The sequence below is a fragment of the Chrysemys picta genome, chromosome 5, assembly GCF_011386835.1.
Source record: "Chrysemys picta bellii isolate R12L10 chromosome 5, ASM1138683v2, whole genome shotgun sequence".
In the NCBI taxonomy this organism is placed as follows: Eukaryota; Metazoa; Chordata; order Testudines; family Emydidae; genus Chrysemys; species Chrysemys picta.
Genome location: NC_088795.1, coordinates 18,264,078 through 18,407,541, shown reverse-complemented (window position 1 = coordinate 18,407,541; position 143,464 = coordinate 18,264,078). Strand labels below are relative to the sequence as shown.

The 143,464-nt window shown below is 42.4% G+C and overlaps 4 protein-coding genes and 1 long non-coding RNA gene across 36 annotated transcripts in view; 3 read left to right on the top strand and 2 right to left on the bottom strand.

Moving 5' to 3' along the window:
* The window catches only part of LIN54 (lin-54 DREAM MuvB core complex component), a 67,969-nt gene extending 34,356 nt beyond the window's left edge, over positions 1 to 33,613 (top strand). For 3 of the 6 annotated variants that reach the window (XM_065596047.1, XM_005292071.5, XM_008165655.4), the window contains exons 3-14: positions 469 to 589; positions 6,236 to 6,381; positions 6,505 to 6,663; positions 19,838 to 20,054; positions 21,699 to 21,772; positions 21,986 to 22,183; positions 23,770 to 23,861; positions 26,385 to 26,456; positions 28,807 to 28,909; positions 29,198 to 29,335; positions 29,531 to 29,733; positions 31,002 to 33,613. In XM_065596047.1, the coding sequence (XP_065452119.1) occupies positions 469 to 589; positions 6,236 to 6,381; positions 6,505 to 6,663; positions 19,838 to 20,054; positions 21,699 to 21,772; positions 21,986 to 22,183; positions 23,770 to 23,861; positions 26,385 to 26,456; positions 28,807 to 28,909; positions 29,198 to 29,335; positions 29,531 to 29,733; positions 31,002 to 31,203 (1,725 nt within the window). In that variant the 3' untranslated portion in view covers positions 31,204 to 33,613. The remainder of the gene's footprint in view (positions 1 to 468; positions 590 to 6,235; positions 6,382 to 6,504; positions 6,664 to 19,837; positions 20,055 to 21,698; positions 21,773 to 21,985; positions 22,184 to 23,769; positions 23,862 to 26,384; positions 26,457 to 28,806; positions 28,910 to 29,197; positions 29,336 to 29,530; positions 29,734 to 31,001) is intronic. The other 3 variants (XM_065596049.1, XM_065596048.1, XM_065596050.1) reach the window with 3 other exon arrangements.
* Positions 11,276 to 13,747, bottom strand: LOC135983548 (uncharacterized). The gene is made up of 2 exons (XM_065596051.1): positions 12,831 to 13,747; positions 11,276 to 11,836 (listed from the first exon to the last, which is right to left on the bottom strand). The coding sequence occupies exons 1-2, from the start codon at positions 13,405 to 13,407 to the stop codon at positions 11,361 to 11,363; spliced, it is 1,053 nt and encodes a 350-aa protein (XP_065452123.1). The 5' UTR covers positions 13,408 to 13,747; the 3' UTR covers positions 11,276 to 11,360.
* A 16,229-nt stretch (positions 33,614 to 49,842) lies between the features above and the next one.
* THAP9 (THAP domain containing 9) lies at positions 49,843 to 62,111 on the bottom strand. 3 transcript variants are annotated; one of them, XM_008165658.4, is made up of 5 exons: positions 61,898 to 62,111; positions 58,417 to 58,612; positions 56,186 to 56,492; positions 54,973 to 55,123; positions 49,843 to 53,343 (listed from the first exon to the last, which is right to left on the bottom strand). In XM_008165658.4, the coding sequence occupies exons 1-5, from the start codon at positions 61,975 to 61,977 to the stop codon at positions 51,381 to 51,383; spliced, it is 2,697 nt and encodes an 898-aa protein (XP_008163880.2). In that variant the 5' UTR covers positions 61,978 to 62,111; the 3' UTR covers positions 49,843 to 51,380. The 3 variants fall into 3 exon arrangements, with proteins under 3 accessions (XP_008163880.2, XP_023958877.2, XP_065452098.1); XM_024103109.3 differs by lacking the exon at positions 61,898 to 62,111 and adding an exon at positions 61,642 to 61,851; XM_065596026.1 differs by lacking the exon at positions 61,898 to 62,111 and adding an exon at positions 61,545 to 61,766.
* A 360-nt stretch (positions 62,112 to 62,471) lies between these two features.
* LOC101945183 (uncharacterized) lies at positions 62,472 to 66,145 on the top strand. Its single transcript, XR_255647.4, has 5 exons — positions 62,472 to 62,866; positions 64,037 to 64,109; positions 64,254 to 64,353; positions 65,138 to 65,207; positions 65,854 to 66,145. It is a non-coding gene; the product is annotated as an uncharacterized LOC101945183 (long non-coding RNA).
* Positions 66,146 to 67,004: 859 nt separating this feature from the next.
* Positions 67,005 to 132,387, top strand: SEC31A (SEC31 homolog A, COPII coat complex component). Of its 25 annotated transcripts, none has more exons than XM_065596003.1 (31): positions 67,010 to 67,144; positions 69,200 to 69,387; positions 69,676 to 69,722; positions 73,199 to 73,278; positions 73,971 to 74,094; positions 77,875 to 78,073; positions 79,412 to 79,507; positions 81,827 to 81,967; positions 82,491 to 82,633; positions 83,693 to 83,792; positions 86,113 to 86,274; positions 86,469 to 86,621; positions 87,877 to 88,107; positions 89,048 to 89,122; positions 93,202 to 93,252; positions 95,455 to 95,532; positions 96,854 to 96,920; positions 98,174 to 98,352; positions 101,689 to 101,815; positions 105,872 to 106,017; positions 108,273 to 108,446; positions 109,304 to 109,477; positions 113,031 to 113,123; positions 113,819 to 113,951; positions 115,351 to 115,689; positions 120,148 to 120,186; positions 122,047 to 122,105; positions 124,492 to 124,764; positions 126,406 to 126,525; positions 130,608 to 130,679; positions 131,776 to 132,387. In XM_065596003.1, exons 2-31 carry the CDS (start codon positions 69,226 to 69,228, stop codon positions 131,953 to 131,955), a joined length of 4,017 nt encoding a protein of 1,338 aa, XP_065452075.1. In that variant the 5' UTR covers positions 67,010 to 67,144; positions 69,200 to 69,225; the 3' UTR covers positions 131,956 to 132,387. The 25 variants fall into 25 exon arrangements, with proteins under 25 accessions (XP_008163893.2, XP_065452088.1, XP_065452094.1 ...); XM_065596005.1 differs by having other exon boundaries at positions 73,196 to 73,278; positions 115,351 to 115,644; XM_065596002.1 differs by having other exon boundaries at positions 73,196 to 73,278.
* The last annotated feature ends 11,077 nt before the right edge of the window (positions 132,388 to 143,464 follow it).

The window sequence follows — 143,464 nt, the reverse complement described above, 5'->3', positions numbered from 1 at the left end:
AAACACAGTTTCCTTCAATAGCTCAGACTAGGAATAAATACCTTGTTTGAAATGTTGTAACTTTTTAAAAATCAAGCACTTCTGTATCCGCAAATATACTTCAACTTCTTAAATAAAACTCTGGGTGAATGTGGAAACAATTTTAGGACTTCTGCCCGGGGGTCTTTTGTGACCAGACATATTTTGGAAGAGATTTACTCTATCTGGAAAAGAAATATGCTGCACCTTTGTTTACTTCGCTGGCTGACCAAATGGCACTAATGACAACCTAATTCTCTCCCTAGGGAAAAATTGGGGTGTGAGTGGGAGGGAAACAACAGCAGAATATTATGGATTAATCACTTCTGCTCAATTATATGAGTGTTGTCCCCTCCCCTTTATTATGAACCTAGAAAAATTGTATTTCAAATCCCAACTCTATGAGGTTATTTTAAAATTCTCTTCTCTCTCTCTACATCCCTCTTTCAGATTGCTAAGAAGACCCGAACACCAACTTCTGGCCCAGTAATCACCAAGCTGATCTTTGCAAAACCAATTAATAGCAAAGCGGTTACAGGACAGACAACTCAAGTGTCGCCAGTCATTGCAGGTTGTCCTTCTTTATGACTTGTTTTGCTGTACTGTTTTTCAAGGGCTGTGGAATGAAATGGCGATACTGAATAAAAGTCTTGCAGTTCACTTACTGTAGCTTTTGATGCTACGTGAAGTGCATCACATTTCAGAATTTTAGAAGTTTAAAAGAACTTATAACTAATATGTAGCTGCTTAAGATGGTGCACCACATCTGCACATTTTTGTTTTTATATCAGACCTCAGTCATTCAGATGGCTAGCTGCGAAAGTATCTGCATACTAATAAGCTTTAAAATTGCTAATAAAAACTAAACAGATCAGATATGGATAATACAGTATTTATTTTTATATTATACAGCAATTCACAAAAGCTGTACTGTGTAAATACAGTATTATACAGCAATTCACAAAAGCTATCCAAGACTCAGAGTACTTTGAAATTATGTTAAACACACAATCGTGTATAAGAAGGAAATTGCACCTTATTAATAACATTGGCTTTCTTTGGCTAAAGCCTGGAATGAGGTCTCTGAGACAGTGGGAATGAATTAGGTCAATAAGTGTATACTGATGTAGGTCATCAGCAGGTGTGTTGGGTCACACTTTCTTATTTTAAAATCCTATGTTGTCTAGCAGTTGCAGGGACACAATCAACTTGAAGTCTTAGAGTTTAAAAAGTAACTTCAAGTCTTGCACTTGTCCTGGAGTACCCCTTGCCAGTTTTTATGGTTGTACAAGTTCATCTTCTGTTTTTTCTTAAGATGCTTTTCCTTTGCCTGATGCTATGTGGAAAAAGTCCTCACAGAGAAAATGGACTGACTGATTCACTATGCAGAAAGTGCTAGCAAATGTGTAAAGTGAATGAACTGAAAAAAGAAAGCAAATTATTTTTTCCTCTAATCTTTTCCATGTATTGTAATTGTAAATGTTACTTGTTGCAGACAGTATTCTCAGACAGAAATGTGACGTTAAAGCTTACAGTGCCCCTTTAATGAAATTGCATGGTGTGTCCATTTATAGGTGCTTACTTTCATAGAAATGTCTATAAATATAAACAAACATGACGAGAAATGATTTTCTACTTTGGGAAATAATCAGCTTGGTTTTGCCCTCTTCATTTTGTACTTTCAGCTCTTCTAGACCAGTGGTTCTCAGGCTGTGGTCTGCAGACCACGTCTAAGGGGTCTGTGAAAGACTCGGACTGAACAGAATTCAACTATATATAATACAGACAGTAGATTTCCAAAGGGGTCCGCAATGCCATTCGAAATTTGTTAGGGTCCTGCAAATAAAAAAAGGTTGAGAACCACTGAGACAGTGTACATTCAGTGTTTAGTTCCATTGCCTACATAAATATAAAAATAAGATCTAGGAGATGCTGTAAATTATCTCTTAAAACAAACATGAAAGATAAGGAGTCTGCAGAGCTTGGAAATAGGTGGTTCTTCAACTTCTACCAGACTGACAGAGCCTCTTAGGCCCCAATCCTGTGAAGTCTAATGACATACTGAACTTAATGCATAAATCTTTGCAGGATTGAGGCCTTGAATGGCCCCTGAAAAGACACGACTATCTCTGCAAGGTTCCTTTTAACTTTTTATCCATATAAGCTGCATGTAATATGAATTACAACCCTTTTCTTATCTGGCTTTGCTTCCTGTTCCTTATCCCTGCACCTGGTTTTCAGTTTAAGTAGTATTTCTTGGTCTTTTCCAGGTTTCCATGCTTTTCTGAAAGAAAGTGCTTTCCTTTCTCCGCTCTCCTAAAATTTGGTCTTAAACTTCTAGATGAGAAGTTTATTAATTGTATTTATACAACTTTCTTAAAAAAAAAAAAAACTTTGCACAAAATCATTTCCACAAAATCATTAAATTTTCACTAATAATATATGAATGAGTGGAAATTAGTTAGGACCAGGACCATAGCAAGAAATGTACATGTAAGAACATGCCATTTTATAATTTCTGTTAAGTCTGTTTCCACTGCAGTTCTTGGAAGCTCGCGTATTGGAACAGAAACACAAAATTGACAAAAGCAACAGAGGGTCCTGTGGCACCTTTGAGACTAACAGAAGTACTGGGAGCATAAGCTTTCGTGGGTAAGAACCTCACTTCTTGCATCTGAAGAAGTGAGGTTCTTACCCATGAAAGCTTATGCTCCCAGTACTTCTGTTAGTCTCAAAGGTGCCACAGGACCCTCTGTTGCTTTTTACAGATTCAGACTAACACGGCTACCCCTCTGATACTTGACAAAATTGACAATTAATTCAGTTTTTTTAATAGATATGTATTTCAACTTCATTTTTCTTTTAAACCAATGTGCTAGAGAATCAGGACTTTTTTCTCTCAGTCCATGCAAGAAAAGTATCACTGATAGGTGGAACTCCTTCTCTGAAAAGGGGAAAAGTGTTTTTAAAGATGCAAAAAGAACAGGAGTACTTGTGGCACCTTAGAGACTAACAAATTTATTTGAGCATAAGCTTTCGTGGGCTACAGCCCACTTTATCGGATGCATAGAATGGAACACACAGAAAGAAGATATTTATACATACAGAGAACAAGAAAAGGTGGAAGTAGCCATACCAACTGTAAGAGGCCAATCAATTGAGATGAGCTATCATCAGCAGGAGAAAAAAAAATTTAAATGATAATCGAGATGACCTATAGAAGGTGTGAGGATAACTTAACATGGGGAAATAGATTCAATTCGTGTAATGACCCAACCATTCCTAGTCTCTGTTTAAACCTAAGTTAATTGTATCTAATTTGCATATTAATTCAAGTTCAGCAGTCTCTCTTTGGAGTCTGTTTTTGAAGTTTTTTTGTTGCAAAATTGCCACCTTCAAGTCTGTCATTGAGTGGTTAGAGAGGTTGAAGTGTTCTCCCACTGGTTTTTGAATGTTATAATTCCTGATGTCAGATTTGTGTCCATTTATTCTTTTGCGTAGAGATTGTCTGGTTTGGCCAATGTATATGGCAGAGGGGCATTGCTGGGACATGATGGCATATATCACATTGGTAGATGTGCAGGTGAACAAGCCCCTGATGGCGTGGCTGATGGGATTAGGTCCTATGTTGGTGTCACTCGAATAGATATGTGGACAGAGTTGGCATCGGGCATCGTAAGTTTATGCTCAAATAAATTTGTTAGTCTCTAAGGTGCCACAAGTACTCCCGTTCTTTTTGCGGATACAGACCAACACGGCTGCTATTCTGAAACCTTTTAAAGATGTCTTCACCAAGCTTGCCAGCTGAGAGAGTCTCTGGCCTTTACTCCCAGGGAGGGTGTGGCACGTGTGCTTGCTGATATTTTTCAGCTGACTGGGAGGATCTTACAACTTCTAGCTTTTAGCTTCCTAAAGTTTAAAGTAAATGTAAACAGTAAGCCTTCCAATTAGGAAGGAAGAAAAAACAAGAGTGGTGCTCAGGGGATAGACAGAGAAGGGGAAAGCTGTTATCTTCAGAAAAACAAACTGGAAACATTGAAAAGTATTGAAGGTGAGGTTTTTATATCATGTTTGTAAGATCATCATGCTTCTTCATTTAAGGGCTATTAGTAACAATGGAATTGTATTTTTTTCATTGTACATTTTTACTAAACTTATAGATAGGATCATTTTTTAATCTTGTGTATAGACTCCCTGCGGGAGGGGATTTTTCACAAGAATAATGCTGTTTCAGGTGGCTTGTGGAACTCTGTTGACATGTGTCTGTCATCTTATTGCTTAATTCTTTCTCTTGTCTTTGTCCCTTGCCTGCAGAGCAAATACTTCCATCTTAATCAAAAATGAGGGGAAAGTAACATGGCTTTTTAAATATTTGCTGCTCTTGTACAAGGAAGATGTGAGCACAGGGGAGCAGTTGATCTCAGTAGTTCCCATTCCCGTTGAAGCACCCATTTGCAATAGGCTGGTGGACTGGTGTCACCAGTTTTCCCAGTATCATCGTTTCTTGCTCTGCATTCTGACTCCAATTGCCACCGTTTCACCGTTTATTTCTATTTTAATTATTTTGTTTTATTTCATTTTTTGTTCTGTCTCTCACCAATTTCCCCCCACTGCCCCAGGGCCGTATTTAACTCCTACTGAAATGAATTAATGGGTGTGTTTCCATTGACTTCATTGGAAGGTAGATTGGGGCCACAACAGCCCAAAGCTACTCAGTGGGGGCATGCAGGGGTTGCTGTGTCAGCCTGGGCTACCTGCTGGGAAGAGAGAAGGTTGGGCTAGTGAGCTGCTCCTTGTACACATGTCCTGTTCCTAGGGGCTGCTGCAGGAACAGGGTGAGAAGACTTTTAAGGAGCCAGCTATCACAAGCACAGAGGCATGTGTAGATCTAGAGTGGTGCAGTTCTTCTCCCTCCCCCCTCCTCCAGTTCTTATGCACCCCCTGAGCTAGTCTGGTGCCTCCCTTTGGGAGACATTAATCACAGTCCTCCTATAGAGCCTGCAGAGGAGCTCATACTTTTTTTGTGGAGCTGTCAAAACGGGCCTATTACCTTTGGATTTTTTTTTCGAAAAGCAATCTAAGAAAAATGGATTCTGACCTAATGCAGGCTGCCAGTTTTGGGGCCTAAACTCCTTAATTATATCCCTCTTACGGTGAATGCAAATGGAAAAAAAAAACCACTCTAGAATTAACAATTAGGTTGGATACTTGTATCCCTATTTTATAAAATATTTCTTACCAATATAAAGTCAGTCCCATACGAGCGTCAGCTCCAGCTTCCCACCGCATCTGCTCTGCTGCCATCCTTTGTGTCCTGTTGATATGGCAGCAGGGCTAAATCAGCAGTGCACTTGCCAGCATCAAGCTGTATGTGACCCTCCATGTTTTCTAATACAAATAGAGATAAGATAGTGGGGCCATTTGTTTAAGCTTGTTACCTTTGCCTGTCATCTTGGAGCAGATGTTTATTCAGGTTGCACTTGATCTGGGGATAGCACATTTACATTGCTCAGTGACACATAAAATACAAGAAACAAATCCCGAAGGAACAAACTTACAACTAATGTTTACAGATAAACTAACAAAAACTCCCCTCACCATCCTAAAATAGCTCATTTCTGCTGATTGGCTTTTTAATCTTTCAGTGGGTTGTCTTGAATACTCAGAATCATCTTCTGAGTGGGCTGGTCTTCCTGAAAAATGGGAAAGTCTCTGGGTGTTTGCGCAACAGGCATTTATCAAGAAGGTTGGGGCAGGGTGATAGTAAGTCTCTTGCCAGAACTAACTATTTGTGTAGGGCACCATGATGGCAGAGTAGTGCAGAGAAGATTGAGCTAAAACTCAGCTCTGGGAGTAAGGAATAATCAGTGAAACATTGAAAATGTCAATGTAAATTTAACTTTTCAAGGTATTTTTAGACATGAGGTTTATTTGGAAAACTCCCGAAAGCAATGTGTTTGCTTCTAAGGCGATTTTTCTCTATTTCCTTGCCCATTAAACATGATCTAAATAACATTGGTGTCGCTCCCTATTAAACATGATCTAAATAATATGGTGTCGCTCCATTGATATCAAGGTAACTTTCCCTTTTGAGGTGGTGCCGAGGTGCATCGGCATTCTGTTAGCATCCATGATATGGAAATAAACCTTTTACTTGTAAGGCTGTCATAAACAAACTTACAAGTAATTAGAGTGACCTTGTGCCTCTTGTTTACAGGTAGGGTTCTTTCACAGACTGCTCCGGGAACTCCACCAAAGACCATAACCATCTCTGAGAGTGGAGTTATTGGGCCTTCTTTAGGTTCTACAACGCAACAGACACCGAATAAAATAGCTATCTCCCCGCTGAAGTCCCCTAATAAGGTAAAACACCTTGCCTTTTGCGTAAGCGTGGTGTATATGTGTGCAGTGCACTGAAGAAGCCCTCTAGTAGTGTGGAATTGTTTGCTGCAGAATGAATTTAACCAGCTTCTTCATTTTGCTCAGCAGCTGACAGTGGTGTCGGTGGCCTCGCAGCCTCCTAACTCCCCTCAGAAGACGGTTGGTGTTCCTCTGAATGTAGCCTTAGGACAGCAGATCCTCACAGTGCAGCAGTCAGCACCCTCTTCCCCTGGCAAGGCCATAGTCAACCATACAACTGCTCAGGTATATACTGGCTTTCCTTGTACTATACGGTTTTATCTTCCATGAGTCAGCTTCAATTTCCAGTCTTTGTCTGAGAGCACTCGGCTGTCACAGGGTGTTCTTGTTCATGGGGACTGCCAGACACCAGAAGCATCACCCTGTGGAGCAGGCAGTCTTACTACCCAAGAGCCAAAATTAATGCTATTAAATCTGAGATCACTAGGCATGCAGAGGGAAGCCAAGCAGTTAGACAATGACTTATCAAAGCTGGGGAATTGAATGGTCCATCAGCTGCTTTTTAAATAGGAGAAGAACAGAAGCTAAATCCATAAGTATGTAAAAAGGACTTTAAACTTGTTTTACTGGTTAGCTGTAGAAAGCCTCTCTCTCTTTTTGGTTCGACAGCATTAAATTTGCTTTAAGCTATTTTCTTGCCTCTTAGAATTGCACATATGTGGCATTATTTTGTCACATCAAAATGATAGAAACTGAAATATGGATAAATAAAAGTAAGAATGGTAGTTATTAGGAGGTGCTGCAAATCATTTTCTGCTCGGAGGCACTTACGTGGCACCTTCACTAGCTGCTTGGGTTTAAGGGAGAGTTCAGAATGTAGGGCTTGAATCTCAGAGGTTTTGCATACCTCCTGGGAGATTGGGGACACTCTGCTCTCCACAAATCAAGCCCTAATCTGTAAGGCTGTACCATTTCTTCATACAGAATTGTTTTGTCTTTCAAACTGTGGTGTCGTCCACAAATACAGACATCTTGGAGCAGGCCAATCCAGTGGCAGTGAACTCAGGGTTTTCAGGCTGTTGAATACAATGTGATAGCAAAGGATTTTTTTTGAAAACGCACCACTTCTTCCACAATTTGTTGTGAGTGGCAAAGGAGTAATGTGTTCAAAATCAGCTGAAGAAGGTGCAGAGTGAGCCCGTTTGATCCTTTTGGGGAACGGAGGTTTTCCCTCATAACTTTGCAAACTGATTCAGTGCCTATTTCATATCTTCTCTGTTTAATTTTTCTTTTATTTTACTTGGTACTAACGTACTATCAAGTTGTCCCACTACAGGTCCTGATTGTACAGCTGCTTCGCACATGAACTCCTGTAGAAATCAATGGGAGTTCTGTGCCCAAAGAGCCTGCAGAATTGGGTCCATAGTGAGGATTAACTCATACCAAGTTTTAGGCTGGAGCCTATAGCTTCAGGACACAGCACTTCTGCCAAAGCTCAGTCATTTATCTCTGTAGATATTTGTTACTCTCATCATTGTGCTACTTGAGCTTTATTAGGCTGATGATATTATCTGGTTTGCATCTTCTTATTTTATTAAGGACTGGAAAGAAGCCCGGATTGTGGTTGAGTAAATTGAATTTTAGCAGCAGAATACCTTGATCAATTTGTGTAAGTAATAAGGGACAAGCACACACAAGTAAAGAAAGAGCTAAGGCTGCTACTCTGTTTTCACTGAGAACACTTGGTCCAAATACGGCAGGTCTCTCATTTTGGCATATTCTATTCCCCAAGTACCTGGGAACAATGGACATGGAGCCTTGATCTCAAAGGCACTCGTGAAACTAGTGCAAAAGCTGATTTAAAACTAGAACTGGAGTCTAACATCTAGTGAAATCAAACTCTTAACCTTTTTTGCTTCATCCAGCATCTGGTCCCATGCCCTTTTTAGGATGACCAAATATCTCACTCACAAAAGGAATCAGAGCTGAAAATAGAGAAAGTTGTCCACAGTTTGTGCTTGCAGAGTATGCTGTAGAAAAGAATCGAGTATCTCCCCAAACTGCCATACATTTGCCAGATGATACTCTGTTGTATTATATATGGTAAAATAAGGGATTTCCAAACAGCATCTATTTGTTTGGTAGCTCCAAAAGCTAGAGATAATACAAGCTTCTGGTGCATAATAGAGACTTTATACTTCTGGACATCTGGAACTAACACTGTATGGCTCAGCTTGTCTATCTTGAGAGCTGGCTGTTGGCTTGTTGTGTGGTATAACAAGATGTCACTAACACCTCGGTTAGGTGGATTCCTCTTCCTTTCATTTTTTCCCTTTTTCAATTTCATCTCAGACACTCCGTAATTATCCTTATAGTAAGAAGCACCATGCAGTGCTGAAGAATGACAAGAAGATGGGACAACACAACCCCAATAAACATTCTAGCTCAGCTTAAAAAAAAATGGTTTCTTTTGGTGAAACAGCTATCTCTCAAGGTTGTCTCTACCATAATTTCAGAGTGGTAGCCGTGTTAGTCTGTATCAGCAAAAAGAACGGGGCACCTTAGGCCTTGTCTACACTACGAGAGTAGTTCGATTTTACTTGCATCGAATTTTTGTAATCGATATTGCAAAGTCGAACGTGTGTGTCCACACTAAGGACAGTAATTCGACTTTGTGCGTCCACACTAACGGTGAAAGCGTCGACATTCGAAGCGGTGCACTGTGGTCAGCTATCCCACAGTTCCCGCAGTCCCCTCTGCCCATTGGAATTCTGGGTGTAGCCGGCAATGCCTTCTGGGTAACAAAATGAGTCGAGGGTGCTTTTGGGAAACTGTCGTCATCCGTCCATCACTCCCGCCCTCCCTCCCTGAAAGCGCCGGCGGGAAATCAGTTCGCGCGCTTTTCCAGTCATTGACAGCGCAGACGCCACTGTACTCCGAGCATGGAGCCCGCTGCGACCATCGCTGCAGTTGTGGCCGCTCTCAACGCCTCGCAGCTTATCATAAAGGTTTCCCTGAGGCAGATGCAGAAAAGTCAGGCGAGGAGGCTACGGCACCGCGGTGATGTCCTGAAGTCTGAGAGTAGCACAGACCTGTCAGAAAGCAGGCGACCCAGCGCCGAGGACATCACAGTGGCAATGGGTCATGTTGATGCCGTGGAACGGCGATTCTGGGCACGGGAAACAAGCACTGAGTGGTGGGACCGCATAGTGCTGCAGGTCTGGGATGAATCCCAGTGGCTGCGAAACTTTCGCATGCGGAAGGGAACTTTCCTGGAACTTTGTGAGTTGCTGTCCCCTGCCCTGAAGCGCAGTGACACCCGGTTGCGAGCTGCACTGAGTGTACAGAAGCGAGTGGCCATAGCCCTCTGGAAGCTTGCAACGCCAGACAGCTACCGGTCAGTCGCGAACCAGTTTGGGGTGGGCAAATCTACCGTGGGGGTTGTTGTGATGCAAGTAGCGAAGGCAATCGTTGATGTACTGCTGCCAAAGGTAGTGACCCTGGGAAACGTGGAGGCGATCATAGATGGCTTCGCAGCGATGGGATTCCCAAACTGCGGTGGGGCCATAGATGGAACTCACATCCCTATCCTGGCACCGGACCACCAGGCCACCCAGTACATTAACCGAAAGGGCTACTTTTCCATGGTGCTGCAAGCACTGGTGGACCACAGGGGACGTTTTACCAACATCTACGTGGGATGGCCGGGCAAGGTTCATGACGCTCGTGTTTTCAGGAACTCTGGTCTGTTTAGACGGCTGCAACAAGGTATTTACTTCCCGGACCACAAAATAACTGTTGGGGATGTGGAGATGCCTATAGTCATCCTCGGGGACCCAGCCTACCCGCTAATGCCCTGGCTCATGAAGCCCTATACTGGCGCCCTGGACACTGAAAAAGAACTCTTCAACTACCGGCTGAGCAAGTGCAGAATGGTGGTGGAGTGTGCTTTTGGCCGTCTCAAGGGGAGATGGAGAAGCTTACTGACTCGCTGTGATCTCAGCGAAACCAATATCCCCATTGTTATAGCAGCTTGCTGTGTGCTCCACAATCTCTGTGAGAGCAAGGGGGAGACCTTTATGGCGGGGTGGGAGGTTGAGGAAAATAGCCTGGCTGGTGATTACTCACAGCCAGACAGCCGGGCGATTAGAAGAGACCAGCGGGAAGCGCTGTGCATCCGGGAGGCTTTGAAAGCAAAGTTCCTGAGTGAGCAGGGTAACCTGTGACTTTATAGTTTGTGTACTGAGAAGCTAAACCTGCCCCCGTTTCTTTACCCAGGTAATGTTGACTATCCTATCCAGTTACATACCCCCTTCACCCCCCCTCCAACACACGTGTCGAAATAAAAATAGTTCTACTTTGTTAAAGCACACCGTTTTCTTTAATACTGTTTTCGCGGGAATTTTTTAAAACTGGGACGCAGACTGTGGTGCGGAGCGGGTGTAGTGTTGTGACGCGAATGCAGCTTCTAAACTCAAGGATTGACAGGCTCCGCTGCGGTGGGATGCTTGTTTCAACGGAGCCTGTCACCCCTCCTGATCGGGACTGTGTGTATGGGGGTCTATTTGACTTTGTGGCAGGGGGAGGACGGTTACAGATCCCATGCTGTGTGGCTCTGTGATCCTGCCTAAGGACCGGCGCTTAAGATCTGTAACTGCCCTCCCCCGCCACAAAGTCACAGAGCAACCCCCCCACCCCCCACCCCCAACATTACATCAAAACAACCTCCCAGACTAACCGGGGTAACTAGTCACTGCATCACTGCACTGTGTATGTGCCCTGCTGCTGTGCCTGCCCCCGAGTATGTACCCTGCCAAAGGAGACTGTCCTGTCCAATTACCAACCCCCTTTCCCCTCCTCCTCCAAAAGAACATGATTGAAACAGTAGTTAACAGAAACAAATTTTTTATTATCAACTACACATGGCATTGGGAGGTGAAACTTGGACGTGGGCTTGTGTCAGGCGGGAAGGAAAGAACTTTTCAAATTTTGGGAAATGAGAGCCTTCTGCTACTAGAGCTCTCTGCAGGGGTGGAGTGAGACTTAGCAGGGACTCTGCCGCCTCTCCTTCTTTGCACTTTGGGTGAGGTGGGTATGGGACTTGGTGGCGGGGGAGGGCGGTTAGAGATGGACTGCAGCGGGGCTCTGTCCTCCTGCCTCCGTTCCTGCAGAACATCCACAAGGCGCCGGAGCGTGTCCGTTTGCTCCCTCAGTAGTCCAAGCAGCGTTTGAGTCGCCTGCTGGTCTTCCTGCCGCCACCTCTCCTCCCGATCCATGTTGGCTTGGTGCATTCGGGTCAAGTTCTCCCGCCACTGGGTCTGCTGTGATGCCTGGGCTTGGGAACAGGCCATAAGCTCAGAGAACATGTCCTCCCGTGTCCTCTTCTTCCTACGCCTAATCCGCGCTAGCCTCTGGGAGTGTGATTCCAGGCTAGGTTGTGAGACAGTCGCAGACGGGGCTGTGGAAATGGGAAAAAGGGAGTGAATTCCTAAGAAAGATAAATGTAGTTGTGAACAAAGAACATAGTCTTTCTCTGTGAACAAGACCATGCACAGCACCTTTCACATGCGCACTCAGCACAAGGTCGAATTCTCGGCCTTCGCATTCAGTGCCTGGGGTCTTGAACAGCAGATTTGAGAAGCGAGGCAGCACAACGGAATTTCTGTTGCAGGCAGACATGGTAAGCCGTACACTTGTGGCAGTTTAAAACTTTTATATTACCACTGGCCTCATTTCACATTTAAAGCAATGTCAGTCCCTGCTGCCAGCAATCCGGCAAGCGGGAACTCTGCCCCTGTCCCACCCCCTCGCGGCTGTCCCCGGGAACGATCCCTTTCGGCTGCCCCTCTCCCGCCTCCACCGCGTGGCTGCAAACCAGCGGTTACAGTTCTGTAAAGGAACGGGAAAGCAGTACCAACACTAACATTCCCCTACCTAATTAAAAGCAGGTCACCATGGCCGACATCACCCTGATGAGGATCTCCGAGAGCAACAAAGAGAGAATGCTCCGGGAAAGCCTCCAAAGACCAGGGCCGTATGCCGCCCTGCTGTGCAGAGCAATGATCCCCGAGTACTTGATAATCTCATGGCGCGGCAACGTGTCGTACTTCGGAGGACCTAATAAGGCCGCTCTCCCCAAGAACCTCATGCAACGGCTTTCAAGTTACCTCCAGGAGAGCTTCATCGAGATGTCCCAGGAGGATTACTGCTCTATCCCCGGACATATAGACCGCATTTTACTGTAGCTGCAGTAGCAGGGAATAAACAGTAGAGCGGCTTGTGCAGGACAATCACTGAAAACCGGACATTGCTAGATTTCTTTTCAAAACTTGCACTGCCCCTTACTAAACCGTTAAGCGCCTAGGGCACACTAATCATGAACAACCCATTCTTTTAATTGTTAATATTCCTGTTTTGTTAAAAATAAATGTTTAGATGTTTACAACACTTACTGGCTGATCCTTCACCAGATTCTGTGTCCGGGGTAACGGCTGGGGACGCTTCGTAGGGGATCTCTGTAAGGGTGATGAAGAGATCCTGGCTGTCGGGAAAATCAGCGTTGTGAGAGATGCCGACTGCCTCGCCCTCCTCATCTCCTTCCTCATCTTCCCCGTCCCCTAACATGTCCGAGGAACCGGCCGTGGACAGTATCCCATCCTCAGAGTCCACGGTCACTGGTGGGGTAGTGGTGGCGGCCGCACCGAGGATGGAATGCAGTGCCTCGTAGAAACGGGATGTCTGGGGATGGGATCCGGAGCGTCCGTTTGCCTCTTTGGTCTTCTGGTAGCCTTGTCTCAGCTCCTTGATTTTCACGCGGCACTGCGTTGCATCCCGGCTGTATCCTCTCTCTGCCATGTCTTTAGAGATCTTCTCGTAGATCTTTGCATTCCTTCTTTTGGATCGCAGCTCGGAAAGCACGGACTCATCGCCCCACACAGCGATGAGATCCAAGACTTCACGATCAGTCCATGCTGGGGCTCTCTTTCTATTCACAGACTGCACGGCCATCACTGCTGGAGAGCTCTGCATCGTTGCCAGTGCTGCTGTGCTCGCCACGATGTCCAGACAGGAAATGAGATTCAAACTGGCCAGACAGGAAAAGGAATTCAAATTCAAATTTTCCCGGGGCTTTTCCTGTGTGGCTGGTCAGAGCATCCGAGCTCGCACTGCTGTCCAGAGCGTCAACACAGTGGTGCACTGTGGGATAGCTCCCGGAGCTATTAGCGTCGATTTCCATCCACACCTAGCCTAATTCGACATGGCCATGTCGAATTTAGCGCTACTCCCCTCGTCGGGGAGGAGTACAGAAGTCGAATTAAAGAGACCTCTATGTCGAACTAAATAGCATCGCAGTGTGGACGGGTGCAGGGTTAATTCGATGTAACGGCGCTAACTTCGAAATAAACGCCTAGTGTAGACCAGGCCTTAGAGACTAACAAATTTATTTAGGCCTAAGCTTTCATGGGTTAAAACCCACTTCATCAGATGCGTGCCACGAGTGACCAATGTGTCTGACCAGGTTAAAAAAGACAAGGTGGGTGAGAATGTCTTTTATTAGACTAGGTTCTGGTGGTGAAAGAGACAAGCTTTTGAGCTACACAAACTCTTCTTCAGGTCTGGGCAAGGTACTTAGAGTGTCACAGCTAAATACAAGATGAAACAGATTGTTTAAGTAGTTAACACGCATTCTAAGAGATCATTCAAGGTGAAGTGGCCCCTAAACATCTCTGCAGTCATAGATCAAAGGGGGCTTAGAGGGTTACAAATCATTGTAAATCTGTAATCCACTGACCCCCGCTTTTCCATCCTATGACTGCAGAGGTGTTAACTGGCCATTTCACCTTGAATACTCCCTTAAAATATGTTAACTACTTCTTTTTAGAGTATGTGCAACGTGCCTCCTCTGGCACATGACCAGGATTCATCACCGAATTTGGTCTGCCGGTTGGATCATTAGCTGCCCAGACCCAGGCCAGGTACTGACTTGGAGCACAACATGAATGCTGATCCATGCTCCCCTGTTAATTACTTATGCTAAACAAACTGTTCCACCTTGTATTTAGTTGTGACACGCTGAGTACCTTTTCCAATAAGAGCTCTGTGTAGCTTGAAAGCTTCTCTCTCTCATCAACAGAAATTGGTCCAGTAAAAGATATTACCTCAACCATCTAGTCTCGCTAATATCCTGGGACCAACATGGCTACAACAGCACTGCAAACAGGTTAAGAAAGACAGCCTCTTCAGCGCAGCCTAGTGGCTATCTGTTCCAATCGCATAGTACATCAGAAGAAAACCTAGTGTGGCAATGATTGCTTTGCCCAAGATGAACCAAAGTATCCACAAATAGCTATGGTTACGTACTTCTTCCAAATATCATGCCTAATAAAGCTTTTACGGAAGCATGAACAAAGAGCTCAAATCTTTCTCTTCACGGACTCGTTGATGCTTTTTCTGTATTCTGTTCAGGAAGGACTGTGGTTTTCGTGTCAGACTAAGACATCTGTTTATAGACTGTCTTCCAAAGACTTCATTTCACACCATATGTTGATTGAATAGTGTAGGCGGGGGCTTTTTTATGTTAGAGGGATTGTTGTGGTCTGGCCACAACAGGATGCATGTTCTGGCATTGTCTTGTGGTTCACAATTCCCAGCAAAACTTATGTTGTGTGATATTAGGTATATTGGATATCATGCTGGTTCTTTCTGGGGAGGGAACTTCCTTCAGGTCTCATCAAGAGCCAAAATATTAACTTAGGCTTTTATCGCTGGGAAAAACCTTCTTACTGCAGGAAAACCAGCCTCTTCTGAAAATAGCCATGCAGCTGTGCAATGTAGAAAATGTGACTTCTAGGCACTTAAGGGAACATTTTTAGTTAGCTCTAAAGTAAAAGAAATGGGTTTCACATTAAGCGAAGCAGCACAGTTAGATTTCCAAAGGGGTCTCCTGTTTGTATGTAAGAATTAAGTCTTCATTTTTGCTTCTCTTTGCTCTGAAAATAGGCTTTTCTTGTTGGTGTTTAAATTTGCCAGTAAGTCTGTGTTGCTAAAATATGAAATGGCAATATATGCTGAACCTGATGACTTCCACCTCTGCTCAGTTACATTATTCATTTAATGGTAAACTTGGTTGCTGACTTGCAGAAAATTGTCTGCTTAGGAGCATCCCATATGAGGCCCTCACTGTATTTCAGCCTAGCAAACTTTATGGGCTGCTTATTAAAAAGGACTAGTGTATGGCCATATGTTCTAATTGCCTGTATAAGTAGGGGCATTGCCAGCAGATCAAGGGACGTGATCATTCCCCTCTATTTGGCATTGGTGAGGTCTCATCTGGAGTACTGTGTCCAGTTTTGGGCCCCACACTACAAGAAGGATGTGGTAAAATTGGAAAGAGTCCAGCGGAGGGCAACAAAAATGATTAGGGGGCTGGAACACAAGACTAATGAGGAGAGGCTGAGAGAACTGGGATTGTTTAGTCTGCAGAAGAGAAGAATGAGGGGGGATTTGATAGCTGCCTTCAACTACCTGAAAGGGGGTTCCAAAGAAGATGGATCTAGACTGTTCTCAGTGGTATCAGATGACAGAACAAGGAGTAATGGTCTCAAGTTGCAGTGCGGGAGGCTGGATATTAGGAAAAACTTTTTCACTAGGAGGGTGGTGAAGCACTGGAATGGGTTACCTAGGGAGATGGTGGAATCTCCTTCCTTAGAGGTTTTTAAGGTCAGGCTTGACAAAGCCCTGGCTGGGATGATTTAGTTAGGGGTTGGTCCTGCTTTGAGCAGGGGGCTGGACTAGATGACCTTCTGAGGTCTCTTCCAACTCTGATATTCTATGATTCTATGCCTGACCTCAGAGTATTGATCTTCTGCAGTTGTGTCATTAGTAGCTGACCAGCAAATGTTTTGCTTATGGAAACAAAATGGCATGACTTTATTAAAGATCATATCATTAACTGCATTGAATGTTATTCTGGAGTGGCAGTTGAATGCTAATGGCTTTCTGTGAATGAGGTATTTGTATAATAAAATTCCAGGATTGTCGCTCTGTCTGTGTGTCACTTTGAAGCTTGGAAAGTCTGAGTCAGTGTGAGGTGATGGAAACAGGTATAAGCATGGCTTAGAGTTTTTTTTGTTAAAAATATCACTAGGTTCAGTCATCACTGGGATTTGCTGTCTGGTACTCTCCAGTTTTTAAGTTCCCAGCCATTGCTGGCTTTTTTAGACATGTGGCTTTGTCATTGACACCCATGCGATAACATGGGCTTTCAGGTACTAGTACATTTTGTAATGGCTAGTAAATTCACAAGTCTCTCATCCTTGCTCGTATAGATTCCTTTCACAACAGTAATAGGTTTGTTAATTTTATTTGTTAATAGTCTGTTAATTTTGTTGCAATTAACATGACATGAAATCACACTTTATTCAGCCATCTACTTATCATCCCTTTCCAAGGTGTCTTGTAACTGTCCAGAAACATGTTGTATGCAGTGTTGTTGTAGCTGTGTGGGTCCCAGGATATTAGAGAGACAAGGTGGATCACGTAATATCTTTTAATGGACCAACTTCTGTTAGCCAGAGAGACGAGCTTTCCGCCTTGTATGTAAGCTTATGTGTTGAATACACTTGAGACGCTGAGGGGCTCCTACGGTCAATTGGCAAAGGGTTCATTGTAATGTAACAGCAACTCCTATCAGACCTGAAAACTCACAACACCTAAAGCATTACTGTCATGGCAGTTATCTATAAAGAATGGTGTGTAAGGTATCATATGAAAACAATGATATTAATGACCAATGTATTAAAAGTGAAATGTATGTATTAACACTATAGGAGAAATTATGGATACTTCCTGATATTATGCTTGAAGCTAAGTCTGTAACCAAAGAAAAAAACGTGTTTTCTTCCAGACAGGAGGGGAAGATAGTTATCTCTCCCGTCTCTGATGTAAATTAAGCAGGTTTAGCCCAAGACAATGGGGATTATATTTGCATACTGAGTCAATAGGAAAAGCAAATTAACTGAAGATCAACATAGACAGCATGACAGCATGGGGTCTGCACCCCCAAAGAACAAACAGCGGGGGGGAGAGACTTTTTCAGGAGGTATGCTTCGAAGGATACATTTCAAAGGTGAACTGGCCTATAAGAAGAGTGGAAAAAGACATGATGTTTATCCATTTACTGAGGAAACCTCTTGTAGGGTGTAGGTGACTTGAAAATCTGGCTCCTGGTATAACTGAATACTAGCAAGCTCTCCAGGAAAAGTTTTAGGTGAGAGACTGTTTTAGATAAGATTAACTTGCTAAAGTTAAGTTGTCTTCTTGTAGAAGCATGTTATATTTTTTGTTTTATTTGTAACCACATCTGTTTCTATATTAGCTTTGCTTAATATCACTTAATTCTCTGTTCTTTGTCAATAAACGTATTCTTGGTTTTACTTGTAAGTTCTTCTCAGTGTTGTAATACTAAAGGGTGAATTCTCAGGTGAGCTACTTGGTAATTTCTGTGAGCATCCAGTGACGGGCTGGATATTACAGAGAAATGCTTTTTCAGGAGGTTTGGGGACTAGGGTGCATAAAGTGTTACCTGCTAGACAGAGTAAAAGTTGGCAGAGCTCTGGAGGAGATTGTTTGGTTGGCTAACAGGCAGGGAGGTGTCACCTAGTTTAGTTCCAACAAGTCTCTTTTGCTCAGACAGTGGGGTAACAAGATCACCCATAGTTCTGGGCTCCCTGAGAAACTGTACGATACCAGTGACGCAGCCTGGTCTTGACTGTTTTGTCTCTCCATTATGTGTATATTTGATAATATGAACTGTGGTTTAAGGGCTTAAATACACCCTAGATCTCATTCTCAGATCAAATCCTGCTCCCTTTTTAAACCTTTGTTTAATTAACTGTTGGTTATTGCTTGGATACAAGCAATCAATGGACCATAATTAAGTCACCTGACTGTTATAACTTTCAGGGTCTGATCCAAAGTTCATGGAAACAATGAAAGGTTTTCCACTGTCTTCCATGAGATTTGAATCAGGCCCTTTAAAGAACACACGTTACATTTCATATAGTAGCCGAAGTCGTTCTCTGACACTGGTCAGCCCTTAAAGGAGGAGAGGAAATTCTCTGCCCACATTGGTCTGTCTATGGAAACAGCAGTTAGCTATAGCTACGATTACAGATGATGTTTACTCTGAATTGCTCTTGATAATTAAGGTTACAGCACAAAAAGATTTTAAAAATACCCCAAGAAACAACTTTCTCATAAAATCTATTGAGTGGGTTTATGTTTTCAGTGGAATATAAGGAGATCTGGACTTCGCTTCTGCTCAGAACTGTAGCTGGTGAAATTTGGAAGATGAAGAGGGAGTAGGCAGCTAGGCTGGAAAAGAAATTGAAATAGCCTATCTAGACAAGACAGTTTCATGGCATGAATCAAAATTTTGGCAGTGGAACTGAAGAGAAAAGAGCAGATTTTAGAACTGTTACAGAGGAAGAAGGAACAAGTTTTGTAAAAGCCTGGATGTGAGGAGAGAAGGAAAACAAGGGAGTCAAGGTTTGGAGCTTGAGAGATGGGGAGGATGGAAAAGTTGTTAGTAGTGATGGAGAAAGTCAGGTGAGCAGCAAATGTGTATATTTAAAATAAACACATGCTCTCTACTCAGTGTGTAGGTTGGGAAAAGCCTGAAATAATGAAGTCTCACATGTTGTAAATGTTCTGCTATCCTCCACTGCGATTTCACATGCATGCTGCCTACCAAATTCCTTTCCTGCTTCCTCTCCCCTTTTTTAAATGCTTTATGCTCTGGCTTCTGTTCGTGATTTCATGGATTTAAACTTGTTTACCATGTTCTCAGTACTTCCCATTACTTCCTTTTTGTCCTTAGCCAGCCCACACACTGTTGCCCACTGCTTCAAAGCCTCAAGGTTCACAGCCTCAGTTCCATTTCCAGTTGGAGGCTGCATGGTGACATGTAGGCTTCCTATACTGAGCTGTGGAAGGGGTTGCTCTACATACGCAGAGCTGAGTAGTGGAGCGACAATGCGAGTGTGGGACATCCACTTCCACACAGACTGAAAAATCATAACATTGATTTTGTTTTTATTCACAATAATTTGGGGGAAAGCTCTTTCTCAAACTGTCTGCCATATAGTTTGTGTTTATTTGACATTGGCTCTTGATTGAGGGACAGTTGGTTTTGCTTTTATAGATGATTCTGGTTATTTGGGAGTCTGGTATAATGGATTGAGAATGGGACTGAGCTCCCTTGGCCCTGCTACCGACTCCCTCTGTGGCCTGGGGACTTAACCTTCCTGTGCCTCAGGTTTACAGTTGATAATAGGGACATGCTTCACAGGGGTACTGGGCGGGTTAATGAATTGTTCACTAGCAAATTTAGGGATAGAAATGGTGACACCTCCGTACCACTGTCAGGTAACTTTGTGCTGCCTGTGTTGTTTAACAGGCTGTGAAGTCAGCAGTACAGACCATCACTGTGGGAGGAGTGAGTACATCTCAATTTAAGACCATAATTCCCTTGGCAACGGCCCCCAATGTTCAGCAGATTCAGGTACCTGGAAGCAAATTCCATTATGTCAGACTTGTTACGGCCACAACAGCCAACAGTTCAACCCAGTCAGCCAGTCAGAATCCTAGTACCAACACACAGCCTCTTCAGCAAGGTCAGTGGTGTCCATTCATACCCTATTTTATTTGTCTAATTTAGGTTTATTAAGCACTAACAAATATAACCCCCCCCCCACACACACACACACAAAGGGTAAATAAACTGTCAAATGATATAAATCTGTGGCCCTGGCCAGCTGTGCTAGTTTTGTACCAGGCCCCTGGCTTTGAAAGGCTCTGTATCCCATTACCAACTCCAGGATGCCTTTGGAAATGCTCTGATATTGAACTCCTCATTCCCTAGAGACTGGCTCCTGGGGTGCCTGATACGCTGTTGTTCCCAAGGAAGAATGTCAGCCACTCATCTGCTTGTTGGGTGATTGTTGCAAGTCTGATACCCTGTCCCTGCCTCACTGTGCCCAAAAGTGAAATCTGGGCAGTGCCATACATACCTCACAGGGATGTTGTGAGGATTAATTAATGTTTGCCCAGCCTGATGAGATCCTTTGATAGACAGTGATTTAGAACTGCAAAGTACCCCTTGTTTTTACCATGCATTTTCTGGTATGGACAGTAGCAACCAGAAGATTTCATGCCTGTTCTCCCCTTTGCATATTTACATATCACTCCCATTAATGTCAAGAGGAGCTCTGCACATAGACTGATGAGAAGTGTTGGTCTTAAATGTATGCAGTTTGCTGGGTGGCAGTACTGAATATTTAGTAAATATGTTATGTTGGCATAAATTAAAGGGCGAGGGGAATGAGTTGGTGAGCAAAATTAGGGGAGAAAAGGCTGCCTAGAGAGTCTTGTTTAAGGGGGAAATGTAAGATCCAATTTGACCCTAAATTTAAGTTTTGTGAAAACAAACTTCGACCAAACTTTAAGACAATTGTTTTGAACAGTTGCCATATATTTATTTTGAATTGGTCCTTTGGAACTGTTCCCATGTATTGTATAAATTCCAATAGAAAATAAAATCCTGTAATGTTTTAGTGCAGACATTGCCGCATAGTGCTAATACTATGGTAAACTGAAAGTGAAATAGATTAGAGTGAAACTGTTAGGTTTTGCATTTCTTTCTTTCCACTTGGACAACCAGCATAAATAGTGAAGAGCTAATCCAGTTTTAAAAATCTTTTGTTCCTTACAGTAACACTGGTTTTAAAAAAATGTTAAGTTTTTTTGATCTACCAGTATTCTCCCAGGGCCTGATCCTGCAAACACACACTTGTCTTTATGCACTGAGTAACCATCATTCATTGGTGCTTCTCATGTGTGTCAGTGCTTGACTGGGGCCTAAGTGAGAGAGATCTAGAGAATCAGCTGGGAATTGCTTGCAGTACTATGTTTCCTGCAAATAACAGGTTTAGCTCTGTTTTCAAAGAGCTACTGGGGAAAAACTGTAATAAAATAATCACTTTATAAATTAAGTCCACTCTCAGTGCACAAGTTAAAATGTAAAAACAAATAGAACAACAGTAAATAAACTAAAATAAACAAGATAGCACCCAAATAAAATGTTACAAGCATAACCAAAATACATTTTAAAAAGGCAATAAACCCCACCATCTTACACACACAAGTAACTGTTTATTCTATGTATGTGAAAGTGATAAATTGCTTCAGGATTAAATTCTAGCGACTCTTTATAAATGTGCACATGTAGTGTGACATGGGATATTGTTTCTTTTAACCAGGTAAGCCAGTGGTGGTGAATGCAACTCCAGTGCGGATGTCTGTCCCAATAGTACCAGCTCAGACTGTCAAACAGGTGAGTTCAACATGAAATCCATATTATAGTCTCATTTCATCTGGCAAACAGATGTGAACATTCTGACTCTGGAGGTAAAATATGATGATTTACATTGTTCTGCACAGATTCTTGTCTTCAGAAGGACTTTTTAGAAAAATGTACAGTGTAGTTTTCTGCAGCGGATAAAAAACGATATGTTGACAATGTCATAAAGATTTCTTCTCTTTCCAGGTGGTGCCCAAACCAATCAACCCAACTTCACAGATAGTTACTACTAGTCAGCCACAACAGAGACTTATTATGCCAGCTACTCCACTGCCACAGATACAGCCAAACCTCACTAACCTCCCACCGGGCACTGTGCTGGCGCCAGCACCTGGCACAGGAAACGTAGGCTATGCAGTTCTTCCAGCTCAATACGTCACTCAGGTATGATGTTAGCACAGGGCAAAATGATGAACTTACAGAAATAATTGTAGAAGGCATCCTACATTCGTGTTAATGTTTTTGATCCCTTCCTTCAGTTTAGGGCTTTGGCTTGTCCTTTGCCAAAATGTGGACAAGAATCAGAATGAAAAGAAATGGGAATTAAATCCACGATTTAAGATTGAAAAGGGATGTACAGGGATTTTTGTTGGCATGCTGCGTATAATTGGCAGAGACCTTGTTGTACAGTTCTTCCTTTAGTGGCCTGCCTTATGTAGGTAAAAAAGATCTGGAACAACACAGTATTAGATGAATGGCAGGAGGGAAATGACACAACAAGATCTTTGTCCTTGGTACAAAGAAGCAGTGGAAGAAAGACAATAGGGCAGATTTTCTGAAGTGGCCAGCACTCACAGTTGGGGCCAGATTTTTTAAAAGAGCTCTTCCTATTTTTTGGCATCTGAATGAAGTGGCCAGATTTTCAGAAGTGCTCAGCACCCAAATAGCTCATATTGTTCTCAGAGGGAACTGCTGGCAGCCGAGCACTTGGGAAAATGTGGCCACTTCATCTAGATGCCTAAAAGGGAGCTGTTAAAGGCTGAGCTCTCTTGAAAATCTGGCTCAGTGTAGAAAAAGAAATGTACACTGAGAAAGCAATGAGTAAAAAAATACAAAGCTGAGGCACTTGCAGGGGATTCTGATGAGCGATGCGTGAGGAATGCTCCTGTAGTGTGTGCTTCCTCGGAGAAGGTCCTGGGTGCCTAGGTCTTGCTACTCATATTTCTTGCACCTAACTCATCGTGGCATGAAAAAAGAAGGTATGCAGGTAAACACTTAACAGTACCACAGTCAAAGGGAGTGCAAATCAGCCCTGGTTTCTTAGTTTTGTTAAAGTTGATCCTGAATGGATTATGACCTTGCAGGTTACTTCAGTGACTCGTGGGACTTTGCTCTGATTCATCCCTTGTAGCACAGGTGCAGTGATCAGGCACCAAGATCTACTCTGTAAAAAAAAGGAGCACTTGTGGCACCTTAGAGACTAACAAATTTATTAGAGCATAAAGCTTATGCTCTAAGCTTATGTTAGTCTCTAAGGTGCCACAAGTGCTTATGTTCTTTTTGCGGATACAGACTAGCATGGCTGCTACTCTGAAATCTGTAAAGAAAGAAAAGGGATCTGATTAAAGGGGTGAGAACTGTTTGTAACTCCACGTTTTCACCTGGTGGGTGCAGGCATTCCTGTAGATAGCTGATATACAAGCTATTGGTAAAGCATTTTAGCGTCCGTCTGACTGAAAGTTATTACGTAATGTAAGTAGATTAAAAATAATGCAGTCCAAAGGTTCTAAGATAAAATGGACAAAAACATAATGTAAAATAGGACATTTCTGCTGAATACAGAGTAACCCTTAGACTGCTTACTCTTGTGAGTTTGTGAAACTTTCAAACCATTCATAAATATGGATTAGGAGAGTACATGATGCATACAGCAGTTTCAGAAATGCTTACTAAAAACTGTGTACTACAAAGCCTGTTGTATACAATTGTAAAAGCTACAGAACATACATTTATACTTGGTGTTTTGTTAGCTACAGCAGTCATCATACGTATCTATAGCAAGCAACACTGGTTTTACTGGGACATCTAATATCCAGACCCAAGCAAGGCTTCCGTTCAATGGGTGAGTATTTTGAAAACACTTTTAAAAGCTTGCCACAACATCTCCCCCAAAGATGGTGAGGTGATGTATTTAATTGGGACAGATTATCCTTGTTTGAAGAGTTTTTTAGGAAAACTTAGCACGGTGGGGTGGGGAGGCTGCGACCTGTGCTGTTCTTGTTCTGTGGCTAAATAAAGAACATCTGTTTCTCTGGCTGTCAATCCAACGCCTTTTACCATCACTAATCTCAGTCAAAGTCAAATCTTAGGGTTTTTTTCCCAAACCCATAGTAGGAGTTTGAACAGAGAGCTTGGCCCATGGTTATTTATTATATGTATTGGCAGTAGCACATAGGAGCCCTGGTCATGGACTTGAAGTTGATTGGAGCAGCTGGGTGCTTAGCACTTGTGCAAACCCAGCCATTTATGTAGATGCCTGAATATGATTTGGGAACCGAACTTCAGCTCTTCCCCTCCCCCCCCCCCTTTTTTTTTTTTTAAATCTTGGCTTAGTTCCAAGGTAACACATTGAAAGTGGAAACTTTTCAAATTGATATGCCTCCCCCTCCTCCCACGCATGCTTAGAAATTCTACCCCATTCTGCTGAACCTGCCTTTTTCTGGAAGTCTTACATTTAAAGGTGTTTGCTGTGATTTAAATAATACAAAACAAACAAATAAAATTGTCTGAACGAATCCTGAACCCCTGCCTGACCACCCCCCACCCCTTCAATAAATACTTTGTTTTCAGCTTCTGGGGGTATGTCAGGATCAAAGTGTGACGTTGGGCAGTCTATACGGTTTTATAAAAATATGCTAATGAGTGAATATAATGTAACTGGAATATGCTTCATGTAAAAGGTCTCTTGTAAGGTATCATTACAAAGCTTATAATCTACTGAGTGTGGTCATCCTATTTGTATAAATGTACCACTCTTGTATCTGGGACTAGAAATATGAAATATAATGCTGAGGGACTATTGTAATTAGGCAAAGTGTGGGCCATTAATGGTGGTTTGGAATCTTAATGGCTCCCATCAACCAGGATAATTGACTGGGGCTCTGTTTGCAGGGAGGCCTTCTTGTGAGTCAGGCTGGGAGGAATGAAGGCTTGGGGTCTTACAGTGACATGTGATCATGTCACATGAACTGGAATCCATCTTTAACCTGGTGCTTTTCCAGTGGGGGGGGGAACCCAGAGAGAGACAAAGGATTCCTGCCTTATGCAAAAGATATATAAAAGGGTGGAACAGAACAAAGGCCGTGAGCCATCATGAAGAATCCCCTAGCTACCACCTGAGCTGGAACAAGAGCTGTACCAGGGGAAAGAATTGTACCCAGGTCTGGAAGGTGTCCAGTCTGAGGAAAAAACTTACTGAAGCATCTCTGAGGGTGAGATTATCAGCATTCAGTTTGATTAGACATAGATTTGCACATTTTACTTTATTTTGCTTACTGTCTGTTACTACTTGGAACCACTTAAATCCTACTTTCTGTATTTAATAAAATCACTTTTTACTTATTAATTAACTCAGAGTATGTTTTAATACCTGGGGGAGCAAACAACTGTGCATATCTCTCTATCAGTGTTATAGAGGGCGAACAATTTATGAGTTTACCCTGCATAAGCTTTATACAGGGTAAAACGGATTTATTTGGGTTTAGACCCCATTGGGAGTCGGGCATCTGAGTGCTAAAGACAAGCACACTTCTGTGAGCTGTTTTCAGGTAAACCTGCAGCTTTGGGGCAAGTAATTCAGACCCTCGGTCTTTGTTGGAGCAGACGGGAGTGTCTGGCTCAGCAAGACAGGGTGCTGGAGTCCTGAGCTGGCAGGGAAAACAGGAGCGGAGGTAGTCTTGGCACATCAGATGGCAGCTCCCAGGGGGTTTCTGTGATCCAACCCGTCACACAAAGGGTCACCACATATGGTCAGAATATAGCTGGCCAGATATGACCATTGAAAAATCCTAGCTTTCAGTGGTTGTTAAGGCTGATCTCTGACACAGAATGCTCTTTATGTTAAACTAAATAGCAGGGTTCATATGCTGCTTTGCTTGCCCCTTGCTCAGGTCTCTGTCTGCTTGCCTAGGACAGTCACTTTGTCATTTCATTATCATTTTTAATTCACACATAACTTGGATGAAGGGAGAGGCATAGTCTGAATTTATTTCTTCTCTATGGTACTGGATTCGGTTAGATTCATAACAACATCACAAAACCTGCTCCAGGTGTAGATACAGTCACCATGGAGAGTGGTCTTCACTCAGGGGAATGGCTGCAGCACGCTCAGTTGCACTTTCCTCTCATGTGGTCCACTCCTAGCCTTGTCTCCTTTCTTTCTCTTCTTTAAGCATAGCGTGCAGCCAGGGTCATCTAACTCTTCTTTGATTTTTTTACCTACTAATTATATTTTGTAATCCGTGACATAGACCTTTGAAAGCTCACGTTGTAGGAGAAAAATCTAGTTTGGTTTATGGGATTTCAGTGGATCAACATTCTGAACTTAAAAAAGAGAGAAGCCAATAATAAAATGGTTCTTTTCCAGAATTATGCCATCCGAACCTGCAAACCGCCCCAGGAAGCCATGCAATTGTACAAAATCGCTGTGTTTGAAATTGTAAGTGTATTTGGTTTTAAGTATTTTCTCTTTAACAAATATTTTAGTATATTGCCAAAATTAAATAGAAATATTAAAGTAACTCTAAAGTGAGTTCTGTATATAAAAAGGATTCCAATGTAAGGCTCTCAATCCATCCACAAATCATCCTGCTATAAGTGCATATGATACTTAATGAGACACTTTAGGCTGTGTCTACCCTAGCAATGTTCTAAGTTTCTGAATCTTGTGGTTTCACTGGTGATAGTATCATGGGAATGGTGGGGTAGATTGCCCATTGGCATTTAAACTGGATGACAGAGGTACCAGTGGTCACCTGAACCCTGTCTGCATGATGGCTCCTACTGTTGCTACCACCACTGGAGTTGCATCCGTGTTTCCATCCGTGGGAGATTAAGTACAATAGTCTGGTAGACAAAGCCTTAAAATGTCTTACCAATGGAACTGTGAGGTTACTTACGTCCTGTGAGATGTCTCAGGGTCAGAAGGGACCATTGTGATCATCTAGTCTGATCTCCTGTATATTGCAGGCCACAGAATCTCACCCAACCACTCCTGTAATAGACTCCTAACCTCTGGCTGATTTACTGAAGTCCTCAAACCATGGTTCAAAGACTTCAAGTTGCAGAGAATTCACCATTTACACTAGCTTAAACCTGCAAGTGACCCATGCTTCATGCCGCAAAGAAAGGTGAAAACCCCCAGGGCCTCTGCCAATTGGACCTGGGGGGAAATTCCTTTCTGACCCCAAATATGGCGATCAGTTAGACCCTGAGCATGTGGGCAAGGCCCACCAGCCAGACACCTGGGAAAGAATTCTCTGTGGTAACTCAGAGAATTCTCTGTGGTAACTCGGAGCCCTCCCCGTCTAGTGTCCCATCTCCTGCCATTCCACTCCAGTGCCATCAGTATCTGGTGTGATTATGTGAGGTCGTTCAGTTGGGATGATGCTACACCTTTCCACATAGTACAACGTCAGGAGGAGGTAATGAAATTATTTTGTGGCTCCCTAATTCTTGGATGACGAAGAAGGCATTCAGAGTGGTTGTGCTACTGTTAGAGAAGCTGATATAACAGCCATCTGAGTCCAAGTTAGGAAATATGTCTGGCACCTGCCAATTTTAGGTTCTTTTTAATGTAATGCATGTCATGTTCATAATGTGGGCGTGCACATACTTTTGAGCTTAGAAATTTTTCATCACACTAGAACAGAACTAATCATGTATGTTTAGTTTTCCTTCAGACATCTCACAGCCTGTACGATTGTTATTTATAGAGAGCCAAATGTGTTCCAGACATGAAATTTCCTCCTGGATATCAGCTTTCTGATTCCCAAATGTTCTGTGAAATCTAAAGGGGAGAAAAGATGCTGATGCTGATATACTTTGCATTTATATAACACTGTACAGAAATTAACTCAGGCCTTGTCCACCGCGTGATTTGCTCCAGGTACAGCCATCTGTGCCCAGGGGTGTAATCCACTAATGTAAACTGTCATTTGCTCCAGGAGAACTTTCCCCTGCTTGCATATGGGGTAGTCCTCACAATACACCTGTGAGGCAGGTTAGGCATCTAATTCCCACAGGTTTCAATTTATTTATCAGTGAATTTCAAATACCTTTGAAAATCTGACCCTTACTCTCTCTGTGCCTCAGATCCCCATTTTAAAGAGCGGGGTGTGTGTGGGGGAAATATAGCACCTTCCCTACCTCACAGGGGTGCTGTAAAGTTTGTGAGGTGCTGAGACGTTATGGTAACGTAATTCACAGAAGTACCTAAGATACACAGCTATCCAATCAGCTCCTCCCTTAAGCACCTTTGTGATTTCTTCCTCCCACCACAGTGCGTAGGAAAAATCCCTGATCTAATCCATACAGCCATATTCCTTCAACTCCCTTCTTTAGACTCGCCTCTGCTGCAAAGCCTGCAATACCCTGGCTATTGCTCGTGGCTAGTCAGATGATGAGCTGTGCCTGCCCCTCTTCCTTCCTTTTCCTACTCCCGGACTTTTACCCCCGCCTCCATTCCTGCCATTCCTCACCCTAATAAAAGAATTAACAAGCACAAAACCAACGAAACTTGCCACTACCAAAGCGGTGCCGATCCTGGGCCACATTACTTGTAGATTATACCCCTGTCACTTACCTTACTTTGGGGTCTTATGCTGTATGCCCTCCGGGCCAGAAATTGTCTCATTCGTGTCTATACAGTACTTGGTCCAATGGGGTCCCAATCCCAAGTGGGGCTTTTAGAAGTTACTATCATAGAAATGTTTCCTGTGGCTACTACCACAGCTAGTGTGATGCCTGCATACCATGTTTGTAAATCCCGTCTGGGTCTCCTATTTCAGGTATTGTGATTGTTTTGCAAATGGTGAATTCTGCAATAACTGCAACTGTACCAATTGTTATAACAACCTGGACCATGAAAATGATAGGCAAAAAGCAATAAAGGTAAGGGTTTTTTTTGTTGTTTCTCTCCTTTAAAGTTCGCAAAACAGAAAAGCATGTCACAATGTATCTATTTCAACATACTCAAGGCTGCTATTGAAACAGGACAGTTTGCTTCTTGTTTTACATCTCTGTAGCGGGGATGAAAGTAGCCACCTTTTCCTGTTGGGTTGGGAGGAGAAAGTGATTTACTTACTCCAGCACAATCTTGGGTTTGTCCTTACTGCACTGGTCCTCTAGATCTTGCTTCCTGCATGAACTGTGACACATCTTTTGGATCTGCATTGATAGGCCTGCCTTGATAGAAACCCTGAAGCCTTCAAGCCCAAAATAGGGAAAGGAAAGGAAGGGGAATCAGACCGACGGCACAGCAAAGGCTGCAACTGCAAACGATCGGGATGTCTCAAAAACTATTGTGAATGCTATGAGGTAAGATGGGTTTCTTGTCTTGAAGAAATACATTGGCTTTTTCTCCTTTCTAAATGTCACTCTTGCCCATTGCACTGTCTGTAATTAAAACTTGTAACTATGTATAATTTCTCCAGTGCATACTAAGTTTATGAGCCAGCAATGGAGAATAAAACAATATTTTAGGACACTCACCCTTTCTTTTGTTCTTTTTAGGCAAAAATCATGTGTTCCTCAATATGTAAATGTATTGGCTGTAAAAACTTTGAAGAAAGCCCAGAACGAAAGACTTTGATGCACTTAGCAGATGCAGCAGAAGTAAGAGTCCAGCAACAGACAGCTGCAAAGACAAAGTTATCCTCACAAATCTCAGACCTGTTAACGAGGCCAACCCCAGCACTGACTAGTGGAGGGGGGAAGTAAGTCAACACATTCCATCCTCTTGACTTGGCTTTAACACTGTTTTAATGATTCAGGTATCTTGCTGCTGTGCTGGGGTGGATTTTAGCAAGTTAAGATTACTTCAGTCTTTGACATTTGTATTCATGCTTTAGGTTTTGGTGGCTAATGTTATTTAATATTTGTATTACCATAGCACTCGAGAGCCGTCAATCAGATTCGGGGCCCTTTTGAGCTACGTGCTATACAAATGCAGATTACTCTCTGTCCCGAGGAATAGTGAAACCTTTCTGGAATATATCAGCCGCCTAAATTTGCAGTTGAGCTAATTGTCTCATCCCCTGAATGCATCTAAGTGCTGTTGGTTGAAAAGATGTATAGTGCATGGCTGCTGCCTAAACTATTAAAATACATCCCGTACAGAGAAGAGAAGTTATATAACAAGTTTGTCAGTCAAGATATACTGGATCATTATGACATTGAAATGAGTGCAAGTAAAATAAAATGTGCAAAAAATGATTACAAGATACTATATACATATATCTGCGGTATAGAAAACCTGTTTTGTGTTACGTTGTAGCATTTGAGAAATACTAATGAAAAACCTGTACCAAACTGTATACAGAGAAGGAGACAGTTAAATTTACATGTGTAAGCTTGAATTTGCCACACTTCCGTGTGTCTAACCACGTAACCTTAACATTCTCTTAATGCAGTTTTTAGCATCAATACAGGTGGACTCCTAATGTTAAATGAGTTAATTCTCAGTTTTCCTACAGCAAAAAATTATATGGAAAATTATGCATTCTCCATCTGTCTTTATGGCATTCTGCAGTCTGTCTCAAAATGTACAGAGATGGAAGCAGCCACAAAACTTTCCGCGTTGCCTCTAAGGAGTGATCTTCCTGCTTAGCTGTAGGGCTTGTTCAGTATTTTCAGTTTGGGGCAGCCTCAGATGTACCCCAGAAACTGTGGAGCAGATTCATCCTGGTCAGATCAGCCCTGATTGAAAACTTTGAATGTGCTCTAACTCTGTTTGAAAGGGCATAATCCTAAAGTTAATGAATTGGATTCATGAATTGGATTCATAGTACAGGGAAAATGGAGAGGTAAGCAAAATTTTCCTTGTTTGACAACCATGTCCAAGTATATATTAGTATTGCTATAGGGACTGTCTAGAGGGCTTCCTTCAGCTTCTGACTTTTCAGTGCTTCAGAGAGAGTTTTGTAGATAGTGCATATTGTGTAGCTTGCTGATGACAACAGTGAAGTTTTTATTTCCATTTCAGATTGCCATTTACCTTTGTAACCAAGGAGGTGGCTGATGCGACTTGTGACTGCCTGCTTGCGCAGGCCGAGCAGGCTGAAAAGATGGGCAAGTCAAAAGCAGCAGCGGAGCGCATGATCCTGGAGGAATTTGGACGTTGTTTGATGAGAGTCATTAACTCAGCGGGAAAGTCCAAAAGTGACCCCTGCGCCATGAACTGCTGACTCTTGCATAGGAGCCATGGTAAATTGGACTGAACATGACACTTAAGGCACAGGGACACTTTGGTTCACAGCAGAGGATTTAATACTATTTTATTGTTAATTTGGTGCTTGTTTTAAATTGACCTGCATAATGTTGAAACAAGAAAATCTTTTATAATTAGGAGTAGATTCTTTTAAATTTTAGCTAAATTCTCTTCTACTTATGACGATGCCTAAAGGTGAATTTTTCTTCCTGTTGTACAGCTTTTAACTTTCTTGGGTTTGGTAAGAATTAGATGTTTTCTTCCTCCCCCTTTCTCTAAGAAAATTGTCCAGAGAGTCTTTATAAATTATTATTATAATATATATTATTTACAGTGTATAGAGTTGTATCACTTTGTTCATATGGAAGAATCAGACACTGGCAGAAAATATTTTTGGCAGTAGACCAAGAAAACAGTATATCTGTGGAGGAATTAATTCTGAAAGGACATGTATAGAAATGAGCATCTTCACAATACTGACAATACCAAATTAGATAAAAGAACATCACTCTACAACCCTGGAAGGCAACGTATCAGTGTTAAGAACCGATTCAGCAAGGTCCTTAAGCACAAATAATGTTAAGCACGTGGGCCATTGACTTCTTGGGACAGCTTACACATTTAGCATCGCATATGTTCTTAAAAACCTTGCTGAATCTGGGCCTCAGGGCACGACTTTTAAAATGGAAAGTATTTACATTTTTCTTTAGATGATGACAGAAATTTCATTACCGGCTTGCTGAATAGTCTAAAATGGAAGTTGAAGGACAGATGATGGGCCAAAAATTCAGAAAGAATTAAAAGCAATGCTGTAAAAACAAGTTTCCATCCAACTTTTATCATTAGATAAACATCAAGCAGGGAGATGCTGTTGTGCATCTAGGGCTCAATCCTGCAAGGTCCTGAGCATTCTCACGTCTCATTGAAGCCAGAGAGCGTTTGCAGTCCTTAGCACCTCATAGGATAGAGCCCTTAAACTGGCAGAAAATGAGATTATTGTTGTGTACATTTACACAGAAACTGAGATTACTGGGTGTGAGGGAACCAACCCTTGTGTTTTCCTGTTAGCACAGTTTTCATGTGAGATGGATTCCAAACTAGCTGCATCCAAGTTAATCAGAGAAGATGTGTGAAGATCAGACTCCCTGTACACCTGTGGACCTTTTTGATATCACTTTTTTAATCTTTGGGACTCATTTGGCTTTTTTTTTTTTAAGTGTTATTTAGGATTGCAGTTTGAGCCATGACATGCAAGTACACTGGTACGGATTAAAGATCACCATCAAAACCAGATACACCTGACCTTTTTTTGTGTGGGGAACAGGGAAGGAATCAAATCAGGTCAAATACAGTTGTGCATAGAAGACACTTAAGGATGGGAACTTTTTCTAGTATTTACTACAAACAGTCCCAAATCACATTTTTGGTAGTGTAGCTCTAAATTTAATGAAAGGAAATAACCATGTTTAAATTCACAGGCATTTATTTAGTTAGATATCTTAATCCTCTCTGTAATTATCAGAACAAGACTGATACTTTTATTTTCCAAAAGGGATTTTATATTCTCGCCATGTGTAACTGTGTGTATATATTCTTTAACATATGTTTGTGTATATGTAGCAAATACACATACACACACCTGCGAAAAGGGAATCCACCATTCATTAAAAAGTTTTTTTTTTTAATAATTAGGATCTAGATTTCTAAAATGTCAGTGCGATAACTCTAAATGTAGATAGTTCAGCCATTCATCTTACTTTTTAGTGACTCAATATAGTATGTCCAGTAAGATTTGTATAAATGTAAATTAGTGTAAGTGGATAAAGTAAGACCTAATCAAGTTATTTTTCAAACAGATTGCAATACACCTTCTTTTGTCTAGAACTAAATCCATGTTAATTTTGTATATATTCTGTGTCCTATTCTAAATTGCACCTTTTGTGATGTGTATTTATATACAGTGTGGAGAAAATGTTTGTGAAACTTTGGATTACAGTTGTAGATGATGTATGATGGCATTGCTTGTAAAGATTTTGAAGGTGCAATCAAGTACTCTTAGTTCTACTTGTTTTGAACAAGTTTTCTGAAACATTGAGCTTGTTTCCAAACACGCCCCTCTCCGGCCCCGCTTAGTATGTAGTAAATCATTTTTGTACTTCCTTAGCCATTTGCAACAAACTGCTGAACAAGATTTACAGTCGAGTTCATCCAGTTATTTTAAACAGATCTGGGGTGGGGTCAAAGGTTCATTTTCTAGTTCTGTTTACACCTGAAAGTAGAAAGATTAAATTTATATTTACTAGACCAATTCAAAAAATACACTTTTCTATATTGTAAAAAGTCGGCTAAATCACAAAGAAAAATAAACATTTATACTATTCTGTAAACATGATTTTTGCACTCTGTTCCTTGAGAGCTGGCAAGAACATTAACGGTTTTATTAAAGTAGCTGATGTGTTAATTAGAGGCCAGGTTGTCACCAAAGTTGCATTCACTAAGGCCCCAAATCAGCAAAGCACTTCCTTGTCATTAAGCATGTGATTAAATACCATTGACTTCAATAGGACTGGAGCACATTCTCAAAGCATGTATGTGCTTATATGCTTTTCTGAAAAGAGATGCACTTAAGTATGTGCTTAAGTACTTTGAAATGGGGCCAAAATATATACATGCACAACCAGGTAATTGGGCCCAAAGGGGTATTTTTGTATTTAGTTACCTCTCCTGCATGAGCAAATTCAGGTTCTACCCCTGTGGAGACTGAACAAACATAGTCCTTGATCCAACAAACATATCCATATGGATGGACCCTCATGCCCTGTCAGGATCCCATTGAAGTTAGCAGGACTCCATACAAGAGTCTCTCCATGCAGAATCAAGGGTAAAATGTTCAGAGGCAACTTTGGCCACAGCCTTTGAAAATTTGGCCCTAGGCATTTTATTGGCAGGTTTCTAACTATATCCTGTAAGGGTTAGGGTACTTAACTGCATAAAAACGGTGAGTTTTAAAGACAAAACTGCTTTCTTCTACAAAATAAAACTATTTTTATTTTTGGATTTTTTAAGTTCTCCTGGCTCTTTCCTCTTGAGCTATTTTTTTATTATTATTATTATTTATTTAGTGTGAAATCAGTGCTCATGGAAGTGAAGAATTAATCCTCCTGGCTAGAGCTAACGAGGTACAGTGCTCCAGAGCTGCTGCCCCTCTCTTCCCCCCCACTCAGCCCTACTGATGCATCTCAGTCATGGCCTGCAATAAGTAGTAGTAGTACATGTCTGCTATTCCAGTCCTGAGCAGACAGTCAAACATACGAAATTGTGCAATGAATGCGTTACGGACAGCTGATCATTCCGGATTAGAATGAGGCCACTAAACCTGATTCCAGAACCAGCTCAAGTGCCGTGATGGTGGTCTGGGAGAGACTGCAGTGTGCTAGATGCTTTACAAACAAAAGAAGTTTACAGTCTACGACAAAGGGCAGGGAAAAGAGGCAGTGTATAAATAAATTGCCCTTTCAGAATATTTATTAAATAACTAGCTGCTTTTGCTCCCTCTTTCTTGCCATTTCCCATTTAAGGCTCTGACTTTTATAGCCTTCTTCCAAAAGTCACGATTATATGTCTGGCTGTTCTCTCTCATGTCTGCTGATATATGGTCTATATACAAGTCTTTGGCCTCCCACTTTGTCATCTTCTATCCATGAGGATTGCAAGGGCCATTCTAACTCTCACATCTCCATTGGACATGCATATCAACTTAGCCTAGCCTCCCGCAATTGTCTTCAGTTGAGGCAACCTGCATTAGGCCCCTCACAACCTCATTTCATTTCCTATCATGGAGTGTCCAACCATTTGGCCATCTCAACATTTTCATTTCCGTAGGAGAGAGCATACTGATCTATTTTCTTGTGGTTGGCCAAGTCTCTGTCCTGCACATTAGGATGGGTCGAATTAGTTTTGTACACCTTTTAACTTTATTGGCATCTTTTTATCACCGAGAATTGGCCTCAGCTCCTGCCATTTGTGCCAAACAGCTTTGGTATGATGCTGGGCATCATTCAGGAGGGCACCATTGTCAGCAACCATTAATCCTAGGTATTTAAATTCTTGCACATGTCTAACCTCTCTGCCTATAGTAGCCTTTATAGTGGGTCCACCTCTCTTAGTTGTCATAGCCTCATCTTACTCTCGAAGTCCCACCTGCTCAAATCTCTGTTGCACTGTTCAAAGTTGGTTTGCAGGGTCTCACGATCTTCCACACACAGCATTAAACATCAGCATACAGCATATTCCAAGGTGGGTCCCTTCATATAGTCTCACTTGTCACATCCAAGACAACCACAAATGGGGGGAGGCTCAGTGGTTTGAGCATTGGCTTGCTAAACCCAGGGTTGTGAGTTCAATCCTTGAGGGGGCCACTTAGGGATCTGGGGCAAAAATCAGTACTTGGTCCTGCTAGTGAAGGCAGGGGGCTGGACTCAATGACTTTTCAGGGTCCCCTCCAGTTCTATGAGATAGATATATCTCCATTTATTTATTTATTTATTTAAAAGGCTCAAGGCTAAACCAAGGGTGTCAGGCTTCAACAGCCAACATGTAACGCTCGTCCAGTAGATATGCTTGTGTAAATTGATGTGCCTGTCAAATGTACCTCAGAGGGGTAGGGCATTCCCCACAAGTGATGTACAACAGCCTGGCCTGACTGTTGTAATGGGGCAAGGGCCGCTAAAGTTAAAGAAGCAAGTGAGTAAGTGGAGTAAGCTGAGATATCCAAGCTGGAATGTGAATACCCAGAGAAGAGTAAATGTGGCATATGTACAAAAAGTTAATTGGAAAGTTAAAGCTAAGATGCTAGTGGAAGGTTATAAAATCTACCATTCAGGGAGTTCAACCTCCTGAAATGGTGTTGAAGTTATTCTGGAGGAAACCATGCAAAGGTATCTAACAGGTTACCAGAAGGTCGGAACAACTGATGAGTGTTCAACTGTGTTGGGAAGAGGAAACTATCCATATAGTAAGTGGGTATGCACCAATTAGGAGAGGCTCAAAAGGTAAAAGGATTTTTTTGAGGAGTTGCTGTGCCTTATTGGAAACATGAGAAATGATAATCAGAGCAGATCTAAATGCACGTGTTGGAACTGTGAAGACTAGATATGAAACCATCCATGACATTGGAACCAGAAATTCCGAGGGAGAAATAGCCCTCCACCTCGTCTGGCATTGGATGTGGTGATTGCAAACACACACTTTCAGAAGAGGGCTTGCCACCTCATAACTTATGCCAGTGGAGGACACAAATCCCAAATTGATTTCTGCTTAATGAGAAGAAGCAATAGATCACAAATAATCAATGGTAAGGTAACACCTGGCAAGTGCATTGTGAACCAGCACAGACTTCTTATGGACTTCAGAATGCACAGACCTCAGAAACGTCTGAACCCCCAGCGCTGGAAAGGCCTCAATGGTGGAAACTTAGAGAGGGGAATGAAAAAAATCTTTAAACCAGACTATTTTGAATGAGTGATGAATGAGGAGAACCCAGCGGAGGACCATGTAAGACAAACTGAGGCATGATAGGAGTATGAGGTTGTAGAGTCATTTAGGAAAATGAAAAAGGAGAAGCACCTGAGCCAGAAGAGGTACGAGTGGATGCACTGGGAAGGGAAGGCATCAAATATTTTACAATTCTGTTCAGTGATATTCTTAAGAAAGAGAAAATGCCTGATGAATGATGTGAAAGCTTTGTGATGCCCAGTTTTAAACATAAAGGAGATATTACACTGTGTGCTAATTATCACTCAAACTGATGTCGCATGCTATGAAAGTATGAGAGAAGATTATTGAAATATGTCTGCATGGAAGAGTTGAAATTTGGGTGGTTTTGTTACTTCAAGTCTAGAAAAAAGCACTGAGCCATTTCAATTCTGTTCTGCCACTGCTTTAATAAAGAGAGCTCTCTAGGTATTAAATACAGTGCTCCACTCAAACACTTCATTAGAAGGGCAAAAATTTGTCACAAAAGACTTAACAATGTCCTTGTCATACATAGGAATAATCATTGTCTAGCAGAGTTGCACCCTGCCTTGAAAAATGGGCTGAATGATTCTATGTGCTCCTGAATGTAGCATGGAAGTAACCTGATAGTAGATGAGGTGCTTTGGCAAACAGATTAATCCTGTTAACATGGTACACACCATTACCCTGCTTTGCAAACTAAGTGACTAAACAGCTGTTAAATGGGGCATTACTGTTTCATATAAAGCATCATATGCAAGGGCAGCTTCACTGCAACAAACTAACTGAATGAAGAGTCACGGAAGTCCATGCAACCACTCTGCCTCTTGGCATGAAATCAGCCAATGACTGGTGTTCTTCACTTTGTAAAAACGGCTGTAGAATAAATAGGCTGCGTTGTGACCTGTACTTTTGGATAAATCAGTCTGATGCAATAGTAGTGGGGAGACAGTGTCCTGTTGCATGGCTCATTTAATAGAGCCCTATGACCACCAGAGTTCAACAAGTAGTTCAACACAATGGTGCTCTGTCTATGCCACTCAGCAGAAACAGCAACAGAACCACATGCCCTTCCAGCAAAGAAAGCTAAAAGGGCCTTTTGGAGCATCATCTGGTGTACTTCAAGCAGGGCCGGCTCCAGCATTTCTGCCGCCCCAAGCAAAAAAAATTGGGAAAAAAAAAAAAAAAGCCGCGATCGGCGGCGGCAGTTCAGCGGCAGGTCCTTCGCTCCTAGAGGGAGTGAGGGACCTGCCGCCCCCGAATTGCCGCAGGTGCCGCCCCTCTCCCTTGGCCGCCCCAAGCAGCTGCTTGTTAAGCTAGTGCCTGGAGCCGGCCCTGACTTCAAGGTACCTGCAGCATTTTAAGTGCATCAGCACTGCCATCTAGCATTGAGTCATGGAAAGGCAAGAAAATTCACTGTCTCAAAAGTTGTGTATCCTCAGCAGTGTAAATATTTGTAAATTTCCATAGCACTGGAGACTGTCCTCAACTTAGCTTTTAAACTGCACAGGATATTTCTTTGTTCTAAGGTAGAAGAATGTACCATTATAACTGCTTTATACACAATAATTTTTAGGCTACAACTCTCCCATTTATACATAACAGTTGGTAAGAACACAAGAATGGCCATAGTCCAGCTAGCCCAGTATCCTGTCTTCTGACAGTGGTCGGTGCCAGATGTTTCAGAGGGAATGAACAGAACAGGGCAGTTTATGGAGTGCTCCACACCCTGACTTCCCAGTCCTAGTGCCTAGCAGTCAGAGGTTTAGGGGCACCCAGAGCATGGGGTTGCATCCCTGCTCATCTTGGCTAATAGCCATTGATGGACCTATCCTTCATGAATTTACCCAATTCTTCTTTGAACCCAGTTATGCTTTTGGCCTTTGAACCTCCTCTGGCAATGAGGTTCACAGACTGACTGTGCGTTGTGTGAAGAAGTACTTCCTTTTGGTTTTTTTAAACCTGCTGCCTATTCATGTAATTAGTCATCCCCTGGTTCATGTATTATGTAAAGGGATAAATAACACTTCCTTATTCACGTTCACCACACCATTCATGATTGTATAGACCTCTATCATATCCCCCTTCAGTCATCTCTTTTCCAAGCTGACAAGTCCCAGTCTTTTTAATCTTTTTTCATATGGAAGCTGTTCCATACTCCTAATCATTTTTGTTGCCCTTTTCTGTACTTTTCCTAATTCTAATGTCTTTTTTTTGAGATAGGGTGACCAGAACAAGTATTTAAGGTGTGGGCATACCATGGATTTATATAGTGGCATTATGATATTTTCTGTCCTATTATCTATCCCTTTCCTAATGGTTCTGATATTTTACAATCAGCTACAATTAAGCAAGGAGTAATTGAATTGGAAAACGCATTGCTATACCTCAAGGTCAACTTATTGTTTTCAATAACATTCATAAAGTCACAGCTACATAACTTTGGACACCTTCCTTTAGTGTTCTGGAAAACAAAACTTTAATTCAGGCCTTACTTAATAATAATATTTGGTCTGCAATCACACTGCCTTGTAGCGTGACCCTATCATATCTCACAAACTACATTGGTTTGGCTGGGTAAACCTCCAAAAAACACTTATTATAACAGGAAATGATGCTGGTGATTCAGTAGATGTATCTCTTTCTTAGACTCTGTCTTGAAATCAGTGACCCAGGACATGAGTGGCCATGCTCTATTTTGGATGACATGTAAAACTGAGGTTGTACCTGCTTGCAGTCATTAAAGACACCTAGGGGCATCTTTAGGCAAGAGAGAGGAGACACTTTACTGGTGTCTGACTAACTTCTAGCTGGGGTAAGTGTATTTTACATATCTAGACTCCTCCAACACTTTTTGGGATTGTTTGGGTACTCATGAGTACTAAAAGGGGAAGTGAATTCTTCACGTCCAGCCCTAAACCATTGTGTATGTCACATTACCATGTGCTGCTAAACAGTTATGTTCATCCTTAGCTTTTCATGGCAGAGGTGAGTGAAATAATCACAATTTCTTTCTCACTTCACAAAGCTAGTGGGAGGGATAATTAAAGTTTATAAAGCAAAAGTGTAATTTGAGGTCCCCAGCTGAAATCTTTCTGTTTCATACATCACCCATCACCGTGACGTCTGAAGGCCTTACTCATTCCGTAGTGAACATACAAAGTTCTTGGATATTCTGTTTCCATCATCCAGTCAACAGGAATTCCGTTGTTTTCTCTCGTGATGCTTGTAACAGGGCTAGCTGCCCTTTAAGTGACTGGAGGAAGCAGGACAAGGAGCAGCTGACCCTGCTCCAGAGAGAAGCCCAGCAGGCAGGTGTTGGGAATCTGTGGCTGCAGCTGAACGGTACCTCGCTGGGCCCAGGCTATCAGCTGAGCAATATAAAGGAGGGCCCAGCTCCATGAGAAAGTGCACTCTCTTCCTTCGGTTCCCGTTCTCCTGTAATCAGAGCAGCTGATTGTAGGCAGGGCCTGCTTGGTAGCTACAGAGGCCCCCAGTCTGAACCCTTCACCAGATGGTTGTCTGTGTACAACTTTTGCACATTTTTCTTTCTTTCTTTGTAAGGAGAATAAACAGAGCCCTGAGGAAAGCTGGGTGTGGCCATTTGTCCCCAGCTGATGATCAGGACCCACCAGCCTATATGTAGCGAACAATGCAGGCATAGCTTGTGTGAAAGAGAAATGAATTATACTAAAGAAATAGAAGGAATTAAAGAATGCTGTATGTACCTTTAAGTAGAAATTAGAAATGCTGCAAGCCAGGTGTGCAGGAAAGCAGACATTAACTGCTTAACTTGCCACTTAAGGGCAATTGGTGAAGCATTAGTCTTAGATTGATAAGAGTTAACAAGGAAGCAGGATATGCATATTGTGCTCCATGCATATTTTACAGTTTTGCTCTCTCTGTCCTTTTGTTTAGTTTGCACCTTTTTATCTGTATAAATAAGACTGTTTGAATCTTGCATGGTGGCTCACACTATCTGATTGTATTAGCAGAGCGCTGTGCTAATAAACAGAGTGGTCTTGACAAAATTGTGAGTCCTGATTCTAACTTTGACAATTTGGAGGTTCCACCGAGATGGCAACCGTCTTCACTGGGGCTGTGTGATTTCTGACCGTTTTTGTAGGACGACCGTGGTAGCCGGCACCTGGGCATTTGGCCCGAGCGGTCCTCCTCCTGAACGGAAGGGCACACAACCACAGTGAGGTCTACGCCATTGAACCTGTTGGTTCCCACTCTGTTCTGGTAGGGATCCCAGGATCTGGCATCAGGAATCTGGTCAGGTAATTATTTCTGTGTTTTGTCCGGACTGAGGACTGTCCTGTCTCTGTGTCTATCTGTCCTCCTGTGGAGTGTTTGAGTCTGGGTGCCATCTCCGTCCGGGGATCGGCCGACCAAGGGGTTCCTGTCCCCGCGGTCTGAGTGAGTGAAATCTGCACAATCGCAGCCGCACCGCACCTTGGGTAAAACCCTTGGTGTGAAAGCAAGGGCGATTGAGGCAGTAGCCTGTGGGCTCCTTTTGTGTGTTGCACCGGGCATCGCTCTGACGAACCCGAATTTCCTTCTTGTGTGATTGGTGTGTGTGTAAAGTCCTCCTGTATGGGTAACCAGACGTCTAAGTCGGGACAGTTCCCTAAAGGAACGCCGGCTCATTTTATGTATTTTAGGAAGGGTCCGGACTCCTGTAAATTTCTGGAAAAATGGTCTAGGCTAACTCAGGGAGATCCCAAAACTCAGTGGCCACTGTTAGGATCTTGGGACAAGGACCGAGTAGACGTCTTAAAAGACAAACTCGGCCAATCTAAAACTAAATTGGCCAGAGGAGAGGTTGATTGTTTCATGCAGTGGTGGGAAGAGGCAAATCGTAGGTGGACAGAATCGAAACTCGCCTCTCTCAAAGATTCAAATGATAAGTTAAAAGCTTTATTGAAAACCTCCTCTCCCACCACCAGACCGAGCGCTCCCCTTTTTCCCGTTCTCCGAGCAGATCCCCCTTCATACTCCTGTCTCTCTGTGAAAAAAGATGAAGAAAACTCCTTGTTAGATTCTGGGGATGATGATGAGGAAGACGCATTAATTGGCTTGGCAGCCTTGCGTCGGATCAATAGACTGTCACCAGATTCCCCAGCTCAGGAACAACTGTCACCAGATTCCCCAGCTCAGGAACAATTTCCAGAGATCTCCAGTTCAGACCCATCTGGATCGTCCGATACCACCCAGGCCCATTCCTCTGATCCCGCTCTGCCCCGTAAAAGCTTACGCTTGGGCCTTAAAAATATCCAGGCTCCCCTCCGAATCCTGCATACTGGGGGCCAAGACGGGGGTCCCACTTGGAGCTATAAACCCTGGACTCGTACAGAACTCCTTTCAGTTGTAAAAGGCTTTCCAAAGCCCCGGGAAAATCCTACCAAATTCGCAGAGGAATTTTTGTTAGTATGTGACACCTATGAACCCTCTGAGGCAGACCTCCTGCAGCTGTGCAAGCTACTTACCCCTGGTGAGCATGAAAAATGGCTCACAGCAGCAAATTGGCTCGCAGCTGACCGCCACTCTACTTTACCAGACACTGGTCCTAATGCTGAATACCGGAAAAGGTGTAAGGAGCGAGCTAAAAATCTATTTGAAGCCATCCCTCGGGTATGGACTCCTAAAACTAACTGGACGGCCATAAACGGCTGTAAGCAACGACAGGGAGAAAACCCAGGTGACTATCGCTCCCGGTTAACTGACATTTTTCTGCAACATTCTGGTATACAGCAACCGGATAAAAATGGACAGGGCGCCCTGGCTAATGCATTTGTTAATGGCCTCCTACCTGCTGTTGGTAATATGCTAAAACGAATAAGTGTTGGGTGGGAGACCGAAACCATGGACAAATTGCAAACAGTGGCAGAGCACTGCCAACGTACTTTAAAAGGAAAGGAGGAACAATCAGCTCAACAGTTAATGGCCCTGCAAATACAGCATTATTCAGGACAGGGCAAACAGTACCGGGGACGGGGAAAATACCAGGGACGGGGACGTGGTCGAGGGAGGGGCCGAGGAACTGGATTTTCGGGTTATGGGGATGTTTGTAATTACTGTAAGCAGCCCGGACATTGGAAGAACGAATGTCCGAGCAGGCCTAATAACTCTGTAAATAACCAGCTAGACCCCCTGCCGGCACAGCCAGTCAGTCCCCAGCCTTACTTTGTCCCACAGCAATGACGGGATGCCAGGGAACCTCAGGAAATTTTAGCTCCTTTACTACCTCTCACTCCCACGGGTGAGTGTGTGTTAACTATCAATGATTTGTCTCTCCCTTTCCTTGTTGATACGGGAGCTTCGCTCTCTGCAGTTCGTACTACTGACCTGCCTGCGGTTCCCTGCTCCGGAAAAACTGTGTCTGCTGTGGGCATTTCGGGAATCCCAACCCCTTATCCCCTTTCAAAACCTCTACCGGTCCAGGTTGGTCCCCTATCTGCAGATCATGCCTTTCTTCTCTCTGACTCCACTCCAGTAAACCTTTTGGGTCGGGATCTGTTATGTAAACTTGGCTGCACCATATACTGTTCCCCAGATGGTGTCTATTTGCAAATTCCCCAGTCCTCTCTGAGTGATTCTGTGGCCACCCTGCTGTCTGAGACCCCCCTTTCCACCCCAGTCCCTTGTTGCACACTGGTCCCGTCCCTTGAACACCTAATTTCGCAGGTCCCATCCTCTCTGTGGCCAACCCATCCCTCTGAGGTGGGCCACCTAAATACTGACCCCGTCTGCATTACTGTTGACTCCTCCAAACCTCTGCCTCGCCTGTCTCAATACCCTTTAAACCCCGAAGCCGAGGCTGGCATTGCTCCGGTCATGACCGCCCTGCGGGAGCAAGGCATTATTGTTCCCTGCTCCAGTCCCTGTAACACCCCTATCCTCCCGGTTCGAAAAGCTGATGGCAAATCATGGCGATTTGTTCAGGACCTTCGAGCCATTAATCGTATTGTCATACCTGCCTTTCCTGTTGTCCCTAACCCAGCAACGATTCTGGCTTCTATCCCACCAGAGGCAACTCATTTTACTGTTGTTGATTTGTGTTCTGCTTTCTTTTCTGTTCCGGTTCACCCTGACTCCCAGTACCTCTTTGCCTTTTCTTACAAGGGACAGCAATATACATGGACTACGCTTCCCCAGGGGTATACTGAAAGCCCATCTTACTTTTCCCAGGCACTAGCCCGAGACCTAGCTGACCTTGTTTTCCCATCCGGGTCCACTCTAGTCCAATATGTAGATGATCTACTCCTCTGTTCCCCCTCATTATCTGCCTCAAAAACTGATTCTTTAGTGCTCCTTACTGCCCTAGCAAAAAAAGGTCACAAGGCTTCTCGCTCAAAACTACAGCTCTGTCAAGCCTCTGTCACATACCTTGGTTTTCTCCTCTCCCAGGGTTCCCGTACACTTTCTCCCGCCCGCGTCCAGGCTATCCTTAGCTTTCCCCGACCCCGCTCCCCACGCCAGGTCCGAAAGTTTTTGGGCATGGCTGGATTTTGCAGGCAATGGATTCCCCAGTATGCCTCCCTTGCAAAACCTCTCCAGGAACTCACTCGACTCTCTGTGCCTGACCCCATGCCATGGCCCCCTGAAGCAGACTCTGCCTTTGTTTCCCTCAAACAGGGTTTGGCTTCTGCCCCTGCTTTAGGGCTGCCTGACTACTCTAAGCCCTTTACCCTTTTCTGCCATGAACAATCTGGGTGTGCACTTGGAGTTCTCACTCAGGTGCACGGAGGCAAGAACCGCCCAGTGGCTTACTTCTCTGCCACTTTGGACCCTGTGGCCCAAGGCTTACCCCCCTGTCTGCGTGCTGTGGCTGCTGCAGCGCGCCTAGTTGAAATGTCCGAATCCCTTGTCCTTCGCTCTCCCCTTACCCTCATGGTCCCTCACTCTGTGGAAACCCTGCTGTTACAACGTAACACAGGCCACCTCTCCTCCGCTCGCCTTACTAGGTATGAACTTTTACTGCTGTCAGCTTCGTATATTACTGTGAAGCGTTGTTCTCAGTTAAACCCTGCCACTCTCCTTCCTTTGTCTGATGACGGTGATCCCCACGACTGCCTTGCAACTGTTTCTGCTGTCACCGTCCCGCGCCCTGATCTCTCTGATGCCCCTCTCCCTAACTCTGACCTTGTTTTGTTTACTGATGGTTCCTGTTTTCGAGACAACCAAGGTCGTCTCCTTGCAGGGTACGCTGTAGTGTCACTCGCTGAGACCCTAGAAGCTGCGCCTTTACCTTCTGTAACCTCAGCACAAGTTGCCGAATTGGTTGCCCTCACCCGTGCCTGCTTTTTGGCAGAGGGACGCTCCGCCACCATTTACACTGACTCCCGCTATGCTTTTGGGGTTGTACATGACTTTGGCACCCTCTGGCAAGCTAGGGGTTTCCTTACTTCTGCCGGTACCCCTATTAAGAATGGCCCCTACATCGCTGCCCTCTTGTATGCAGTTTTACTTCCGTCTGCCCTAGCTATTGTTAAGTGCCCTGGCCACTCGATGGCAGATACTGATGTTGCTAAGGGTAACGCATTTGCTGACGCCTCTGCTAAACATGCTGCTGCCATAGAACCTTCCCCAGATGCATTTCTAGGTTCCCTTTCTGTTTCTATACCACCGCCGTCCCTCACTAACCTCACCCTGCTCCAAGACTCTGCCCCAGAAGTTGAAAAAGACTCCTGGATTGCCCAGGGTTGCTCTCTATATCCTGATTCCCTTTGGCGTTCGCCTACTGGTGCCTTTGTGGCCCCCTTTTCACTCTATCCGTCGCTGGCCGACCTGCTACACGGTGTTTCGCACGTCGGAAAGGAGGGGATGGTCTCTGCTGTAACTAAGGCAGGATGGTGGGCCCCGCATTTCAGCTCCTTTGCAGCCCGCCACTGTGCTGCCTGTACCACTTGCCAAAGCCACAATATTGGTAAACCTGTAAAAGTGGCTCAGGGGTTCCGGGGCCTGCCCCAGGCACCATTCTTGCATTGGCAACTTGATTTTGTACAAATGCCTAAGTGTCAACGATATGAATTTATTTTGGTTATGGTATGTTTATTTTCTGGTTGGATTGAAGCCTTTCCTTGTCGCAAGGCTGATTCACTGTCTGTTGCTAAATGTTTGTTAAATCATATTATGCCTGCCAAGGGAATTCCTGCCACTCTGTCCAGTGACCGGGGTACACATTTTACCGGACAAATTGTTCAACACCTGGATCGTATATTACATATCACACACCTGCTGCACTGTCCCTACCATCCACAAAGTGCAGGTGCTGTGGAAAGGCGAAATGGTGTACTTAAGAATAAGCTTGCTAAGATTTGTGACTCCACAGGGTTAGGCTGGACAGCAGCTTTACCACTAGCCCTTATGGAAATGCGATCCACTCCATCCCAAAGGCATAAATTGAGTCCCTTTGAAATTGTTATGGGACGGCCCATGCGAGCTATGGCTACCATTACTCCAGTCCCAGACTTGAACTTGACTCACAGTACGCTCCTTCAATATTGCAAGGGATTAATGCAAGCTGTAAGTCACTTCCATTCACAGGTTCGAGCCGCCTGGCCAACAGAACCCACCTCTGACGCTTGCCACAACCTCGAGCCAGGTGACTGGGTCTACGTACGGCACCATCATCGAAAACACGCCTTGGAACCCCGGTGGAAGGGTCCTCATCAGGTACTGCTTACTACCCAGACAGCTGTTAAACTATCTGGCATTGCAGCGTGGATACATGCTTCGCAGTGTAAGAAGACACCCTCCCCGGTGAACCAATCATCACCTCAGGACTGCGCAGAGTCAATTTTGACTCCGGAAGAAGACGTAGAGGAACAGCCTGCAATACCTTACAATCTACGCTCTCGTAAGGGTTGCCAGAAGCAGACGACGACCTAAAGCAAGGCCCAAGAAGGAGCAGTAGTGAGCCTAGCGCCTGCTGCCTGGTGGACGTAAAACCGTAACTACGGTTCCCTCAGTTGAGGTTGTCAGAACCAGAAGGGCCTTGCCTCCAACAATGCACCTCTGGTGGCGCCTGTTCCTTGGCTGCTGGTGTCTTAAGGCTTGGGGAGCCCACAATGACAATTCTTTTATCCAGCAGCAAGTGTGGATAGCTCAGACTCTTAATATTTCTAATTGCTGGGTCTGCAGCCACATCCCAGCTCACTCTCAAGCTGGTGTTCCTGTCCTGGCAATCCCACTCAATTCCCCAGAGCTCACTGGGGGACTTCGTCCGTTTAACAAAATATGGAACAGCAATGACACTTGGGAAGCAGTGGGAATAAACGTATCTAAATGGATAAGTGTGGTGGAGGGAAAAGGTCATTGGTGTTGGGTGTGTAATGGGACAGGGCTGGATCTGGGAAAAAGTCGTTGCCTTCAGCATATTGTGGCAAATGGTGTATGGGATTATTCGAACAAAACTAAAGAGTGGCGGGCTGGGTATGGGGATATGAATTTTTTCTCAACCTGGGATCAAACAGAAAAATCAATTTCATGTTCCCCCTACAGTAATCTTAGTGGAAACAATACAATCTTCCAATGCCATGCAAATAACACCACTCCTCGTAAGGAGAATTACCCTGTGCCCTTCGGAGGATATTACTCCTCCTTTGTAGGCACCTATGTGACAAATGGGTGCAACCGACCCTTCCCAGCCTTAATAGGCCATCATTGGGTTTGTGGGACCAAAGCTTATACTGTGTTACCAGCTAACTGGTCAGGTATCTGTTATCCCGCTCGACTCTTCCCACAATTCCGAGTGCTGGGGTCCTTCCCACGAGAACGCCTGCGTAATTTCAGGCGAAGAAGAAGGGACTTATCAGATGCCCAATGGTATGTAAATAACATAAGCCCCTTGACCTGGGAAGAGGCCATTGGCAGTTCCCTTATCCCACTTGGGGGAGTAATACACCATGCAAAAAGGCTCCTAAGGTTACAAGCAGTAGTTGAAATAATGGCAAATGAAACCGGAGAGAGTTTAAAAACCCTGGCCAAAGAAACAGGGGCGATCCGACAGATGGCCCTCCAAAACCGTCAGGCACTGGATATAGTGCTGGCGGCCAAAGGAGGGACCTGTGCTCTCATTGGAAAAGAATGTTGTGTGTTCATACCTGACGACACCAATGAGGTAATAGATCGCGCTAGTCACTTAGAACAAATTGCATATCTTCCCCATGAAGAGCCAAGTTATTTATGGAAGTGGCTAAGTAACCTATTCAATTTCTCTGGCATAGGAAACTGGTTGTTTCAGGGAGCCCTGACTATCCTGTGTGGAATCCTAATGATTTTTGTATGCTTTCAGTTAATCTCCTGTTGTATCCAGAATTGTGTACGGTATGCCACTCAGGTGACTACCCCAAAACAGAGTGCTAATATGATGATGTTAAATATCGCTGATGAACGTAGAGATAAAGAACTATTAATATGTGGAACCCAGTAATTGTTGGTCTTTGCGTAAGCTTGACCAAAAGGAGGGATTGTGAAAGTGAAATGAATTATACTAAAGAAATAGAAGGAATTAAAGAATGCTGTATGTACCTTTAAGTAGAAATTAGAAATGCTGCAAGCCAGGTGTGCAGGAAAGCAGACATTAACTGCTTAACTTGCCACTTAAGGGCAATTGGTGAAGCATTAGTCTTAGATTGATAAGAGTTAACAAGGAAGCAGGATATGCATATTGTGCTCCATGCATATTTTACAGTTTTGCTCTCTCTGTCCTTTTGTTTAGTTTGCACCTTTTTATCTGTATAAATAAGACTGTTTGAATCTTGCATGGTGGCTCACACTATCTGATTGTATTAGCAGAGCGCTGTGCTAATAAACAGAGTGGTCTTGACAAAATTGTGAGTCCTGATTCTAACTTTGACACTTGCCATTGCTCAGAGAGAAGCATGGCTCCTGAAGCTCTCATGAAACCAATGAGAGAGCAACAGCAGCAGATCCTGCCATAGCTGCAACAGCAACAGCTACAAATACAGCAGCATCTGTTCCAGCAGAAGCAGCAGTAATTCAGGCTTCAGCTACAAGCTTGGGATGTCCAGGACCACAGGTTGGTACAGGGCATGGTATGCGAGAGGGAGAAATCCTCATTAAAATGGGGACAGAAGATGACCTCTTTAATGGCTCCAGCAAAGCTGACGGCTCCAGAGAGAAGCCCGGCAGGCAGGTGCTGGGAATCAGCTGATGGAGCTGAGCAGTACTTCATGAATGGCCCATGCTCTCCGCTGAACAATATAAAGGAGGACCCAGCTCTGTGGGAGGGTGGGGGAAATTAGGGAGCACACTCTCTTATACCTAGGGCCTTGGCTACACTTGGGAATTCACAGCGCTGCCGCGAAGTGCGAGTGTAGTGGCGCCGCTAGCGCTGCAAGAGCTCTCACAGCGCTGTATGTACCCCACCTGTCCGAGGGGAGTAGCTTGCAGCGCTGCGAGCGAGCGTGCAGCACTGCAGGCGCTGATTACACTGGCGCTTTACAGCGCTGCGCTCGGGGGGGGGGGCGTTTTCACACCCCTGAGCGCAGCAAGTTGCAGCGCTGTACACTGCCAGTGTAGCCAAGGCCTAGAGCAGGAAGCTGTAGGCAGGCCTTGTGGATTCACAACCACCACCACCCAAGTTGGGGGAAGGGCTTGCTCAGTAACTACTCTTCACCAAATGGGTGTTTGTGTTACTTTTACACCTTCTTTATTATCTTCACAAAGAAATAAAAGAGCCCTGCAGAAATGGACAGGAACTAAGCTAGGCATGACTATTTGTCCCCAGCTAGTGATTAGGACTATGATGCTATTTGGTGGGGGGGCTTGTTCCTGGAAGGTCTTGAGCACCCTAAACTAGTGAAGTCAACTGGACTACAAAGTACTCTATATCTCACAGGATTGGGCTCAGTAAGTGCAAATTACAATTCCCCACAAAGAGGAAATTAAGTAATCTTAAAGGGAAAAAACAAAATTATCCTGAAGAAATGAGAACCCAGTAGATGGAAATAAGTAGATGAATTTTAAACTGTTAATTGTTTAGTACAAAACAGTGCAGAATGGAGGAAATCAACCAGCTATATACAGAAAGGTACTGGAAAGAGGGAGTAAGGAATTAATAACAAAGTAAAAAAAGAGAAGCAGTAACCTGCACTTTTATTAGTTTGTGTATTTGAAAACAGTATTAATATAATATACACAAAAACTGAAGAACATCTGTCTGATTCGCAGCAGGAGGCTATTACACCACACGCTGAAGTTATGTCAAATCCCGAGTCTTCTGTTTCCCCCAAGTCCCAGGGTTGCTGTGTACAACTTCTTTCAAATGGACTTTTCCACCTAATCAAATGTTAACATCTCTTCCTTGCCCTTGAGGCCTTGTATAATCAGCTGATGGTACAGCTTGGATCTCATTATGCTCTTCCTCATACGCTTTACCCACCAGTATTAGCCTTGCCGCCACTTTCATTTCTTTCTCCCTCCCTTCTGCATGGTCAACTACAATACGTCGGGCCTTCACCCAAATCCTTCACTTCTCCGATGAGCTCTGCACACACTAATCCTTGTCAGTCAAATACCTGTACTATCTTCCCCACATTTTATTAAGAGGAGGAAACAAGCAAACCAAAAGTTTCTCGCCAACACTTTGCACTAGGTCTCCTACTGGGTCCTGAGTTATTCTGTCTTTAGATTTCAAGCTCCCCAAGGCAGGATACCTCCTACACTGGCAAGCACATCTGCAGATATTACTTCCTAAATATTTTCAAGGATTATCTGGCCCCACCCTGTATATAGTATTTTGTAGAATCCTGTATCAAGAAACAAGTCTTTTTTTTCCCTATCCATTCCACTGTGTGACAGATCCCCTGCATCTGACCCTATTCCATCAGTTTTATTTCTTACCTGACTTTTTTCCCATTGGGGTAGCCAAAATCAAGGTCTTTTCTTCGCTTCATGTTATCCTAATTCGTGTTCAGATTTGAGCACTTAAAGGAAGCAGTTTGGAATCCTTTATTTTTCTAATAAGCTGCTAGTGGAATTAAAGGGCGAAAGGCAGAGTGATTACGTAATCAGTAAGTACAAGTAAAACATGTTTCTAGTACAAATCTTTATTTTATTTTTTTAATAGCTTTGTGTAAGCTGTTTTGCTTCTTAGTATTTTTTCTGCAGCTCTAAGGAGTTATCTGCTGCTATAGTATTCCATCAGTTCTTTCCCACCAGCCCCTTTTCTAAACATGTATGAGTAAACTTGGTATTCATCATAGTCAGGGGCCAACTGCCCTACCCAGAGCCAGGCATAGCATAGGTAGGTATTCAGCAAGCTTCCCCACATAACTGCTAATGAATCTCAATGTGGATTTCCATTAGCTTCCATAATCTAGTCCTTCCATAGACATTGTTGTTCTAAAATAGGTTGTGGTTGTGCAATCTGCATAAATGAGAATTTAGGGTGAGAAACTCATTTTCCACTTCTAACCCCAGGCATGATTGGAACCTAGTACCGTTAATCCTCCTAGGACTCTCCTTTACTAGCCACTGCTGGACACAGTATTGCCAAGAGGTCAAGTGAAACACCATCTCAATTCTCCGACACCTGTGTTGCCTAGATCAGACCTTATCTAAACATTACTCAAGGGAACATCCATCATTTAACAAATTAGTAAGAAATTATGGCACAGGTAAGATTTGGATAGATTTATAAGTCTTTAATGATGATGAAAACGGATGTTTCCTAGTCAACTTCTTCGATCCATGCCTTCCAGAACAGTATTCCCAACCCCATTTTTTTGCATGTTCAGCTCTGACATTTAAATAACATTGCACTATGTTCCTTAACAGCATTGTGTAGTGATTGGTGACACACAACTCCCCATCAAATAGGTGATTATTTAACTCTGAGAAAAGGTGACTCTGTTCAGATAACTCATATAAAATTTTCTGTTCTAAATACATATCCTGTTGCTTGAGGTTTAGGTTATAGTCTTTCACTCTTGCATGAGTTTTTAGGACTTGCTCAGAAATACTCACAATCTGATGCACGCTCTCTGATGGCAAACTCCAGCTCCCGATCTTTTTAATGCACAACAGTGAACCACATTTTAGGATTTTGTCATCTGACACAAAGAGAGAAGTGACACAGGCTTCACATCTTATGGCAGCTGCTAATTTCTCAGCAACACAGGCAGCAGTATAGGTGATGCTTTGTGCATATAGTGACAGATCTGTCAATGCATAACTCAGTGTAGAGTTAAATGAAATATGGCCTATACAGTAAATGTAGTCCTTTGTTGGAATCGCCACACAACCCCGATTGTACTGAGAATGAATGGTATCAAGGGCCAAATCTGTCCTACGAACAATAGATACATCTAAGGTGTTCATGTCACCTAAAAGAAGATTCTGATGTAATCCTGGTGTCAAATTATACTTGGTCAGCAGTTTAGAATAAGCAGTCTGGAACATCATGCAGGTAGGGTTATCGCAGCTAGCACATGCTTGTCTGAGGGTGCTGAGAAATAATTCCAGATGATCTAGGCTGAATGTGTAAGTCAGGAGGTAGCGGAAGGGCATGCTCTTTGGAAATACATAGTTTGTGTAAAGCCATTTTAAGCTCTCAGCATTAAGCAAAAAACCTAAAAATCCTAATTTATGTTTACCTTTCAGGAAGTGTCTCCCCGAAGTGTCAGTTAATGCAACAAAGACACTTTTAGCCTCCGTTAAGAGGCGATGTATCTTGGCATAATTTTCAGAGGACACAGGCCCTTTCAATCCCGTTCCGTAACAGCTTCTTCCATGAAAAATGTCAAACAGATAGCTCATCAAGCGCACAAATTTGATGGTCCCACTGCAGTTCTGAAAAGAAGGCAGGCCCAACAACTGGAGACATTCCAGCGTGCCAGCAACACTCTCACTGAACAGCTGTGCTGCGTAGTTCACCCTCAAGTGACAGCTTTCACTATTTCTGGGTCTTCCTGACAATCTGTCACTAATATGCAGTAATTCCTTCTCCTGCAGAGTCACTAGGTCCACTATGTGCTGCCAGTGTGCTGTTTCATTAATGGACTGTATCCTGTGAAAGCACTGAAACACATTCCTTATTAACTGGAGCATTTGGCAAGCATCGAAGAAATATGTGATCTGATGAGTGGCACTGTGAGGATGCTGAAAAGTGCACTGCATGTTGTTGGCATCAATACAGATGCCCAACGCCTTTGCCAACTCAACACCGTGAGCAGTGGCTGCAGATGTCACAGAGAGAACTCTGATACCTATGTTAGTCAGCTTGCTGATGGTCTGATAAAGCAGTTGAGCTAGTAAATGGCCAGTGGTTCCATTTACAAAGAAATAACCCAGGGGAGCTCTCCAGTGACCAAGAACACCTACTGCCATTAGGACTATAGCTTCTGAGGCCAGCGGTGCTTCATCAGCATCAAGTGCTCCTGCACCTAGGTCTACAAACCCAACCAGACGTCGAGTCACAGGGTCCCACTCCAGCTGTTTCTTGAGAGCCATACCCTCGATCATCAGTGAGCAATACTGGTATGCCTGTTCTCCTTGCTCTACTCTCTGCTGAAGGTGAAAGAAAATACTGTTGCTGAAGCCTGGACTACCTTCATCATTAGACAACCAGCTGGAAGACAGAGGATACAAATAATTAGGAACTATAATCTAAGGGGGGAAAAAAGAAACCGCTAAGAGGCTTTAGTAAAATGCTGACTGACTTTTAATGCAAAGTAATATACATAGCATCCATTTATAAAGTAATAAGGCTTACCTGGATGATACATTTTGCAGCCTGAAACATAACAGTATTTTCCTACAGTTCAACTTTCATCCTCTCCTCCACCTGTCTGATGCTCTGGCATTCTCTCCAATGGTTCCTTTATTGCCTCATACTACTTTCATATATTTGTTTCATGCTGTCCTGTATGCCTGGAACAACTCCTACCCTATTTCCCCTTCACACTTAGTACGTTTGCTTGGCCTCGCGTCATAACATAGGAATTGCTATACTGAATCAGACCTGTGGTCCATCTAGTTCAGTAACCTGTCTGACAATGACCAGAAAGAAACCCACAGTAGGCAGATGTGAGATTCTGTCCCATATGAAGGTCTCATTCTGACCTCTAACAAGTGGAGACTGGTTAAATCCTAAAGCGTGAGATTTTTATCCCATCCAAAACTTTTTTGCATTAACTGTTATTCTGGATATTCTTGTTCTCCATATAAAGGCCAATAGCTCTTTGAATCTTAGTAAATTCTCAATGACTTCCTGTGGCAATGAGTTCTACAATCTTACTATTTTTACACAAAATGTATTTCCTTCAATAAGTTTTGAATGTGTAACTTCATTGTGTGTCCCCTTGTTCTTGTGTTACATGAGACATCTAATCTACTTCCTCTCTAACATTCATTATTTTATATGCTTTTAAGCATGTCCCCTCTTATCTTCTCCCTTCTAAGGAGAACAATCCCAATCTTTTCAATCTCTCCTTTCAGGAAAGTGTTGTTGTTGTTGTTGTGTTTTCCCATGCCTGTAATCATTCTCATCTCCCTTCTCTGAACCCCATCTAACTCTTCAATATCTTCTGCTGACCAGTGCTGCACACACTAATGTAAATGTGGGCACTGATCTCTTCTAGTGCAGTCTGCTCCCTCTCCAGGATTGATCTTTACAGTTTGTTCTCTATCTAGTATTTGGCCCAGTCATCCTCTCACTGCAGTCAATGGATCTTAGACTGTAAACTCCTCATGTCAGGGACACGGTCATGCTTTGTGTTTGCAAAATACTATGCATACTCGTGGCACTATGTAAATAATAGTAATGAAAGTAGTCATCGCATTTTAGTATTTGTTCCCTTTCTATTATATGCTGAAATAAATACAGATATCAAAGTCAAGCACTTGATGTCTATCTTTCCCCAGTGGTCACTCACTTGGAAGAATGCAGCATGCTTCTGACTACCTCTGCTACTGTAAATTTAATCTTTGGATGTGTTACTTTCTGATGGTGCAACTGTTCTGCACAGCCTCCCTCCCTCTCCCCCCAACAACATACTCTGACATGAGTTAATATTCCTGTAACAATCGCAGCCTCTTCTGTTTAGCTTCTTTGTTACAAATAATTAAAATGTAAGACAATAGAGTAGGTGTCACATTGAATTGTTTTTTATGAAATCTCTACTCTGAACACTCCATCTCTTACTTATTATAGGACAACCTGGAAATAGAACTTGAGATAACGAGAATAAATACTCACTTTGTCAGGCTGGAAGGATGAGGCAGGGGACAATTCTTTCTTACATAATCATAGGCTTTACTACTATAGAGATGGAGAGTACAGGCAAACTGCCTCATTTCTGTGGAGTACTCAGTCATCTGTCTCCAGCTGTATGGCTCCCATTGCAAATCTGTTTTTAAAAATATAGATCAGCTTTGTTAAGAATCGTGAACAGTCTGATCATTTAATTCAGATGAAAAATGCCTCTACATTGCAGGGCATGAGATATACGGCAAGAAAAAAGAATGTTGTGTTTGACAAGGCACAAGCCTAATGCCCAAGTGCTATCACTCAAGTACTTTTGTTGCAATAAAGCAAAATTCAGACGATTGCTGAGTTCTCTCTCCTACAGAAGGGGGAAAGGGAATTAAATCCTCCATGCCCCTGCCAGAACTCTCTCGCTTATGCTAGCCTCTTTCTCTGGGTGTTGCAGTGGATTCTGTCTTATCCCGACTTGTTTGCTTTCTAGACAGGGGTGGCACTTAATATTTTAACATTACTCACAACCCAGATATCCCCATTTTCCTCGGACCCTAACACTTCACTGCCTTTAAGGACCCATGTCACAGCCAACATCCTTCTAAAGGAGAAGGATGAAATGTGGCTCCATTCAGAGAGGATCAATGCTGTTCTTGAATTAGCTGGAAAAAGTTGCTTTGAGATCTACAGATGAAAAGTTCTATATAAGTGCTAGGTATTATTATTCATGACTCAGGATTAAAGCAATTTAAGTGGTTTTTCTCTCATATTATCAAAATGAACAGAGCCAATTTTCTAACCACTTTCTAAGTGAGAAAGGAATATAAGGTTCCCTTACTTAAACAGAATTTAGATTCAAGCTTGAATCTCTTAAAGCTGAATATGTTTATTCACTAAAGCCTCGTATCTCACATCACACACTGTTCTAGGGCCCAAATATGAGGCGTGGCCACCCCTCAACTCACCTTCATTTCAGTACAAGCTGAGGGAGCTAAAAACCTTGGAGGACAGGCCGATATTGTGTAACTTTTAGTAACCAATTGGAGATACAGAATCTTCAAGAAAAAGCCTTTTGGTTGTGGTTCTTATTTTTATATTTCATTAGTGCCTAGAGGCCCTCAACTGAAATCAGGGTCCCAGTGTGGTAAGCACTGGAAAAAAATGTACAGTTTCAGCACTGAAGAGTTTACTGTCTAACCAATGCCCTTAATACCTGAAAACTGGGCCTGCAGCAGGCTCATAGCTTCTTCAGAGAGCAGCTTCTTCTTTGCAATCTCATTGATTACACTAAAGACATTTCGTTCTCGGTATGAGAGACACCTTCGTGCTGCAACAAGTTTCTTTTGAGGCAACTGTATTATTTCTTTCATTTCTGTCTGTTGCTCAGCAGCCGTTGCAGGATTCTTTAAGCTATAGTTGTGATCTGCAGTAATGACCTCCTCATCAGGAGAATTATGTGAGAGTGGCTGCTTTAATGCTTTCTGGGATCTTCTATTTCTAAGATATGTACTCAGAGGATCCTACAATACAGAAAAGAATATGGGGCTTATTATCTGGGAAAATACTTGAAACAAGTGCACACCTATAGTGCAACAATGCAAGCCAGATTCTTGGTTGTATTAACAGAAAAATAGGAAGTGTTGATATTTCTAAGAAAGGTCTTTTTTGGACTTACACCCCTCATATCTGAATGCTGGGTACTGTACAAGTTTTTCTGGCAGAAGGATATTATTGTCTCAAGATACTACACCGGACAAAAAAGATGCCATCAGATCTCAACAATCAAATCAGTGGTTCCCAGACTCTTAATAAGGGACATCGGTAGATACATGCACCCTCCACCTTGAACCTCAACTCTGATCCTGGCCGGATACAAAGGGGAGACCCCAAGGGACAGAGGTGGTGGTGGTTAGAGAGCGAGCCTGCCCCACATTTACCCTGTAGTGGCAGCTCCTGTGCCACAGGGCTGGACCTGGCTCCCCAATCCAGGCGTTGCAACCTGGCACATGGGATCACAATGCTCCTCAGGTTTGGCCCAGCGTTGCGATCCCATGTGGCAGGCCACAATGCCACTCCCAGAAATTTGGCCCAGCCACCCCTCCCTTATGATGGAGGAGCACCCAGACTAATCATAAATAGCACTGTGATCCCATGTGCCAGGTTACAATGCCCAGAACCGGGAACTAGGACCAGCCCTGCAGAACAGGAGCTGCTGATGTGGGGTTTGTGCGGGGCAGGTTTGCTCTCCAAATCCTTTTTCCCCCATGGCCTTTCTTCTGCTCCAGCCTGGAAGAAGTGTATGTTTGCCTAGGGACCTGCAACCCATCTAGAAAGTCCCATGACCCACTGGTGAGTTGGGACTCACTGTTTGTTTGAAAAACATTGAACTAAATTACAAGGAAAGAGTAAGAGAGCCAGTCTTGTTAATACTATAAAAGAGAGGCTTTTCAAATTCTGAAAGGGATGAATAAAATTAGCAGAGATACACCAGAGAAGAATTCAGAAAATAGGGGATGTGATCTAAAATTTGGAACGATATCTGGAATGTAGGAAAAACAAAGATGTAACAAGCCTATAAAATATAGAGACTGCTGGTGTGATGGAAAAGGAGACAGGTATGGTGTAATGCAATTCAACATTCAACTGTCAGATTCTTCCTATCATTAATTATCAGAAATGCTTGTTAGAAAAAGCTTCAAGTAAGTGCAGAGAGCTATATTATTTCCACAATCGATTAAATAGATATTAGAATGTTATACCACACTTTGCATATAAATAAAAATGCCTTCAATCTGGAGATTTCAAAGCGCTTTCCAAATACTCATGAATGAAATCTCACAACACCCCTGTATCTGTGCTTTAGCCAAAAGATCACCCTTCCCCTGAGCATGGTTATAGCCTCATCCTTCAAACACTGACCACCCCCAGTAGGCATGAAAGCCTACTAGAATAAATATTTAAATATAAATGAGAAAAAAATACACATGTACAGTAACAAGAGGGTTGTATTTTTACTGTACTTTTCATGGGCCAGGCAGGAATCAAGTTACCTAGGATTGATAGATCAGAACAAAACTGTCTTAGATTTAGTTGCTTTACTAGAAAAAGACAATGTTCTTTCTAAGCAATAGTAGTTTCAGAAGAGCTGTTAGCAGGATGAGGGTTATTTAAGTTTAAACTGAAAGAGCACTAATGCCAGCAATGTATTTAAAATTATTCAAAATGGCTTTTATAAAGAATGTTTTCCTTCCCCCATCCTTCTTTCAAGTGTATTTGTGACACAGCATAAAATAAACTAACAAGTTTCAACTTGTGTTGCTGTAGCCTTACAACATGAGTTGCAACCTCAATTTTTCAAGAAATGTTAGTATTTGTCTTTAAGGTTTCTAATGTGTTTTCAACCTATTAAAAATGGTAATTGCATTAAAAGTTCTTTTAAACTACCTTGTATAGAAAAACAGAAGGTACAGCTCCTTTCCTTAGTTTTCTTCTCATACCATATGATTCAAAGTCTGCTTCTGCAAAATGTCTGGAACACAATATGGCACCAGGTCCTGGAATCCAAACCTTTTTGCTTTTGGGGTCTGCTCGATTAACAGCATGGATCCATTTTGTACGCTGTATGTCATCAATGGGAAACCTGAAACATGAGCAGAGCTCTCTCATAATACAGTAAGAGCAAAATTCTACTCTGTTAAACTGCTGTAAATCCTGAGTAATTCCTTTGAAGGCAATGGTATCATTCCAAATTGATAAAAGGCATAAAAAAGCAGAAAAAGTGTCCTTAATATTCAAATACTTTGGTTTTGAAAAGTTACAATTTTACAGTTACAAATTCCCCAGTTAAACTGATTAAGGAGCACTTCAGAACACTTCTGAGATCAGGCAGGTCTTACCTGTGCAGTTAGGATTGCTTAATTGCTGAACCCCACCCTGTGAGATGCCCCAGCATGTACTCTGCAAATGCAATATTAATCTACCCTCAAATATTAGGGATTCAGATGGAGATCCATGCATGGAGGAGGCCTGCAAGACGTCTTCCCTTCTCCGGTCTATCCACCTGGACCTCTGTCTGTTTTGACTGGGTCTCTTTCAAACATACATGCTATCCTTTTCAAAATATAGCAGTTAAATTGGCAAATAAAGTTGGGAATGAAAAAAAAAATATCTGAGTCCTTGCTCACTGAAGTTAATGAGGGTTTCATCCATAGAGTTGCTGCAGAATCAAGCTTTGGTGTAAAAGTGCATGCTAACCGGGTTTGATCTTGCACCACTGCAGTCAATAGGAAGTAAAGGATCAGAATGGACGTATATGTGTACGTAAGTAAGGGGCAATTTATTCATCTAATAAGATACAACTCAACACAAGTGAGTGGGGAAGAATCAGGATGTATGTGTACTGTTACCCATGATTAAATTTCATCTGCCATTTTGGTGACTGGGCAACAACATGGCAGATGAAATTTAATGTTGATAAATGCAGAGTAATGCACATTGGAAAACATAATCCTAACTATACATATACAATGATGGAGTCTAAATTAGCTGTTACCACTCAAGAAAGAGATCTTGGAGTCATTGTGGCTAGTTCTCTGAAATCATCCACTCAATGTGCAGCAGCAGTCGAAAAAGTGAACAGAATGTTGGGAATCATCAAGAAAGGGATAGATAATAAGACAGAAAATATCATATTGCCTCTATATAAATCCATGGTATGCCCACACCTTGAATAATGCATGCAGATGTGATCGCCCCATCTCAAAAAAGATATATTGGAATTGGAAAAGGTTCAGAAAAGGGCAACAAAATGATTAGGGGTATGGAACGGCTTCCGTATGAGGAGATAGGAATAAAACTGGGACTTTTCAGCTTGGAAAAGAGGTGGCTAAGGGGGAATATGATAGAGGTCTATAAAATCATGAGTGGTATAAAGAAAGTAAATAAGGAAGTTTTATTTACTCCTTCTCATAATACAAGAACAAGGGACCACCAAATGAAATTAATAGGTAGCAGGTTTAAAACAAACACAAGAAAGTATTTTTTCATGCAACACACTGTCAATCTCTGGAACTCCTTACTAGAGGGTGTTGTGAAAGGCAATACTATAACAGGGTTCAAAAGGGAGCTAGATAGATTCATGGAAGATAGGTCCATCAATGGCTATTAGCCAGGATGGACAGGAATGGTGTCCCTAGCCTCTGTTTGCCAGAAGCTGGGATTGGGTGACAGGGCACGGATCACTTAATGATAACCTATCTGGTCATTCCTTTTGGGGCACCTGCCATTGGCCACTGTCAGAGAACAGGATATTGGGCTTGATGGACCTTTGGTCTGACCCAGTATGGCTGTTCTTATGTTGATTAGTAAGTGACACTAAACAGTTAGTAAACTGGGACTTTAATTTTTTTGCATTGGAGATAAGGAAAACAATAATGCAATGTTAATGTGTGAGATCAAGGCCACAAAATCATACCTGCCTATGATGGAGAATTGAAAAGCCTGAAATCTTTTTCTTAGCAGACCAATGTGCTCTCCTGTTCCCCACCCCGCCCCACACACATCTGAAATAAAAAATAATTTCAATTTTATTTTAACTCAAATAATGGATTCATCCTTCATTTTAAGTAAGGGCAGATAATTGTAGGGATCAGTAGTTCAGGACCTATGGCTCCAATCCTGCAAACACTTAAACACGTGTAAGTTTGACAGCCCCATTCAAATGGGACTACTCACTTGAGTGAAGCTACAATATTTTCAGGATCAGGCCCTGCTAGGACTCTATTTCCCTTTAATTCTCTTCAGCATAATAATTTTCATAGGTAAGTCCTGTGCCTGTGGTATCTGTAGTTGAAAGTTCTGAGGTTTTACAGACCGCTCTGGGAGCCTGAAATATTACTCAACAGTCTGGGTCAAATTATAAAATCTCAGTTTAAAATTGAAAAGGGTACTCACAATTTAAAAAAACAAAATCTGTCTGAAAATACTTAATCTCCTATAATTACAGGTACCCTCTAAGATTACTATAAAAGAGAGAGAATAATTTTTTTTTCAATTTTATTTTGTGCATTTGAGAACACTGTCAGTAGAGATTGTTGAAATGGTTCAAATGGCAAAATTTGAAAAACAAGGCAAAATGTTTATGAACATATATCCTCACCACCATCACCCTGTTTTTCAACCACGGATTGAGCTGGTACAAATATTTTTTTTTAAATGTACCAAAGACAAAGGAATGTTTTATAATTGTTTTGGCAGCTCTAAGAGTCATTTCAGCATTTACGTTTATTGTTATTTTCTGTGATGTTGCGGGTGGCATCTTTCACTTTGCAGCAGAGGAGAGGGAAACAGAGGGAAAGAGGATTGTGAAGCCACAATGATTTACGGGGATTTCGGTGGGGAAGGTGTAGATCCCAAGGCTGTTTAACTCTTTAAAACTCAGGTGTGGCCGAGCGGCCACATCCCTCCAGTCTATGCCAGTAGGGCTCCGGCTCTTTAGACTACGTCCTAAAGCTCTAGCCTTCCCTCCCCACTCCAGGGTTCTCAAAATATTGCCCGCGGGCAGGTCTCCTCACGCCAACGCTGGTGGTGGTTGGTGTTTTCTCTTCAAGTCCCAGCTCCTGGAGTCCAGGGATGAGGAGAAAATCTCGCCTTTTTCCATTATAAAAATACCTTCCAGGTATCCACTGAAGGCGGCTGCGGGGGAAGGCGCCCCCCCCACCTGCTCAGGTGACTCTCTCCACCCGCCCCCATCTCTCGATGTTTAAGCTGGGGGGCGGAGGTGACTCGTGATTCTGATCGCGTGGGTGCGGCCCTGCAGAAGCCCACGCGTGGCGGTGTGACTTGTCCGCGCGGGGCTGAGGGGAGCGCCCCGGTGTCCCCTCTCAGCGCCAACCATCGCGCCTGAGGGGGCCCCCGCCCCACTCACTGGTGGAAGGAGATGCCCCGCTTCCGGCTCAGCCCGGTGTCCCGCGTGGTGCAGCCCAGAGCGGAGCAGCTGCGGGTCATGGTCCGCGCGCAGGCAGGGCACGGCCCGGGGGGGATCCTCGCGCCGCACAGCACCCGGCCGCCCCGCGCACCCTCGGCCACGTCCCGCTGGCGCGCGCGGCCAAGTCCAGAGCCCCCACTCCCGGCACTAGGGAGAGCTCCCGTCACTGCCAGCGCTGATGGAACGCGCCTTCAGATTGGTGAGCGCCTCTTCTCTGCCCTTTCTGATTGGTTCTCGCTTTTTTTTTTTTTTTCCCGTTCGCTAGCCCTTGCGCTATGGAAGAGAGACTTTCATTGGTCGCTGTCCTCCCCGCGTTCCTGTGACCACACCTCCTCAGCGACCCCACCCCACATGGCTGAGCGGAAGCAGGAAATAGAGAGGGAAGAGAAAGGAGAGTTGAACCAATCAGAAACGGCGCAGGAGGAGGCAGCCAATCAAACCCAGCGTACTTGGAGCCAATGGAAGCGGCGCTCTCTGACTGGGGGAGGCTATATCCGGGTTACTGGTCGCGCACCCCTTCCTTTTCGTCTCTAGCTGCTGTGGGGCGTGTAGCGCTGGCGCGGAGCGGGGCACCAGGCTTCTCCATGGGGAAGGAGCTGCTCAAGGGGACGCTGCCCAGCCCCGAGCCAGCACCATGGGCCCCAGGCGGGGAGGCGCTGAGGCAGTCGGGGCGCCACGTGGCGGCTCCGCGCCCGCCGCCTGGGGCCCAGCCGGGGCCGGGCTCTGCCTGAGGGGGGCTGAGCTGTTGGGGCCGTAGGCTCATTCCTGTGTGGACGGAAGGGGCCTGGGGCTTGAACCCGAGTCCCAGTTCACGTGCTGTGTAGGCGGGTACGTCGCAGCAGGGAACAGCCGGGGCCTGCGAGCGCTCTGCCCCCCCCCTTCCCGCTTGGAGCATCCCCCAGTTCCGGGGTAAGTGAGTCGTGGTTAGCGCTAGACTGTCCTTGTGCTTGACGGGGTTCGGTAGGGAGCCTGGTGGCTCGCGTTGTGTCTAGAGACACGCCTTCCCGTTCAGGCCTTGCACAGCAGGCTCGAGCACTTCAGCGTGAGGCTCTTTATGTTGCCTACTTTACAGGAAAGAGGCCCAACATAACTTGATTAGTGCACCCGCAGAAATTAAACTAACCCTTAAGTGCTTTACTGGAACAAACCCGTGGATGGTTAACTTCTCCTGTGCTGTACCAGATCTGTTCGGTGTAGCTCCAGTAGCCAGTGAGCACTACTGTTTTATAGATCTCAGGAAAAGGTTAATGTTGGTTTGAGGGCATGTGCAGAATTACTGGCATACTCTGGTATAAGAATTTAAAACTTTCTGGAATTTAAGACTCTTGTGATAAAGAGGGAACCTTGACAGCTATTCTAAAGCTAAAGTAGCAGTTGATCTACCTGAAGCATGAGGGGGTGAAAGGAGGAGAGAGATGGAACATCAGCAAGAACTTGCTGTATTTATGGCTCTCAATACTGAATTGTGTATGAACTAATCCACAGAACAGATACGTTGTAGGCAGTAGTGGTGCAAGATTCACTCTGTCATCTGCATGCCTTAGCCTTGACTGGAGGAACCTTTCTGGGTGCAAGTGTAACTGAATTGCCATGAGCATTAACTTGTTGTCCACACTTGACACTAGAAGAATACCCAATGTTTTACTGTGGTGGCTTTTGTAATGTAGATAACCTGCCCACTAAAAAATGGACCTAAGCCATCAACTAGCTATTAGATAATGAAACCTTTGTCACATGTGACAGACATTTACTACTTTCTTCTTAGAGCCAAGTGAAGTGTTGGTTCAAGGGGTGGTTAAGTGCTACTGTTCACTTAATATTTACTTGACACATGTCCAATGATTAAAACCTTTTCACTGCTGTTCACATCATGATGTGCTGTGATTAGTATCTCTTTGGATGAGGATATGTGATTTAAAAACCGACATAATGTGCTGACATAACTTAAGTGGAAGGCTGGGTTAAGCCAATAACTATTACTAATGCAAATAACTGTTGCTGCTAATGTTGATACTTTTTGCACTAATGTAATTTTGGGAAGAAAAATCACTTTTAAAATGTATGTTCTTACTCCTTTAGGGATTGTTCTACTGACAAGATCTGCCAGGCAAGCCCGGAATCTGGAAGTTCACATTACTTAGCTATTGTTCAGGTGAGGGTTTCATTAAGTGATTTTGAAGTACAGCTGATTTTCCTAATTAAACTTCACATTTGAAAGACTATTGTTGAATCCAACAATAATTTAACGCTATTTAAAAATGAGAACTAGATATTTAATTTTACCTACATTCTTTAGGAAGGGGCATCACTTCCCATCAAAGTCTAAACTGATTGTAGAAGAGAGATTGGCAACTTAGCAGTGAATTGCAAGAAGTTGTAACTTGCCGATGTTAGGTGTAAGTAGTCCTCTTCTTTGATGTGGGGTTTGTTTGTTTTCTTTCCCCCCCACACTGTGACTGACTGAACTGACAAAATAACTTAAGTGTAGATCAAGTACTAAGCATCAAAGAAGGGGGGCTCTGTGTTTTTTTTTATTATTATTATTTCTTTTGCCCTGTAACAGTAGCTGCAGTGGTAGAATCCCTTGTGTCCTACCCCAAAAGTATCTTCCTCCAAGGCCTGTTTTCTGTCCTGAGCAGATAAAGTTGCTTACATCATGGTTCAGCAAGTTCTGGGGGGGGGGGGGGAGGAGGAAGGGGAGAGAAGAAAAGTGAATAAAAGGTGAAAATAGAATATTTAAAACTATTGAAATAAAAGCCCCCAATAACCTTAGGTTTAGAGAGCCTCCCACATTTTAAATGTGGCTAGAGAATAATTAACTTGGTTTTCTCTTAAAAAAAAGTGTATTTTTATCAAGTTTAGAACTTGATTGGGAGTTGGCAAACCATGTATAAAAGCTACGTGTAAAGATTTGCAAGATGAACATTGTAAGTTTTTTAATGTATTGTGTTAATTTGTTTTGCCTAGTGTCCAATGATTAAAACCTTTCACTGCTGTTCACATCATGACTCACTGTGATTAGTGTTTGACTGGATGAGGACATGGGGTAAAAAATTCAAACTACATTTTAAAACATTGGTAGTCAGTTCAGTTTGCAGATTAAGAAAAACATAAAATACACTTCTGGAATTCATTCGGTTTGCATATATAACAAAAGAACTTCTCCTTTTCCCTCCCCAGCATTAAATTATTGCTCTTGACTTGTGAAAGGTGAACTAAGACTTTTCTGACTGCACTTGTTGACATGTGGGTAAGAATGAATGCTTTTTTGTTAATTTCTTTGTTTGCTGATTCAGTTTGTGCCTGGTATTGTGTCTCAGAACAGAATATTACAGCATATTAGTCTGTACTATAGTACCTCAGTGCAACTAGTTTGGGTCTGACCTTGTTTCTGATTCTGAATTCTTTTTTATTTTTGTTAGACCCATCGTGTTTGTTAGGAGTTTATTTTGTATATTCAGACCCCAGGTCTTGGAGATGACAAGGGGATAATTTAAAATAAACCGAACCAGACAGTAATGAGCATGCTTTCTAAAATAAACCTGTAAAAATTGCATGAGTCTGTTTCTAGAAATACAAAAAATTGTTTACACACTACTGGGAGGACATCCTAATTGTGGTTGTAATAGACTGTGGGCTTTACTGAACTGTTACTGAGCTTGGTAACATGCAGAGACAAGATGGGTGAGGTAATTTTTATTCAACCAATTATTGTTGGGGAAAGAGACAAGCTTACACAGAGCTGTTCTTCAGGTCTAGGGAATTTAGGAACATTTACTGAAGTTGTGGGCTTATTGAGCAAAGACCCCTAAGAATGTTGAAGTAGATGTTAATCTGCACTGAATTAGACTTGTATCTATATTGTCAAAGATCTAATATGCTTTTTTACTTTTCAGGTAATTGTGAAGAGTTTCTATGTTCCATCTGAATTTCTTCTTTCACCTTTAATGAAGATACTTGAAAATTGTTTAATTTGTTTCCTCTTTTTCATTGAGGGGGTTAAAGTAATCTAGTTGCTGATGTAATGTTTTTTATAGTGGAAAAAGTAGTGGTGAAGGCAAGAAATCAGTCTCAAAGCATTTGTTTCAGCTGCAACCTGTAGATCTTGGGAGACTGCTTTTGGAGGCTGTTGTAAAATCCTCTTCATTTGTATTGTTAATAAACATGATATGCTGCCCTTGATTTAAATATGTGGCGTCTTGGCTTTATTTCTATTAATTCTCTGTTCTCACTGCTGTAGAATAAGTGCCTCAAACACAAATGAGCTCTAAGCCTCATAACACTGCTGTTAGTTAGGAAACCATCCCTTGTTTTCACCTGGGGAATTATACTAGTAGCAGTCACATAATATTCAGCATGGAGGGAGAAATGTGACTTTTCCATGAAAATGGCAAATCCCAGTCATTCACCCCACTAAAAGTGTTCAAAAGGCTTTGCACTTGTTGGGGCTGGTCTGACCCTGCGGTGGAGAGGCAAACGATGGTGAAGGGGGCCAGCTGCCCACAACTTACTTTGTGCCTTCAATGCTAGGGTCTTGTACTGAATAGCAGAACGTTTTGGCAGTGGAATTTGGTCACAGATCAGAAACAAAGGTGAGGCTGCAGAACTGTACTTGGCAAGTACGTTGGAGCCTCATCTTCTGTAAGGTTGTGGGGCTCTTTCCAAAGAAAGGAGAAGGGACAAACATCTCATTCCTTCAGAGCCCTGCCCAGCAGCGGAGCCGCTAGAACCATTTGTATAGTGGTACTGAGAGCCCCTGAACCAAACTAAACCCGCTGTATAATGGAAACCACTTCAAGGGGGGCAGCACCCCTACTTCCAGTGGGGTGAGGGCAGCCATCCAGCTGCTCCATCATTAGGGGGTCTATTAAAACTCCCCCGTGTAGCCACCGCCGCAGGGGCCTGAGCCGGGCTGCCCTGGCCGGGGTTGTAGTGACAGCTCGGCAGGCCGCCTGGACGGACACGGGCTAGGCCCCTCTGCAACCCGGGCCCGCCTGCCCCCTGGCGCTGGGAGCTGCGCGGCCCGGAAGGCGCCGGCCGGCCGGGCGGGGTCTCGGTGCCGGAAGCCGGGCTGACGAGGGCGGCGCTCCGGCTGCCACGTTGAAGCGGAACGCGGAGGAGCCGGGGGCAGGGAGCTGAGCCACCGCAGCGGGACGTGGGGCGCCGCGGAGAGCCCGGCCCCGCCAGGTGAGGGGAAGCGGGGCCTCGCCTCGCCGCCGGGGGAGCGGGCCCGGCGCTGCCGGGTCTCTCCGTTCCTAGGGCGGGGGGTTGCCAGCTGGGGCCTGGGCTCCGTGTGGGCAGAGCGGCCCTATCTCGCAGGGTCCCCCCGGGCGCTGGGCAGAGCAGCCTCGCTTCCCCGGGGCCTCCAGCTCGCTGGCGTGGCCTGGGCCGGCCTCTGCTTCTGGCTCTGCCGCTCTGGGACTGGGATCGGGCGTTTTCTCTGCTGCCTGCTGCAGGGCCAGTCCCTAAAAGCCAGGGCTTAATGTGTGCCAGGGCTAAGCCCCGCCACCCCAGGGCTTGGCACTTAATAGCCCCGGCACCGCTCGGCTTGCCTTGTCAGCTATTAAAGTAGAACATTACTTGTGTCCCGGCTCCTCTTTCATTACAAATTAAGCACCGCTGTAAGCCGCCTTGCTGTCAGCTGAAAAGTGACAAACTCTCCCCCTAGCCCCTCTACCCGGAGCAGTGCAGGGTCCTGTGGATATCAGTGTTGTGGGAAGAGTGATTAGACGTAGCTTTGTCATGGTAGCCTCTGAGGTTGTTTAATATATTTTACTAATCTGTATCTCATAACTTACTTCAAAATGCACGTAATATGGATTTGGTACTTCTAGGGTTTATAACCTAACCTTAATTTTAAAAATGTTATGCCCCATCTACACCATGACAGGTTTCAGAGTAGCAGCCGTGTTAGTCTGTATGCGCAAAAAGAACAGGAGTACTTGTGGCACCTTAGAGACTAACAAATTTATTAGAGCATAAGCTTTCGTGGACTACAGCCCACATGTTTCCAAAAACCTTCTGTATAAGCCATCTTTAAACACAGTATCCAACCGCAAGGGAAACCAGAGTGTAGATGGAGCCTTAAAGCTCTTTAGGAAAAGGGATTCTAGAAAGACAAAGAAAGATTGCACAATTGCGCTGAGGATCGCATATTAATAACCATTTTGAGATTTTTGTCTTGCTTGTATTATCCAAGCTAGTAGATATGTAAATATTACCCTACCGCAGTTACATGGAGATACAGCTATTTTGTAGCAAAACTTATCTGAATGGGAAAAATAGTTTTGGGAATATTTCTAGTGACTAGCCCAAATACAATCCTGAATCTTTGATTTGCAGCTCCCAGATGTTATTAATGGATAGTGTAAAAATACTTGTAATTATAAATGTGCACGTAAGAAAGTATATTTCTCCACTCTTTTAGTCAGTGAATTTGTATTGTTAGATAATTTTTATTTTCATTTGTAAAATATATGCATCTTTTATAGCCTTTCTGTACTGTAATATATTGACCATACCATGCTATAAGTAAAAAGTAGTAAGAAAAAAAACATGAGCCTCAAAGGTGCTGAATCATTCAGGATATCAGGCCACATGCTAGAACTTCTCTAACGAACTATATTTATGAGTGGTTCACTAGAAAAGTGCAGTAACGTGTTTTTCCTGGACAGTATAGATGGGGCTGTAGTGCCAACATGGCAACAGCAAGACTTTAAACATACAAATTTTCCTTTGCCAATACCCTTGTGACTCAAAGTGAAGCTATGTCATTACCATGGTATAAAACAGACACTGTCCAACAGATGTATTCCTTAGACTGACGTCCAACCAATCTTGTGGTGCTAAAGAATTTATGAAATTTACTGTTATGTTATAAAGAAGAGGGGAGCCGATTTGTTTTGTTATGTTCTCTTTTAAAATGGTGTTTGGTTCATCAAACTGATTAAATAATGTCACTCAGTGTCCACCTGGCAGTGATCTCTCCTATGAGGGAGGGATCCCAGTTGGTCCTGGCAGAGAGTGGACAGCAGAGTACCCTGCATGTATAGCTGTTTTTAGCAGTACAAGTATAGGCTATGTGAAAATTAGAGTAGGATTTATGTGTACATCCACTCTAGAAATCACTTTTAATATCCAGAAAAAACTCTGGAAAAGCAAGCCTTGTTATGAACAAATGCAAGAGATTCCTTATCTAGAATTGAACTAGACACAGTAATATGCATCTTTGTGATTCCCCAGGTGCTTCATGGGTGTCTGCACGCTGGATGAGGACACCTAGAAATCATCTTTTCCTTGAGCAGTTTCAGAGAAGGATTGTGCAACCTTGCCCTTTTTTACTTAAGGGTTTGAAGTCCAGACAGGATCTTTCCACACAACAGCATTCTTCAGCCCAGTGGAGCACACACCTGCTTGGCTTAGAGTCAGGCCTGGTCTATACTACCCGCCTGAATCGGCGGGTAGAAATCGACCTCTCGGGAATCGATTTATCGCGTCCCGTGGGGACGTGACAATCGATCCCCGAATCGGCGCTCTAACTCCACCAGCGGAGGTGGTAGTAAGCGCCGCCGACAAAAAGCGGCAGAAGTCGATTTTGCCGCCGTCTTCACAACGGGGTAAGTCGGCTGTAATACGTCGAATTCAGCTACGCTATTCACGTTGCTGAATTTGCGTATCTTAAACCGACTCCCCGCTGTAGTGTAGATGTACCCTCAGACTCCCAACTAAACCTCACTCAAGTTTGGGAAAAGCATTTCTGGGACGGGTATTTGAAACTATTTCTTAGTTTTAAAAGTAGAATGAGGATACACATGTTACTTTCAGCGTGAGCTGACCTACTAGAATGGTTTTTAATTCAGTTATATAAAGAGATTTAATTTTTTTAATTATTTTTGAGGTCTGCTACAAACTAACTTTGTAAAATATCCCCCTAAAGGATACAAAATTCAGATGAGTGAGACAAACTGTGTGTTGCCTATTAAATTATCAAGAGCTCTGTTGAAAAGACCTTTGTCTAGCAACAGTCTAAGAACTCCTGATATTGATTATGATGTGCATATTTGATGTAAGATGCAAAGTTCACAGTTAGGGTCCAACCAAATTCACGGCCATGAAAAACGCGTCATGGCGGGAGACCAGCCTTTCTCAAATTGGGGGTCCTGACCCAAAAGGGAGTTGTAGGGGGGTCACAAGGTTATTTTAGGGGGTTGCAGTATTGCTACCCTTGCTTCTGTGCTGCCTTCAGAGTGGGGTGGCCCTTGGCCAGGCGCCCAACTCTGAAGTCAGCACCCTGCCAGCAGCAGTGCAGAAGTAAAGGTGGCAACACCATACCATACCACCCTTACTTCTCCGCTGCTGCCTTCAGAGCTGGGCGGCTGGAGGGTGGCGGCTGTTGACTGAGGGCCCAACTCTGCCGGCAGCAGAGCAAAAGTAAGGGTGGCAATACTATACCATGCTATCCTTGCTGCTGCTGGCAGTGGCTCTGCCTTCAGAGCTGGGTTCCCAGCCAGCAGCCGCCGTTCTCCAGCTGCCCAGGTCTGAAGGCAGCGCCACCGCCAGCAGCAGCACAGAAGTAAGGGTAGCAGTATCGCAACCCCTCCCCCCCCCCCCCACACACACACTAACCTTGCAACCCCCCCCCACACACACACACAACTCCTTTTTGGGTCAGGACCCCTACAATTACAAAACTGAAATTTCAGATTTAAATAGCTGAAACACGAAATGTACGATTTTTAAAATCCTATGACTGTGAAATTGACTGAAATGGACCATGATTTGGTGGACCCTATTCATAGTATAATTATCTGGGTATGTGTTGTCAGAATGAACTTCTGTAGTGTCAAGATTGAAATCAAGTACAGGAAAGAATTAATTGAAACCTTCCCATTATCATAGAGTAAGTGTGGCCAATAAAGACATTTAAATTTTGAGTGTTCCCACTACTCCCTTCTCTAAAAAATGTTCCTCATTAAATAAAAATCAGAGGACAAGATATGTTGTGCCTTACTATTAATTTGCCCTACAATTTTAAAGTCTATTTTTGGGTCAATGTGACATTAGATTAATTATTATAAGCATTTTACAACAGTTGAACAAACTCTTTTTTTCTGTTGGAAGTAATTTTCAAATTACCATTGCAACCTTGCAAAACTCACCAGTCCAGCTAGTGCAAAAAGTTATATTTTATACATCTTTGGCCAGGGTTGGCAGTTTTCCAGGAAAAACTAGTTTAGGACGGAGTGCTGCTAAATACGGTTTAAACCAGGAAAGTGGGAAAAATAATTGCTTCAGTGTCCAGCAACTTCAGCAAGCATAGGACAAATCTTTTCAAACTTTGGATACGTCCATTCAAAACTAAGGAATAGGTTCAATCTATTCACTACATCAAAGTTGGTCTTCTGCTACAGAATGTTGTAGGCCAAATGGGTTAAGGTCGTTGTTTTAGCTGTTGTAGTTATACTATACTATAGTAACTCTTCATGCTTCTGATTGCTTAATGCAACTGTGCATTATTGTTGTTTTTATATAATCAAATGTTTTTGACTTTTGTTTATATAATATCGAAATATGAGTCATGACATGTATAACTTCCTTGAGAAAATACAAACCCAAATATATACAGACATTCCCATGTTCAGCATCAGAATGACTATATTATTACACCCGAATGCAGTTTTGCTCTTTATTTGTACAACCCTAAATTAATCTGTGTAGCTACTGCCTTAAGTAACCACAGTTTGAATATGTAATTTAAACTAGTATAATGCAATGTGCATGAATGAAACCATTTTTAAAATAGCAAATTTGCCTCAAACTGGGACTAACTAGTTTTATCCCTATGGTAAAAACCTTGATTTTACTTGGTAACAATCAGCTCTGGTAATTACCATGCCATCCCTGCCTTGAGTAAGTAAATTTTTGCAAGTCTGAATTATTATATTTCATTTAAAATGTCTCTGTGTTGCAAAGTCTTTTAGATTACTATGTGCTGGGCTCTGTTTAGGAGGCATTTGATGAAAAATTTGAGCATTTTCCAGCAAACTTTGAGCTGAAAGACCAGTTTATCAGTTGCTTTTTTTTCCTGAATTATCTTGCATCACATGATAATTAACCTTTGCACTTCTTCACACAACTTTTTGTTCATGCACAAAAGCTGCATAAATCCTGTTGTGAGGACTGTGTGACTCAAAGTTATTGAGCATTTCAGGCTTTCACTTAAACTTTCACTTCCTTTTAAACCATTAACTGGAAACCACAATTAGGAGAAAATTCTTGGCACTTCAGAATGTCATTATTATGGGGACCATATAACCTTTTCCTTGGTGATAGGGTAGAAGATGGTAACTGAAAAACTGTTGATGTCTGAAATGAGTATTTCATGTTACTTATCTTTTTATATACACATGCTACCTCAGCCTGTATGGGAAGAGGGACATACCTAAAGGGATACTTTAAGATTTTTTTTGTACTTACTCTTGTTACACGTAACACCTAAAGTTACTAGAATTTAAAGAGATTAGAAAAAGCATGTTTTTATCTTTTTTGCTTGCTTGCTTTGTACATTTGACAAGCCTTTACATGGAGTCAATTTCATTGTTTTCTCTGTATAATCAGTCAGGGATTGTTGTTTGTGTGAGTCTTGCACAACATTTAAAAATAGGGAAATGTTGTTAAACCACAAAAATTGGCAGACAGATTCAAGGACAGGTATTGCACCTGAAACTGCTTTACATTAATTTCTTGAGAGTGCTAGAATGCAAGTTAACTATGTCCCTAAAATCTCACCAAGGAACAGGATTAGGAAATTCTTTGACATGGTTTTAGAAACCAATGTGGTGGTTTTCAATAGTGACTTTGTGGTAAGTTTCAATAGTTTCAGCTCTGATGACAGTTTATGAATGTCAGTTTGGGCATTTAGAAACTTGGACAGTATTTTAATTTAAATGTAACAGCTACTGCAAGATATCAAGTTATATCATGTAAACTCTTATTAGCAAAGGCATTTGGTCTAAGAACAGAATCTCACAGCAGTTGCTGTGTTCCCCAGGTTTATTTAGTTTCATTCAACATGTTTAGCAAATATTAATTTCCTGTAAACTTCAATAATTCACCATTACCCTCCTCCATACAAACGCCACATCATACCCACAGTTCCATGTACAGCCCATTTCCCCTCTGTTGTACTGGTGCCATTTCCTCCAGATTTTCTGTATTACAAAAGTTATCTTCTTTTAGCAGGATGAAGTTAAAGGAGATTGATCGTACTGCTATGCAGGCATGGAGCCCTGCCCAACAACATCCCATTTACCTGGCTACAGGTAACTTGTTGAAGAGTATGGTCCCTACCCATGGGGCTTTCTATGCATATGGTGTAGATTATAATATACTCACTGTACTTGTAGTTTATAATAGAAAATTAATGTCCTGAAGGCCGAAATAGTGATTGAGAATGTAATGCAGTACCCACTTGAAATCACTTTTCAACCTCTGGAGTATCAGCTTTCCCTAGAAATCAAAACCCCAGCCTACCATATACCTTGTAAACGTGCATGTTTGCCCTAAATGTACGGCAGCGTTGGTAACTTAATTTCAAGGCTTCTCTCTCCTAAATCATAGGATTACATGACCCAGTCTTTACCAATGGCTTGCAGTTTCTCAGTAGTTTTGGCTGCCAAAACTATTGCCTTTCAGTCAATTTCTGAGTTTCTTCTGATATTTGTGTGGGATTCTTACACAGCAGCAGCGGAGGGGAAAACATCACACATCTCCCTTTCTTTTCTGTTTTTTTAAATTTTATTTTAATGGGAAAATTTGGTTGTAAAACCAGGAAGGGGCAGATGAAATACCTGATACTTTCAACTCCCTTTTTAAAAAAATCGACTGTTTTGTGTTCAGTGTACCTCTGAGACACTGAAGATTTTATTTTCTTTGTATGATTTGATACTTTAGTAATTTGCAATTCCGTATTTTGCATTCTGTCATTCTGATACAATAGTATGTTTCTGCATAGGTACATCTGCTCAACAGTTGGATGCAACTTTCAGTACCAATGCTTCTCTGGAAATATTTGAACTGGACTTGTCTGATCCTTCGTTGGATATGAAATCCTGTGCAACTTTCTCCTCCTCGCACAGGTATGAATTGGGGTTCCAGATTTATGGTCTGCTGACCTGGTTTCAGTTCCTGTTCTGTCACAAATATCTTGGGCTGGTATCCGTTGGGTGATAGAATCATAGAAATGTGGGACTGGAAAGGAACTAGATAGGTCACCTAGTCCAGTGTCCTGCACTCATGGCCTGACAGGTGTTTGTCTAGCCTGTTCTTAAAAACCCCCAATGACAGACATTCCACAGTCTCTGTCAGTAATTTGTTCTGGTGCTTAACTACCCTTATAGTTGGGAAGTTTTTTTCTAATGTCTAGCTTTAATCTTCTTTGCTGCAATTTTAGTCCATTACTACTTGTCCTGTCCTCAGTGGTTAAGGAGAAGAATTTATCACCCTCCTCTTTATAACAACCTTTTACATATTTGAAGATTATCACGTCCCCCCTCAGCTTTCACTTCTCCAGAAGAAACAAACCCATTTCCCCCCCATCTTTCCTCGTAGGTCATGTTTCCTAGACTTTTTTTGTTGATCTCGTCTGGACTGTCTCCCATTTGTTCACGTTTCCCAAAGCGTGGCACCCAGAACTGGACACAGTACTCCAGTTGAGGCCTTATCAGTTCTGAGTAGAGTGGAATAATTACTTCTCATGTCTTGCTTACAGTGTTCCTGCTAATACATCCCAGAATTATATTTACTACTTTTGCAACAGTATTACATTGTTGATTCATACTTAGGCAGTGATCTACTACTACCCACAATCCTTTTCTGCAGTTCTCCTTCCTAGGCAGTCATTTCCCATTTTTCATTTGTGCAGTTGATCATTCCTTCTGTGACAAAGTTCCTCCTCTACCTTGGTGGGTCCTGTGCTTATTGGCGTATTTGCTCGCTTCACAGATTCACCCTGTGGGTCAGGAAACAGTCCAGAGACCTTCCCCTCTGGTAGAAGCTATAGTCCAGGTCAATTCCTCCTGTGTTGGATCAGGAGTGGGGAGGTATGGGGGGGAACCCTCTACTCCAGATTCCAGCCCAGGGCCCTGTGGACTGCATCTGTTTAGAGTGCCTCCTGGTACAGTTGCACAACACCTACAACTCCCTGGGCTACTTCCCCATGGCCTCCTCCCAACACCTTCTTTGCCCTCACCACCAGACCTTCCTCCTGATGTCTGATAACGCTTGTACTTCTGAGTCCTCTAGCAGTACACCTACTCACTTTCAGCTTCTTGCACACCTCTTGCTCCCAGTTCCTCACACACACTTCCTCTCCTCTGGCTCCCCCTGGCTTGACTGGAGTGAGCCCTTTTATAGCATCAGAGGGGCCTTAATTAGTCAGGTGCTTAACTGCCTCACCTGACTTTTAGCAGGTTAATTGGAGTCAGGTGGTCTATTAGCCTGGAGCAGCCCCTGCTCTGGTCACTCAGGGAACAGAAAACTACTTATCCAGTGGCCAGTATATCTCTCTTCTGCTACTCTGCTGTTCCCAACTGGTCTGGGTCTATCACACTTCCTAAGTGTGATACTTTGCATTTGTCCTTATTGAATTTAATCCTATGTAATTCAGACCATTTTTCCAGTTTGTCAAGATCATTGTGAATTCTAATCCTGTCCTCTAGAGTGCTTGCAACCCCTTCCTAGCTTGGTATCGCCCACAAAATTTATAAGTGTGCTTTCTTTTGTAGGCATCCTTTCGTCTGCGAGAGACGGTGGGAATTGCAGCCTACGATGCGGATGGTTTGCAATGTCTCATGTGACTAAATAGTCTAATCCAAGATTTGCATGATCTTTAGTGTACTCTCTATGCCGTTATCTAAATCATTTATAAAGATATTGAATAGGACTAGACCCAGGACACATTCTTGCAGGACCCCACACAATATACTCTTCCAGGTTGATTGTGAACCACAGATAACAACTACTGAGTACTGTTTTCCAGCCAGTTGTGCACCCACTTTGTAACAGGTTTGTCTGTATTTTTCTAGTTTGTTTATGAGGCATGTGAGACAGTATCAAAAGCCCCACTAAAGTTGAGCTATATCACGTCTACTTCTTCCCCCAATCCGCAAGGCTTGTTACCCTGTCAAAGAAGTATATTAGGTTGGTTTGACATGATTTGTTTTGTTTTAATGTAAAGGAAGATAACAGTTAGAGCCCTGAAGAATTTCCAGAGAGCAGAGGGAAAGTGTTAAGTGTGCTCTTAAAAATAGGAAAAGGCAGTTACAGCTTCCACATATTGTGTCATCCTATTGTGGTTAGGTATTGCGGGGGACCCATTTGATGTACCTGCGTGTTTTGTTTTTGCATTCCATATGTAGTTCAATACTTACACCTAGCTATTGGGAAGAAACGTTCCTGATCGTTTTGCTTCATTTAGACCCATATTACTTCTAACTTCATGCTGTGTATTTAGCTATAACTTATATAATTAGCATTAAAAATCCAAAAAGCCATCCTATTGACATCTTAGTGGCACTTGCAGTAGCATTGTAGTGGCTTCCATTCATTGTAAATTGGCCAGAACAATGTCAATGAAAGCGTGAGATGCTCTTTTTGGAGATAGAGAAGGATCTGAAAACTTTCCATTGACACTGGATTAGGTCCATTAATCTTTCATACCAGATACAATGTCAGCACAAATATTAGTCCTTCCATTGACCCATAGTACTCTGTGGAGGTGTGTGCAACACTTACAGATTGTCAGCTGTTCATCAGTGAATAAGCTGTAGTGTCAGCATTAATGTATTTTTATCAAAGATATGTATGACCGAAATATAGTGTATTGTAGCCCGGCTACACTGAGATATATAAATATCTAAATCCCTTGAGGGATGATGATCATGTTTTACACCACCTTATTATGTAGATGGAAGTTAATTCCATTTCATTCTCTACAGTCCATTTTTAAATAATGATGCACAAGTCTAAGACTGTTTTCCAAAAATTTACACCAAACACAATTGCCTGAACTTTTAGAAATTATAAATTGATTAAATTGTAATCTGTACAAAACAGAAACTGTCTTCCTTGTACAATATCTAACAAGATGGGGTCCTGAATCTGATTAGGGCCCTCGGATGCTATCTTAATATAGATAATAACTGAGAACTGCTCAACACCAGGTTAGAGATATAAAATGTAAGTTAGTTGTGCTGCATATATTCCTCTTGCTCCTTGGAGCATTCAGCATATAATACTGATTAATGGCGGCATTGTTAGTGCTGATGTAATTTTTTTTAAAAGTCCTACCTCTTGGGTTTGTTTTGTTTTTTGTAGAAACTTGTTAGTTTGCTTTCCAAATGCATTAAGGCCACTTTGTAAGAGCAATGCCACAAGAGGGTGTGTCGTTATGTGGAAGAAATGTACTCTTTGCATGGCTGAACATACAGGAATATTGTTTTGTTATAAAACAACTTCGTTTAAAAAAAGGAAATCTGGATATTTACAGATTCACCAAGCAGTGTACACCAATATCAGAGATTTATGTGATTACTTGTAGTTGGCTATGCTTATAATTCTCATTCAGGGATCACCTTTGCAAACATTATCTCAAAAAACCCTATGAGGTAAGTAAGTATTCTGACTTTAGAGCCTTGAACTGAGGCAAATATAGGTTGTGACCTGTCCACTGTCACACTTTTGACAGAATGGGAGAGCTAGGAATAGAACCTAGCAGTTCTCAGTCTGATCTTACCACCAGCCTGCACTTCCTCCCATAAAGTGTTAGTGTTTTTTATCAGGGAAAACATTATGATGTTCTGGCACGTATAATGATATGGTAATGGATCTTCTTAAATTGTTTATTTTTTATCTTGTAGGTACCATAAATTGATATGGGGACCTCATACAATGGCTTCAGATGGTAGTCTTTCTGGAGTTCTAATTGCAGGTGGTGAAAATGGAAATATTATTCTGTATGATCCATCTAAAATTATGGCTGGAGAGAGTGAAGTTATAATTGCACAGAAAGACAAGCACACTGGGCCAGTAAGAGCTTTGGACGTGAATATTTTCCAGGTTAGATTTTTTTTCTTCAGTATACACTGTCATGGATTAGTAACATGGATTAGTAAAATGCTATAGGAAATGTTCTTCTCTTGTGATTTTTCGGGGAAAGTTGTATAAATATTTTTGCATATTTTAAAAAAGAAAACAATCTTTGATACTAATCATTACTTGACCTGAAATAATTTTTAAAATCTGATCTGCTTTTCACCATTTAGGGTATTTACTTTGTGTATTTTTCTGTTTAGACATTGAAATAAAATTGTTTTTCATTTTGTTTCTAGTCAGTTTCACTTTTCAGTTCTCATGCACTACTCAGTGTTATCATGGTTGCAGACAGATGTTGAAATTCCTCCCAAAAACTGTTTTCAATGAAATTTAAAAAATAACAACTAAATATTAGTTTTTAGGTTTTGTAGCTCTTCCATTTTTGTATGTTGTTCCAAAATAAATGTTGAGGCCTAATGAAATGTTGGGACCTAAAACTCATTGGCTTGACACAATTCTTAAAAGTAGTAAGGACTTAATCACAGAGCTAATTTAATTCCATCACTAATGAGGATTTACCTCTCAAGATATAGCATCTTTTCTCATTCATGACTGTTCTGTGAGATCTCAGTTTGTTTTGATTTACTAAGTAGCATTTTTTCTTTTGACACATGTTTTTACTAAGGCAGTAATTAGTTCAGTGACCTGTGTTTAAATTGCATGGTTTCTGTCCTTGTTTATTATGAAGTTGGAATCTGTTTTGCAACCAGCATTAGGGTATGAGCAAAATGCATTGCTATAATAGTTATTTTCCCTCTAGTTCATTCTCCTCAGATCCCATTGCTATTATCTTGGCATTCCTCTTCCACCGGTAAAACTGCTTCAAATGCTTCTCTTAATCTAGGAAATGTTTTTATAGGCCTTGATCTTGTGAATGCTTACTCATGTGTTTAACTTTACTCACATTTGAGATCCCATTGAAGTCAGTGGGATTAGTAACACAAATAGAGGTAAGCACAAACTTAATTGTTTACAGGTTTGGGGCATTAGTACAATGGAGTCATTTTGTGCAACCCCATTCTTTGTGTCCATTTTCTGCATATGAATACTGCAGAAACCAATAACACTGCCTTGGGAATTTAGGTCCAACTTGCTGCAGAGTATATGGGGTCTTGGCTAATAAATAGTATTAGAAATATTAAGGAATCTTGTACCTCCTCTGAAGTGCTCTTGTTGTGACAAGGGCTACGTTCTGAGCTAATGTCAATGGCACAGCTCCATGGATTGGGCCCACAGCGTTTGGGAAGGTGAAGGCTGATGCCAGAAATACTCTCAATGTCTATTGGCATCTTTCTATTACAGACAAACCTTGTAGCATCAGGTGCTAATGAGTCTGAAATCTATATCTGGGACTTGAACAACTTTGCCACACCAATGACACCAGGAGCTAAGACCCAGGTACTGGAGTTATGTTTGTTATGATTTGAAGAACTCTGAAAAATATGCAGATTATTTAATTTACTTGAAATCTCATACAGACATACAGTATTGAAGCAGTTCTAAGCACCAATCTCTGTTTTCAAAAACTTAATTTAAATATTGCAAATATTACCTTGAATGTAGTTAAGTCCTAGATAAACATCTGTTGTTGTGAGATACATTCCTTAAAATAATTATGTAGATTTCTATTCAGGATAAGAATCATACAAGTATGTTGTTACATTATGTATATTGTATATATTTTGCTCCCAAACAATAAAATAACCCCCTGTGGATGTTTGTTTTTCTGATTGTAAATGTATTGACTGTTACGGCTAAAAGTGGAGATTTCTCTGTTTTGTTTTGAATGTGATCCATTAATAGCTTCGACCTTTATAAAACAATACAGACAGGTTGTAATGAACACCACCTTTGTGAAAATTGACTCTGAATTTACTGGAGACTTAAATTGCATTCCAAGTAACCAACAATGACTCTATTTATAATGATGTTAATTGTTACTGTAGTGCAGTTTGTGTCCAGTTCTGAATTCTTTTGCACACCCAAACTTCCCAGTAAAGTTAGAACACTTAACTCTTGTGTCGTGTGTCAGCAAAATGACTTATCAGTTGTTACACTTTCAAGTCAGAGTGAGCAAAATCCCATTGTTGTGCATTCCTTGTACTGTATTTTGTTTGGTTCCTATGTGAGATTTTTCTACCATAATAGTACCAGAGACCTCTCCCAAACAGATCAAAGGGTTGAAGTTAGAGGCAGTTTTAACAAGAAAAGGCATGAAAGTTTGAGTTAGCTGTGGAATCAGCCAGTAATGACTCATCTTTTCATGGGGTAAGATTTTGCAGCAAGTTAAATCTGATGAGTCATTTTTGACCTGTCCCTAACTTTCATGGACGGAGTTGCATGTCAGTTCACCAATGGTTGTTAGAAAGCCAAGTCTTTCTAGTTTCCGTGTGCTTTAAACATCCTTCACAACTCTATGGAGGCTGTGTTTTTTGTAGCCTATTTTGGCATGTTCTACTGTGTGTTTAAGTCTGAAGGATCTTTATGCTGCCGTGAAAGATGCAGATTAAAAAATAAGGTGTTAAACCTGGCTATTAATAGGTGGTAGATGGTTAGGCGATAGGTGTGACAGTTGTAGATATTCATATGGAATGTATCATCTTAATATCTAAACAGCACTGGTTAGCCTGTGTTTTGTTTAAAGAAGACCTGGAGAATAGAAGAAAACGTTAGTCTTCTGTCCTTTTTTTCCCTTCTTTGTGCTGTGTAAAGAAGGCCTGAAAGATGTTTGTGGTATTGTGTATTTTAAAGTTTATTTTTCTCTGTGTGAGTTTACATAGTTGTTAGTAGAAAAGAAGGTTGTATTTACCATGAAAAACTTTATGGTGCCTGGAGAACTAGTTATTGAGAGAATGAAAGTTGAGTCGTTGAGTAGCAATCTGTAGTCAGGCTGTTTTAAAACGCTTTGATTTTAACTTGTTTTTTGTTATCAAATTAGTCCAATGACTAATGAACATTTGGGAGACAGGTTAAAGATCCATGCCCTTTGAGTTAAGGTGTGAGAGCTTGTAATGCACATGCTCTGAGACACCCAAGAAATTTCTAACATAATCAGGGAAGGCCAGACTTAATCATAGAATATCAGGGTTGGAAGGGACCTCAGGAGGTCATCTAGTCCAGCCCCCTGCTCAAAGCAGGACCAATCCCCAACTAAATCATCCCTCAAAGCAGGACCAATCCCCAGACAGATTTTTGCCCCAGATCCCTAAATGGCCCCCTCAAGGACTGAACTCACAACCCTGGGTTTAGCAGGCCAATGCTCAAACCACTGAGCTATCCCTCCCCCTAATAAGGTAAAAAAAAGTAAGCAGAAAAAAACTTTAACACTTGCCCCTCCAAACAAAAAACAAAACATACTGCCTGTCATTTTTCCATACATCACAAAAGACCAATGAAGGGCACAAGTCCAATTTTTAAATACTTTTTTGCGGGTCACTATTAAGTTCTGGGAGACAACAAACTTGCTCCGTCTTCCTCCATAGCTGGCAAATTTATCACAGGCAGAAAGGAAGGAGGGGTGCAGATAGCCAGCGTATATTTAAATGCATGGGTTTTAAAATTTCCTAGTGTCAATATTTGTTCAGGAAGGTAAAATGAACACATGGGCTATGAGGATTAGCTTTGAAAACTTGTTGTTTTAGCCAACTTATCTAATCAAAAAAATGGAGCTCTCTGTTGGCAAAAAGAGACTGTTGGGATGTGTTTTGTTTGCAATAGCCTCCAGAAGACATCAGCTGCATTGCATGGAACAGGCAAGTCCAGCACATCTTGGCCTCTGCCAGTCCTAGTGGTCGTGCTACTGTGTGGGATCTGAGGAAGAATGAGCCTATCATCAAAGTCAGCGACCACAGCAACCGGGTAATTTATTATGTTAAACTATCTGTATTAATAATCATGAATGATTAACTATTAGACTTATTCTTGACAAGTGACTGCACGGATTCTCATTAGACTCTTAAGTGACACAGGAACATGTCCCCATTTTATACTACCTGCTGTAAGATCTGTTAATTTTTAAAGGGCTATAATTGTATGCCAAAAGTGGATTATTATTTTAAATAATTAATTTTTGCAAATGATTAAATTAATATTTGGCCGGGAAGGAATTTGGTAGGGAGTTTAGGGTTCAGGCAAGAGAAGGGGACATTATGTATTACTCAGCAGTGAGAAGTCAGACTGGTTAAATGATGCGCACTATGCTGATAAATTCAGTATTGACCCATTCATGGCTGCAGTGGGAAGATTTAATTAAAATAGGCTGAAGTGGGAATAAACAGGGCCACGCTCCAGCCAGCATTCTCCATGCTTCTGTTTTGGAGGGTTCCTTTTTTTTATAGCTCTGCTTAATTATCTTGTGGTCTAACACTACTTTATCTATCAGATGCACTGTTCAGACTTGGCTTGGCACCCTGATGTGGCTACACAGATGGTCCTGGCTTCCGAAGATGACAGGTTGCCTGTAATTCAGATGTGGGATCTTAGGTTTGCATCTTCTCCTCTTCGTGTTTTGGAAAACCATACAAGGTATTTATGTCGCTTAGTCTGTAAATCTTGAGTTTTGTTTGTTGTTTAGCCATTTTCCCCATTCTAATCTTGGTTTGTACACAACTCTCTATCAGTTGGTATTAATGCCATCCCAATTTTAAACTCCAAGGCAGATGCTTTAGCAGCTACTGTTATCCTTAATCTAGACTTTTAGTGATACAGCTAGCCTTTGTGCTCAGCAAACCTGTGCCAATGGGCCACACTGGTTTTAAGGGGTAGAACTGTGAAGCAGGAGCCCAGCTTTAATTTTAAAAAGTACATTTCTAGCTGTTTCCTTTGAGAAGAAACATTTACGTTTTTGAGACTATGTAAAACGATTGCAAGGGTGCAAAAGAAGCAGCAGCCGGGCTCCACTTCTGCAGGAGGGGTTGGGGAATCTAAAGATCCCACACCCATATAAACAGCCATACCCGCTTTCTAATCCAAAATAAGTTGCTTAAATTTGGGGTGTAGTCTAATGAATCCTTTCACTAACTTCCCTAAACCTTTGGCTGACCTGGTGTACAGCGGTGTGAAAATGGTGGACAGGAGTTTACTGCATTCAAGGATGGAGGGCAGCAAAAAACTGTGTTGCAAGCACTCCCTGAAAATGCTGATGTTGACTGTACTAATGTTAACCCTTTAGTAATAAAAAGAAGATTGCTACAAGTATTAGTCACAGCTACAAGTATTAGTCGCAGTTCTTATCCTGCAATGTTCCAAGTCCGGCATTAGTGTGACATTTTATTACACAATCTACTTTTGATATCCATGTTTTTTATCAATGGTTATAGTCTTTGGCTTTCAGGTACCTTTCTGGATTGTGCCCTTAGCCTGTGGCTACACTGTCATGCCAGCCGTGCAGAAAGTGGAAAAAATCTATTTCAATAAAACAAATGTTGGCAGCACCTTCTCTACTCTCTCAACATAATGGGGGTGGCGGGGGACTTGGCATTTAAAGATGAAGTGGCCAGGTAATCTAGATGTGTGCTAATGAGGGTGCCTCATTAATCATCATGCATTTATATTAATATTTTCTTACTATGGCTTTTCACACAGGGGTATTTTGACCATTGCTTGGAGTATGGCAGATTCTGAGCTGTTACTCAGCTGTGGAAAGGATGCTAAGATTCTCTGCTCTAACCCTAATACAGGGGAGGTATTGTATGCAAACCATTTTTAAAGGTCATAAACAGAGAAACATTCTTTGCATTACATTTGTTGTGGAGAACATACTGACTTTGTACATAGATGACACAGTGTTGTGAGAAAACATTTTTTTAAACTAGTTAATATTTGTTTTAGACTGTGCCCTTCATACCAAAACTGTGTTCTCTGACCCCAAACATTTTGTACACACAACCCAACTGAGAAAAAATGGAAAAGTCTTATACAAAGGTGACCTCTTTAAGACCTGGAAGTGTTAGCTGCTACTGTCAGCCATATATATTATTATAAACCAGAACAGGACAAGACTTGTCCCCTGCTCGCTCTTATGGTTCACTGAAGGGACACTGTCATTTCAGTTTTATCCATTTCATTTGCCTCTGCTAAAAGTAGCTTTGTGAAGTGCACCTGTCTATGGGCTCTTGTTTTTTTTGTCCAGGATTTCCTTGTGGTGTGTTTTTTGACACACCTGGTGTTCTTTGCAATCCAAAGAAACCATGAGCCAAAAATCTGGGGTCTGGTGATACATATGAGCGGGGTGAAAGTAAAATAAAATACTTACCTGTACAGGGACCCGGCTCCCAGGCCCCCCAACAAGGGGCAGGGCCTCAGGCAGAAGGGGCGGGGCTGGGGGTCAGCCTCCCCCAGTCAGCCCTTCCTTGCTGCCCAGCGCCACTCGGGGCTCCGGCAGCAATTTAAAGGGCCCGGGGCACTGGCCGCTGCTGCGGTAGCAGCGGCGGTGGCCAGGAATCCTGGGCCCTTTTAAATTGCCGGGCCACAGGGCAGCTGCACCTTTTGTCCCCCACCATTGGCAGCCCTGGGGGGGGCACAAAAGGGGCAGCGACGGTAACATCAGCCTTGTACGAGCCGGGACCGGCAGCCGCTTCTTACGTCATATGGTACGCCAACCAGCCTACTTTCAGCCCTCCATATGAGATCCCTGAACCCTTTTCCTTGCACATGTGAAAGCCTTTGTAGACCACACACCTGCTCTCTACCTCCTTTGGCCCCCATGGAGTGGGGTATTTGAAAGGACCTGCTTTCTTTGCTCCTACTCGAAGGAAGGAGTTTTTGAAGGTGTTGAGGCTTCCTGGCCATGGGTTTTTGACATGATTGCATCCATTCAAAGCTACGCATGAGAACTCTGATTTGGGGGAGAAATCAAATTAGTATTGATTATGTCATTTCTTACTCCACCATTTAAATGGCAGTACCCTACTCTAATACAGATGTTTTTGTACCTACATCCTTATGGCTCTGATTTGGCAAAGCACTTAAGCACATGCTTAATGTTAAGCAGGTGCGTGGTCCCACTGAAGTTAAGCATGTTTCAGCTTTGTTGGATGGGAATTTATGTGCTCCCCCCCCCCCTTTTTTTTTTTTTTAAAGCTATAAGGTATTTTCAGCCAGACACTATTTTGTATTTGCTGTAGAAGTGGTAAGAATTAATGTCTGATTGTGTTAATGGAAAATTAATAGAAGCTTTAATAATTACATTCCTTGCAGGTTTTTAACTGAACAACTTTTTAAAACGGTGTGGATTCTTTATTCAATAGACTTGAGTCTTTGATTAAAATCTATGGGAAGAAAACAGGTAGTTTTTCACCCAACAGAGGGCTCCCATAGTTACTATATAATACAAGAGAAACTCATTGAGTCATGGAAACATAGTTTTAAAATATGAATACATTTTCTTTGGCTATTTGAAATGTGCCCTAACACCTTCCTATGGATGTTCCCATAATGCAAAAAGACCCCAAACTGTGCACAGAACATTGGTGAAAGTCAGCATAAGTAAACAGGTTTCTCCCAAGGTTAAGCTATACCTCATTCTTCCAATCATGCCCTCGTTCCAAAGCAATCAGCCTTATGCTGTGCCCTGGTCAGCAGCAGACGATGGCTCTGTTGAATCAAAGTGGGAAGCCAATGGTTCTCAGCTGAGAAAAATAGCATAATTTTCAATGGGATTTAGGCTCCTAAATCCCTTAGATTTTGAAAAATTTACCCTAAGTGACTAGCCTAGGGTTGTGCAGGATGTCTGTGGCAGAGGTGGGCACAGAAGCCAGATCTCCCGAGTCGCATTCCAGCACCTTAACCACAAAGCCATCATTCTTCTCTTGAAAGCCTTTAGGCACAGTTTTTAGCCCCTTCTTTCTCTCGTCCCATGGAGATGATTTTAAAGCAGGAGACCATAATCCTGTTTCAGCGTGTGGTTGCCCATCCTACTGACACAGGATCTTTAGTGACACATTAGTGTCTACAGTGTCGTTTATGATGTTAATACTGTTTCATCAAACTCTGTTTTGGCACAGGTGTTGTATGAGCTTCCCACAAATACCCAATGGTGCTTTGACGTTCAGTGGTGTCCCAGAAACCCTGCTATCCTTTCAGCTGCTTCTTTTGATGGACGGATCAGCATTTACTCCATCATGGGAGGGAGCACAGATGGTTTGAGGCAGAAACAGGTAGACAAGGTATTGAAAAATGTGAAGAGGAGAATGTGAAGTTGGAGAAGAAAATAGTTTGCTCCGTGTGACAATATTTGAAAATGGCGGAAGCATTGACTGCCAAAGTAGTGCACTAGACTGTTGAATAATTATCATGTACAAATATGTATCTTACGTTGAATACTGCAGGAAATGTGCAATCAGTTTCTTTCTCTTTAAAGCTTTCATCCTCCTTTGGGAATCTTGATCCATTTGGCACGGGGCAGCCCCTCCCTCCGTTGCAGCTTCCACAGCAGACAACTCCTCAGAGCACCGTTCTACCATTAAAGAAGCCACCCAAATGGGTCCGACGGCCTGTGGGTGCATCATTTTCAGTAAGTGAGAGCCCCTTTGTAGGCTACTGAGTGGGCAAAATTGACTTTGCTGTAACATTTCTGATATATTCTCTGCAAGCAATGTAGAAAGGGTGCTATATTGCATTACAACAGAGCTTCACTCATTTGCAATAATGACTGGAAAGTCCACTGTGGAGTACTTTAGTTTTCAATTACGAACTACACTGCATAATAAATACACTCTATGTTTGGTAACAGCTTTGAAGTGTGTGAGACCTCTCTGCTGTTAAGTCTTTGCTGAGAAGCAGGGTGAGAGTGCCAAGTTTTGTTGGTGTGTGTGTATATCTATATATAGGATTATCAAAGTCACAGATTAGCCAAGTGAGATTTAGCAAAGTTCCACTGTACTTTGAGAGCAGAGCCATCTGTTCTATAACTTCATTGTTCACTTACTTCTAAGTTACAGGTTTTTTAACTGAGAACTAGAATATACTAGGATTTTGTTCTCTCAGTGTTGAACCCTGACTCAGAATAGATATCTGTGCCAAAGTACTGATCTAGTCTCAGCATAGTGTTATCTAATTCATAGGTTAACGTGAAATTTGACATCTCCATTAGGGTATAATTCATGTTGTTTTGGAAACAATTCATATATCCTTCTAACTGTATTTTGGGATGTTGATTCCCATTAGCTCATCCTAGTTCTCCATTAGCTAACTGAGAAATTTGGATGTGTGTGGGTTTTTTGCTTTATACTATTTACTCATTTAAAGCCAAATCAGTTACCTTTTTTTTCTTCTTCTTCTTCTTCTTTCCCTATTATCCCAGTCTTGGTTCTTTCTCTGCCACTTTTATTTCTGTCTATCTAATCTGCCAGTTGTGTGCTGTCTAAGGTAGTGTTGCACATTTTTAGGTATATTTTCAGGTAGCACTTATCATGCCATATGTGTATATGTAATTTTATTATTTAACAATTCTATCGTAGCAGCACCAGAAGCCCCAATCAAGATTAGAGCCCTATTGTGTTAGATGTGCAAATACACTGTCCCTGTTCCTAAGAGCTTTCAGTCTGAGGCTGTGATCCTACAAACATTTATGCAAATGAGTTATTTTACTACTCTGAGTAGTCTCAATGAGTTCAATGGGGCTACTCACATGTGTAAGTGTTTGCAGGATTGGGGCAACAAATCAAGAGAGAAAATGTGTGTGTAAGTAATATATAAATGTGTGTATAAATGGGTGTGTATTGTATCAATATGTTGTAATATTTGGTACATTATTTATTAAATTACAGTTTGGAGGGAAGCTTGTTACATTTGAGAATATAAAGTCTCATCAACAAGGACCCGAGCAGCAGCAGCACCACCACGTGTATGTGAGTCAAGTTGTCACGGAGAAAGAGTTTCTGAACCGCTCGGATCAGCTGCAAGAAGCTGTGCAATCCGAAGGCTTCATCAACTACTGTCAGAAAAAAATAGAAGCTGCCCTGACTGATTTTGAGAAAAATGTGTGGTCTTTCTTAAAGGTAATGTTTTTCAGATGTTTCTGAATTATTAAAGGATTCCCCAGCCTCTTAAAACCAATACTAAAAGTGGTTCTCAGTACATGGTAAAACATTTTAAACAGAAAATGCTGTGTAAAGCTAATGAGGCAATTTCTAGTTTGTACAGTAGAATGAGATTAGATTCTGAAAATGGTATCAAATAATCCATATACTTGATCAAAAGAGATTACTGGTGGCAGGACAAGAAATCTTTGAAATAGGTACGCTTTAGTGTCTGCTCTTAAAAGATGTTCTAGCAGAAGCAAAGAGCTACAGATTCTGGGGAAGGTTTGACATAATTTAACCATTAGCCTAGTAGTGGTACATCTTTATACTCGGTCAGATAATGAGAGATTTCATTTGGTAAGGTAAAATATGCTTTCTGTTATTAGTTATGACGTTTTGTGTTTTCAGAATAAGAACCAAATGGAAATTGAAGAGGTCCAGTTACTAGACATAGCTATACTCAGAGGCCCAGATCCTCAGGCTTGGTCTACACTAAACCCCCAAATCGAACTAAGGTACGCAACTTCAGCTACGTAAATAACGTAGCTGAAGTTCGAAGTACCTTAGTTCGAACTTACCTCGGTCCACACACTGCAGGCAGGCTCCTCCGTCGACTCCGCGGTACTCCTCTCGCCGAGCTGGAGTACCGCAGTCGACGGCGAGCACTTCCGGGTTCGACTTATCGCGTCCAGACAAGACGCGATAAGTCGAACCCAGAAGTTCAATTGCCAGCCGCCGAACTAGCGGCTGGGTATAGACGTACCCTCAGAGTCCACAATTAAGTTCTCCCTTTTTAACACATTTTGCTTAATCATTGATTTCCAATACATGGTCAGTTGAAATTACAATGGGGAAAATGAAATTAGGATTCAAAACATGCTTCTTTTGACTATTAGTTTTTTGTTTTTTTTTTAAGGTGAATTTTGAAGAAGATTCTCGTGGCAAATACCTTGAACTTTTGGGGTACAGGAAGGATGACCTAGGGCAAAAGGTAAATCTGCTTGAAAGTTGTGTATGTATTAAGTATTTATACTGAGGAATATGTTGAAATATAAAATATTAGAGACAGGGTCAGAAGTTGAGGTGCATATATTATTTGGCATATGGATGGAGAGTTGGAATAGCAGTAACAAAACAGAGCACGTGAGAGGATATAACATTTTTCTGTGTAGTAGTATCTTGAGGGTGCTTCCTGATAACTCAGTTAAAGCTGTATTATCCCAGGTTGCAGTTATGACCCTGTGATAACTACTATATTACAATGACTATCCTATAAACTAGTGGTCTCCAATCTTTTTACACCCAAGATCACTTTTTTTTTAATCTAAGGGCAATCCAGGATCTACCCCGCTTCTTCCCTGAGGCCCCGCCCCCCCCCGGTCACTCACTCACTTTCACCGGGCTGGGGTAGGGGGTTGGGGTTCGGGAGGGGGTGCGGGGTCTGTGCTGGGGCCGAGGGGTTTGCAGTGTGGGAGGGGGCTCTGGGCTGAGCCTGGGGCAGGGGGTTGGGGTGCAAGCTCTAGGAGGGAGTTTGGCTGCAGGAGGGGGCTCCGGGCTGGGGCAGGAGGGAGTACAGGGTGCTGGCTCTGGGAAGCGGGTCAGGGGTGGGGCAAGGGGTTGGGGTTCAGGAGGAGGTTTGGGGTGCAGGAGGGGGTATGGGGCACTGGCTTCAGGAGTGGGCTGAGAGTTGGGGTGTGGCCTCCTGTCAGGCAGCACTTACCTCTGGCAGCTCCCGGTCGGCGGCCAGTGCAGCGAGGCTAAGGCAGGCTCCCTGCCTACCCTGGCCCCACACCGCTACTGGAAGGGGCCAACGCGTCCCTGTGCGGGGGGGGGGCAGCATGTGGCTCCGCACACTGCCCCTCTCTGCAAGCACTGCCCCCGCAGCTCTTCTGGCCAATGGGAGCTGCAGGAGCAGTGCTTGCAGGCAGGAGCAGTGAGCGGAGAGAGACCCCTGGGCCCCCTCCCCTCCCGCCCCTGTGGCCATGCTGACCACTTCCGGGAGTGGCGTGGGGCTGGGGTAGGCAGCGAGTCTGCCTTAGTGGCAGCCACACTGCACCGCCAGAGATCGTGATCGATCGACTGGTTGGTGACCACTGCTATAAACAGTACCCTCAGGTTATTTAAATACCACTAACTTGAAGACTTATTATTTAAGCACCAGCAGTGTGCTCATTGTTCAAGAAGATCCAGAAAAACACCGTATCTGCTCTGAAATTTTTATCTAGATACACAACACAAAATACCTTATGAGACCCTGGAGAAATTTCTGTCTAGAGCTTTTTATGGCAGTAGCAATATTTTTTTAAGGTATATGTTCTCCTCTTGTTGTAGACACTCAGGTTGAAAATTTCAAAGCGGTCAAGAGGATTTAGATACATCTATTAATTTTAATAAATGTGTGTCTAATCCTCTAGACTGCTTTGAAAATCTGAACCTCATTTTTTTCCTGTTAATAGAAATTACTCATGTATGTGGAGATGCAATTCAGTGCAATTACACATGTATAGTACATAATTAAAAAATTAAACCCTCTTTTCAGTGTCGAATTAGGATAAAATACTAAGAGTAATATTCTTTTTTTTATTTGGGTGGTAATAATTTTTAGGAAACAGGAAACCCTTCCCTCCCAAGAAGAACCCCAAAACAATCAAATCCATTTACATTCAGAAAGATAGATGTTTTCTCTACCTTTTGAAATAGCAATTTACACTGTTTGGGTACAGTTTACCTCTTTCTAACCCAGAAAAACATCCTTATCTTGGAGTGACAGAGTTAAATCTGGTCTCCAGAAACAACTGTTGCCTAAGTAGGATACAGGGATAAGTCTTCAGACCCACAGTTTTTCATTCTTGTGTTTAAAATTGGTCTCTGGTGCCTGTTATCACGAAGACAGCAAGACACTTCAGACCCTCAAACCCATACTTTGATTAGGTGCTAGTTCAAAAATGTCTGTAAGTGTTAATGGTAAGGAATTTAGTGGTATATGTAGAGTATGTAAGTATGGTGGTATGGGACCTGATTGACCTTTTAGGTGAATTGATGTGCTTTGAAATAGAAAATGAGTTTTCTATGTCCATGCTCTGCATCTTCATAGTATCTTCTGTGTCTCTGTGTACACAAATCCTTGAAATCTGACGTTAGGATTGCCAACTTTCTACTCGCACCAACCGAACACCCTTGCCCAGCCCCTTCTCTGAGGCCCTGCCCCCTGCAAACTCCATCCTCCCCTCCATGTCGCTCGCTCTCCCCACCCTCACTCACTTGCTCATTTTCACTGGGCTGGCTTAGGGGGCTGGGGTATGGGAGGGGCGTGAGGGCTCTGGCTGGGGGTGCGGGCTTTGGGGTGGGACCAGGGATGAGGGGTTTGTGGTGCAGGAGGTGGCTCTGGGCTGGGGGTGGAGCTGAGGGGTTTGGAGTATGGGAGGGGGCTCCGGGCTGAGGCAGTGGGTTGGGGTGTGGGAGGGGGTATGGGCTCTGGCTGGGGGTGTGGGCTCTGGGATGGGGCCAGGGATGAGGGGTTCATGGTGCAGGACAGGGCTCTGGGCTGGGACAGGGGGTTGTGGGAGGGTGCCCTGGGCTGGGGCAAGGGGTTGGGGTGCGGGGTTAGTGTGTGGAGCCCCCGGCTGCCCCTACGTTTAGGAACCAGAGGGGGGACATGCTAGCTGCTTCCTGGGAACCACACGGCGTGGAGGCTAGCAGGGAGCCTGCCAGTCCCAGTGCCACCAACCAGACAGTCAGCAGCTCAGGCAGCGGTCCTGACCGGAACCATCAGGATCACTTTTCGACTGGGTGTTCCGGTTGAGAACCGGATACCTGGTCACCCTATCTGACGTGCTTTTGTGAGCTTGCTTTTTAAGCCATCACCTTTATTTCTCAATGCTGCATTCTTCACCTTTTTCAGTAGAACAGTGTTGCCTCTATGAAATCTCCAATTTGTCTTCCTTTAATTTTGACTAAGTTGGTGCAAACACTTTCCTCATTTTTGTAATCTGTAGCACCTCCAAACTTAAAAGTGTGTCTGAAAAATAGCCAGTTTTCAGCAAAGAATTGCACTTTAAACTGAATCCATGTTATCTATTGAGTTGAAACAATACAGAGTGACTGACTAGTCTTAGAGTTAATGACATCTTGACAACAAAAACCAATTTATTAGGTTCCTTACTTTATCACTAATATAAAAAGAGGAATTGGTGTCAGTTTGCCAGAATGAGCTTCTAGTAGCATGTGGCTTTATTTTATTATTTTTTGGTCTGGCACTCTGGCCAAACCAAGGGAACTTCTGGAATATCACTTTTCATTGCTGTATTTACAGTAATGTAAATAAAAATGAGAGTCTAGGAAAAAACCTGTGCATTAGGCTAAATATACAGACTAGAACAGCCGCTAGGGATACTATTCAAGGTGTAGAACTAGAAGTAATCAGATGAGATTAGTGGTATTAGAAAAGCCATTCTGTCCAGCTGCTGGACTAATGCTTTTCCAGTCTGTATTTTAACTCTTTATCTATACATTAGGTTGGGATTTTCACAGGGATCTAAAGGAGTTAGACACCCACTTCACATTGAAAGTCAATGAGAGGTAGGTGTCTGCACTCTTCCGCCTGTTTGAAAATCCTACCCTGACACATTATCGTGCTGTGGTTGAAATAATCCTAACAAAATCCAGTTTCCCTAATCACTATAGATAGGGATTTTTCCCCCCTGAGAGCTGTGTTATAACATTATTTTTATTATTTTATTACTACAGTAGAACTCAGAAGTCCCAATCAGGATTGGGGCCCCATTGTGCAACACAATGGAAGACACAGTCTCTGCCCCCAGAAAGCTAAAATCCAAGAAGATTTTAACCTTTAGAAGCAGTCAGTTCCATCACGGTTTGGTTAGCATGGGTCTCAACGTAAATTCCTCTGCACAATGATCAGGGAAATGTTCTAGAATGGTTTCAGCTCTCATGCAATCAGGGCTTATCTTCATCTCCAACGTATGGTGACCTGCGAAATGTTAACACTTGCTACATACCCTAAAGTAAGAGAGAAAACCACTTAACTAATAAATCTTATTTATTTTGTAGATTACTTCAGCTCTGAATAAAGAGAGTCTTGTAGATGGCAAACCAGAGGAGGTAAGCAAACAAAAACAACAAAGATCTTTTTTTGCCATATTAATATAAAAAAAATGTACCAGGTAAGAATAATTTCTCTTTTAACTCAATAGTTATACCAGAACATATGAATGACTCAGCTTATGAGCATGTTGTAAATTTACAATTTTCACATAAAATCTGAAAGTTCATATTTAAAAAAATCCCTGAAATCTCTGGCACTAGAACTGTGTGAATATCATTAGTTAGTTTATTTCTTATCGCCCAGTTAGCAGTTAATGGTGTGTTTGTTTTAGGATCTCTGTCTACAGGGAGCGAAATTAATCTTGACATGAGTCTTATGGGGTTTCTTTGCTCCTCCATATTGGTTGCTTTTTTAATCCTTTTGTAGTGTCCATTACAATGTTTATGTTGTCTGTGGGTGTAGAAAGGTGTCATCCTTCCTGTTGTCAGGCAATCTCTGCAGCCTCCGGATCATTAACAAAAAGAATTGCAACGTGTTGGGGGAAGACCCACCCTGGAAAGCACAGAGTAAATAACAACCTTCGTAGCTAGCCCAGAAATAAACAGTTACTCTTCTCTCTTTCTCTCTGCAGTCCCACATTCTCAGCAAGTCACGTTTGTTGTAGGCAATCTCTACTTATATTGCAATTTCTACCGTCCCTTAAACATCTGGTAAAACAAAGTGTTGTGAACTCTGGCTAAACCTAATTCAAGATAGTAATTCACTCTAATGGGAGTTGCAGAGAGAAATATAATCTGTGGCGTCTAAGTGCTCATCACTCTGGAGACAGACAGTACGGGGAATCCTGCCCTTATCATATGGAATGAGGGAGCTGGGAAAGGGAGCTCTCGCCACAACAATGATCTAGGGACCGTCCAGGTCCAGGATTGTAGGGGTGGAAGAAGGCAGGGAATGCACTGCCAGGCAGCGTGCTTTGCTCCTGTCATGAGGAGCAGTTGGTGGCCCTGCCTAGTGTGTGCTGTACCTTGCAGGATACTGATTTAAGGGGGCTGCCCACTCTTCCCAGAGTGAATCTGATGCAGCAGCAGGCCTGGAAGCTAGGCCCTTCTTGTAACGGGGTGCTCACCGTGCCCCGCTGGGTTCAGCCTCCTGGCCCTGCTCCCCAATAAGTCAGGACCACTTCAAGCTGGTGCAACACCCGCACTCTTTATTCCTGTGTCCAGTCCCCCCCAACCAGTTCCAACTATCTGTAAATAGATTATTGACAGGTTTGGCCTAGCACAGGCCTCAGTGGCAACAGGCTCCTTCTGAGCATACTCCTCTCTGTCCCCCCCACCCTTCTTCCCAAGCTTTTAGCCCCTGTTAATGAGGCGGGCAGGTGTGGCCATTTTCCAGGACAGTCCTAGCTAGTGACCCAGCCCGAACCCATTTCCCCTGATTGGGGTTGGGGTGGTAGGGTTTCCCCTGCGGCACCTGGCCACACTTCCCCCCTAGCATACCAGAGAAGGGTTTGGTCTAATGGTTTAATTTTCAGCATGTGGGACTGAATCTGAGATTTCCACTTGTAAGCTTTCTAGTAAGAACGGCTTGCATTGAATACGCATCTTTTTTTTCTTAGTGGTCTAAAGTGGTAATGAAATATGCCCTCGCCCTACATTCTCTGCTTCACACTCTCTCCTTTGTCAGAGTCTGTTACAAACACTCTTCATATCATGATAGTGCACATGCTCTTTTGGCTACCATCAATAAGTGTCAAATTTAAAAAAAACGTGGCTACATGTGTTCAGATGCTAATTGGAAAACTATGGCCTGGTCTACACCTAAAAATTATTTTGACCTAGCTACATTTCTCAGGGCTGTGAAAAACTCTGTGCCCTGTGCAGAATAGTTAGGTCGACAGAATTCTTCCATCAACATAGCTACCATCTCTCAGAGAGGTGGATTGGCTACATCGGTGGAAAAACCCTTTCTGTCGACGTAGGAAGCATCTACGGTGCAGTGGCTACAATGGCGAACCTGCAGCGCTGTAGCTGTGCTGTTGTAGTGTAGATGTGGTCTAAGTGTGGCTCTTAGTGTGGAAAACCGAGGAAGTGAAGACATTTATATTTCTGCAAATGGAGTTCTGCTCTTGGCAGACTCGCTCTGTATATTGTTGGCTTGTGTTCCTTTTAATCTGTGTTCTTCAGTGCTGAGTGTCTTTCTCTCTCTCTCTCCCCTGCTACCTTTTTCCAAATGCCATCTTCCGTTCTCTGCAAAAGGCTCTTAAAGAATCGGACCAATCAGTACAAAGTGATAATGAAGATAGCCAAGCTACTGAAGAGCCGTTCTTGGGAGAGGTAAGTGTTGGCTTCTGTATTAACTATGTTGGGTTATCACGCGCTTACCCACTGCCTTAACGGCTCATTTCCTTTCTAGTGTGTCTTTCTAATGTTGTGTGTGTGTGTGTGTGTGTGTGTGTGTGTGTGTATTGTACCTGCGCATATTTGCACAATGGCAAATGAGAGGGGACGTGGTCAATCAACAGTTTCTCTGTTCAGGTTTGGTTCACACTATGAAAAGGTTGAGAACTCATGTTTGAAGGAGACTTCCACTGGGTAGTACGCATTTCTACATGAATTTTATTTTAAATACCAAAATTAACATGTGGTGCACAGATTTTCACATCGGATTTGAGATCATTGTTTGTTTGTTTTTTCACTGAAAGATCATAAATGGTTCTATTGTAGAGGCTGCTGAATGCTCTGGTCCTTATCCACTAAAGCATTTTTAAGCATCTGCTTAATTTTCAGCATGTGAGTGGTCTCATTTCAATGTCCAAAGCTAAGCAAGTGCTTAAATGCTTTGCTGGATTGAGCCAGGGTGCCCAGGACCTTGCAGGATCAAGCACCAGATCTCCGTGCAGTAAAGTTAAGTGTTAGGTAGGTAGCATTAACATACAGATCAGCCTTTTTGTGGGGAAAAATATATGATTATTTAAAAAGCAGTACATACCAACCTGATACATCATGCTGGAGCAATTAGATGCTTGGACATTGACTCACCCTGACACCTTGAGCAGGTTATGTAACTTTTTGGTTTCCTTCTCTGTAAAATGAGGATGTTATCATGTGCACTCCTCACAGTGGGCTGTGAGGATTAATTAGCTAAAGTTTCTGGAGGGTTTTTTTATTATTACTATTCTGTGCATTCATGCATGGAAATCCCAAGGCTGTACCTTGTTGTCCAAGTAATTGCTCGCATGTCTAAATACTCTCCCAGGTACTTAAATGAACCTCTTCCCAGTGAAGTGTGAACCCTGACATTTTTGGAGTGTTTTCCCCTAATTGCATCTAGTTTTAATAATGCTCACCAGTGATCTGTCAGCAGTGTGTTTTTATGTTTGTACATTTGCATAGCTAGGTAGATTACTGGGTACGTTCCCGGCTTTTCCACAGTGCTCAGAGATTTGCTTTGTACGGGTGCTGGGGGGAAGTTAATGACATTGAGTAGAAAGACTGAGCATAACAATGCTCTTTCATTCTAAGTTAGTGGTCCCTTGGGGAACGGCTGTAAGAAAGCATAGCATACCCTCCCATATACGGTGTATGTCTTCAAACATGGATTTATTTAGCCGAATCTTTGCATAGACTGAAAAACTGCACTTTTCCTCTCTATTAGAGAACAAAAGAGGAGACTGAAGATCTGACTTCTGGAAAAGAAACGTTTAACATCTCTGTCAGTGGAGGTAAAAACCTGTTTATATTGATTTCATGGTACTTGCAAATATTTTTAATTATTGAGATACAGCAACTGTAGCATTACCTAAATTCTCTTTATATGGAGCCTTCTGCCTAGGGAATGTCAGGGAGTCTGTTATTTACCCGCATTTCAATTATTTGCACTTCTATATTAGCTTTCACCCAACAATCTCAAAGTACTACAACATCTGTGTTAGGAAAAGTAAGGAATTACACAGGGATTGCATCCCCATCACTGAAATGCATCCACCTCTGGGTCGTTTGACACCTTTTTAACTGCATATAGCAACACTACTTTTAGACAGATTGTTAAGAAGGATCCTGTACCAGTTGACACTGAAACTAGAAGAAGGGTTTAGTAGACAGACTGTTATTAGCAGAGTTCAGATTTGGTCAGGAGATGGGTGTTAACACCTCATTCTTACCAACACTCCCAGGGGATCTTTAGTGACCACCGAAGTTCAAGGCCTTTCTTGTACATCTCATCCACAAGATAGCACTTCAAGAAGCCCTGACAAAATACACTGGGTCATAGTTTCAGTACTGACTCAGAAAAAAGAGTGCTGCCTTGTGAAATACCAGCAGTACTTCCTATGGGCTAGTCTACACTACCCGCCCAGATCGGTGGGTAGAAATCGATCTCTCGGGGATTGATTTATCGCGTCTCATCTAGACGGATAAATCGATCCCCAAATCGACGCGCATACTCCCACCTCGTCAGGAGGAGTAAGCGCCGTTGACAGGGGAGCTGCGGCGGTCAATTTGCCGCCATCCTCACAGCGGGGTAAGTCGAATAGGATACGTCGAATTCAGCTACGCTATTCGCGTAGCTGAATTTGCGTATCTTAAATCGATTTCCCCCCCCAGTGTAGACCTAGCCTAAGACACTAAAGTACGTGATTCTTGGAGATCTTGTATCCAAGTACTGGTCTGGCTTGGCCAAATGGGTTTGAGATCTCTTGGGATCATAGCACAAGGTGATAATGCTGCAGGCTCTTTGGCCTTGATTCAGGAAATCCACCCTATTGAGGACAGCACTTAAGCATATACGAAAGTGTCGTCTTGAATAGCAATGTGCTTAATTTTTTTCCTGAATCAAGGTCTTTAAGAAGAAAACAGCCCAACATCACACAGTGAGAGAGAAGCTGCTACTTGACTCACCTATATAACTGTATGTTTAATGCTTATTTTATTTTGAAGCAGTGAAATTTTTAAAACTAAATTATTCCTCCTGTTGCAGATGTTGATGGTTTGATTACCCAGGCTTTGCTGACTGGTAACTTCGAAAGTGCGGTTGATCTCTGCTTACATGATAATCGCATGGCTGATGCCATCATATTGGCCATAGCAGGTGGACAAGAGCTGCTGTCAAGGACTCAGAAAAAGTACTTTGCTAAGATGCAAAGCAAAATTACCAGGGTATGTAGCTTTTCAACTGAAAACTAAAACAAAATCTGTGTGTATAGGCTTTCAGCAGATTCCTGAAACTGTTAATGTTCTGGTGACATACGACTTTCCTTGCTATCTATATACATTTGTTTCTAGGAGAATTGAATGTAGGGTAAATTCAGTCATTGGATCTGTGAGTGAAAGGGTGGTTTTCTGTTTTGTGTATTGTTAAGCAGAGAACAGGCTTATTAGCTAGGACGAAGAGCAGCTTTTACTCTTATCTCTACACTCTCCTCATCCTTTTAAAATGTGTTGATCACATTGAGTAAAAAGAATCCTCGCTGATGAACAAGGATAAATATCTAGTTTAAACAGTGTTTAGTGTATGTGCGGTCTCTTATCTGGTCATCTTTAGCAAGTACTGTACTTACTCCAGCTGCAGCACTTACTATGTTAATTTCTGTCCAGTCAGTTGGAGCAGAGATTTTTGCTGATGTTTTGCTTTACTGTGTACAAAGGTTATCTAAGAATAGCGGGACTAATCTAATCACATGACATCTATGAGACGGTGTGATATGGACATCTGGTTATTTGTACTTTTCAGCTTCTGCCTTGCTGGCAATGCTCCTTCAGTTCTTTGCCTCCTGCTGCTCACTTGCGTCAGAGGGTCAGCAGAAGGTGAAAGCAAGAGGAGCAGCCATCTAGACGTACTGTTACCAAAGTTGGCATTTTGAAACTGACCGCGTATTTCAGTTCTTGCTTCTCACTGTTCCTTTGACAGGGAAAGGCATTTAATGGTGCAGTAGGAGGAGGCAAAATTGAAAAGAGCAGGTTTTTATCCTCATGCTAAGGTCCTGAATTAGCAAAGCACTTAATCACATGCGTAACGGGGAGCAGTGGCTTCAAATGGGACTGCTCCTGTGCTTAAAGTTGAGCAGGTTGCTCAAGTGCTTTTCTGGCTCAGGGCGTAAGGCTGCAAAGCATGACCAGCACTAACACACCATCTGAAGTCTCTAAGTGGCCATTCCCTATGATCCGATTGGGGCAAAGGCAGTTCCAATTTCTTTTGTCTGGGGCAAGGGTAAAGAGGGAAAATCTGTCCCCTTCTCTGAGACCTTTTCTAGATATTTTTAGTAAGCTTAAAGAACAGAAGTAGTGGTATTTCACATACTCCTTTTGGCAATCCATCCTTTTGGGAAAGACAATTCTGTGGAACACCAATCCCTTACCTATGTGTTGTGTTAGCAAATAAGTGATACATTTGTCATTGCACATTTTTTTTTGATTAGTTACTTGCCTTTGTTTTTCTTCTAAAGTCATACAAACTGTTTGTTATGCCCAACTGTGTTTCTTACACTTGTTCACTAAATATCAACACAGCTGCAGAGTAAATCAGTATTCCATCTGAAGTGGATGAGTAACTGGAGGGCAGAGCTGGAGGCAGGGAAGAAAAAACTGAATACTATCAAGATCCTGACAATTTGGCTCAGAGGACAAAGGGTGGGGTTGTTCAGTTAGTGGACAGAGTATTGTTGATGCAAGTCTGGGTTGCCTCTGCTTAGGGCAATCTCTTTTAACTGCAGTGAAGTAGGCTGCCAGGGGCGTAGAGTTTAATAAAATGGAATTAAAAGGTTTGATTGGCATGCAGTTTAGGAACAAAATCAGTGACACCCCTCACTTTGCCCTGTGTTGTGCAGAAGTTTTATAACTAAATTCTTAACCAAACAAAGCTAACCTTGTACTGTAAAATATTTTTTTAAAGCATCTGCATTGTCCCTAATTTTCTGATTACTGTACCCGTGTGACGTTGCACTCAGGACACCCAGAGCTGTGAGCCACCATGTTCCCACTCTGCCTTAGCAAGAGTGAGCGTGTTGCTGCTGATAAGGTATGTGTCAGCTTTCTGACACATCAGCCTGTCTGCCTTGCCAGCAAACTCTTCAGGACTCTGACAGCCTAAACCTTGCCTTGTAGGTGATAATCAGTGAACCCCAGTTCTCGAGTTCCCCAGAGATGTCTCCCTGCAGTGTCCAGTCCCTCTCACTGGACACTCACAGAAATTAAGTTCCCTGCCTCCAGAGAGACAATATACACACCAACATGTTAGGTTAGCTAAGACTCACACTTCCATACAACAGCACTGAGATGGTTTTGTAATAAAACAAGAATAAATTTATGAACAAAGAACAGAAATTGAAGTGATACTAAGCAAGAGAAAGAGACAGGTATGGTTACAAATAAAACAAAAGAAAACATGCTATAAAATAAGTGACTAAAACTTAATCTTTCTTTGCCTAAGCAGTTTTTGTATGTACATCAAGTTACCAGCATTCATAGCGTTTCAGACTAGGGGATCCAACTTTTACAGGCTCAAAGCGTGCTGTACCTATGTCTTCTCAGTGATGGGCACCTAAGGGGTTCTCTCCCTTTCTTGTTATAGACAATAACCCCCTGAAATGTATTCTTCGAAAAGTAAGCACAGAAGAAGTTCCTCTCCCCTGCTGCTTGTTCTTCAGGCTAAAGGCGCCAAGCCCCTTTATTCATCCTCTGGTCAATTTGCTTTTTTAATTAGTTTGATCACTTTATTTACCTTAGATGCAAATGTACTTCTGTTGTACTTTGCTTGCAAAGCTTGATCCTGGCAGACTGGTGAATCCACATTCCTTTGTCTAGGACAAACCTGTTTATCTGCTCTACTCAGATTGCTTTGTCTGAACACATTTTAGGAACATATTTCCAGCACACCTGTGTAACACTTTACACGCTACCCATGCGTACCTCACTCAGTAATACTATCATAGAATCATAGAATATTAGGTTGGAAGGGACCTCAGGAAGACCAATCCCCAGACAGATTTTTACCCCAGTTCCCTAAATGGCCCTCTCAAGGATTGAACTCACAATCCTGGGTTTAGCAGGCCAATGCTCAAGCCACTGAGCTATCCCTCCTCCCCGGTGACAATCACTGCTAATCACCACGATGTTACCAACTTTCAGAAAACCTCTTATTCAATACACGTTTATAGTATAATAATATTATATACAATAAGTTGATTTGATTGTTTATTCTTTGTGGTTCAGATCCTCTTTTTTCCCCCTGGGACATCTGCACCTGATCGTCACATCACGTGGTGTGAATTTTATAATAAGGGTACTTGCTGTCCTGTGTTGCCTTTGCCCTGGTTTCTAAGTTTCACTAGATCCATCTAAACATGAATTTACATAATCTTTCAGATTAGTTGAGTCATGGTGAAGTGTCTGTCCCAAATACCGTGGGGTTGGACACACAGCATAGATATAAATGATATGGTGTCAGGAATGGGAATTCTACAAAGACATCATTCGGTCTTTCTCTTTCCTTCCCAGCTCATCACTGCCGTTGTGACAAAGAACTGGAAGGAGATAGTTCAGTCATGTGATTTGCAAAACTGGAGAGAGGCGCTGGCTGCTGTGTTGACTTATGCTAGGCCAGATGAATTTGCAGCTCTCTGTGGTAAGAAAACTTAAGAATGGATGTAATTTATTTTACTCAACTTTAGTGAAACTATGCTTTTAAATACTCCAGAGTTATTTTCCTTCAAATTAATTAATTTATTCATAATTAGTTCGTTCATTGGATAATTCCTTTATTTTGGATTATGGGAACTCATTGGAATTTTAAAGGAATACAATCAACTTGAAATCAATACTCTATTATCTTTCATCTCCTACCCAACCAAATCTGTCTGTGTTCCTGGTTCAACATGCAGCTCCCCCTATTGTATCTGTTCTGTGAACAGATAGCTCTTCAGTCTCCAGGGATGTCAGTCCAACTCTTTTTTTCATAAGGCATTAAACTCATTGTTTTAATTTTTTGTAATAAAAGAAACATACCCCTCAACGTGATCCATTCCTAAATCATTGTACAATTCAGAGGTGTTTGTACATGGAAAGAACCGGTATGCCTCTTGTGACGGGTTGGATCACAGAAACCCCCTTGGGAGCTGCCACCCGATGTGCAAAGACTACCCCTGCTCCTGTTTTCCCTGCCAGCTCAGGACTCCAGCACCCTGTCTTGCTGAGCCAGACACTCCCGTCTGGCTCCAGACACAGACCCAGGATCTGAATCTCCTGTCCCAAAGCTGCAAGTTTACCTGAAAACAGCTCACAGCTTGTCTTTAGCACTCAGATGCCCAACTCCCAATGGGGTCTAAACCCAAATAAATCTGTTTTACCCTGTATAAAGCTTATGCAGGGCAAACTCATAAATTGTTCGCCCTCTATAACACTGATAGAGAGATATGCACAGTTGTTTGCTCCCCCAAGTATTAATACATACTCTGAGTGAATTACTAAATAGAAAGTGATTTTATTAAATACAGACAGTAGGATTTAAGTGGTTCAAAGTAGTAACAGACAGAACAAAGTAAGTCACCAAGCAAAATAAAATAAAATGCGCAAATCTATGCCTAATCAAACTAAATACAGATAATCTCACCCTCAGAGATGTTTCAGTAAGTTTTTCTCAGACTGGACACCTTCCAGGCCTGGGCACAATTCTTTCCCCTGGTACAGCTCTTGTTGCAGCTCAGGTGGTAGCTAGGGGATTCTTCATGATGGCTTCTCTCCCTCTCTGTTCTCTTCCCCCCCTTTATATATCTTTTGCATAAGGCGGGAACTCTTTGTCTCTCTGGGTTTCCACCCCCCCTCACTGGAAAAGCACCAGGTTAAAGATGGATTCCAGTTCAGGTGACATGATCACATGTCACTGCAAGACTTCATTACTCACTTGCCAGCACACACATATACAGGAAGACTCACAGGTAAATACAGCCATCTGCAGACAATGGGAGTCATCAAGATTCCAAACCATCATTAATGGTCCACACTTTACACAATTACAATAGGCCCTCAGAGTTACATTTTATATTTCTAGTTTTAGATACAAGAGTGGTACATTTATACAAATCAGATGATCACACTCAGTAGATTATAAGCTTTGTAATGATACCTTACAAGAGACCTTTTGCATGAGGCATATCCCAGTTACTTACATTCACTTATTACCGTATTTTCTCTAAAACTATCTCAGTTACATTATATTGACTTATTATCAAGTTTTTATAAAACCATATAGACTGCACAACGTCACACCTCTTCACGGCCAAAGCAAAGCACAGCCACTGTTATCTTTTCCTATAAGCCAGCAGTGATGCCCATTAATATGAGAGCTGCCTCTGCTAAGAAAACAGTATAGAATATTCTTTTCTTATGGGATGCCAATTAAAATGTTTCAGAAACATGACTAGATGAGGCAGAATTATCAGACAGATTAACATGATTTGTTGGGGAAGAGTCAACATGGCTTTTGTAAAGGGAAATCATGCTTCGCACATCTATTAGAATTCTTTGAGGGCATCAACAAACATGCAGACAGGGGTGTTCCAGTGTACATAGTGTAGTTGGCCTTTCAGAAGGTCTTTGACAGGGTCCCTCACCAAAGGCTCTTAAGCATAGTAAGCAGTCATGGGATAAGAGGGAAGGTCCTCATGTGGATCAGTAACTGGTTAAAAGAGGAAATAAAGGGTAGGAATAAATGGTCAGTTTTCACAGTGGAGAGGTAAATAAAAGGGTCCCGCAAGGATCTGTACTGGGACCAGTGCAGTTCAACATATTCATAAATGATCTGGAAAAGGGGATAAAAAGTGAGGTGGCAAAGTTTGCAGATGATACAACATTACTCAAGACAGTTAAGTCCAAAGCTGCCTGCCAAGAATTACAATGGGACCTCAAAACTGAGTGACTGGGCAACAAAATGGCAGATGAATTTCAATGTTGAAAAATGCAAAGTAATGCACTTTGGAAAATGTATCCCAACTGTACATACAGAATGTTAAGGTCTATATTAGCTGTTACTACTCAAGAAAGTGTTCTTGGTGTCATCATGAAAACAGTTCTCTGAAAACATCTGCTCAATGTGCAGCAGCAGTCAAAACATCTAACACCGTTAAGAACCATTAGGAAAGGGTTAGATAATAAGACAGAAACTAATATAATGCCTCTATATAAATCCATGGAACGCCCCCACAGCTTGAATACTGCATGCAGTTCAGGTTGCCCCATCTCAGAAAAGATACATTAGAATTGGAAAAGGTACAGGGAAGGGCAACACATATGATTAGGGGTATGGAACAGCTTCCATTTGAGGAGAGATTGAAAAGTATGGGACTGTTCATCATGGAAAAGAGATGACTAAAGGGGTTTATGGAAGTGTTATTTACCCCTTCACATAACAGAAGAACCAGGGTCATCCAATGAAATTAATAGGCAACCGGTTTAAAACAAACAAAAGGAACTTCTTCTTCACACAATGCACAGTCCCCCTGGCTCCGAATTCCACAGGCTATGTGGTGAAGGCCAAAACTATAACAGGGTTCAAAAAAGAATTAGATAAATTCCTGGAGGATAGGTCCATCAATGGCTATTAGCCAAGATGGTCAGGGATGCAAGCCCGTGCTCTGGGTGTCCCTAAACCTCTGACTGCCAGAGGCTGGGCCTGGATGACGGGGTTGATCACTTGATAATTGCCCCATTCTGTTCATTCCCTTTGAAATATGTGGCATTGGTCAGTGTCAGAAGACTGGATACTGGCTTGATGGACCATTGGTCTGAGTGTAGCTGTTTCTGTATACAACCGTGTTAGCATTTTAAGTTGTTAAAGCACCTTGGAAAAATTAATTCTCCCACCATGGCTAGGAGGAGGGAAGTGCTGTCTCCTTTCCACAGATGCCCACACCGAGGCAGAGAGGAGTTAAAGGCTTGCTCTTGCTTCTGTTGAAATCAGTGGATGAAGTCCTTGAGACTCACCAAAGACCACACAGCAAGTCAGTAGGAAATCCAGGGTGAATGTAGAGGAAATCCAGCCACCCACATCATGTGTTCACTCCTGCATACCACGCTGTCTCACCTCGCCTTATTAGCATAATAAACCAATGGCTAGCCAAGGTTACACCAGCCTTATGTTCTAAACCTTATTAACATTACTCACATGATGGATACTGCCACAGCTACAAGACAAAATATATTGTGCTAACAAATCAGATTGCCAGACACATGCAAATAAACATCAAAATGTAGGACAAGTTCAGACTAGCCCCCATCATTTGTCCCCTTTGGACACATGAACATGTTGCACAATTAGTCTGTTTTCAGCATGAGTGTCAGGGAAGAGGGTTCCCACACTTTGGGTTCCTATGACTGCAGATAAACACTGAGCCACATTGGCCAAGCAGTATCAGGAATGTGTCACAATGCCTGCATTCCCTCTGTGCAAGATGGGTAACATTTTCAACAGCACCCTAAATGACCGAGTGGGTACGCACAAAACAATGACAATTTTAATGTTTCTCTTCTACATTTTGCTAAATTTAGAGTTTTGGCATATATTTGAGTATCACAGGGATTTTCATTGTCTTACCTAGAGCTAGTCCAAGCATCCTGAGTGGTACTTTGTTTTAATTATCAAGTATTTTATGAGATGACTCAAATGCTTTTTGTTTATAATTCTTAGATCTGTTGGGCACTAGACTTGAAAACGAAGGGGACAATCTCCTGCAGACACAGGCTTGTCTGTGTTATATTTGTGCTGGGAATGTAGAGAAACTAGTTGCGTGTTGGACTAGAGCTCAGGATGGAAACAGCCCCTTGTCCCTTCAGGTTAGTGTCTTTGTGAAGAAAAGTGTTGAGTGACATGCTGTAATAATTTGGTGTGGTACTTTTGGTAAGTATGTGAGTTTGGCTTTTAAATAAGTTTATTTTTATACAGGATTTTGACAGACTTGCATATCCCTCAGCATGAAAGTGATGTGTTACTTTAATGAGTAAAATAAGATTATTTATAAATGGCCTGTGGTGACACTATATTGCAAAACATGTTAAATGTTTATCTCAGCTTGTAAAAATAAGGCTGTTGCATTTTTGAATTTATATACTTTCTTTGCAAGGGTTGATGTATCATTTAAATTCATTAGAGACCTTGATTTGTTTTGTAATTCTTGCTTTTGGAATAGATGGTTTAGAAACTTTGGGGACGAAGTACCTAAAAGTAAAACCCAGAATAGTTAGTCACAGGTGTTTTTGAAGGTGGACATGGATATATCTATTTTTGGACTTATATATATGTGTTGTGCTTAAGGCAAAGTCAATATCCGTTTCCCCACTATAAGGGAATTCTTGCATTTTTTTCTTTTTATGATGCTGTCCTATGAAATTGCTTTGGACTTCAATTTTAGAAGTAGCTTATTGTAATACTGCCAAGCAGGTCACTATTTGCAGTGGGCTGAAGAAAACAGAAATATTTTTGAACTGTATTTGTAGTTGAATTTCAAATAACTAGAATTACTTTTCAGTCTTCTGAACAAGATTTCCTTGTTACAAAAATATCTCAGATTTGAATTTGCATTTTGATTGTTTTGCTTCACCAGTTCAGACTATAAAAACCACAAATGAGCTAATATTAGGCCTCAGCGAACGGTGATATGGGAGAATGGACATCCCAGAAACTATTATTTTAATCCTGCGGGGGGGGGGGACGGGGGAGGAGCTTGGCTATTTATTAAGATATTCACTTACTGGGAAAAAACATGACTGAACTAGAGAACAGTCCAATAAACACATAATACTAGTGGTGTACTATTGCGATTCATGTGTGGGTCTGGATTTTTTAAACATTGTACCTTCATTAATGGTCTAGAAGAGGGAGTAAACTGTACATGAATGAAATTAACAAATTATACTAAACTGGGAGCTATTGCAAACACAAGTGAGGATGGAGGAATAAGAGAAAGATAAGAAATGTGAACAGAAAATAACACAATGAGATTAGGATGACCAGATATCAAGTATGAAAAATCGGGACAGAGGCCGGGGAGTGGGGGATAATAGGCACCTATACTGTATAAGACAAAGCCCCAAATATTGGGACTGTCCCTATAAAATCGAGACATCTGGTCATCCTAGGTGAGATGCAACTGGGGAAAAAAATACTAATGACATCTGGGAGAAAAATAATCCAAAACACAGCTGGTCAATGGGAAGGAGGAAACTGGGGAATAGGTTTCAGAAAGAGAGCAAGGGTTGATAGTAGACATTTCATTGAACACGGAGTTTGCAGTGCTGTTTGGTAGTTAAAATTTTTGGAAAAAAAGGGCCAATGCAGTTTTGGGCTGCATATACAGAGGCACAGTTGTTAAAGGGTGGTGCAAGCAATGAGGAGAATTATTTTGAATGGTACATGGGTTTAACTAGGAGTCATGGAATGGAATCAAGAAATTGAAAATTTATGATGAATATCAAGAACAATTTCTTGTCAGTAAGAACGATTAGACTGTGGAATAGTCTCCCAGAGGGAGTGGTTGAATCCTCTTTGCTTAAGACGGTTAAAACTAGAATTGCCAAAACACTATTAATGGTAAGTTAGGGAACAATCCTGCATTGGCGAGAAGATGGATTAAATGACCTAACTGGTCTTTCCCATCTCTGCTTTATGTTTCTAGAAAAATTTTGTAACAGCAGTAAATAACATTCTTTTGTTGACTAATACTAGAAAAAATGGCTGCTGATAATCAACAGGTACCTTAGATCTCATAAAATAAGAATTTTTAAAAGCTTTTCTTTATGGAGTAACCAGATTACTACTGGTTTATTTAATGTCAGTACATTTTAAAATGCACTGAAATTAATGGTCACTGATTACTGTTCTATTATCTTGCTGTCTCTGAATGTTACACAGAAAACCAGCTAATAATGGTTGGGAAAATCTTTATTTTCACTCTGTTTAAAATAATGTAATGAGAACTGTGTAGTATGCAAGGTTGACCTCGAGTCTGTTACTGACATGCTGTAGTTAGTGGCCATTTTCTCTCAGTTGATCCCATTAAGTTGCTGTTTTTCCCTCTGTCATAATCCCCCAGGACCTCATTGAGAAAGTAGTAATCCTGCGTAAGGCTGTGCAGTTTACACGATCTATGGACGCTGATGCTGTCGGGGCTCTTCTGGCTGAGAAGATGAGTCAGTATGCCAATCTGTTGGCTGCACAGGGCAGCATTGCTACTGCATTGGCTTTCCTTCCGGCAGACACCAACCAGGTAAGTGGCCTTAACTTTCCTTCTGCCCCCTTCTAGATGAACAAGCTTTAATTGAAGACCTTTGCGTGGCACATATAGTGTAGAAAACTGTCACTTGAAGACATGTTCCAATGTGGTTTGGGATTCTTCCCGCTCAGAACTGCATTGACAGGGATTATTATTGTGGGTAGGTGGGAAAAGTCACTGGAATGGAACATGGTCTCAGTATAATCGTCTCCTGGTGCCTCAGAAGTTAAAAGTGGGGTGAGGGGGTGGAAAATAAATCAAGGTAAAGCCAAGACTTTGCTTTGTGGTCCCCAAGTGCTCTCTTACAATGAATGGTTTAATTCCTCTCCTGCTAACCACTTACTGTGAATTCCATAGGTTTTGCAGGGTGGCTATTGGACTATCAGTTAATTCCTGTATATATACTGAAGTTCTTCTTCTTGTCACTCTGAGCTGTGAGAATTGCATTTCATTCTTCTCCCTTCTTGGCATGCCATTCTCTAGAAGAGCCCTCTAGAGCCAGTCATTAGTGGTTGTAGCTGCAATCACCCCCCATGCCCCATTTTCCCCCTCTCTCCACAATTCTGTGGCATTCCCACCACTGCCGGCCTGAGAATGAGAATACCAAACTTGGGATTCAACCCACACTTCCAGTAGAGTCACTTGCACCGGATCCAGCTGGAATGCCTGTTTTTTGGCCGACGAACAGATTTGCTTCAGCCAACCAGAACACTGTTCAGTGGAGTATCCTGTCCTCTTCTGAACAGTCATTTGAAGTTTAACTGATCAGTAAGTGGCCATCCATCTGCTGATTCGAGGCCACAGATTCCACTTGGTGTAATTATATGTTTGCTTTGGTTTACTATTTATAGCCAAAGATCATGCTGTTGCGGGACAGACTTTGCAGAGCCCAGGGAGAACTTCCAGTGGGACAGGAGACCCCAAAGTCCCCGTATGAGAGAGAACCCATGCCCAAGGGAAGAGCTGGACCTGTGGCTGGACAAATGCAGATGCCCCAAGGCCCAGCCCAGCAGTATTATCAGCAGGTAAATGATTTACAGCAGTCAAGCTGAAGCAGTGCTTCCACTGCGTGGGGTTTGAAGATGATGGCTTGTGCACTTTGTTTCCTTTCATGAATCCGAAGTGTGTGTGATGTACCTACAAGCCCTTTGGACAGCAATTCCTTTGTGCTTTCTTGCCATCTGCGTAGATGCCTCCTTTACTCTGCTTTTGGAAACACCTCTCACATATCTTATCAAGCAGCCTGGGGTTGGAGATATTTTTTTTCCCTTTAATTTCAAATGTATTTCAGTGCAAAGCACTATAGCTTCGGGGATTTTTTTATTTTTATTTTCCCCTCCGACATGCAGCCTTTGAGATGCAGTCATGTCATGCAGTAACCATCTCTTCAGCTAATGTCGGGCTGGCTATTCACTCTGCTGTGTAATCGGCCAGACAAATTGCTGCACTACCAAACTCATGACAGGTGATGCCGATTCCGCTGGCCCATGCTGTGAGTCCAGTGATGGACGGATTGGGTGGCCAGTACAGCCTCATGCTTAAAATCTCTTCCCCGGGGTGTGGGGAAGAGGCAGGTGGAGTAGGAGCTGTGTATGGAGAACATATGCACCCTGGACAGGGTGGAGGTGCTGGTGAAGGAGGCCTGGAAGACCAGAGCATGAGATGTGCTGGAAGAATGAGTGAGTGAGTCTGGGGTAGAGGAGGAAGTTGTTTGGGGGGCGTTGGGTGGGAAGGCAAATGAGATATAAAGGAGGTTGGGGACCTTTGTGCTAGATTGGACTCAAGGCTGTACCAAATCAGACTACATGGTAGAATGGGGGGAAACAGGTTTGCCATTACTGCCATGGGATGGTGTGAGACGCGCTATCTCAGCTGTTCCCCTAGTTTAAGTGTGATTGCCAATCCATTAGCAAGCCATTGTTGATCGGCTGGCCCTTTTGCCACTAGCTGCTTTCAGTTAATTCCTTGAGAACGGAAGGTGTGTATTAGTGGTATAGGAACTGTTTTTAAATGGAGAAAATGGAAATGAGAAACTAGGTCTGCGCTTTGGGTTTCCCTTCACATCCTTGGTGCTGATGGTGTGGATTTACTGGAATGCTCACACTTTCTGGCCTTGAGGCATCAGATGCTTCAAGTAAATCAAGTAGTTGCATCTTCCCAGTTTTTTTTGGATTCTGGCTGCGGAGGGGGTTATGCTGCATCGCATCGCATCAGGGAAACGAAATTATTTGTCTTTTTGAGGGCAGAAGGAAGAGGAAAGGCTGAAGGGTCAGGATGTTTGGCATTGTTGTCCTCCTTTGTATATTGGTGGCTTTGAATGCCTTACTGCAGAGTTAACCCCAAATGATATCCTGGATGTAGAACTTACGAAAAGTAACTTTCAGAGTGGGCATAAGACTTCGTTAGATTTATGCAAACATTTCTGTGCTTGATTTCAGATACATTATTACAAATAATTAAACCAGCTTTTCCTTTCTGTTTCTCTCTCACCTTCCTTCCTGTAATCAATGAATTGTATTTAAAGGTGATATTGCAGTCGCAATAACCTTCATGTTCTGTTATGGAAAATGTTAGCTTTCCTAGATACGAGATGGTCTTGGTAATGCTACAAACTGAAGTTTCACGTTTTCTACCCGTTAGAGCTAAATGCTAGGAAGGGGATGGGAGAACTGCCTCTGTTTATTTAATAAAAAACAACAAAACTTACTTACAGGTAAAATTATGGTTTAAACTCAAACCAACAAGTACATTCCAAGTGAACTGTGCAAAGAAATTTTTGACTTGCAGGTTCCTTGTATTAAAAACACAATTCCACATTTAGGTACTGCAGGGATTTGATATTAACGGGGTGTTACAGACGGACATGCAACAGTATGTAGATTGGACAGAGCAAAGTAAAACGTAGTATTTGAGCCTTCACTTTTCGTTTCATTGCCATTGGCCCCAACTTAGGAGAACACTTAAACACATGTGTAAGTCCATCATTCCTGTTCAGGCCAGCACTTAAACATGTGCTTAATTATGGGTCTCCCTCTGTGTTGCATTATAATACTCTTTTTTTTTTTTTTTTTTTCAGTAGGCAAAAAGCATCTAATTAACTTTTTAAAATTGCAAACTGATTATTGATCAAATCATGCACATACATATTTGGGAAGTTATTAAAATGTTCAAATTTGTTGTTGTAATGGCTCATTATATCAAAAAAATACATAGACTCATAGAACTGGAAGGGACCTCGAGAAATCATCTAGTCCAGTCCCCTGCACTCGTGGCAGGACTGAGTATTATTTAGATCATCCGTGACAGGTGTTTGTCCAACCTGCTCTTAAAAATCCCCAATGATGGAGATTCCACAACCTCCCTAGGCAATTCATTCCAGTGCTTAACCACCCTGACAGTTAGGAAGTTTTTCCTAATGTCCAACCTAAACCGCCCTTGCTGCAATTTAAGCCCATTGCTTCTTGTCCTGTCCTCAGAGGTTAAGAAGAACAATTTTTCTCCCTCCTCCTTGTAACAACCTTTTATGTACTTGAAAACTGTTACCATGTCCCTTCTCAGTCTTCTCTTCTCCAGACTAAACAAACCGTCGCTATTATTAGAAGTAGATGTATTAAAGTCATTCCTGAGCCAGGTGGTAACTTAATATTGTTGCTTTTACTCTAACTATGCAAAGACCTGGATTTAAGGCTCACCTCCTGTCTCCTTCCTCTGACATCCAACGTAGGCACTATGAATTCAGTGTACGGCAGTATCTCCCATTCCTCAACAGTGCCCTCTCTCCGCAGCTAAAGATGTGATCTAGATGAGCCAACAGAGTCCTGCTCATTCATCTTTGGTCAGGAAGATAGTGATTACAATGTAGGGCTAAGGGCTTGGGAAAGTACGGAAAACATGGGCATAGGAGATATCTGGTATCCCGTGGGAACTCTGAGGACCCAGTTGTGGGAAGAGACTAACACTGAGAAAGAAGCTTATTGTGCATGTGCTACAGCTGGATTTCAAATTTTACTTTTTAAAATAAAACACCTGAGAGGGTCATCTGAACCCAAGTTGAACAAACCCCACTTACATGAAGGCAGTCAACTTCCATTTCATTGAAGCCTTGTAACTTATAGGCTATTGTGTAAGTGCTGCTTGGTGTGAGGCCTCAGCATGGGGTGAATTTTTGCAGCAGTTACGAAAATGTGATAAAAGGGGGCTTTGTAATAATGACACTCTGACAGAGCTGGCTTTAGGGGCATGTATAATGCCGTTCAAACACCAGTCCGCTTTCTAACTGTTAGTACTTTCTCTATGCTCCATCTTCCTGCTGTGGTTCCCTTTAGATACCAACACTCTTGACCTCTTGTCTTCTCTTTTTGCTTTTGAATATGCAATGATTTAGGCTCTGTCTTTATTTTTATTTTATTATCTTGATTGCATGGCTGCTTTGAAGCACTGGGATGCCTGATTTTTTTGTGTGTTCACAGAGTTCCTATAACCTGCATTGCATCTGGTAATGTGATACCCTTTAGGGTGTTTTTGTTTTGTTTTGTTTTATTTTATTTTCCGTGATTGGTATTTCTTTGTTCAATTCAGGTTAGAATTGCCCCTACTGTCACTACCTGGAGTAACAAAACTCCTACTGCCCTTCCCAGCCATCCTCCTGCAGCCTCTCCCTCTGACACACAGGTATAACATTCATTATTCCTCTTTGAGCAGATCCTGCTCCCTTTAAATAAATACCCCCGTATACAGTTTGTATGCTTGATGCATTCCGGTGCATTCGGGAGACAGCAACAGGTGTTCAGGTCAATCTGATTTTTTTGTTTCCATTCAGCTCTTGTTACATTTCCAGATATCACCTGGACGGCTAGCCTTGAAAAAGCATTAGCTGGTGTTTAGTCAAAATTTAAGTTCAAGTGAGAACTTCTATAGCTTCCTTTTGGCTGAGGAATCATGCAAGTGTTGCAAGAGTAGTCTTTTTCTCTCTCTTTCCTCCTAATGTTGGAAATATCAGGTTTAACCTTTAAAAAGTGTCTTAAAATATCTAGATGGCAATTTTTTGTGACTTGCTACACATCATCTCTTCATTATATCGAAGGGGTTTGTGTTCTAAGGATGTCTGCTTCTTCATTTCCTGTTTAAATGATAGTGCATCACTTTGGCTGTGGTTCACCTTTATATTGTTCAAAAAGCCTGGCTCACGGAGGTGGTGGAATGATCAGCACAGTTATGTCAATGGCGATGGCTATTTTCTGTTCATGTCAATTCAAGGCCTTTAAATATGAAATTGTGAAATCCCATTCAACTCCTCCTCTGGCGACTTGTTAGCAGCACCGACTACATCTAATCTCTTTTCTCTTTACTGCATTCTTGTTTCCCAGGGAGACAATCCTCCACCCCCAGGTTTTATTATGCCACCCGGGGCTGCTCATCCGAATGTGTCGCCACATCAGGCCGCCTCTCCCGGCTACAACGTGTACCCGCAGGCGGGGGCACGACAGCCGTACCCGCAGAGTAAGTAGCAATGGCTTATTTACACAGCGTTCGCATGAGTGAGTTTGTTTGGGAGGTTCAGACCAATGGAGAAGAATCCACAAAAAGCTCCTGCTACTGTTCCTGCTCACTCGCCATACCGAGGGGTATTTTGTCAGGGATGATGTGGCACTGCCTATTAAACAGCTAAATTATAATTAAGCAGGTGGCTACCAACAAATCTTACTTTGAGGCCTAGACTGGCCCTTCCTAAAAGCTCAGAGGGCCAAAGATCCCTACAAGTACTCCAGAGCCAGGTACTTCTCAAGCAGCATGCCTACTTGTTGAGAAGGAACTTAACCTAATTCAGCTATTGCAGAGTCGGCTCAAAGTGAGAGAAGGGGACAGGGAAGAGACCATAGATAAGGGCAATGATGGAGATTAATGAGGACGGGGAAGCTGCAGTAGCCTGTTTAAAACAAATAATAACAAAAGAAACACGGGATGTGGAAGAGTAACCGGGGTGCGGGGGGGAGAGAGAGAGGGAGAAAGGATCCTATGGGAGCAGAGGAGAAATGACAAACACCAAGATTAGACCAGGCACAGTGTTTGAGTTGTGTCATCTAATGATGATATCGGGGAGGAGACCTGAGTCCTGGACTTGGTTCTGCTACTAACTATGACTGCGAGGATGTCATTTATCTCCTCTGTATGGGCTTCCCCGTCTGTCAAGTGGGGACCTTACTTTTCTACCTGACAGAGGCATCGTGTGGATGATGTTGCTCCTAACTTTCCACATTTAGAAGGCTCCCACAGAAGTAGTGTATGGGTTGTGTAATGGCCTGACACTTGAGAGTTTTGGGAGAGAAGCAGAGAGCTGCCGATAATCAAGGTCTTTGTGAAAAAGGACATAATTCCCATTGCTTCCCAGGCTCCAGCAACAGGGTGAGGTGACATGGCCTTCTGAGTCCAAGCACCGCATTGTGGGAGTAGGACCTGGCTAGTCAGGAAGCCATTTCAAGTGGATTGGGAAGGGAGGAGGTGGGCATTGCCCCTAAGGGAAGCTGATGTGAAATCTGATCCTCCGCTGCAGAGAGGAACAAGCTGGCACCTTTAACCTGCGCTAGCAGGGTATTAGCTCATTCCCTACCAGTAGCAAGACTCTCTGCCATAGCTGGCTTTTGGAGAAAGGCCCACAACATCTGAGGCCTGAGCTTGCTATTCAAGTTAGGTGTCCTACATGACGGGGCATTTTTCTACTTATTAAGCCATCAAACTAGTCTAAAATGTAAGTGTTCTGCTCAACTGAAATCAGGAGGAAAGTTGTGATCCTTGGTAGCTAGGAAGAGGGAATGGGGCATCAAAACTGGAGAGGATAGTAGCTTTCTCCTAGTCTAGTAATGTTACTAACAAAACCTCTCCCTCTTCTTCCCCTATGTAGCTTATCAGCCAACACAGCAGTATTCTTATGGAACGGGGGGACCAGCACTCTATCAGCCTCAACAACCTATTGCTCCTCCTGCTTCAAACTCCTACGCTAACCCTCCCTATATGCCTCCTGCTTCTCCCCATTCTGCGCCCTCTCAGTTATATCCAGGACAACCTCAACCCTCTCCAACAAGCTTGAATCCTGGCTCTTCTTTCCCCGCCCCTCCTTCTGGTGCATCCTTCCAGCATGGCAGACAAGGAGCTCCAGCAACTTCTGTGGCTTATGCACTGTCTACTGGACCAACAGGTACTCTGCCTGCAACCAATGAGCTTCCTGCATCCCAAAGAACAGGTCTGCGCTTGAAAGAAGTTATTTTGCTTATGTGGATTTTTGTTGTTGTAGTTTGTGTGTTCTGGTGAATTACTAATATAAAATTTGGCTGCGTTTTAGGGTTAATGCACAGTGTTTCTAAAAATGGCATTATCCTTTCTGGGCCTAGTACAGCTGTAAGGCCTTGTCCACTATAGCTGAAACCGTGCTAGCATAATAGCTCTGATTCCCTGATCAATGTGTACAGAGATCTTCTGAGAGTCACGCTGTGCTATAGAAAAATAATCTCTGTCTGCCGTGGTCAGAGGAACAGTGTTCATACGCAATTGATGCTGGCACAATTTTAACCATCGTGTGGACAGAGCCAAAATTGCTATGTGGTTGGTGAACCAATACCTAAAAATGAGCAAATATCAAACCATCGTGGATGCAGTGAGACTGGTTCTCTTCTTACTCGCACCATTTTTACTAGCATAATTTCTCAGTAGTGTCATCCCCAAGTCACACACATCTATAAATGAAAGGAGAGTCAAGCCCAGTGTAGGATCAAATTTAATTTAAGAAGCCCTTTCTACTGAATAGCCTCACGGAGATGCAGTCATTAGCTCTGTTTTCCTAATCATCAGCTGTGATGGGATTACTGTGCTTATGAATGCCCCGAAAGATCATCACAAATCATTTAGAAACACTTCAACAGCATGTTTTTTCTATAAGATAAACAAATAAAACAAAAATAGCATGTGTCTGTTGCTAGAGCACAAGAGCATGTTTGAGTGTGCATGATAACAGAGTGACCCAAGCATCCTTTACTGTTGTTTTCAGTTTGAGCAGCTTTAGTGACCTTTTGCATGATGACCGACCTATCTCTTTATTAATGTCACTTATTTCTCAGCTAACTTTTAAACAGCATTTCCAGTCCTGATGTATACATGAGCGTGAGCAATTCTGATTTAAACATTGTTTTCGCTCTGCTCTGTTAACTCAAAGGGGATAAGGGAGTAATTGAAAACAGGGCTGTGTTTGGGCAAGGATTCCATTGTTTAAAGGGACAGTGTCCTGTTAATGGGCTCTGAGACCAAACCATTAAACTTTCTTTTAAATGTCCTTTCTGGTGGGGAAATGGTTTGCTCAAGGCGCTGCTAATGGGATATAGAGCCTCTAGGTTGCCAGCTGGAATCCAGCCCAGGTTGGTAGTGACTGAAAGTCTGATGCTGTTTGTTGATCGATGTGAAATGTATTCGGTCTCGGTCCCTTCCCAATGAACAAGTCTCCCCAACACAAAAAGCCCAGACCCACTTGGTACTAATTGGCAACATTATTGTCCATCTCATCAGAGATGTCATGGCTTGAATGGGAGTGGAAGTTGATCTGTTCTCTGACCAACCTGAGCAATCAAGCTGGGTCAGGAATGAGGCACCCTTCACCAGGAGGAGCTCCAAAGGGTGGCTGGGGGCACATTGATGTTACTTGCATTTATCTGAAGCTGGTTCTGCCCCTACCCACACTGTGCCTGTTCTCTGGATAAACAGGACTGCTGTCTCCCGGGCTGTGGCTCCAGTTCCTTTCATGAGTATTACATTTATACACACACGGTAGGAGGAAAATGTCCACTCTGTCCAGGGAAGAGTGGGGTCAGTTTTGGGGGCCTGTCAGCCTGGGCAGCATTGTTTAACATTGTAGGGATGTGTTTTCCCAAAGGGTGCATCTTGCTGAGACTGTTAATATCCTATCTGTTCTACAAACGGACAGAATACCTTCTCCTTTCCTCTTCATGATGAGGCAGTTGGATACCCTTCCCCATCTTTGTGTGAGGATGGAGGTATTAGTAAAATGGATGGAGTGGGAGTTGCTTCCAAGTTTCCTGGCCTTGCAGAAGCAAAGCTGCACACTGTAATGCAGACAGCATTGCTCCTGTACCTTCCAAAAAATGCAGGTAGCAGGAAACCGCTCTAACAGTTTTCTCTTTAATCCATTTTACTATTAGATTTGGGTCACTAGAATGCAATTGAGAGATCTGTCATCTGTTAAGTTTCTTGTGTTAAAAGTTTAAGCAATATAGTCCATATGACTCTTTCAAAGTAGGGTACAGCTCTCAGGCACTGTAGAAGCTTCCAACCTTAGTAACAAACACTGTAATATAGGCCACTTTCAGTTTCCACGTTTTGCTCAAAGGTGACCTACACTTCTTTTTATCAAGTTCTGTCAACATTAGCAATATGGGCTGAATTTGTCCTGGGGGGGGAGATCTGGTGTAAAGTTTAAAACTTTTAAACTTGGGTATTGAAAATTCTTTTAATTGATTATTAGCAGATTTCAGCACTGAGACCGCAGTGCCGCAAGCCTTTAAGTATGTGTTTACGTCCATCCCTATTCACCAGAGCATTTGAGCACATGCTTAACTTTAGTCACGTGCTTAGTCCCATTGCATCTTAAGTGCTGAATTGCTCTATTGCACAGGGTTGGGCCGCTGAGTTGGAACCATATGGCTGCAATTGAGGGAACTTTGTAAAAAAAAGATGATGTTTCAGGGAACCTTCAACAGACTGCTCTGTTCAGGTTGTTCAGAAAACTGTACCAACCAGAGAGGGAAAACTTGCTTTTTAAAATGTTTTTAATGCTGAAAGTACAATATATATTCTGTTCAAACTCCATCCCCTCGGAGTAATATTGATAAATAGACTGTTCTTACCATGCCTTAGCCACCAACGTCATTCACAGAAGTTGTGCCGCATAGTGAGAAAGGCCACTCAGTAAGGGACCGTTATATTAAATACATAAAAACATAAAGCCAACGTTAAGCTCATAGCTGGATCTCCAAATGTCTAGGTGCAAACAGAGAGATGAGGTGGATGGGGTAATATCTTTTATGGGGCCAAATTCTGTTGGTGAGAGAGACAAATTTACACAGAGCTCTTCTTCAGTCTTGAGCAACGTAGTTATACCGACCTAACCCCACTCCCCGTATACAGCCCTGTGTGAAAAGCTCTCCAGTTGGCCTAGGAGCATCTTTACTTTAGCAGCGCAGCTGCAGCATTTTACATGTATGGAGACCTGCCCTTTATCAGTGTCACAGCTAAATACAAGGTGGAACAGATCGTTTAGCATAAGTAATTAACACACATTTCAAGGAACCATTCAAGGTGAAGTGGCCTGTTAACACCCCTCCAGTCATAGGGAGGGAAGGAGGCAGGGTGGAGGGTTGTTAGTGGATTATAGATTGTTGTAATAAACCATTAATCCAGTGTGTCTATTCAATCCATGATGTTTAGTGTCTACCAAAGTTTATGAATTTAAGCAAACAGGATGGTTATGTCTAGTAATGGAGGTCTGATCCTTGACTTTGAATTTCTGTGCGTTCATATGTTGTAATCCAGGATCTTAATATAATTTTGAGGTGGCTTGTTTTTCTTTTTAAACTTTATTCATTCAAAAATAAAAATCTAATGCTTTAAGATTAAAGGATATATGCAGTAAACCAGCATCCTTCGAAGATGCAGGTATAAAAGCTAGAACTCGGTGGGCAGTTTTTTCCATTCGGTTTTTTTTTACAGAAAAATGTAAAAATTGGTAGGCTAAGCAATATCAATAGGATCATATTAGAAACTAAGTGCTTTTAAATTTCATTTTAAACCATCTGGACTTTTACAACAGCAGATGTTTAAGGAACCTATCTGTGGCATCCATCTTAAAAGCATAAGTAATTTTTATTGTTGCACAGTATTCCTTCTTTTTTGGGATTATGACAGTGCACGTCTCAGTCCAGTGAGAAGTTTGTGCAAGGATTATAAATCTCTAAAAACCAGGGTTAGTGACAGATGTGCCTAACAAATAGATTAGCTGTCTAGTGCTCCCCTTTTCCCTTCTAGAGGATGCAAAATATCTTGCTGTGTCATGTTATTTGGATTGTCAGCTCAGTTAGGGCAGGGAACTTGTTTTATATTTCTGTGCGAACCTCATATCATAACAAACATGATATTGACACACAGTATAAATACAAAATAATCATATAGGTCTTGATTCAGGAAAGCACTTAAGCATGTGCTTAAGTCCTACTGAAGTCTAGCGCTTTGAGCACATACTTAAATGCTTTCCTGAGCGGAAGCCATTGTGATGAGGGAATTTTGTCTCTGATGAGTAGTCTCTTGGTTCAGTTGGCCTGATAACAAAGCGAGTCAGGATTCTGCAACAATTATTAGGAGCCACTTGAAATGATGACATTCTAAATGGGAAAGAAGTCAGACTCGTGTTTTGGGAGGGCAGAGGAAAGTCATTCTGCAGGGTTGATGGGGCAGCATATAGCACTAATTGATGTTATCATTAAACTGACTATTTAATTAAATTAGATATTTTTGTCAGGTGATTCAAAATTCAAGCTTTGCACACTTGCTGAAATGAAATAGCTAATGAGAAAAATAATGACAGGTTAGGTTATGTTTACTACTTTTAAACGCCTTAGTTATTTTTGCATTTTATCTACAGAAAATCAGTCTTCTCAAGACCAGGCCTCTACCCTGGAAGGTGAACTAGCTACAGTATAACATGGAAATCATTAAGCCACAATACGAAATTAATGGAATGCATGTGACCCTCATAGTACACTAAATTCAATGCTCTTTGTCAATACATTTTTAATTGAATCAAATTTTATAATACCCTAATGAACATAAATAATACCAGAACTGGAATTTTTAACCACAGAGATGAGTTGATGCATTTTAACTGAATTCTATACAATTATTAGCAGTATTAGTAATGCTAAAAAAAATGTGATGTCCTAGTCTGTGCTACAAAAGCCAGGCTCTCCATATCTGAAATCTTATGAAAACTGATGTGCCAGATAGGTAGAGGAAATAATACCCGATGATCTTGTTGGTCAGGGGTTGTGACTGAGTTTTGGTTAACAAGAAGTCAGATAAAAGGTTTTTAATTAATTGTTTAATAGGCCTCTTTAAGGTCTTATGGGCATGATGGCTATGGAACTTGTTTAACAAAACTCTCAAGTGCTTGTTAAATTTAGAGTCCAGTTAAGTCTATACTGAAGTAACACACTCCACTGTGTGAACATGAATTCATAGTTTACTAAAAGAAAACCACTGTGGTGAAAAAGTCCATTGATTTATTTTTTCTTTTGGCTTTTTGTGGCTTTGTACAATAAATCCTCATTACCCCAGTTTAAGCAGCATTAATGTTGCGTTTTAATACAGTGGTCCCCATTAAACGTGCATAATGAAATACTGGAACAATTTTTAATTCACTAATCTAAGCTTTGTACTGCAAATTTTGCAAGTACACACAACATGCTTTCTTTTAATGAGCTGATTTCTCATGAAAACCACTGAAAAAATGATTTAGAAACAGTTAGCCTATATTCTGTATTTCTCTTTCCTCATTACTACTGACATTGGCCTGAACGCAAGGGGCCAGAATCACCATTCTGCTCAGGCAGCTATACTCTGCTTTTGTGACCCAACACAACCGTAAACCTGATTTAACTGGCTGGGTAAACCTGGTTTATGACTGCCTTGTCTCTCTAGAGCACCCAGGTGAATGTGACCTAGGATTTTAGGAGCCCTACTGATGTTTATTCTTCACTTGGAGTATTCTCTCTCTTTTCCTTTTGTTGTTGTTGGAGACCACATCTTGTTGCTATGTAAACATCCTTCAAAAACCGCAGAGCAGCAACATTCAGAAAATGTCTTATGTAGAATTCAGTGCCCATTAACTGCTTTTTTCCAAACTTCTCTGAGGTAGCGACTGTTGATTAACTTTGTGCAAACAAAATTGCCCAGCAAATGGACTGATTTGTTTTGTTACAAACAGATATAGCGAAACCTTCATAGGTAACTGAGAGACTATGTTAACATACTTTGGCTGTGCGGTCCCAACTGTGTTTCTGCCAGCAACATTGCCAACATTCAGAGGGTATGGCAGTGCAACATTGCTCTCTTGGGAATTTGTTTTTTATGTTGACTACTAGGAGTTTAATTTAGTGCATGCAGGTGATTTATATGATGTACAGCAGGGGAAGCTCAAGATGACTAGGTCAAACTCCTGCTTAGCTGTAAAAAAAGTAACCTCTCTGAGGCAGATAGAGCATAAGGGCTTTCGGTGTGATGAACTGCAGGGCTTGCTCCTTAGCACAAGGGATGTGTTATTCTACCATCTTGAATATTAGTGGTGCAGTAGCAGATTTGAGAACCCAGACTTTGGTTAGCAGGTCACATAACCACCAGTTTTACAACTTTGGCAGAGCCAGGCTTACTTAAGAGTTTTAGATGTTACTAGAGTAGTAATTTGGAAGTGTAGTGGGGCAAATAGGTCTATTCCCCATCTTCTAGGATTCTAACACACGATTAATATTGCCTTTTTTTGTTATAGGACCTCAAAATGGTTGGAACGATCCTCCTGCATTGAACAGAATGACAAAGAAGAAGAAGGTACTGTATGATGCATTTTAAAAAAGCAGCCTCTTAACTAAATGTTATGAAAACCATTGCTGGAAGAAGAAAAATGAAGTGTTATCATCAAACAGCAATTTAATTGTGTCATGAATAAAAGTTGCATTTAAAGGGAAGGAAGAAATGTAAATTTTCAGCATATATTATCTCCTGAAATACATTTGTAAACACCCTGAAATATGCATCCAAAGGAGACTGAGTTCTTGGGGAAATTGTTGTTAATAATCAGTATGGTCACTTTTGGGGGCAAAAATACTATGGACCAGTGTTATTTGCAGAAAAGCAGGTGAATGTGTTTGCCTAGGGCCAGACCCTGAGCTGGTATATGTTGTCATAGCTCCATTGACTTCTCTCGAGTTACAACAATGTCCACAAGTTGAAGATCTGGCCCCTGGTATTTACTAATGGTATGAGAGGTGTCACGATGAGAGACCATGATATAAAACTTTACCTTTATCAAAGAGTCTGGGTGGGAAAATGCAGCATGACCAGTGTAGATAGCAGGAGTGAGGAGCTCATGACACTTTTATTAGGGTAGAATGAGCCTTTCAGTTCTAGTCTCTGGGTTCATTGTGGAACATTTTGCAGTGATCAAAATTCTTGCATCGTCATAGTGGCCCACGTGAAATGAGAGAGTGGTGATCTGTCCATTTCTTCATGGCAGTCTGAGCACACAGAATAAGGTTGTGAATGTACATGGAGACAAAGCTACAGTAACTAGTAACCCCTGGAGTTTGTCTGTCCTGGTCAGGATTACCAAACATCATTGGCAGGGGAGCTGGGGAAACTTGCACTGTTCCTGTATGTGACAATGTCAGGGCTTTGATCTCCAAAGTTGTCAGTCTGGGGTACCTTTTAGAGAGGGTTAATCCTCTCAAAGAGGAGGAGGACTCATACCAGTATGGATAGCGCCCTGATGATAAATGACTAAAAAATCGGTTAGAAAATGCTGTCTTTTTAATTGGATTAGTTGTCGTGGAATATTTTGGTCGTAGCCCTGGCTTCTGTAACACAACCTGATCTTTAGGTTTTGGGAGTTATTTCAATAAAAAGTCATGATCTTTGTCACCATGCCCTAATTGGTACCAGCCAAGCTTCCATCATGAATATTTACGCACTGATTTATTTACTGTGTATAATAGAGTATGCGTTTCATAATGTTTTTTAAACTATTACTTAAATATTAAATGGTTTTAAAACAATTTTTATTGTAAAATAAAGGATATTTTGCATTTTCCCCCCAAACAAGTTTTTTTTTATAATTTCCCATGACTAATGACTTAATATTTATTATTTAAAAAATTGAGGGCCATGATTTTTCTTTTTTATAGCTAAAACTGTGACTTTTTTTGCTGTGACCAAAACATGTCTTTTGCCATGACAAGCAACCAGCCGTAATTACAGTTTCATTAAACCAGAACTACACTTAGCATCTTGGACTTTCTTGTTGTTTCCTTTTTAATACCCTTAAAAAGTGTGGAAAGTCTAACTGGGGTTTGTTTTTCACGTTATTGTAGTTGTAACTGAAGCCAGCATCCCATTTAGTCATTTGTTCTTTCCTCTCCCAAACACACACTCTCACGTTTGTGGCCTTTTGTCAGTATGTACATACAAACATTTAGGCACTAGTTCTGAAATGCACTAATAATTGGACTTAATAGAAATCTGTTTGCCAGAGGCTTGACTCTCATTTGAAAGATGTATTGTTTGTATAGTGCCAGCTGTGGGCTAGGCGCTTTACAGGCGAGAATAAAGAACTGTTCTTGCAAAGAAGATCTTAAAATATCAATATAGATTAAAAAACAATAAAAAATGAAGTATTCCTAGACTATTTCCCATCTGAGTAATGCTATCATTAAGTAATCTGGATATTTGGGAGTGAATTTTCTGTTATTAACTGAGATTCATTCTCACTTACACTTTCGTTTTCTTGAAAGTAAAATGCCATGTTCTAAAGACTGTATGCCACTCTGTGAGTTCTATAGTGTATTCTACTACGTTGTACCCTCTACTGCCTATAGATCCCAATCTTGTAAACGCTTAATCACCTGCTTTTTAAGTTGGTGACTAGCCCTTTGGCTTGAAGTTAAGTATGTGTGTAAGTGTTTGCTGGATCGGGTTTTTAGATTGTAAGATCTTTGGAACAGAGACCTTTTATGTACTTGTTATCTATCACTTGTGCAACAGTGTCAATTTATATGTCATAAGTAAAAATGCACAAGGAGCTGGGAGAAAGGGATTGTTTTCTACATTTCTGTATTACAGGTACATCGTGTTTTAAAGACAGGTTTAGTACAATACAGCCCTTTTTGTGGAAATAATGAACAGAGAAGGCATGGTAAACTTTTTGTTTGATTTTCTTTAGATACCTGATAACTTCATGCCTCCTGTTCCCATCACATCCCCAATAATGAATCCTCTGCCGGATCCACAATCCCAGATGCAACAGCCGCCAACTTCACTGCCACCTGCAGCCCAGGCTACGTTTCAGCCCTCGCATCTTCCATCAGGGCAGCCCATTTTACAAAATCCTTTCCAGCCTATTCAGCAGCCTCTGGGGCAATCGGTCATGCCTCCGGCTATCTCAAAAACTAGTACAGAGGGGGCACCAGGAGCTCCAATTGGCAATACCATACAGGTAACGGTAATTAAGATGATGTTGTTTTGTATTCCGGTAGCACCTAACCGCCCCATCCAGGATTGGGGACTGATTGTGCTAGGCATGGAACAGACACAGAATGAGAACTTTCTCTGTTCATCTTAGGCCTCAACTACACGAGAAAGTGGCACCGGTTTAACTAAACTGATTCAAAAGGCTGTGTGCACACGCTTATTTTGGTTTAGCGTAAGTTGATTGGGAATTGGTTTCAGCTAAGCTGAAATAAACCACTCTTAAGCTGAAGTAAGAATGTCCACATGGGGGCTTGCGCAGTTTAAATGGGTATAAAACCCAATTTAAGTTGAACCAGTACAACTTTCTCATGTAGACAAATCCAGAGAGAGGCTGAGAGACAAGGCAAAATGAAGTAAACCGTCTCACGGTTCAAGGCTATCTGCATCTCTGCCCCCTTCAGTGGTCTCTCTGAGTGCACCCACTTCAGGCCTCAATGCTTTACGTCTCCAGGGTGGAATCTCACGATTCTCCCACTCTCAGACAAGAGGGTGGGCTGCAGCCTCCTGTGCACCAACAGTAATGGCTGAGCAGGCCTGACTAAATTTGGCTGCCAGCAGCCTTTCTTTCACAGCTGTGACCAGTGTGAATGTAGAGACCCAGTACAGCTTTGACAAACCAAAGTATTGTGTGACTTTAACAGTATGGCCAAGCATAACAAGGAAACAGGAGGGTTAACACAACAATATACAGGCATATCTGTCTGACCTAGATTCTCCCAGGCACCCCCACTTCTGGGGCTGGAGTTCAGTTTGCTTTCCATGGCCCCTGTGTCCTCCCCCCCCCCCCCCCCACTTTAGACTCTCTCTGTTTGTCAGTCCCAAGGTTCTTTGTTTCCAGCTTCCTGCCTGACGGCCCCTCCATGGGCTTACAGATTAGTACCTCCCAGACTGGGTCCCCTCCTGATGGTTGATCTCAGCCTGGTCATAGGTAGCGATGCCTGTCCCGTTAGGTATCTGTGAATGGGGCAACCTGAAGCCATCGTCCTCTTTCCTGCAGAGATTCCAGGAACTCCTGCTGGAATTAACCCCTGGTAATCATAACAAACAATGCAATGGCAACCAGTTGGACATAGATTATATATCAGTTATTACAGGCATCTCCTGTGTCTGTCTCCCACCCATCCTTTGTTTATATCGAGCAACCCCAATCTCAGAGCATTCATCCCCTGTCCCCAAACCAGAACAAGACTCATGCCAGGAGGTGTTCATCTCCTATGAGTAGCAGGATCTTAGACGGCTGAAAGAGCATCAGTGGGGTTTGTATCCACCATCTTCATTCAGGGTTGTCACTTTATAACCATAACCACCTAGTCGCTGCTGCTTTGCACTCGCTGCTATCCCGAGCCAGGCAGTCAGGCTAATCGAGTAGATTCTCCCTGCGACTACCCTGCTTTTCACAGCTGCCGCTGAAGAAGAGACATTGGATGCACTCCCCAGCTGAGACACGGCTAATGTTGCCTCTTCAGTCATCTCAGCTCCACAGGCGTGGAGGGGAGGAGCAAGTGAGCATGCTCAGATTGTTAGTAACTTGGGCCGAGTTTAAGAAACAATGATAGATTACCTACGATTCCAAAGTGACTTTAATACCCCATCTTCTCTTCTTTAGCATGTGCAGTCGTTGCCAGCGGAGAAGATTACAAAGAAGCCTATTCCTGATGAGCACCTTATTCTGAAGACCACATTTGAAGCTCTCATCCAGAGATGCCTGTCATCTGCCACAGATCCAGTAGGTCTTTGCATTGGGTGATCCGTAGTGGAGCGGCACTCTGTAATGAAGTATTTTAATTAGACGTACACCGTGGTGACTGTGCATTAACCAGCGATAAGTCTCTCGTTCGTTTTAACTCTTTCTGGCCCAAAGGATCCCTAAGCACTTTACAAACGTAACTCAGACACAGATTGTAGATAGAAACCCACACGCACCACTGAGAGGCAGCCACGTTGGGGACGGAACGTGGCAGCCGTTCAGCAGCAGCACCGCAAAGCACCACAGGCGTTTCAAATGGGGAACAAAGTATCAAGGGTGGTGAAATCCTGGCCGCAGTGATGTTAATGGCAAAACTCCCATTGACGTTAGTGGGAGCAGGATTCCACCTCAAATCTTTACTAGCGCTGTGGCCTAGTGCTAACGATCTGCCCTACCACGCAGGAGACATGGCTCCAGGTCCGGGTCACTTTGTCTCTGGATAAGTAGGCCTAGGTAGAGCACTGCTACTGGGAGAAAGGCAGGAGGAATTCCTTCTGTCCACAAGGGCAAACTCCTTCCATTGTATTAGTGGCGTTGTTGGGCTCCCTTCTGGCTCTCTTCCGGCTGGAAGAACTGGAGCTCTGGCCTGGGTTGCGGGGTGGAAAGCAATGGGATCCCCGCTCTAGTTCTGTTCAGGAGAAAAAGGGATTCCTCTGCCTCTCTTCACACCAAACCCGCCCCCTTAAGCAAGGAGCTATGCTAAGTTGATTTGGCATGTCATTGTTTGTCTGTTTAGCCCATTCGTTTAACTGGAGCAAGAACCCTCATATGCCGAGGTGGGTATTAGCTGAGGCTGTCGTTCATCCGAGCTGAGAGACAGGGCAGAAGGATCATTTTAAGCCTCCATTTTTGATAGGTGTGTGACACTCCCCAGCAGTATTCAGGGTGTGAGGTGCCTCATCACCACCCGCCCACAGCATGAAGCAGCTTTGCCTGATGCCTTCTGTAGCTCATCTCCCTGAAACCAACAGCCTGTGGCCCCAGACAAGCCCTGACGTCCAGATGTCCACAACCACCCCCTGCGAGCTAGTGACAGTCACACCCCAACCCCTGAGCCCCATCTGCCAGCGTCTTCCTCTGGAATAGCCAGCCCTTGTCACTGGGCACTCATGGGCATTACCAGCTAAGCTGTCCCTGAAGGGAGAGTACGCACAGCTTGACTAGAACAACTCGGGATCAGATCCTTTCTAGCAAGGCAGCACTGCAATCTCTTCATAGTGAAAACAAATACAAACTTAGAAACGAAGGTTAAGGTTTTAAGAGCTAGTGAGCAAGGATAATTAGAAGAGTAGATTTTAAATAAAACAAGACATAAAATTCAATCCCAGGTCTACACTTACGGATGGTCACCTTTTCCTGTTTGAAAGAATATGTTCTCTCCTAAGGATTCAGGCTTTAACAGAGCTGTTTTAGTCATAGCTAGGATACTGGTTTTCATGGATACCCCCTGCCCTTTGAGCGGTTTCCTCAATCAATAGATGACAGAAAGTCTTTTTGTTGTTCCTTATATTTCCAAAAACTCATGATTTTGTCCCCAAAGATGGGGAGACCCCTGTGAATTCCCTTCCTGGGGAGCTGGTTCCAAGGTGTCTTCCCAGACGGCTGTTTATTTCACATCCACATGTTGACTTGAAATGCAGGTGTGGCTCCCATTGTGTTTGGCTTACCATGCTTAATCTATATATGAACCTAAGCAGTCATGCAAATATACATCCCTTTGTCTGGCTAAACCAGTTTTTCACCTTTGCAGGGGAGTAACATCTGGACACAAACTTGTAAGGACATATTTTCAGTATATTGACATAACTTATAATGAGTGCACACATTTCACAATGATATTTTTGGCCAGCATGATCCTGGCTTTCATTTAAGATCTCAAATGGTATTCTATATAGCAGCAATGTGTTTGCTCCCATAATTATACCTTCTCCCTTCTGGGCAGCAAACGTAAGAATGGCCTGAAGAAAATTCAGTTCACGTTCTAACATCACTTCACTTTCTCTTGTTTTCTCCATATGAAAAGGTCACTTTTTCTGGGGCATCAGCCCAGTCATTTGTTTAATTCTTTAAAAATCTCTCAGATTTTCTTGGGCAGAGCAAACATTGTAGCTGGAAAAGCTTTCATGATTCCTTCCGTATATTTGAGGAATAGATATCATTAGCACATGGGCAGTCTCTACCAGGCTATGTACAAATACAGGACTTGGTATGAAAGACAGTGTTGTCTAGTGGTTAAACAGGGAACTGGGAGTCAGTAGAACTACCTGCAGCTCTGCAGCTGACCTGTGTTGTGACTTTGTGCCATTTGCTGAACACAGATGTTATTATCATCACTTAATCCTTCTATGCGTCAATTCCTCCCTTTGTAAAAAGAGGCTAGTACCCAGGCTGTCAAGTGATTTGAGACAAAATCTTATATGTGGGAGGTCACACCAAGAGGCTCTTTTCTCACCCTGTCATTTTGGGAAATCATTTTCTTCTTTAAATCCCTGGATACCACGCAGGGTTATGCCACGCTAACTCTAGAATGTGCTTGTGGAATGACATTCTCCTTGAAGCTTTTGCCATCTGTAATAACCTTCCTTTATTTCTCCCATATCAACCATCCATCACACTTCAAATCTCTACTGAAATACAGCCGTATAACTTTTCATTCTTTCTCTCTTTCTTTGTTAGTGCTTTACTGCGTACAATAACTCAGTGAAATGCTCTCTGGTAAATGAAGTTATTGATTCTAGAAGGTCCTGGATTGCATTGGGAGAAGGAATCCCAAAATCTTTACCAAACCTAGGGTGTCTCCAATGCTGCTGGCCTCTCATTTCACTGTCTCATTTACGGCTGGAGGACTCTGTTTTTACTTTGATTAGTCATGTGCAAAACTTCAAGTTCACAGCTGTTCACATACATGACATGGGATGAAAATTCACCATCTCACTAATGAATGTGGCACTTTTGGTGGAACATGGTGAAATTCCACCCCACACCCTGGGCAGGAATCATGAATCTATCACAGGTGAAAACTTGCTATTCTAAGAGAAATGTCATCATTTTTGTGGCAGAAAAGATCAAACTGCACCCATAAAATTCTGTCTCTGCAAAATCAGAACTCTCAGTGAGCATGAAAGATGTTTTGTAGCTTGGGGTTTGTTTGTTTTTTCCTGCTTGCAGTAAGGATTTGTTTACACATGTTCCTGTTTTTACTCTTACTAGCCTTGCCATGAAAATACAATCAGAGTAGGTTTTAAACTAGTGAATTTCATTTCTTGTTTTTGTCTTTTATTACTGTCAGTCCTTGAACTCTCAGGACAAAATTATTTCTTGGGCCGCTGGCTATTTTGATCTTAGCATTATTTTTACTCAACAGAAATCATGTTTTTCCAGTTAGCTGCAAAACAAAATGTTACTATATATTTATGTCACACATTTTTAAATCCCAAAACTTCGCAGGATGTTTCACAAACGACATGTGTGCTGTATTACTGCAGTGCAGTAGGTAGGCAGAACCTTAGGGTACGTCTATACTTACCTCCGGGTCCGGCGGTAAGCAATCGATCTTCTGGGATCGATTTATCGTGTCTTGTCTAGACGCGATAAATCGATCCCGGATCGATCCCAGAAGTGCTCGCCGTCGACGCCAGTATTCCTGCTCGGCAAGAGGAGTACGTGGAGTCGATGGGAGAGGCTGCCTGCCGCGTGTGGACCCGCGGTAAGTTCGAACTAAGACTAAGTCTACAGACAGTATATTTAATGGATTACATTACGTGAATAACGTAGCTGAAGTTGCCTATCTTAGTTCGAAGTGGGGGGTTAGTGTGGACCAACCCTTAGGTGTGGGGGTTGGCTGCTCTCTACTATCATCTAGTCTTTGTCTTTTGTAGTAAAATCAGTGGCAAAAGGTATTGAGCAAACAGCTTAAAGTCCTAATGAAAACAGTGCTAATCAGGGAATCTCAGTTGCTGCTGTTCATTTGTTACATGGTTCCCTTTTGACTAAATCATATTCTCACTATCAAATCAGAACTGTGTTTTTAGTACCACTCCACTTCCTTTTTTCCCCTGCAGCAAACAAAGAGGAAATTAGATGATGCCAACAAACGCCTGGAGTTTCTGTATGACAAACTTAGGGAACAGACAGTAAGTAGTTTTGTTCTTTTATTACTTTGTCTTTAAATATTTTTTTCCATCTAATGTTGCATTTATATATATTATATCATTGGTTAGACGCATGACATTTCGGTAGAGTACTATTGCACAGGTCTGTTCCTATGCTGTAGGCATTTCTAAGACTTTCTTGAAAAGATGGCATTGATCCAGGTTTAATTATCACATATTCATCATTACCTAGAATGATTGGCACTGTGAGTGTGTGCAGACTTCTCATGCCTGTGTGGAGTTATGGCATTTGTATTGTGGTAGTGCCTCGAGGCCCTGACTGAGATCAGGCTCCCATTGTGCTAAAAGCACACAATAGGGGTCCCTGGTCCAAAGAGCTTACCATCTAAATAGACAAATCAGAGAGGAAGTATCATCCCCATTTTACAGATGGGGCCCATGGAGACTAAGTGAGTGGTCGAAGGTCACACAGGAAGTTTTGTGGCATAGCCAACTACTGAACTCAGCTCTGCTCAGCACTAGCCCCTGTGGCATAACCACAAGACCCTCTTTCCTTAGCGATAAATCTTTTTGTTGTTGACACTTGCTCATGGGATGCTTCCAGAAGAGGAGACAGACCTTAAAGTAAGTACATAAATAACAATAAAGCCATTAATGTGTCTTGTTCATAGTCCTCACTAACACAGGTGCTCTGAACTCAGGGAGATGCTGGTGTAATAGTGGTGTAAAGCCATGTGTGGAATTGGCTGTATGTCCCAGAATACAAGTTTGCCGTGAGCCTCTGCCCCATCCCAGAAGAACTCTGCAGGCATTTTTTCTTCTTGTATTTTGATGTCAGTTAATATTCTTCCCCTCTGAACAGCCTGGAAACACTGGTGTAAAAGGGCCTGACCAAAGTCAGTTGAGGTCAATGAGAAGACTGCCATTGAGTTCATTAGGCTTCATTTTGGGTCCAAAATGCTTTAGCTCTTTGCCACACCTTTTCCAAGGGATGACCCAGGTGCCACAGCAGCACTGTGGTTTGATGCTTGACCTGGGCTATTCAGTCTTCTGGCTTTGGCATAGTGGATGCATTTCCTTCTGCTGAACTTCCTTCTGTGTCTCGGCTTCATTTCAGCTCTCCCCAGCAATCATCAACGGCTTGCACAGCATTGCAAAGAGCATCGAAACGCGCAACTACACAGAGGGACTGAACATCCACACCCACATAGTCAGCACCAGCAACTTCAGCGAGACGTCTGCCTTCATGCCAGTGCTGAAAGTCGTCCTCACCCAAGCCAATAAGCTGGGGGTCTGATGTTACCCCTCTCCCTCGCCTATGCAGAGCTTGTGATGTCACTTTTCCAAAGAAGTACATTTCTGCAAAACGTATGCAAGAAGGGGACCAAATACCAGACCTTATAGCATGTTGCAGTAGATCTCTGATCAATGGCATGACACTATCCCTACAGATATACATCATCTTAGAATGGCCTGTGAGCCCTGGTGCTTTTTTATTTTAATCTTTTATCATCCCTAATGATTCCTGTCTACAGACAGTATATTTAATGGATTACATCTCGTGTTGTCAATTTTAAGTGCATGTTGTACACTAAACAGTGGTTTTTAATACAGAAGTGAGTGGGAAAAACTGATGGTAGGTTGTGTATCAGACAGACCTTATAACACATTCTTTCCGTCTCCCCTCCCATTCCTACATAGCCACCAGATTAAAGTGTCTGATCCTCTTTTTAAGTGTATTTTGTCATTCATTTTTTAAAACTACCTGCAATTCAGTTTATTCCAATTAGATGTTAAATAACTTAATTTTGCACTGGGGCAAATAAGAAAAATAAAGGCTGATGTGAGCTTTTCAATAAAGGTTAATTTATTACAACGTGTCTTTACGACATGAAGCTTTGAGATTTGAACTGGAGCCAGGGGGAGAGCTATCCATCACTTTGGGGAGACGTGGACATGTTTTCTCAGTGCTGAGCGCACTGCGGAAGTCCTGGTACATAGGGATTAAAGCAAGATTCCATTCTATTCCAAGATTACATCTGGGTGTTCACATGTCAAGGAAGGGTTTAACAGAGCATTGAAAGATCTGAAATCATTACAAGTTGCTAAGGCAACCAATAGAGAGAGGTGGGCATTCAGCACATAAACAAAGGCAAACCTTTTCTTGCATTCCCCTGAAGTTAGAAGTTATAGGTGGCCATTTTCACAGCTGGAATGCTCCGACGTGCACTATGCTGTGACATGACCACTACCATGCCACTGGCCCCAGACCAAGTCAGGTAAGTTTCTTGTGTGTTTGTTATTTACTGATGCCATTTTCTGCTTTGTTTAAATTTGTACTTGAGTTTTTAAAATTTGAAAAACGTGTCACGAGTGGCCAATAAGTGTGGTAAGGACAATTCCATAATGAATGGAATCTCTCATTAACAGCCTGTGTTGGTGAGAATATAGACCCATAGGAGCTATCAAAACTGTTTTTGAGGAACTGCAATGGAGAACAGTTTCACTCCATCAGATGCTGAGACTTTTAAATATAGACAACAAAAGTTAGGTTCCTAAATCCATAATTAGGCACCTAAAAAATCCTCCCCCTATTCTTCTGTAGTTGGCTATTGTATTGGCTGAATAGTGGCAGAAAGGTGAAATACGGCAGCACTGCCAGAAGTGAGTAATGAGGTTGAGGAATCCTTTTTCTTGTCTCAGTGAGAAAAATAAGCTTGTCAGTAGTCCACCCACGGATTCTTGGACCATATGGTCTAGTAAGTATTTCCCATCAGCTGTGTCCCAGGTCAGCATCATGTGGCATTTCCTCTTGTGAGGAACAGTCTCACAGATCTGGTCTGGCTAACCCATTTTACAGGCTTTGTTTCTTAGGCTGTAGTTGTAGTTGTGGGTATTGTGAAATCACGCTGCTAGCCTGTCATCATAGCAGCAGCACAGCTATCCTGGCTTTGTCAATAGCCTGCCTCTACTTAGGCTGTCCGCAAGATCTCCAAGCTGAGACCCAAGCTTTCTAAAAATAGAACCGAAATGTACTTCATGAGAAAATCTGCTACTTTATCAATGAGAACAGTTGGGAACAAAATGGTGATAGATCAGTGACCTTCTGATGACATCTTCAAAGAATGTCAAGCAAGTAAACCACTCTCTGACATTATAAACACACAGGACCATTTTCGTGTAAGGAAGTCAATAATGCGCTGCCTGTTTCTTACTGAAACCAAGATTTCGGTGGAACCTCATTAATATCACTGGAGTTACTTCTGATTTACACCAACCTGGTCAGATTAGAATAAGTCCCAGAGGCTGTGGGGGAAAAAATAATAAAACATGTAAACTTTGGCAAGAGGAGTCTTGTCCTATGATAGCTGGATGGGTCTTGTAAGAAGAGGAGCCCGTCCTGGAGAAGAGAGAGTTCTCTAGCCAGTGGAAAATCTTTATATACATATGGAGGGAAATGTTCACTGGCATGTGCCGTTTTAATAGAATTTTCTGGTACCACCTTGCAACAGACGGGGATGCAAAGTGGAGGCTACTTCAGAGTCTTTTTCAGTACTATAGAAATAATAGATACTTAATCAAAAAACCTTTATTGCTTGTAAATCCTTGTCATGGGTTTACCGTGTTTTACCTGGGGAATTTCTAAGACTAGCCTACAAAGGAGTGTTTTGGGTTATCTTTTAATCGTGACTATTTATATAAGATACTAAATTTAGTGCTTTGGGGATGGCAGAGCTCCCTGACATACATACTGGGAATGTGGGTTTTGTTACATGCTGCTTAGTAACAATGGTCCTGCTGTCAGAAGAACAGATTTTCTAAACTGGAACCCCGGGAAGAAAAAAGGGGAGAGGAACCATTTAATCCTGGTGGTGGCGTACTCCTGATCCTGTTCTGGAACGTGGAGCAGTCAGGTTCTTGTCTCCTCAGCTCAGGGGCTCCTGGTAGTTGGATGATTGCTAAAGTCCTTGGATTTTTGCCTGCATTTGTCTTCTAAAAAAATGTGTCTAGCAAGCCTCAACTCCCTTGAGGGGCTTTGAGCCTCACTTCAGATGACCCATGCGGTAAGATGATTCCATTTGATTAGTCTAGACTGTGCTAGAACTTAGCAGGGAAACCATTCCTCCTCCATCAGTTATTTCCCCCTCCCTGCTCCTCAACCATATGTTGGTCCTGAATGACTCTGCATACAAGAAATCTAATGTGGATTAGCAATTCAAAACCACATTAAGCATCGATTAGAGAGAGAGGTTAGGCAAGGGCAGACCGTATTCAAGCCTAAATGCTAAAATAGGATGATTACTGCATCGCTCTTGCTTTCCCTCCATAGCAGTGAGATTCTGCTTCCATTGAAGTCAGTGACAAACTTTACTGGTGCAGGACTATGCAGTCCCAGGATATTTGAGAGACAAGGTGGGTGAGGTAATATTGTTTATTGGACCATTTGTGTTGGTGAAAGAGACGAGCTTTCAGGCTGGACTAGGCTTTTGGGGCAGGACTAAGCCCTAGAATTGGACTAAAGTGACGTCGGTTTTGCATTATATGTTGTATTATTTTCACAAATAATATATTGATACAAAGAAGTTTTAACATGTAACATTCTATATGTGAGTGCACGACATTAAGGTTGAGCTTCCAACCTTAACTCAGTTCATCCACGTTTGTGCATCCACTCTTTTTTAGGTAGCTCTAACGCTCTATGCTCTTTTAGTTTTTTTTAATTTCTCTTTATTTACCCTGTGGAACTCATTGCCACAATATATCATTAAGGCCAAAAGATTATCAGATTTTTGATGATGTGTTTTTTTTTAAAATTGGACATTTATATAGATAACAAGACTATCCAGTTTGGGAATAGTAAACATTTTTAAAAAGAGAGAGTTTTGATAGGGGTATAAACCCTGAATCTTCAGGGCATAAGCCATTCTCTGACTATTTGAGTTAGGAACAAACTGAGGACTGGTTATCCCGTAGTTGCCTATTGCAATGTTTCTTGCACCTGTCTCTGAAGCATTGGTTCTGGCCACTGTTAAAAACAGGATACTGGCTAGATCGACCACTGACCTGATCCAATAAAAATTGCCATTAGAGCTTGTGATACGTCTGAGCATTCGGTATTTGACAGGGTGCCTTTTTAACTCCGCCATTCTCATCTTTGAGATGCTCCAAGCCCAGGTTATTAAGAAAACCAGAGAGCACAATTCCAATGTTCATGCACAAAGTTTCCCAGTTACTAATTTTGTTAGCTCTTAGTGAAAGCTACATAGGTAGCCGTTTGTTTTTCTATTCAGCCAATTCTGTTATCTCTTCACAGAATTACTGATCAGAACAGATACTTTTTTTTCCATGCAACCATAATTCAAAAATCTCTAAATCAATTCCCCTCAGACTTTTCACAAACAAACAACAAAATACTTTTCTGAGCAAATTTCAATTCCAAACTTATTTGCTTGAGAATGTTCTGAGCAACAGAAACAGAGGAGTCGGAATGGAAGTTGTACTCAACCTACCAACAAAGGAAAATATTCTTTTTAAACATTTTATTTTAAAGTCGTCTTATACATAATATTCAGTGCATCAAAGGGGAATTTAGGCCCCAATCCAGCAGAACACTCGAGTGTGTGCTTAACTTGAAAGCACACAAACGGTTCCATTGACACATTTGAAGTAAAGGGGACTATTCACGTGCTTTAAGTTAATCACGTGCTTAAGTACTTTGCTGGATCAGGGTCTTTGCTTGTCTCCATTCCCTTCTCTGTCACTCGATGAGCTCCTAGGTCTTTGAACAATATTTTAAGATCACTTGCTAGGATCACAACGGCTACATTTTTAAAAAAAAGAAAGAAAAATCAATATAATTCACTTTGAAAACATTTTTACAGCTCTGTGCTGAGATTTCATGATGGCTGGGTACTGCAACCTTCCTGCGTTCTCTTTAACAAGTACTTGCTTCTCCTCTGCATTTTTCCAGAGAGAGAATTCTAGAAGAACATTTAAAATACATCTATAAAAGTCTTGGGCTTAATTATATACTCTCTGCTGATTCAGTTGCTGCCGGAGCGCTAGTTGATAATTAATTAGCACACTAAGCTAATATGCTTTGCCCCAGTACAACTCATAAAATTGCTCTTTTCAAGCTCTGTTGAGCTAACATTTGAACATTAAAAACAAAGTGTTTACCCACCTCACACTGAGTTGTTTTGCCCAATTCATTCAGTTGGGAAGAGACTTTGCATCTTCCAGAGCAATGTCGCTTCTGCTGCACGAGAACAGTGCTATTCATTGTGGGGTAGATGATGCCTGCATCACTATTCCAAAGGGGCATTTTATTGTACGGGGCAGGTAGGAATGGGCAATCAAGGTGCATTTTAATTAGATCAAGCCCCTCTGCTCTGCTCAGAGAGAGAAACCAACTTTCATTTGCTTTTGATTGAGCGTATAGTTACAAACCGAGGGCCCGATTCTGGCAAAGCGCCCCCTGACTTGAATGGAAGCAGGCCTGGAAAACCCAGTGTCTTTTGGTCTCATTTTCTCTCTCTTGTGACTACATGTTTATAGTGCATGTAGTCAGGCTGATCAGGAGCAAGTGACAACGTGGGTACTCGTTCGCACACTCGTGTTCCATGTTGTCGCATCCCTTCTTTCAGCAAGATCAAGTGCTCATGTTCCACACGGCCTCTCATGTTCCCATTTGCTTGGATGGAGAACACGTAAATAATCTAGTGACATTGGCCAGACTCCGTGAATATTGTTTCTTCTATCAATGCAGTTAGTTCACAAGTACATTTTTGTTGGTCAGCTGGTAAAGTGGGCTCTGTTCTCCTATAGACCCTGATTAAACAAAACATGTGCTTAACTGCCTGTATGTGCTTAAGTCCATTCCTATTCAGCAAGGCACTTTGGCACTTTATCCATGGAACTTATGACTGTGCTTAAGTGACTTGCTGAGTAGGAAAGAACTTAAGCACATCCTTACAGTTGAGCATTGATGTCGGTGGGACTCGAGCCCATGTATAAGTGCTGTGGACATAAACACGAGGAATAGCCCCCTAAGTTTTACTTTAAATTCGGTTGCTTACTGGGTTTTAACTTTCTACCTTCAAAAACAATAGCATAGTGCAAAAATAATATCAATGGCAACTTACAGGTCACCCTCACCACATATATCTGTTCTGTAACTGTTCAACCTGCATGTAAAAGACCTACTGAAGCACAATGGACCACACTCTGCCATCAGATATACACACAATCCTCAAACAAGTCCAGTGGGAGTTGATCATGAATAGCTGATGGCAGAATTTGGTCCAAAGTGAATGCTCTGTGCCCTGCATCAAAATCCATCTCCTGTCTGGGTTGTTAACAAGTCAGGGCATCCTAATATAAACCCCAGTTCAGCAAGGCACATAAGCACATACCTAACTTTACGCATGTGAGTGGTTCCATCGAAGCTGATGGATCTACTTATGTGCTTACCGTTCATCAAATGCTTAAATGCTTTGCTGGATCAAGGCCTTATATTTGCATGCTAAATGTTAGACACATGCTTAAATTCCTTGCTGAATCAGGGCTTAAAAGGTGGATCTATACATTAATAAAAGATACTAACTAACAAGAAAATAATGTTGACCACAGCATAGCAGGAAGTGGTTTATATTCCATACATATTTGTAGTCTTGTGTGAACATGTCGAACTATATTGAAAAAGTAAACAAACTAGAAACCATTCTCTGGGACAGAGTATCGCCACAACAGTGAGGCGAGGTAGTCTAACAGCAGCTGAGTTAACCCTTACTCATTTTTTTAAATCGCACCAATCTTCTGACTCTGTTTCTGAAGCCGGATCAGGGCTCACAAAGGGATTTTTTTAGTAATCTTGTCTCCCCCTCCCACCAGTTGGTTATGGTTTGTTTCCCATTTCCAGTGGAATGTCCTTGCCCTCTGAACCAAAAGGTAATTTTAAAAGGTTTGAATGTTTTTGGTTTTGTTTAGAACTAAAATCTTAAAACGATCTAGGCTAGAGATAACAGCGGTGTCATGAGACCATTCCTGAGGCGATGGGCTTATACCCTGGTTCTATCTGACCGTGTAACTGTCTGAGAAAACCTTTGCACTTCAAATCTCTTCTGGATTTTCTTTCAGGATTCTCCATGTCTCTAGAGACCAGGAAGTGCTGCAACTATTTTTTCCCCCATTGGCATTGTGACGGGTTGGATCACAGAAACCTCCTGGGGAGCTGCCACCCAATGTGCCAAGACTACTTCTACCCCTGCTTTCCCTGCCAGCTCGGGACCCCAGGACGCTGTCTTGCTGAGCCAGACACTCCCGTCTGCTCCAACGAAGACCCAGGGTTTGAATTACTTGCCTCAAAGCTGCAGGTTTACCTGAAAGCACCTCACAGAAGTGTTCCTGTCTTTAACACTCAGATGCCCAACTCCCAATGGGGTCTAAACCCAAATAAATCCGTTTTACCCTGTATAAAGCTTATGCAGGGTAAACTCATAAATTGTTCGCCCTCTATAAACACTGATAGAGAGAGATGCACAGTTGTTTGCTCCCCCAGGTATTAATACATACTCTGGGTCAATTAATAAGTAAAAAGTGATTTTATTAAATACAGAAAGTAGGATTTAAGTGGTTCGAAGTAGTAACAGACAGAACAAAGTAAGTCTAAGTCGCCAAGCAAAAGAAAATAAAACACACAAATCTATGTCTAATCAAACTGAATGCAGATAATCTCACCCTCAGAGATGCTTCAGTAAGTTTTTTCCTCAGACTGGACACCTTCCACATCTGGGCACAATTCTTTCCCCTGGTACAGCTCTTGTTCCAGCTCAGGTGGTAGCTAGGGGATTCTTCATGATGGCTTCTCAACCCCTTTGTTCTGTTCCACTCCTTTATATATCTTTTGCATAAGGCAGGAATCTAGGGTGACCAGATGTCGCGATTTTATAGGGATAGTCCTGATTTTGGGGTCTTTTTCATATATAGGCTCCTATTACCCCACACCCCCATCCTGATTTTTCACACTTGCTGTCTGGTCACCCTACGCGAATCCTTTGTCCCTCTCTGGGTTCCCACCCCTTCCTTCTCAATGGAAAGACACCAGGTTAAAGATGGATTCCAGTTCAGGTGACATGATCAAATGTCACTGCAAGACTTTATTGCCCACTTGCCAGCACACAGGTATACAGGAAGACTTACAGGTAAAATACAGCCATCTGCAGATAATGGTCCTGGTTAATGTGAGTCATCAAGATTCCAAACCACCATTAATGGCCCCCACTTTGCATAATTACAATAGGCCCTCAGGGTTATATTTCATATTTCTAGTTTCAGATACAAGAGTGGTACGTTTATACAAATAGGATGACCACACTCGGTAGATTATAAGCTTTGTAATGATACCTTTCAAGAGACCTTTTGCATGAAGCATATTCCAGTTACATTATATTCACTCATTAGCATATAAACTATAAACCACATAGACTGCAATGTGACAGGCATCCCTCCTTATCTTCATTTGCAGGAAGAATGCTATAGCTTTCCTCTGCAAAAATTGAATCCTCCTATGTCCCAATTCCATGCAGTCACTAAAAGTGTCACCATTCAGTCGATCAGATTTGGTATCTCTTTTCCAGCCACCACACCAGGTAGATCATCATGTCCCCGGTTTCTAATTGCCGTGCCTATCATGATGTCAGACTTCAATGGGTTGCTATTTGGTTGTTGGTTTTTGCATCTGTTGCATTCTCTTCACTCTTAAAAATATTTCTGGGGTGTTTGTTAAGGTAGGTCTCTGTTTGTATGTTTGCATGATCAGGTCTTTGAATTTCCCCTCCAGGCTAGTCACGATCCTTTGCATGCTATTGGCCACAGAGAGGTGTTCTTCAAACATTGCTTTGGTGTTAGAGGCGGAGTCCTGAACTCCCCTTCCTCTGCATGTGATGCTACAAAGGAGGCACCTATAGTCCAGTGGCCTGGAGCCATCTGTGCCCCTGGTGTAAACCCAGTTATGACTTAGGGTGGTTATTTGTTTGTTTGGGTTTTTTTTGTTTTTTAAAGAGAATAAAACTTTCCCTTGTATTTTCCCCCAAAAATGTATTGCTGTAGATAACAGCCATGGAAAAGATTCCGACACCTTTATTGGTGTTGAGGAGCTCCTAACTCCATGATTTCAATCACTTAAGGAGCTACGGTACTCTTCAACAAAATCAGAGTATCGGAATCTGGCCCTCAACAAATCAGACACAATGCTGGGATTGGAAACCTGGGCCCCTTGATTTCACTGAAGCCAGTATTTCACCCCCTGGTCTTTGCGCTCCCAAGACACAAGTCCTCCCCCACTCGAGCTAACACAGAACTCCACAACTGAAAGCAGGCACTGATCCCTCTTGCTGTTTGTGGGCCACTAAGCCATGACATCACTCTCTTTCAATTTCACTCCTGCACTAACCAATTTAAGAGGTTTTACTGGGAAAAAAGCAAACTCGGAGTTCATGGTCGTCGTCCTCAAAAGGTCGTCCCCCCGTCCATCCGTCTCCCCTCAGCCCAGTGAGTTTTAAGGCAGCTAAAGGTTAAAGAATGCATCAAATCACAATACAGCATTTGTTACAAGCAGAGTCCTCCCGTATGTTTAATTGATGTATGTGGCGCTTATATAGTGGCTAAAATGTAACAAACTAGTGTAAATTCTTGCTCCAAATTGCTTGCGGTATAAGGGGAAACAGATCAAAGAACAGAATACAGAACAAACAAGGAGGTGAGGAACGTATAGCTGGATTGCAGTTTTTAAATGAATAAAATTACTGGGTGATCTTTCAAAATTTCCCCTTTGCTTGTATTATGTGATTTTGTTCCAGAAGGCATTTAAAGAGTTAGTGTTGTAGGTCGCGCTACAGAAATATACTTTAATCTGCTTAAGCAGATGGACGTCAGTAGGACTTCTTGACGTCCATCTGAAGTCATGTGCTTAAAGTTAGGCATGTGCTTAAGTACCTTGCTAAACTGAGGTCTGGATGAATGGTTTTGCTGTAGATCTTTTCATTAAGATACACCCCTGGCCTCCATATGTTACTGATGGCTGAAAAGCTTACCTAGTTGATTTTTAGAAGGTCCTGTCTGCATTAAGGACATTGGTAGCCGTGTAACTGCATCAGTGCAGTCACCAGGCACAAACCCCTGATGAAGAGGCCCTGCATCAGCACAAAATTACCTTCTCCTAGTACAGTTCACTCGGTAATTTACCAGATGAAGTTATACTTCTGTGAACTCCACTGTGTGTGGAGTGTATCTACATTAGAGGTTGCGGCCATGCAACTATTACTGTGTAAGTGCACCAGCGTGGAGCCTCAGATCAAAGGACTTTAGAGGTGGAAGAGACTCATTAAATCACTGAGTCTGTCCCCCTCTGAGGATGTGGCCAGAAAGCATGTAGCTGCTATTAAACTGACACTATGTACACTTGAACTTAGCCTAAAGGCTGACCTTGAACATCCTAAATATTTGTGCCCCTGAAGGAATAAAATATAATAACCCATCAGTCCAAATTAAATTACTAATGCCAGTGACCCCAAAACAATTAACTGAAGACAACGTGTGTTGCAAACACACGCAGAGAACATTTGTCATTTGTAGTGAGGGAACCATTCAAGAATTTAAGGAAGGAGTTGCAGGCAAATATTTTACTTGATCTTGACATCTGATTTTTAAATAACTTCACAATACCATAAATTGTTCAGGACTCTCTTCCCTTGTGCTGTATCAGCAGCATATGAAGCCATTCACTAGTTAACAGTATACTACTCCCCCCCCCCCTCCTTCCCTCCCCCCCCCCCTCCCCAGTTCTCTGTGAATCTGGGTCATCCTCTGGACATTGGTGAACTCTGTATTAACAAATCCTACTCTAGGATCTAGAACACCACAGGATTCTGCCTTTCAAACACTAAGTGACACGGCACACAAAAATGAGGCTGCAGATACAGTGAGAAACAAAGGCCAAGGCCGAGTTGGAAAAAAAATGGATGGAAGATTAGATGCATGCACATGTGAAAACTAAAATAATAATGCTTTTGGGGAGGGGACAAACTGGAGAATACTGATGTACCCTTTATTGCTCCTTTTACTTCAATGGCTTCTTTGTTATTTTCAGGGGAGTAAATTTTATTAGCTGATTCCGTCCGGAATGTCTGGTGCTGCCTATGCTCAGGAAGCACTTTTTGGGTGGTGGGAGTTGGCTTACAGAACAAAGATATCTGAAAGTCAGCAGCCTTAATGAAGTGCTTACGGTCACTTAGTGAAAGCCTAGCTCAGACACTAAGAACTGAGAAGATAATATTTGGCACTTTTCTAGCACCGTTAGGAGCTGTTGCTTACAAAAGTAGTTGCTAGTTTTCCTCCCCCCCATTGTGAGGGGAAAGGGATACAGCTTTTATAGATATAATCCACATTAAGATTTGATTTCTATCCATATCTAGAGGAAATTTTCTCTTAGATAGTTGATTCTGATCTGAAGTCAATTGGACTAATCGCATACTTAAAGCTAGGCAGGTACTCAAGTACCTTGTTGAATCAAGGCCCTAGGAGCACAGTCTAATAGGGGTGTTGCCTATCCTCAAATCAGCCAATCACTTAAGAGGATTTTCTCTAGACACAGAGAAAAAAAAATCAACTTTCATTCAAGTCTTAATTTGGGGATATCAGTGGGATGCGCTTAAAGAGTGGTATTCACGTAGCTAAACGGGAACCTATAAACAGAAATCCCTACTGCACAATGTGAAATCTAGAAGCAAATCACACCCCCCTCTAGA

Coding starts and splice junctions, on each gene's coding strand:
- SEC31A (XM_065596002.1), top strand. CDS start 69,226: ATGAGGACACCTAGAAATCATCTTTTCCTTGAGCAGTTTCAGAGAAGG. Junction 86,275..86,468: donor GGCAGAAACAGGTAGACAAG/GTATTGAAAAAT, acceptor TTCTCTTTAAAG/CTTTCATCCTCCTTTGGGAA. Junction 95,533..96,853: donor AAGAGCCGTTCTTGGGAGAG/GTAAGTGTTGGC, acceptor CCTCTCTATTAG/AGAACAAAAGAGGAGACTGA.
- LOC135983548 (XM_065596051.1), bottom strand. CDS start 13,407: ATGCAGAGCTCTCCAGCAGTGATGGCCGTGCAGTCTGTGAATAGAAAG. Junction 11,837..12,830: donor ATCTGGTGAAGGATCAGCCA/GTAAGTGTTGTA, acceptor CCATTTCCACAG/CCCCGTCTGCGACTGTCTCA.
- THAP9 (XM_065596026.1), bottom strand. CDS start 61,630: ATGGAAAAAGGCGAGATTTTCTCCTCATCCCTGGACTCCAGGAGCTGG. Junction 58,613..61,544: donor CAACCACCACCAGCGTTGGC/GTGAGGAGACCT, acceptor CTCATGTTTCAG/GTTTCCCATTGATGACATAC. Junction 55,124..56,185: donor GCTGCAGGCCCAGTTTTCAG/GTATTAAGGGCA, acceptor TTTTAAAAACAG/ATTTGCAATGGGAGCCATAC.